The sequence below is a fragment of the Castanea sativa genome, chromosome 7, assembly GCF_040712315.1.
Source record: "Castanea sativa cultivar Marrone di Chiusa Pesio chromosome 7, ASM4071231v1".
Lineage (NCBI taxonomy): Eukaryota > Viridiplantae > Streptophyta > Magnoliopsida > Fagales > Fagaceae > Castanea > Castanea sativa.
This window is the reverse complement of record NC_134019.1, coordinates 18,929,334-19,073,512: the sequence shown is the minus strand read 5'-3', so window position 1 is coordinate 19,073,512 and position 144,179 is coordinate 18,929,334. Positions and strand designations below refer to the sequence as shown.

The 144,179-nt window shown below is 36.0% G+C and overlaps 2 protein-coding genes, 1 non-coding gene and 1 pseudogene across 3 annotated transcripts; 1 reads left to right on the top strand and 3 right to left on the bottom strand.

The window, feature by feature from the left end:
• Window positions 1–20,808: 20,808 nt before the first annotated feature.
• On the bottom strand, window positions 20,809–20,915 carry LOC142605429 (small nucleolar RNA R71). Its single transcript, XR_012839050.1, has one exon. It is a non-coding gene; the product is annotated as a small nucleolar RNA R71 (small nucleolar RNA).
• A 1,027-nt stretch (window positions 20,916–21,942) lies between these two features.
• LOC142644092 (uncharacterized) lies at window positions 21,943–22,509 on the top strand. Its single transcript, XM_075818772.1, has one exon. It carries the CDS (start codon window positions 21,943–21,945, stop codon window positions 22,507–22,509), a length of 567 nt encoding a protein of 188 aa, XP_075674887.1.
• A 25,622-nt stretch (window positions 22,510–48,131) lies between these two features.
• On the bottom strand, window positions 48,132–65,801 carry LOC142642235 (2-oxoglutarate-dependent dioxygenase 19-like). Its single transcript, XM_075816571.1, has 4 exons — window positions 65,526–65,801; window positions 65,196–65,431; window positions 58,137–58,464; window positions 48,132–48,359 (listed from the first exon to the last, which is right to left on the bottom strand). The coding sequence occupies exons 1-4, from the start codon at window positions 65,799–65,801 to the stop codon at window positions 48,132–48,134; spliced, it is 1,068 nt and encodes a 355-aa protein (XP_075672686.1).
• Window positions 65,802–79,566: 13,765 nt separating this feature from the next.
• LOC142642560 (2-oxoglutarate-dependent dioxygenase 19-like) lies at window positions 79,567–129,587 on the bottom strand (annotated as a pseudogene).
• Window positions 129,588–144,179: the final 14,592 nt, after the last annotated feature.

Sequence of the window (144,179 nt, the reverse complement as noted above, 5' to 3'; positions counted from 1 at the left end):
AGGCAATTCAACAAGTTCATGAAGAATGCCAATGTGAAAGGCTTCGACAAGAACCATAGGCAATCTAGTTCCTCTCAATTCAAGAGTCAAGGTAGAGGAAAGAAGAATGCTAAGGATGGCAGTCAGTACACTGTTCCCTTCAGACCAAAGTGCTTTGGATGCCAAGGTTTTGGACATATGAAACAAGAATGTCCAACGTATCTCAACACTATTGGGAAAAGCAAGGCCCTTGCTACTACCTTGAGTGACACCGAGCCTAATGATGAGTCAGAAGTCAATGATGACGAGGGAATCTTGAATGCCTTCATTGCCACAGTAAATCCTACTAAGGGGATTTTTGAAGAGGGGGATGAAGAAGAGGACTTGGTGGAATCTAAATTTGAGAAGATGGATGAGCAAAATGACATCTATACAGCCTATGCAAAGTTGTACAAGATCTCCGAAAAGCATGAAAAATTGTACAGGCTGGCCACCAAGAAGCTAAGTGAAGTGGAACTTGATCGAGAAGAGCTCTCCACTAAGGTTGATAAAGCAAATCAAAGCATTGGAGCTTTGCGGTTCGAGAACAATTTTCTTGCTAAAAAGACAAAGAAGCTTGAAGCAGAACTGTTCTTGGTTAGAGCTCGATTGGAGAGGACTTCTAGTGTAAAGCTTGATGAGATGCTTAGTTCTCATAAATCTACTTATAATAGAACCCGTTTGGGGTATGATTTCTCTTTTCCTAATATAGCTTCTTCTAGTAGAACTGTTTTTGTCTCACCTGCTAATATTGTTAATTTTGAGAACAATGAACTTAAATCTGAAATAGCTAGTGAGAACTTAGACAATGGAAAATCTATTCTAGGAGCACTCCCTAAGCTTGAAAAGAAAGAAACTAGAAACCCTAGGACTAAGAAGGTTAATAAAAAAAAGTCTCAACCAAAGAAGCAACATCTCTGTCATCATTGTAGAGCTTCAGGGCATGCTCGTCCAAATGGCTACAAGTGGTTAGCCACTCAACAAAGCAACAATATGATCTCATTCGGAAACCGGAATCAGTTTTCATCCTCTTTTTCCCCTCTTAGAGATCTTCTAAAGGCCCTCATGTTCCTTTTGAACTTGAATGGTTTCAATTCTTCCACCTCACCACCAGTTCAAGGGTTTGCACAGAGGAAATGTTCTTCCCCCAAAACTATGGTTTGGAAGGAAAAAGACTCTAAGTGATTCCGTCACTAATTCTCTCTCTCCCCCTTTCTTATGGTCATGCATTACTTACGTGTTTGCTTTCCAGTGTTTGAATCCGTCTAGTTCTATACTATGTTTTGTTTAACATGTTTTTGTTTGTTTATTTTTTTTCAGTTTTTACTTTATTCTAGTTTTCATTAAAATAAATAAAAAATTTGAAAAATTTGAAAAATAAAAAAATAGTGTGTGTGTTTGTGTACATTGGTATTTGTGTATTTTGGATGGCCATTGAAACAAAATTTTCTAAACTTTGTATCTTTTGTAGCTTAGATGAGCATTTTAATGCACAACTAAGCAAGTGAACTTTGTGGCTCGGGTTTGTGATGAGTACAATTAAGTAATCTCTTATACTTAACACTCATATCACTCTTTTTGATGGGAAGGACTAGAAAATCCTAAGACAAAGTCATATATAGCCATCTCACCATGAAAGTCCGCCAATCATGAAAAACATCTATGTGCTTCGGTATAGCAAAATTGTGATGTTTTGGCTTAACATAATTGAGTATTTCTTTTCTCTCTCTTATATGCCCATACATGATATGCTCAAAAGAGAATATATATATATATATATATATATATATATATATATATATATATATATATATTCAAAAAAATATGAAAAGAAAAAAGAATCAAAATAATTTTAAATATGGTTTTAAGCGTGTTTTTAGGAGATGTGGGATTTATAGGATGTATCTCAAAAGTTATAGTACCCATCAAGTAATTATGATTGTGTGAGTGTATTTGATTCTCTCATATCTCAAATTGTCATAATATGAGAAACATGTGCAATCTTGCTATGGTTTTCACACACAATATGCAAATTCTTTGTTACTTTTGATACATGTGCAGGTACAATGTGATTTGGCCATCACAAGGAATACATGTGTTAATATATACTTACTAAACTGTCTTAACTTTTTTTTAAAATATAAAATTGGTTAGACTTGTTTAGTGTTGTTAGGACATATGTGAATCATGTTAGGAACATATGTCAATATTTTATGTAATTGGCTAATCCTTTGACAAAACGCATTTTACTTATGATTGGGTAGATCTAGGATGTGTTTAATACTTCAAGAAACAAGGTTTCAAGTTCAAGTGTTAAAGCCATGCAAGTCTGTCCAAGAATCAAGTGAAAAAGTGCTAGATTTTAAAACTTGACAGCTAGATTGACAGCTAGTATCTATCGAGGCTTAAAAAGATGTTTTAGCCCATGGCTCGACAACTACTTGATAGGTAGGGTATCTGTCGAGATTTATGAAAATCAGTTTTTCAAATCTAATTTCATTCCAATCCGTGAATGTATGTTTGGGCCTTCTTTTCTCACAACCCTAAACGTATATAAGGATTATTTTAAGTGCTATCACAGGTGTTGATCTTCATCGTGTGGATGAATTGAAGAACTTTGCAGTCAACATCTTTCTCAAGTTGGTGTGTTAGTCACGTACTGGGATTCGTGTAAAAGAGTGAGCCGCATATTGTGATCCACATATTGATTGGTTAGTCATTTATTGGGAGCCATGCATTGAAATGAGAGATTATCAGTGCATTCCAAGTCCAATTGTGTATTGGGGTAAGGGTTCAACTATAGGTTGGTATAAGGTACTGTGATTCCTTTACTTGTAACTTTTGTTTTGATAATAGTGGATTCTCGGGAGTGGTGACCTTAAATTCACCCGGTGGAGTTTTACCTTGGTGGATTTTCCTATTCGTAAATAAATCACCAGTGTCAAATTTAATTTTCAATACATTTAGTTATTTGGTGATTTCTTTGTGCTACCACGAATATTGCACGTTAAATTGACTTAATTAATTCACTTGGCTAATTAATTGGTTAATTTACCTAAGGGGTCAATACATTCTTGGCCTATCAATCTTCATGGAAGTCTTCATCTTCAAGGAAGTCCTCATCTTCAAGATTGTCTTCGTCTTCAAGATTGTCTTCAAGATCGTTGTATTAGTAGCTACTTGGCTTGAGGAAAGAAATAAACTCTTGCTAGTTCTTCATAGTGCCAATTAGTCATCATATTACCTATTCTAAACAGAGGCAAAACAATACAAAAAAAAAAAAATACACATTCACAAGTAAAAAGCTTTGTGTTAGGACATATGTGATTGGATGTTAGGAACATATGTCACTATTTTATGTAATTGGATAATCCTTTGACAAAACACGCTTTATTTGTAATTAGGTAGATCTAGGATGTGTTTAATACTTCAAGAAATCTTGTTTCAAGTTCAAGTATTGAAGCCATGCAAGTCTGTCCAAGATTCAAGTGTGAAAAGTACTGTTCATTAAAGCTCGACAGCTAGCATCTATCGAGACTTGAAGAGCTGTTCCAGCCCGTGGCTCGACAGCAACTCGACAGATAGGATATTTGTCGAGATTTATGAAACTCAGAATTTCTGTTTTGTGTTTCATCCAATCCGTGATTATATGTTTGAGATTTATTTTCTCACAACCCTAGACATATAAAATGATTATTTTAAGGGCCGTAAAAGGTTGCACAACCAAGACAAAAGTTGCATAAGTATTAAGCAAAGTTTGTTCAAGCAAATTGTGTCCGGAGACCTAGTTTTCCCTAGTTCATCTTTCATGTGAAGAAGCTGCTGTGTTTGTATATCGTAGGGTTTTATGACCGAGGAGCTTCTCGATCTTCATCGTGTGATGAACTGAAAAACTTTGCAACCAATATCTTTCTCTAGTTGGTGAATGAAGTCGCGCACTGGGATCCGCACAATTGGTTAGTCACATACTCGGAGCTGTGCATTGAAAGGAGAGATTGTCACTACAGAACAAGTCCAATTGGGTATTGGAGTAAGGGTTCAACTGTAGTTTGGTATAAGGTACTAGATTCCTTTACTTGTAACTGCTTGTTTTGATAATAATGAATTCTTGGGAGTGGTGACCTTAAAATCACCCAGTGGGGTTTTTGCCTCGAAGGTTTTTCCCATTCGTAAAAAAATCACCGTGTTAATTTACTTTCCACTACACTTTAGTTTATTGGTGATTTGTTTGTGCTACCATGCATTTTTGTATGTTAATTTGATTAATTAATAAATTTGGCTAATTAATCAATTAATTTATCACAAAGAGGTCAATACGTTCTTGGCCTATCAAGTGGTATCAGAGCAGACACACTTTGATTAGGGTTTTATCTTTGCTGTGAGATCTATTGACCTCTATTTGTCATGAATAGAGGACAATCACTTATTGTACCTCCTTTATTTAATGGAACTAACTATGCATAATGGAAAGTATGCATGAGAGCTTTCTTGCAGTCCTTAGATGAGAAGGTGTGGCAAGCTGTGGAGATAGGCTGGACCAAGCCGAAGGAAGCGCCGGCCGATTGGGATGATGCAAAGATCATGGCGGCTAACTTCAACAGTAGAGTATTGAATGCCTTATTTAGTCCAATCACAAATGAGGAGTTCAAGAAGATCTCCTCCACTAAAACTGCAAAGGAGGCATAGACCATTCTCCAGACAACCTCTGAGGGAACCAAGGCTGTCAAAGATTCGAAGCTTTAGAGGCTCACTACTTGCTTCGAAGAAATCAAGATGGAGGAGGATGAGTCATTTGATGAGATCTATGCAAGGCTCAAAGACATAGGGAACTCCACATTTAATCTTGGGGAAACTATTCTAGAACCTATGATTGTGAGAAAAGTGCTTAGCTTTTTGCCTGAGAGATTTCATGCCAAGATCACAACTATTGAGGAATCGCTGGATGTTGATAAAATTCCTTTGATAGAGCTTGATGGAAATATGCAGACCTATGAGTTGGGTTTGTCTAGGCTTGTGAAGTCAAGCAAGAGTAAGAGTATGGAACTGAAGGTCAAGAGTAGTGACATTGATGAGCCTTCCGACGATGAAGACTCTAAAATGAAGTCCTACATCACCCAACAGTTCAAGAAGTTCATGAAGAATGTCAATGTAAAGGCCTTTGACAAGGACCGTAAGCAATCAAGTTCTTCACAGTCTAAGAGTCAAGACAAAGGGAAGAAGGATGCTAGGGATGGCGGTCAGTACACTGTTCCTTCAAGGCCTAAGTGTTTCGGGTGTCAAGGATTCGATCATATGAAACAAGAGTACCCTACTTATCTCAAGTCTATTGGGAAAAGTAAGGCATTTGCTGCTACCTTGAGTGACATCAAACCTGAGGATGATTCCAAAAATGAGAATGAAGGAATCCTGAATGCTTTCACCACTAGTGTCAATCCTACTAAAGGGATTGTAGAAGATGTGAATGAAGAAGAAAACTTGGCAGAGTCAAAATTTGAGAAGATGGATGAGCAAGATGACATCCACACTGCCTATGCAAAATTATACAAGGTCTCAGAGAAACATGAGAAGTTGTATAGGTTAGCCACCAAGAAGCTTAGTGATATGGAGCTTGAAAGAGAAGAACTCTCCACAAAGTTTGATGAAGCCAATCAGACTATAGGAGCACTGGGGTTTAAGAACAATTTCTTGGCTGAGAAGACCAAGAAACTTGAGGCAAAATTGTTCCAAGTCAGAGCTCAGCTAGAAAGGACTTCAAGCGCTAAGCTAGATGAGATTCTCAGTCTTTAGAAATCTGCTTCTAATCAAACTGGTTTAGAGTATGATTTCTCTTCTTCTAATATTGCTTCTACTAGTACTACTATTTTTGTTCCTTTTAGTAATAATGTTGAAATTAAGAACACTAATGTGAAAACTGATTTTGCTAGTGAAAACATAGGCAAGGATAAATCTATCATAGGAACACCCCTTAAGCAGGATAAGAAAGGAGTTAAAAACTCTAGGGCTAAGAAGGCTAACTCTCAAAAGCCTAAATAGAACAAGCAGCATCTCTATCATCACTGTGGAGTAGCCGGTCATACTCGACCTAATTGCTATAAATGGTTAGCCAATCAACAGAGCAACAACATGATCGCATTAGGAAACCAGAATCAGTTTCCATCCTCTCTTGCACCTCTTGGAGATCTTCTCAAAGCCCTTATGTTCCTTTCGAACTTGAACGATTTCAATTCTTCCCCCTCACCACCAATTCAAAGCTTTGCTCAAAGGACATGTTCTTCTAAGGCGTGAAAGAAAAAGGGCTCCAAGTGATTTTATAACTTCTTTTCTCTCTCTCTCTCTGTTTTTGTTTGCATTACTTGTGTGTTTTTGCTTTCTTTTTTGAGTCAGTCTAGTTTTATGCATTGCTTTGCTTTGTTTAACATGTTTTTGTTGTTTATTTTCAATTTGTTTTATTTTTTGAACAATTGTTGAACAATTGAAAAATTGAAAAATTGTTTTTGTTGAACAATTGTTGAACTTTTGTTTTTGTTGAACAATTGAAAAATACAAAAATAGTATGTGTTTGTGTACATTGGTACTTGTGCACCTTGGATGGCCTTTGAAACAAAGTTTTCTAAACTTTGTATCTCTTGTAGCTTAGATGAGCATCTTTATGCACAACTAAGTAAGTGAGCTTTGTAGCTCGTGTTTGTGATGAGTAAGGTTAAGTAATCTCTTGTACCTAACACTCGTATCACTCTTTTTGATTGGAATGACTAAAAAATCCTAAGAGAAAGACATAAATGACCATCTCACCACTGTTGCCCACCAATCATGAAATGATATATGTATGCTTCGGCATAGCAAAAGTGCAATGTCAAAAAGCTTAACATAATTGGGTTTTTCTTTTCTCTCTCTTGTATGCCCATGCATGATTTGCTTAATAAAAGAAAAATATGCAAAGAAACATAAAAGTAAAAAGATCAAAATGCTTTATATATGATTGCAAGCGTGTATTCTAGAAGATGTGGGAGCTATAGGATGTACCTCGAAGGTGATAGTCCCCATCAAACAGTTATGAACATGTGTGAGTTAAAAGTGATTTACTGATATCTCAAATCGTCATAACATTGAGACACTTATGCAATCTTGTGATGTTTTCACACAAAACACGCAATATTCTTTGCTACTTTTGATACATGTGCAGGTACAATGAGATTTGGTCATCACAAGGTTTATATGTGTTCATGTATGCTCGCTAAACTGTCTTAACTTATTTTTGAAATATAAATTGGTTAGACTTGTTTAGTGTGTGTGTGTGTGTGTGTGTGTTTTGGGATCTATGTGCTTATCATTTTTGTTGAAAGATGATTTTGAGAGCTTAAAATAATGTTTGGATTGTTGGTTGAGTTGCTTGTTTGATTGCATTCATGTCTGTGTTTTTCTCTTCTTTGAAAAACTGTTTTTAAGCTTCTATATAAAGGGTTTTAGAGATCTCAAACTCACTTTCCTCGATCTCTCTCGACTGCTTTTAACCGTTTCACCTCCTAAACACATTTTTCTCTCTCTAAACCTCTTCATCAAGGATTCTTCAACCTTAATCAAGTTTTTCTTCACTTGGTAAGTGTCTAAATCCCTCATATTCATGCATTTCATGTTTTTTAACCTAAGTTTTAAGGGTTTGATGAAAAATTTGAGGTTTTTCCAAATTAAAGAGGTTTTTGCCAAATTTTTGGGATGGGTTTTGTAGTTTTTGATCTTAAAACTTCATGCATTGTATCTCATTTGCATTTTAATTATATTGTCATGCATTTTAGTTGTGTGCTATATATGTTAATTAATTGTATGATGGTAGGATTAGATTAGGCTAAGCCCTTGATGCAATTACTTATGTATGCCACATGTTCATGCATTCCCATGCATACATTCTTTCTATTCAATATATTTTGATATATTTGAGTTGCTTAGGACTTTTCTGATTGTCTCATTTTCTCTCTCTCTCTCTCTCTCTTCTGTTTGCGTTGTTCTACTTCTATGGCACCCAAACGTAAATCTGTTCCGTCTCGAAACCCTCTTCGTTTCGAGACATCCACTTCTTTCGATCCTACTCCCTCACACATCTGGTTCTGTGATGAGAAGTTCAAATTGAACTTCTTTGAGAACTTTTCTTGACAAGGTATTCATTCGAAACACCAAGTCATTTTGTCGGACTTCTCCAATACTGACCTTCCCACTGTCATCCACAGTAGGGAATGAGAGTCACTATGTGGCATCCCGATCACATGTCCCTTCGTGCTGATTTAGGAGTTTTACTCCAACATGCAAGGATTTTATTATTTAGTACCTCTTTTTATTACTCGCGTTCGAGGTACGCGCATTGTGGTCACACCAGATATTGTATCTGATGTGCTCCATGTCCCTAGGGTAGAGCATCTTGACTACCAGGGTTGTGATCGTCTTAAGACTGTGTCTAAAGACGAGCTCATTTCTGCTTTCTGTAAGCGCCCTTCTGATTGGGGTGAGCATCAGTTCACTTACTATTTAGGCTTTGCTAAAGGGCCTTGGTTTCTTAACATGGTAATGACTTTTGTGTTACATCCCTTATGCACTATAACTCTATTACAAAGCCTCACACTCGGTTTTTTCTTTCCCTTCTTGAGCATCTTAGTATAGATTTTCCCTCTCATTTCATTCTTTCTATCATAGATATGTATAGGGATTTAGCAACCAGTGATAAGCTCATCTCCCCTTCGGCTATTACGAGGATTTTATGCCATTTTTCTATTCCCTTTCCTGCATTTGATCACTTCCCTGTCATGTGTGGTATAGATGCCGTTACAGTTAAACGGAGCGAGGCACAACTTCGGTCAAGGCGGTTCGGGTCAACAGCTCCTCACACTCCTTCAGCTCCATCCACATCCGTTTCCTCTTCTTCCATGAGTGGTGTGACTCTCAAGGACATCATGGCATAGCTTCAGTGCATGGATGCTCGCCTCGACACTTTCAGTGATGAGTTATGCAAGGTGAACACCCGTGTTGGTCGTATTGCACAATGGCAGGCAGTCATGGGTGGCTTTGTTGCTTCTCCTCCACCTACTCCAGAGGCTTCTGCAAATGAGGATGATGTTGATGATGCTACTGCTTCTAATGATGAGGATGATGGAGATGCTAGCTCTTCCAATGCTGACAAGATGTCTACTTGACACTCTTACCCTTTGTCGCTCGTGACAAAAAGGGGGAGTAGTTTTGGAGTTTTAGTTATGAGAGTAGTCATAGTTAAGGGAAGAGTTAGTAAAAGAGAGTTTTGTTAGGAGGAGTGTTGATCTTGAGGAATGTAGTCAGGACACTTGTATCTTTTCTTTTCTTTCTACTTTAGATACATTATCTCTTGTACATGGATCTTGTGACCATTTTGACATGCATTGTACTTATGTTCTTTATATATTGATGTATGTTTTTCACCTACCCTTACATGTGTTGTTTCTTTTCTCTCTTTATGCACATGCTTCTTATATCTTGTACGCAATCTATTATTTCTGTCTCACACTAAGATGCCTTGATGAGTTTTGTTTAAGTGTTTTAGAAATACAGGAAGTCAAAGTCTACTTGCCATGAACTCTCTTCTTACAAAATTTTCAAGAGTTTGTGTTAGGATAGATTTTATTGTACTTAACAAGTGAGTATGAGTTAAGTGATTTATAACTTCTCTCATATGTTCATTTGTTTGTTGTGGTTTTGTCACGGATTGACAAAGGGGGAGATTGTTAGGACATATGTAATTGGATGTTAGAAACATATGTCACTATTTAATGTAATTGGATAATCCTTTGACAAAACACACTTTACTTGTAATTGGGTATATCTAGGTTGTGTTTAATACTTCAAGAAATCTTGTTTCAAGTTCAAGTATTGAAGTCATGCAAGTCTGTCCAAGATTCAAGTGTAAAAATGTTGTTCATTAAAGCTAGACAGCTAGTATCTATCGAGACTTGAAGAGATGTTGCAGCCTGTGGCTAGACAGCAGCTTGACAGATAGGGTATCTATCAAGATTTATGAAACTCAAAATTTCTGGTCTGTGTTTCATCTAATCCATGATTATATGTTTGTGCTTTCTTTTCTCACAACCTTAGACATATAAAAAGATTATTTTAAGGGCCGTAAAAGGTTGCACAACCAAGACACAAGTTGCACAAGTATTGACCAAGAAGCTTCTCGATCTTCATCATGTGATGAACTGAAGATCTTTGTAGCCAACATCTTTCTCTAGTTGGTGATTGAAGTCGCGTACTAGGATCCGCGTAATTGGTTAGTCACGTACTGGGAGCCATGCATTGAAATGAAAGATTGTCATTACAGAGTAAGTCCAATTGGGCATTGGGGTAAGGGTTTAACTGTATGTTGTTATAAAGTACTGAGACTCCTTTACTTGTAACCGTTTGTTTTGATAATTGTGGATTCTTGGGAGTGGTGACCTTAAAATCACTCGGTGGGGTTTTTGCCTCGGAGGTTTTCCCCATTCGTAAACAAATCACTGTGTTAATTTATTTTCCGCTGCATTTTAGTTTATTGGTGATTTGTTTGTGCTACCATGCATTTTTGTATGTTAATTTGATTAATTAATAAACTTGGCTAATTAATCAATTAATTTATCACAAGGGGTCAGTTTGTTCTTGGTCTATCACTTTGATCAAGAATGTACCTCCAAAGGTTTGTTTGATTGAACTTTTGCAAAACTTGAAGCCGAATTCTTCAATGATGGACCAGCTTCTGCATGCAAAAAAAAAAAAAAAAAGGTCAAAGGAAGAGTTAATTTGGTACCAAAAAAAAAAAAAAAAGAAGGGCAAGGTCATCCAATAATATAAGCCAACTTATGTGGCATACTGCTAGTGAGCAAGATATACCAAGAGCAAGGTCAATTCATATCTTACTTACAAGACCATGATCATGATCAATAATATAATTGCGTCTTTGAGGCAACTATGCATGGACGTGAGTTAAGAGGAGGATAAAAATTCGCATAGCATGCAAGAAAAACTTTGTTCATAGGATAACAAAATAAATTTAAAGAATGTTGTTATACTCGGGAGAGTGATGCTAATAATTAATGCTAGTGGCGTTAGACAATTATTGTGAAGTTGAGATCAAATCTACCTCAGCAAACATAAGTCAATATATTTGAGAGCATACAAAGAAAAGAGACGGTTTACAAAGATATAAACATGAAGGTAAAATCATGAGAAAAGAAGATTATTCTGTTACCTGATTGAGAAAGAAGAAAAGAAAAATCCTATGCCTCCAAGAATTTTGTTCTGAGATTTCCGAACTTATGAACTGCAAAAAAGAAAAAAGAATTATGTGCAGTTGAGGCTACCCTTTTATAGTGCTGGTCTAAGAGAGTCTAATTACAGCTAAAACTCATCTAGTCAAGACTCGATTGACTAGGAAAAGAAGTCAAAATAAAGAAGAATTCTTTATATAAGTATATGAAGGAAGAATTTAAATTGGGGAAGAGCTCTTGAGTTGTGACAAGGATAAAGCTTCAGGAGTAATAATACTTCCTGATTTCAATGTCCCTATTCACATGGAGTCATGTTGGCATAGAAAAGTGATAGGCCAACAATGTATTGACCTCTTGGGTAAATTAACCAATTAATTAGCCAAGTTAATTAAGTCAATTTGACATGCAATACGCATGGTAGCACAAAAAAATCAAGAAATAACTAAATGTAGCAGAAATTAAATTTGACACAAGTGATTTGTTTACGAATGGGGAAAACCACCGAGGTAAAGGAATCTAAATACCTTATACCAATCTACAGTTAAACTCTTACCCCAATACACAATTGGACTTGTAATGTAGTGACAATCTCTCCTTTCAATCCATGGCTCCCAGTACACAGCTTACACACCAACTTGAGAAAGTTATTGGCTGCAAAATTCTTTAATTCATCCACAAAATGAAGATCAAGAAGCTCCTTGGTTACAAAACCTTGCAGCATACAAACACAATAGTTTCTTCAAGAGAAAGATGAACTAGGGAAAATTGTCTCCGGTCACAATTTGAGTGAATAATCACTTTGCATCAAGTTGCATCACCTTAAACAGCCCTTAAAATAATCCTTGTATATGTCTAAGGTTGTGAGAAAAGAGCCCCTACACAAATAGCTTGGATATGCATGAAAAAAAAATTGGAAATCTGAATTTAGTAAATCTCAATAGATAGGTTATTTGTCGAGCTGCTATCGAGCATCAGGCTAAAACTTCCTTTTAAACCTTGATAGATACAATCTGTCTAGCTTTAAAATACAACACTTCTTCACTTGTTTCTTGAATAGATTTGCATGGCTTTAACTCTTGACTTGAACACTATGTTGCTTGAAGACTTAAACCATCCTAGATCTACATAATTACAAGTGCATTTTATCAAAGGATTAGCCAATTCTACATGACATATGTTCTAACAAGTTCCACATATGTCCTAACAATCTCTCCCTTTAGCAATCTGTGACAAAACCACAACAAACAAATAACGTGGCATTCCAAATGAATGCCACGTTTGGAGAATTTCTTTAAGAAGTCCTTATAGGCCTTCTCATCACTGAACTTAACATGAAGAGGTGTAGGATCGGAAGATGATGCCCCAGAATGAAGAGGGTTCCGGGACAGAGTAGTTTTGCACTTGGGTGCCATGCGCAAACTATGAGAGAGAGAGACAGAGAGAGAGAGAGAGAGAGAGAGAGAGAGAGAGAGAGAGAAACAGAAAACACCAATCAAAAAATATACCAATAGGAATGAAAAGAAGGTACATATGCATGAGTAATGCATGATCATGTGACATGCAATAAAAAAAACATCATAGGCTTAGCCCAATCCAATCCTACCAGCACACAAGGTTCAAACATATAAAATACACATCTAAATGCATGAAACATTGTGAAAATGAAAATGTAATTCAATGCATGAGAATATAACATCATTTAAGCAAAACCCAACCCAAAAAATTTGCAAAATACTCAAAGATTTTCAAAAAGCCCTCAAATTTTTTCAAAAACATAAAACCTAGATCTAAATGCATGAAATGCATGAAGAATGAGAGAAAGAAGGATCATACTAGAGAAGAAATGATCACTCTAGGCCAAAAATCAAATGGGTTTGAGGTTTAGAGAGAAAGAAAAGTGTTTGGGAGGTGAAAGGGCAGGTTTTTGTCGAGAAAGATTGAAGAAAATGAGATCTGAAATCGCATTGGATCTATTTATAGAAAATGCTCTCAATGGATTGAGGATCTATCGAGATTCCTTCAAGCACTAATTCTCAGCAGATACATTTGTCGAGGTGCTGTCGAGAATCTGTCAACGGCAAAAATACCTCGATGGATCGAAAAGCTATCGGTCAAACAGAAACATTCTCAATGGATCGAGAATCTGTCGAGAAGCTATCGAGACAAATTCCAAAAAGCTTCAACGAATCAAAGAAGCATTAAGATTTGTTGAGAAAAATAAGTCCAAGGGTCTCAATAGATAGCTATCTGTTGGGAGCTATCGAGAAGCTGTCAAGCTTGATAAAAACAGATTTTTCAAGGAGGAGAAAAACACAGAAATGAATGCAATCAAGTAAGCAACTCAACCAAAGATCCAAACAACATTTTAAGCTTTCAAAAACATCTCTCAACAAGAAAGATGCAAAGCATTTAAGATCCAAACACACACACACACACACTCTAAACAAGTCATATTTCAAAAACAAGTTAAGACAGTTTAGTGAGCATACATTAACACATGTATTCCTTATGATGGACAAATCACATTGCACCTACACATGTATCAAAAGTAGCAAAGAATTTTGCTTGTTGAGTGTGAAAACACCGTAAGATTACATAAGTGTCTCATGTTATGATGATTTGAGATATGAGAAAATCAATTTAACTCATACACAATTATAACTACTTGATGGGGACTATCACAATCATGGTACATTCTATAACTCCCACATCTCCTAGAAACACGCTTGCAACCATAGTTAAAAACATTTTGATTCTTTTTGCTTTTGATTTTTTTTTGCATATATATACATTTTTTTCATTTGAGCATATCATGCATGAGCATATCATGCATGGACATATAAGGGAGAGAATAAATACTCAATTATGTTAAGTCAATAACATCACAATTTTGCTATGTTGAAACATACAAATGTTATACATGATTGGCGGACTTTAGTGGTGAGATGGTTATTTATGCCTATCTCTTAGGATTTTTTAGTCATTCCCGTCAAAAAGAGTGATATGGGTGTTAGGTACAAGAGATTACTTAATCTTACTCACCACAAACACGAGCCACAAAGCTCATTTGCTTAGTTGTGCATTAAGATGCTTATCTAAGATACATAAGATACAAAGTTTAGAAAACTTTGCTTCAATGGCCATCCAAGGTACACAAGTACCAATGTAAACAAAACACACATTGTTTTTGTATTTTTCTAATTTTTCAATTTTTTTTTATGAAAAACAAAATAAGGCAAAAATTGAAAAAAAAAAACAAAAAAAAAAACATGTTAAAACAAATCATAGCATAAAATTAGATTGCAAATGCATGAGGAAGGAGGAGAAGGAGAAAAGATCACTCCATGGAGATCACACCAATGTTTTGGCGTAGGAATTCAAACCATTTGCTATCAAAGGGTTTAGTAAATAAGTCAACCTTCTGATCATTAATGTGAATGAACTTAAGAGAGAGAGTACCATCTTCGATAAGCTCCCGAATGAAGTGGTGTCGAATCTCTATATGCTTTGTTCGAGAATGTTGAACAGGATTCTTAGAGATGTTAATGGCATTGGTATTGTCACAATAGATGGTCAAATGTTCTTGACGAATACCATAATCAAGGAGGAGTTTTTGCATCCACATAAGTTAGGTGTAGCAACTATCGGCAACGATGTATTCAGCCTCAACAGTGGATAAGAGATGGAATTATGATTTTTTCACATCTAGGAGACAAGATTATTACCTTCATAAAAACAACCCCTCGAAGTACTTTTTCTATCGTCAACATTCCTAGCCTAGTCTACATCAGAATATCCAGCTAAGACATTATTGGCGTCCTTGCTATACCACACAACGTAATCAGCAGTGGATTTTACATACTTTATGATTCTTTTCAAAGCAATCATATGAGACTCTTTGGGATTAGCTTGATATCTAGTACACACTCCAACACAGTAACTAATGCCAGGTCTACTAGTAGTAAGGTAAAGAAGACTACCTATCATGCTTCTATATAGAGAAGAATCAACACTTTTTCCTAACATATCAACATTGAGTTTAACATTTGGGCTCATAGGGGTTCTAACAGAACTAGCAGATTCCAAACCAAACTTTTTCACAAGATTTTTAGCATATTTAGATTGAGATATGAATATACTTGACTCTTGTTGACAAATCTACAATCCAAGGAAGTGATTCAACTTTCCAATCATGCTCCTCTCGAACTCAGCTTGCATTAGTTTGGAGAAATTATGGACAAGTTCATTCTTTGTAGGCCCAAAGATGATGTCATCAACATAGACTTGAGCAACTATTAACTCTCCATCCTCCCTTTTGATAAAGAGTGTTTGATTAGCTTGTCCTCTTGTGAAACCATATAAGAGAAAAAATTGTGTAAGCCGGTCATACCAAGCTCTGGGTGCTTGCTTTAATCCATAGAGTGCCTTCTTAAGGTACAACACTATTAGAGTTTGTGCCCTAAAATCCAGTTTATTGACATGTTATAATTAATTAAAATTTTTAATTATATGAGACCGTTTATAAATGAACTAATGAGACATTATCATAGTCCATGAGATGCATTGTATGTGATTTATGTGAAAATTCATAGAAGATGTAAATCACCAATTTCTTGTAAACTCAAAATGTAGTTCGTAGTAAGTGATGAAATTCAGCGTTTCATCTGTAAAGACTATAACACATCAACTAAGATGATTTGTCTTGATCATAGAAGTGGAGACTTCTAGTTGATGTGTTGATGTGTCTTAAGAGTTAAGACATATTGAACTGGACTACTACTAGATTAATTATTCAATTAATAACTATCACTTGAATAATTAATCTCATGACTTCTAATTTCATAAACTCTTAATCCTGAGAGGGTAGTGAACTCGATCATGAAATGTAGGTTACTTTGATATATCAGGAGTGAGATCTAATATTCACGGTCAAAACTTCAGTATATTGGGTAACCACACGTAGTGTTGAGGGAACACATATTCTCAAGATGGAATCCATAATCTCTTTTTATACAAACATGAAATATTCCCTTGAAATAAGTTTAATGAAAAATGCTTATTCAGGGCGCCCACTTTAGTAAGGAGTTACTAAAGCTTATATTTATTGAAATTGGATTTAAATAAATGTGAATAACTAAAAGATTAAACCGGGTACTCAAGGATAAAATAGTTGTTTACAAAGTGACAGCTTATTATGACTTTGTTCACTATGGATATTTCATGGAGGGGTTAAATGATATTATTAGAGTCTTGGGATATGATTTATTAATAAGGCCTAGAGTGCAATTATATTTATATAGTGGTATTAAATATAATTAATGTTAACTTTGAACTTGTTAAGAGTTGACAGAAAAGCCCAAGACCCATTGGAGCTAGTGTCTTATTAGTCCCTTTTGGTCCCACTCCAAGCCACACACTAAAACTCAATTGGCAAGACCCAATAGGCCATCCCAATTAGATAATCAGTTAGTTATAAAGGGAGAAACATACAAATTTTTTTTTTAAAAAAAAAAAAAAAAAAAAAAGAGAAAGAAAGATACATCATTGTGAAATGGTGTGTATGTGTGGTTAGAAGCCATTCGATTATTCTCCTTTGGAAATTGATTGAGAGACCACACTTCTTGGGCGTAAAGTGGAATTAGAGTGAAGATTAAAAGTGTTCCCAAGTACTTCTAATCTTTTGTTTTGAATTTCACCACACCAAGGTATGCTATCTTGTTCTTAAATTCTAAAATTTACATAGTGCATGTTATCAATCATGAATGAAATAGATCTGTGTTTGTTGCTTCTGCTGTATGTTTTGTATGAGATACAAAACCAGATTTTCCAACAAACACATGATCTAAAAAGTGTGGATTAATGAATCCTTTGGGCTGAGCCACATAGACATCTTTTTTAAGTAACCCGTTCAAGAATGCAATCTTTACATCCATTTGGCATAGCTTGAACTTCAAGTGACAAGGCAGGGCTAGAAGAACCCTAATGGATTCCATACGGGCTACAGGAGAAAATGTCTCATCATAATCGACTCCTTCCATTTGGGAGTATCCTTGAGCCACAAGACGAGCCTTGTTGCGGATCACATTTCCCTTCTCATCCGTCTTATTGCAGAATATCTACTTTGTGCCAGACATCATTCCTTTGAAATGGAAGCAGTTCATCATGCATGGCCTTAACCCATCTTTCATCCTAGAGGGCTTCCTCAACCTTGGTGGGTTCAACCTGGAACAAATAGCAAGAATAAGACATAAAGTTAGCAACACATTTATCAACTATACGCTTTCTTAGAGTAAGTTTATTCATATTTCCCACAATAACTTCAGGAGGATGATTTATCTTGATCCTTAAGAATGGTCCATTCTTGCCATGAGATTTAGAATCAGGTGAGGTAGGAATATCTACTGAAACTTCTACAACACTCGAAGTACTTGGAGTACTTGGAGATGTGGGCTCTTGATCAACTATTTCTTGAACACCCTTAGGCTCAGGAGGAAGAATTTCCTTAGGTATCTATTCATTAATTTTCTCAGAACCGGAATCTGAAGCTTCATCAATAGCAATATTGACTATTTCCATTACCTTCTTGGTTCTCTTGTTATATACCTAATAAGCCTTGCTAGTGGAGGAGTATCCCAAAAATATTCCTTCATTGCTTCGGGAATCAAATTTTCCCACATTCTCTCTATCCCTAAGGATAAACAAGTACTTCTGAAGATTCTGAAATACTTAACATTTGGATTTCTTCCCTTCCACAACTCATAGGGAGTCTTTTTGGTACCGAGTTTGAAATACACCCTGTTAACTATATGACATGCAGTGTTAACAGCTTCTCTCCATAAGTTTCTAGCCACATTCTTGTTGTGTAACATGGCTCTAGCCATCTCCTAAATGACTTCGTTCTTTCTTTCTTTCTACTACACATTTTGTTGAGGAGTAGTAGGAATAGAGAATTCTTGAGATATACATGATCTCGTGCAAAAGGATTCCATGTATGAGTTCGCGAATTCTATACCATGATCACTTTGAATTCGATCGATCTTCAAGTTCTTCTCATTTTGCAATCTTGTACACAAGGTTTCAATGTGTTTAGGAGCATTTGACTTGGATCTTAGAAGTATGACCCAAGTATATTTGATAAAATCATCCACCACAACCATGATATATCTCTTTCCTCCAAGAAACTCGATTCTAGTTGGACCCATAGATCTAGATGTCTGAGTGCCTGGATGTTTTACTTTTTTCTATTTCCCAAGTTGACATGGTCCACACACAACATTGTTCACTCAACTGAGCTTTGGTGTCCCCAAAATTGATTCATGCTTAGATACAATTGAAAAATGTTTAAAGTTAGCATGTCCCATTCTTTGGTTCCATAGGTCTTCATTTGGCAAACGAATGCTATTGCACACAATATCGCATCAGGTACCAATCCATAGCAGTTATCAAGAGTGCAAACATTGCTTATGAGCTTCTTCCTAGACTTATTCAACACAAGGCATTTTGATGTGCAAGAAATATATACAATAAAGTACTCACATATCTACATATTTAGCCCTACTTTTATGTTATTTTATTACTGATTATATAATATCTTTGTGTTATAGGTAACAAGAGCTTTACATGGAAAGTGGGGCTAAGCCAATTGAATCAAGCCAACTTTCATCCAGCCAAGCATGAATTCAAGAGAAGACCAACCCGATTAAATTCAAGTCCAAGTGGAGCAAGGAATCAAAGGAAATTTGCACCAAATCCAAGTCCAATTCAGATTAGGATTCCAGCCTGCACATCAGTAGTATTTTTGGCATAACTTTCGGCTCAGATATTCAATCGAGATGATTCAAGTTGGGATAAAAATTTAACTTAAAGGGCTACAACTTTACTGTATACCACAAATCCAAATTCTGACGTTAAATGGGCCAAAATCGTCGGTTAAGTGAAGCCTAAAAATCTAGGATTTTCTCCAAACGGGAATAGGATTCCTTGACCTATTTAAAGGCTCTTTAGGGAAAAAAGAAGGAAGACCAGAGAGGAAAAGGAGGTGTCACATAGAAGAACTTGTTTTGGGAGTCATTATGAAGAGGAGGATCTGAGGACAAAGGCGAAAGCTTCATGTTGGTCAACCAATTCAGATGAAAGACATAAGTTTTATTTGTTTTTTTTTTTTTTTTTCAATTTTATTATGAACTAAATTTATTTTCTAGAGCATTGATGTAGTCTAGCAATGAACACACAATTTATATTCTGAATTATTTTATTTTTAATATTTCCATGATTGAGTGTTTAATTCTTATTCTTGATGCTTACTAATTTTTTACGAATAATTGTTTGATCAATTGAATTACAATGAGACCGAGATGTGATTTGTTTTTTTAGTTCTAGAATTAAACATCATTAGTTGAGCGAAAGTAGATATGCTTTACCGCGATTAGTGTGATTTTTCAGAAAATTCAAAGTACGTAATGAGTCTCCAATTAATTAAATTCACATAGAGATTTGGAATTGTTAGTTGAAGATATTGAATACTTAAGGAATTTTTAATCATCAACGGGAGATTATTAGAATTTAATAATTAGGAAGAATAAATCGTGTGGGATTTGTTAGGTAAAATCAATCGCTCTAGATCCATTCTTATCATATTTTTACACCTTTAGATTTTTACATTTTGTTAATCTTTTATTCGTAGATTTATTTTTATTAAATAGTTTAATTTAACTCAGATAGTAGAACGTTCCATTTATTTTCAATTTTCCAAATAGTAATTAATTTAGTGAATTTCGGTATTCAATAACATATTTAATCCCTGTGGGTTCGACATTCGTTTTCTAAAAACACTTTACTACTTGTTACGATTCTGTGCGCTTGCAGATTATTTTACGCGAACAAGTTTTTGGCGCCGTTGCTGGGGATTAACTATTTGTTATTGATATTGATACTAGCTAGATATTTACTACTTTGGATTTTATTTTATTTTTTCAAAAAAAATTATTTAAATTAGGTGCATCTGAGTTTGTTTTCTTTCTTTTCAGGAATTAGAAGTGCATGACCAGATCTAAACTGTTAGAGCATACACTCTTTGATCCTGAAATTGAAAGAACCTTACGTTAGCTCAAGAAAGAAAAGAAGAAAGAGGCCAACACATCTCTATCTAATATGGCCGATCAAGAGCAAAAGGCGTTAAGAGATTATGCTACGCCTTCGATAAATGGAGCTACATCGAGCATAAGGAGGCCAACCATACAAGCCAATAATTTTGAGATCAAGCCGGCCATCATTCAGATGATACAGCAGACTGTCCAGTTCGGGGGTTTATCACAAGAGGATCCTAATGTCCATATTGCAAATTTCTTGAAAATTTGTGATACTTGTAAACATAATAGAGTGACAGATGATGCGATTCGACTAAGACTTTTTCCGTTCTCACTTAGGAATAAAAGCAAAAGTTTGGTTGAATTCTTTGCCACCTGGCATCATTACTACATGGGAGGAGTTGGCTCAAAAATTCTTAGCAAAATATTTCCCTCCCGCAAAGACAACAAAGCTAAGGAATGATATCACCATGTTCATCCAATATGAGGGTGAATCATTATATGAAGCATGGAAGAGGTACAAAGATTTATTGCGAAGGTGTCCTCATCATGACCTTCCAGCATGGCTTCAAGTGCAAACATTCTACAATGGTCTACGAGCTACAAACAGGTCTATGGTTGATGCAGCAGCTAGTGGAAGCTTTAATGAGTAAAACTCATGAGGCAGCCTATGAACTTTTGGAAGAATTGGCATCCAACAACTATCAATGGCCTACAGAAAGAGCAATGCCAAGAAAGACAGCTAGAGTTTTAGAACTTGATTCTATTATCTCATTGGCGACACAAATGGCAACTTTGTCCCAACGACTAGGTAAAGTGAATGTTAATGCTATTCAAACTAATGTTGTTTGTGATCATTGTTCAGGAAATCATTCAAGTGCTAACTGCCAAGTGGGAAATCCTTTTGCCCAATCAAGTTATGGACAAGCAAATTACGTGTCAAATTTTCAAGGTCAAAATAATCCATACTAGAACACGTACAATCCTGGATGGACGAATCACCCCAACTTTTCATGGATTAATAACCAAGGGCAGGCTAAACCACCTCAGCAAGAGAAGCAGTCTACACTTGAGGACATGTTCATGTAGTACTTGCAGAAGATAGATGTGGCGATCCAAAACAATTCAGCTTCAATCCGTAATCTTGAGGTGCAGATCGGTCAGCTCTTAAGCATGCTCACAGAGAGGACTGTAGGAACTTTGCCAAGCAACACTATCACCAATCCAAAAGAACATGTAAAGGCAATATCATTGAGAAGTGGACGAACATATGAGGAGCCAAAAGTAACAAATGCAAAACAAGATGAAGCTGTAGATAATAAGGAGTCAAAGATGAAGGAGGCTAAGTCAGAGATGAAAGAAGTGGAGCAAGCTGAGAGGACTAAGGAGAATGAAAGAGCTTCAAAATCAAAAAAAATCTAGGGAAGTTACTTTTGAGACTTCTTCTCCTTCAATTTATGATCCACCAATTCCTTTTCCGCAAAGATTAAAAAAAAAACAATGTGGATGATCAGTTTTCTAAATTTCTAAGTATATTTAAGCAATTGCATATTAATATTCATCTCATTGAAGCTTTGGAACAAATGCCTAAATATGCTAAATTTTTGAAGGATATTATATCAAAGAAGCGGAAATTGGAGGAGCATGAAATAGTAATGCTGGCAGAGGAGAGTAGTGCAATCTTACAAAAGAAGCTACCGCCTAAGCTGAAAGATCCAAGGAGTTTCGCTATCCCTTGCACTATAGGAAAATCTTATTTTGATAGAGCTTTATGTGATTTAGGGGCAAGTATTAATCTAATGCCTTTCTCTGTTTTCAGGAAATTGGGTCTTGGAGAAGTAAAGCCGACCACTATCTCTTTACAATTGGCGGATAGATCCATTAATTATCCAAGAGGAGTCATTGAGGATGTATTAGTAAAAGTTGACAAGTTCATCTTCCCGGCTGACTTCATTGTCCTTGATATGGATGAGGACGAGGAGATCCCTTTGATATTGGGTCCACCTTTCCTTGCAACGGGGAGGACCTTAATTGATGTCCAGCAAGGAAAACTTGTTTTGAGGGTCGAAGAGGATGAGGTCACTTTTGATGTATTTAAGTCTATGGAATTTCTTCCCGAGACACATTCTTGTTTTCAAATAAGTGACTGAGACGTGATCATGGCCGATGAGACTTATGCAATTGATTTTCTAAAGTTACCACTTAAGGTATGTCTTACTCGCTCTACACCTGTTAAATTCAATGATGAAGAGGTTAAGGAGTGTGAAAGATATTTGGAGGCTACACCACTCTTTCCTCTTTCAATGAAACCAAAAGTGGAAGACTTAAAATCATGTCAGCCAACATCTCCACCAGAAGAACCACTTAAACTTGAGCTCAAACCGCTTCCATCAAAGTTAAGATATGCTTTCTTAGGTCAAGACTCTACTCTTCCAATTATTATTAACAGTTCTTTGAGTGATGTAGAGGAGGAAAAGTTGCTAAGAATCTTGCGGGAACACAAGATGGCTTTGGGCTGGACCATCTCTAACATCAAAGGAATTAGTCCTTCAATTTGCACACACAAGATTTTAATGGAGGAAAAATATAAACCAATTATCCAACCCCAGAGAAGATTGAATCCATCAATGCAAGAAGTGGTGCATAAAGAATTGCTGAAGCTGTTAGATGCCGGAATTATTTATCCTATCTCGGACAGCGCATGGGTAAGTCCAGTACAAGTCGTCCCAAAGAAAGGTGGAATCACCGTGATCAAAAATGATAATGATGAACTTATAACAACAAGGACGGTCATGGGATGACGAATGTGCATAGATTACAGAAGGCTTAATGATGCAACTCAGAAAGATCATTTTCCTTTACCTATTATTGATCAAATGCCAGAAAGACTTGCAGGGCATGCTTACTACTGTTTTTTGAATTGATATTTGGTTATAATCAAATAGCCATCGCGCTTGAAGATCAAGAGAAGACCACTTTTACTTGTCCATATGGAACATTTGCATATAGGCGGATGCCTTTTGGCCTTTGCAATGCGCCAGCAACATGTCAAAGATGTATGATGTCCATCTTCTCGGACATGGTGGAAATTTGTTTAGAAGTCTTCATGGATGACTTCTCTGTCTTTGGATATTCTTTTGATAATTGTTTGTCTAACTTATCTTCAGTTTTGCAGAGATGCAAGGAGACAAATTTAGTATTGAACTGGGAAAAATGCCACTTCATGGTAGAGGAGGGGATAGTGTTGGGCCACCGCATTTCCTCTAAGGGAATTGAAGTTGACAGAGCAAAAATAGAAGTGATTGAAAAACTCCCACCACCAGCCAATGTGAAGGGCGTGAGAAGTTTCTTGGGACAGGCCAGATTCTACCAATGGTTTATTAAGGATTTTTCCCAAATTACTAAACCTCTTTGCAATTTGTTGATTAAAGACACTCCATTTGAATTTTTTGATGAATGCTTGCATGCTTTTGAAACACTAAAAAAGAAATTAATTTCAACACCTATAATTGTGTCACCATATTGGAATTTACCGTTTGAATTAATGTGTGATGCCAGTGATTATGCTATAGGGGCTATTTTAGGGCAGAGAAAAGATAACAATTTTCATGTTATTTATTATGCAAGTAGGACCTTAACAGAAGCTCAACTGAATTATGCCACTACTGAAAAAGAATTATTAGCAGTTGTTTTTGCTTTTGACAAATTTCGTTCTTACTTGATAGGTTCGAAGGTGATTGTCTACACCGATCACTCTGCTCTAAAGTACTTGCTTGCAAAGAAGGATGATAAACCAAGATTGCTTTGATGGATTTTGCTTCTACAAGAATTCGATTTGGAGATTAAGGATAAGAAGGGTACTGAAAATTTGGTGGCAGATCACTTGTCTCGGATGGAGCTTTTAGGTACGGATGATGAGCAGCAAGTTCAAATAAAAGAAGCATTCCCAGATGAGCATTTGATGGCTATACAAGTTGTTCCATGGTACGCCGACATAGTCAACCACTTGGTGTCGCAAATTCTACCTCCCAGGATGATATATCAACAAAAGAAGAAGTTCTTCTCCAACTTGAAATATTATTTTTGGGAAGAACCTTTTTTATACCGGCACTGTGTAGACCAGATAATCAGAAGATGTGTGCCCAAGGAGGAGATGGAGAACATACTCAGACATTGTCATTCATTAGAAGTTGGCGGCCACTTTGGTGGTGCAAAAATAGCCGCAAAAATTCTACAATCAGGGTTTCATTGGCCATCTATTTTTAAAGATGCATTTAAATTTGTTAATTTGTGTGATCATTGTCAAAGAGTTGGAAATATTTCTAGGAAACATGAGATGCCTTTAAACAATATTTTAGTTACTGAATTATTTGATGTTTGGGGTATAGATTTCATGGGTCCTTTTCCATCCTCATATTCTAACAAATTTATTTTGGTGGCTATAGATTATGTCTCCAAATGGGTGGAAGCAGTTGCTTTGCCGACTAATGATGCGAGATTCATAGTGAATTTTCTACGAAAGAATATCTTCTCTCGATTCGGCACTCTAAGGGCAATAATCAGTGATAGCGGAAAGTATTTTTGCAATCGCCAATCTGAAGCACTACTAACTAAGTATGGAGTTACACATCACGTGGCAACACCATACCATCCTCAAACGAGCGTACAAGTCAAGATATCTAATCGAGAGCTGAAGCGTATATTGGAAAAGACTGTGAATATCTCTCGTACAGACTAGGCGAGAAAGTTAGATGATGCTTTATGGGCCTATAGAACAGCATTCAAAACACCGATCGGGATGTCACCATACCGGCTTGTTTATCGAAAAGCATGCCATCTACCGGTGGAACTAGAACACAGAGCCTATTGGGCGACAAGGATACTGAACTTTGATCTACAAGCAGCTGGCGAGAAGAGAATATTGCAAATCAATGAGATGGATGAGTTTCGCAATGATGCTTATGAGAATGCTTGAATTTACAAAGATAAAACTAAGAGATGGCATGATAAGCATATTCTAAGTAGGGAATTCGAAGTCGGGCAAAAAATTCTATTATTTAACTCAAGATTTCGACTCTTTTCAGGAAAGCTGTGCTCTCGGTGGTTAGGACTATTTGTGGTAACCCAAGTTTTTCCCTATGGGGCGGTTGAAGTCCATCATGAACAAAAAGGGACATTTAAAGTAAATGGACAGAGATTAAAACCCTTTATGGATGGAGACTTTAACTCAGAAAAATGCTTCATCGATCTCATCTGTAAAAAAGGATGAAAGGATTACGTCTAGCTACAGACGTTAAATAAAGCGCTTTTGGGAGGCAACCCAAGTTTTTCATTTTTTGTTTCTGTTTTGATTTTTTTTGTTTTATTTTTTTTTTTCTCTTTATCTTATTGTTTTTTTTTTTCCTTCCATTTTGTAGGAATAAAGAGACCACAGAAATCTTCACTGGGTACACGGTTGGACTCATTATTTTATTTAGTTTTTCTTCCTTTTTCCCATTACGGACAATGTGAAATTTAGGTTTGGGGGAAGGGAATTTATTTTATTTATTAAAAAAAAAATTTCTTTGGCCTAACTTAAGGTTTGTGTTTTAAGGTCATTATACAACTCTTGCTTAAAGAATTTCATTGCTTTCATGCTCAATTCATTGCACATGCACGTAGCCACTCAGACACAACTTGTTGTTGAAGGATAAAAATGATTAGAAAATTTTGATGATAACAATGTGGAGACTGTAACCCTTGTGAGTTTTGAACCAATCATTATTTTTGGAGGGTTATTTAATTTTTTTCTAATCTTAAAGTTCAGTTGGAAGTGTGTAACATATTTCCCTTGTTGTAGTCTCATTGTTCTTTCTTTTGGCCAAAAAAAAAAAAAAGATTTTATGCCACGCTTGAACCTTTTGAAGTCATTGATGTTGAATGAACTATACTAGTATTTGAGAGATGAGATTAGGCCATTTTTGTCTACTTTGAGCCATATATGTGTTTTTCTTTTTCTTTTTGATACATTATCACTAGTCACCCCATTGAGCCTTTTAAATAGCCTTTCTTTCTTAAAGCCCTTGTCCATAGTGTTTCAAGATGGAATTTGATCAGTTTGTTTCAATGTGGTGGTTTGCGCAAGAATTGAAAGAAGGAAAAAAAATTTGTACAGAGTTCCATTACTCCAATGTTTTGAGTTGCTTAGTACCTAGGGGTATTCATTACCAATGTTTACTCTTACGTCAAACCATAACTTGAAATATGAGTATGCAAAAGCAATTCAAGTTTGTGACTTGTTGAGTAATTGGGTGCATCCATCACAAATGCTTGCATTCATGTCAAAAGATAAGTGACGACTTGAAGTAAGTAAAAAAAAAAGAAGTAAATAGAAAGGGTTCTCATCAAATTTTGAGAAGTGAAATGTAAAGGAGTATTGCTTTGAAGAAGAAGAGTAGAAAAAAAAAATTGTTGAATGGAAATTCCAAAAAGAGTTGACATTTCGACAAATCTTGAAAACACTTCTTATAATTACCTTTACCCATTTTTATTTCATTCCCTTTACTTTTTACCTTACATTACGTCCTAATAAAGTCCTTATTTGACCTTGAAGATTGTGTAGCTCAGATATTGATATGACTGAATAAAAAGTGTGGTATAAATTCTTTTTGGCATCTTTTCATGAGACTACTTGTTCTTTCTTGATTAAGCATTTTTCATGTGATTTATATGTGAGATTTTTATTTTGCTTACATTATTCCACTCACATATATTGTTGAGAGTGTTACACCCCATTTCTGAGTGATTTCATTTGTTGAGTGATAACACCGAAAAGGTTTGAGTTGAAGCATACTTTCAAATAGAAGTTTGAGTCAAGTTTATTCTAAAACTAAGAGTATGTTTGGGTTGGCTACCACTATTCACTCACATTGAGTTTTGATGGCATGAGAAATTTATTTAGCATTTGTAGTGTTTTTGAACTTGAACTAATTCTTTTTGCAAAAGGCAATTGAAATTTAAAATATATATATATATTGATTTTCTTTGTTTTGTTTATTTTAGTATTCATTCTCAGAATTTTGTGGGTATATTCCCTACAAACCCTCACGAGACTACAACTCGTCCACTAGTGTAAGCTAGGGGTTTAAAGGCTTGTTGCATATGCTTAATGCAATCGAAATGTCCAGCGAAAGTGGATTAGTTAGGATATATTCTTTGTTTTATTTTACTCTTTATCTGTTTTGCTCGAGGACTAGCAAAATGTAGGTTTCGGGTATTTGATGTGCATGAAATATATACAGCAAAGTACTCACATATCTACATATTTAGCCCTACTTTTATGTTATTTTGTTACTGATTATATAATATCTTTGTGTTATAGGTAACATGAGTTTTACATGCAAAGTGGGGCTAAGCCAATTGAATCAAGCCAACTTTCATCCAGCCAAGCATGAATTCAAGAGAAGACCAACCCAATTAAATTCAAGTCCAAGTGGAGCAAGGAATCAAAGGAAATTTTCACTAAATCCAAGTCCAATTCGGATTAGGATTCCAGCCTGCACATCAGTAGTATTTTTAGCATAACTTTCGGCTCAGATATCCAATAGAGATGATTCAAGTTGGGCTGGAAAGTTGACTTAAAGGGCTACAACTTTGTAGTGAAGCCAAATTCTAACGTCAAATGGTCCAAATTGTTGGTTAAGTGAAGCCTAAAAATCTGGGATTTTCTCCAAACGGGAATAGGATTCCTTGACCTATTTAAAGGCTCTTTAGGGAAAAAAGAAGGAAGACCAGAGAGGAAAAGAGGGTGTCGCATAGAAGAACTTGTTTTGGGGGTCATTATGAAGAGGAGGATCTGAGGAAAAAGGCGAGAGTTTCATGTTGGTCAACCAATTCAAATGAAAGACATAAGTTTTATTTATTTTCTTTTCAATTTTATTATGAACTAAATTTATTTTCTAGAGCATTGATGTAGTCTAGCAATGAGCACACAATTTATATTTTAAGTTATTTTATCTTTAATATTTCCATGATTGAGTGTTTAATTCTTATTCTTAATGCTTACTAATTGTTTACGAATAATTGTTTGATCAATTGAATTAAAATGAGACCGAGATGTGATTTGTTATTTTAGTTCTAGAATTAAACATCATTAGTTGAGCAAAAGTAGAGATGCTTTACCGCGATTAGTGTGATTTTTCAGAAAATTCAAAGTACATAATGGGTCTCCAATTAATTAAATTCACGTAGAGATATGGAATTGTTAGCTGAAGATATTTTTGATATTATTCGAGAGAAGATATTGAATACTTAAGGAATTTTTAATCATCAACGGGAGATTATTAGAATTTAATAATTAGGAAGAATAATTAGAATTTGTTAGGTGAAATCAACCGCTCTAGATCCATTCTTATCATATTTTTACACCTTTAGATTTTTGCATTTTGTTAATCTTTTATTCGTAGATTTATTTTTATTAAATAGTTTAATTTAACTCAGATACTAGAACGTTCCATTTATTTTCACTTTTCCAAATAGTAATTAATTTAGTAAATTTCGGTATTCAATAACATAGTTAATCCCTGTGGGTTTGACATTCGTTTTCTAAAAACACTTTACTACTTGTTACGTTTCTGTGCGCTTGCAGATTATTTTACGCGAACACATTTCTCTTTAAAGAACAGCACCATAAAGTCTTGATCACATATCTAACTTATACTCAACAAGTTCACCCTCAGACCTTCTTCATATAGCACATTGGTTCCCTTCCCTTTTATCTGTGATTTACTCTCATCACCAAAGGTGAATTTCCACCTTTCTTGGACTCAAAAACATTAAAGAGAGAGCAGTCTCTAGTCATGTGTCATGAGCATCCACTGTCAAGGTACCACAAACATGTGTCCATTAACTTGAATGCAAACTTCATCATAAAGCACACCTCATGCTTGCATGAAAAATCATTTGGAATGGTGTTTTCTCTCATCTGCCATCTATGAACAAAGCCTTTAACTTTCACCTTTCTCAGACGAACTCCTCTGCACATTATCATTCTGAGACAATCTAGTTTCTTCTTTGTTATACTAAGACCTTTTTCAATATTCATCAAGATAACTTTCAAATAACTTTTAGACTTGCAATTTCTGAAACACTCAATCAAATAGATATTAGAATGGCAAGATGTATTTGAAACAAAAGATCTTTTCATGCCATTTGTAGCCATGACAACATGGGTTAATGGATCACACAACAAAGATTAACCTTAATTAGAGTGTGCCTGATCTGATACCACTTGATAGGCCAACAATGTGTTGACCCCTTGGGTAAATTAACCAATTAATTAGCTAAGTAAATTAATTAATTCAATTTAACATGCAATACATGTCGTAGCACAAACAAATCGCCAAATAACTAAATGCAATGGAAATTAAATTTGACATGGGTGATTTGTTTACGAATGGGAAAAATCACTGAGGTAAAACCCCACCAAGTGAATTTAAGGTCACCACTTCTAAGAATCCACTATAATCAAAACATGCGATTACAAGTAAAGGAATCTCAGTACCTTATACCAACCTACATTTGAACCCTTACCCCAATACAAAATTGGACTTTTAATGTAGCGACCATCTCTCCTTTCAATGCACAGCTCCCCGGTACGTGACTAACCAATCGATGCGCGTATCCCCATACGTGGCTTACACACCAAAATATTTTTTTCTTGAGAAACTACACACCAACTTGAGAAAGATGTTGGCTGCAAAGTTCTTCAGTTCATCCACGCAATGAAAATCAAGAAGTTCCTTGGTTACAAAATTCTACGACCTACAAATGCAGTAACTTCTTCAAGAGAAATATGAACTAGGGCAAACTGTCTCCGATCAAAATTTGAGTGAATAATCACTATGCATCAAGTTGTATCACCTTAGAAGGCCCTTAAAATAATCCTTACATATGTCTAGAGTTGTGAGAAAAGAACCCCTACACAAATAGCTTGGATATGTGTGAAAAACAGATCTGGAAATCTAAATTTCGTAAATCTCGATAGATAGGTTATTTGTCGAGCTGTTGTCGAGCATCAGGCTAAAACTTCATTTTAAACCTCGATAGATACAATTTGTTGAGCTTTAAAATACAGAACTTCTTCACTTTTTTCTTGAACAGATTTGCATGGTTTTAACTCTTGACTTGAACACTATGTTGCTTAAAGACTTAAATCATCCTAGATCTACCCAATTACAAGTAAAGTGTGTTTTGTTAAAGGATTAGTCAATTCTACATGACATAGATTCTAACAAGTTCCACATATGTCCTAACAAAAAGTTTGATGGTTATTAGAACTAGCATTTAACCCGCGCAATGCACGTGATTATTTTATGAATTAGAAAACAATTAAGTTAATATAACAATACATTAAAATTCAAAATTTGTCGAGGGCATGTTGTACAGCCCCTCATTTGTCCTACTTGCAGGAATGCTATCCATAAAATACAATATCACTCCATTTAAAATCAACTCCAATTATCTTTTATAGAATTTAAAAAAAAAAAAAAATATATATATATATATATATATATATATATATCTTATGTTACAATGGTGTCCATCTAGAAACAAAATATGAAGCACATAGTGAGCATCATATGTCATTGAAAATACACAGGCACCAACTCAAAGCAAATTAACCACAAACTAAAGCCCTTTTATGTTGGGGTGTTTTTTTTTAATAATAAGTTTTGGGTTTATAGAGATAAAACATAGCCTTAACTCACAACACATACTTTGAAAACATTCTATTTTTTCACTCTTCAATTTCCAATGAAGAGTGAAAAAATAGAATGTTTTCCTTGTTAATATGTCAAGCTTACCACACCAATGAGCCAAGCTCATCTAATTAAAACAACTTCAAATTGTTAACTACATGCTAGATCCAAACGCAATGGACATAGTTAGAACTTAGAATTAGTGGAGTCAACGCATAAAGTGAACTCTAGAACAAATGTAAACTACCTATGCAAATTGAATCAAGATGTAACTAAGCAAATGAATTAATAGGTGGTTTGAAATTGAAACATGAACAACAATTAACTTTAAAAACCAACCCCAAATAGCAAGCCCACCCAATAACTGAATGCACAATTCAGTATACTTGTATAAAATTAAATATACAAAAATAAAAATCTATAAACTTACCTAACACCAGCATCACCAATAATATTAATTGGCATACCAATTAAAATGTGCATAACCAAGCATTCTAGCCATAACAATTGGGACAATGCACTTCATCTTCATTTCAGGCCTCATCATACCCATCAACACCACACCAATACCATTATTGATTGTCCCATAAGTAGCTCTCATACCTAAAAGACCAAAAATCTAACCCAAAACAGACTAAAAATAATCCAATCCTTTCCAAAAACAAAGCAGCTACTTGTTTTTTCTCTCCCTAACTCTTGCATTTTTGTGGTTCTATTAGTCTAACTTAAACAACCTAAAATTGAAAATTGCATTAAGATTGAAAATAGTATGACACAAAACATAGAAATTAGCAGAGATCAAATTACTTGCAGCAAGTAAGCTATTTAATAGAATTTGCAAATTAAAAATTTCTCAAAAGAATTATGCTCAAGTAGAAATTGTCCATCAAAAGAATAATGTCTGCCACAAAAAGCTTACCATAGATATAGGATGGCAAGATGCAGAGCAATAAGTTTCAAAGAACAAAATACCCATTGTTCCTAATTTCCTGTTTCTTTGCCAAGTTTACATTCTATTACATATTCGAATATTTTTTTTTACATGTTCGAATATAAATATATATATATATATATATATATATATATATATATATAAAATCAATAGAAATAAAGGGGAAAATCCCTAAACTTACCATTAAATTATGATATTCATTGTAACACAATTACATGCCTCAACCACAATTACATGCCTCAATCATTGTGATTTGTGAACTCTTTGACCTTTACATCACAACGCTAGGAAAAATAATTAAAAAAAGAAGCCCTCAAAGAACTTGTAAATAACGAAATAAAAAGAACATAGAGAACCAAATTATAAAGAGGAGAAACATGTGATAAATAACACCTAGTATGAATTTCAAATTAAATACATAGATAACTATCACAATCAAATTTATAAATGATTGGATTATAGTATATTTATGAACTGCATCAATAGCAAATATATTTCTTTCAAATATATTATAAGCAACTAAAGTGGTTGGTAACATCCCCTGTGATGGATGTTAGGATTAGTGCCCTTAAATCCTATTGTATGATGCTATGTATGATATTATGTATGACATGATGTATGACTTAATATTGTGATTGATAAAGTTATTTTATTATTATCTAAAATAGTGGTAACGTGAATATGAGACATTATCATATAGTCCATGAGATGCATTGTATGTGATTTATGTGAAAAGTCACAGAAGATGTAAATCACAAGTTCTTTGTAAACTCAGAATTAATAGTTCGTAGTCGGTGATGAAATTGGGCATTTCATCTGCGAAGACTATAACGTGTCAACTAAGATGATTTGTCTTGATCATGGAAGTGGAAACTTTTAGTTGATATGTTGATATGTTTTAAGAGTTAAAACATATTGAACAGGACTGCTGTGAGATTTATTATTCTTCTAACGACTGTCAAATGAATAATAAATCTCACGACTTCTATTTGCATGAACTCTTAATCCTGAGAGAATAATGGACCTGATCATGAAGTGTAGGTTGCTTTGATATATCAGGAGTGAGATCTGAAGTGACGGTCAAAACCTCAGTATGTGGGGCAGCCACATTTAGTGTTGATGGAACATATATTCTCAAGATGGAATTCATAGTCTCTTGATGGAGATATAAAATATTCCCTTGAGATAAGTTTAATGGTTTCAGTTATTCAGAGAGTTAGGCCTAACCACTTTAGTAAGAAATTACTAAAGTATATATTTATGAAATTGGATTTCATAAATATACAATGAATAACTTTAAAGAATTAAACTGGGTACTCAAGGATAAGATGTGGTAATTTACAAAGTGGCAGTCTACGTTTATGACTTTGTGTTACTATGAATATTTTATGAAGGGGTTACGTGTATAATAAAGTCTTGGGATATAATTCATTAATAAGGCTTAGAGTGCAATTATATTTATATAGTGGTATTAAATATAATTAATGGTAACTTTGGACTTGTCAAGAGTTGACGGAAAAGCCTAAGGCCCATTGGAGCTAGTGTCTTATTGGTCCCTTTTGGTCCCACTCTAAGCGACACATTAAAGCCCAATTGGAAAGGCCCAATAGGCCAGCTCAATTAGATAATCAGTTAGTTATAAAGGGAGAAATATATAGAATTTTTATTAGATGAGACTAGAAACGGAAAAGAAACGGTGTGTGAGAGAGTGTGAGACACACTTTCATTCTCCCTTTGAAAAACTGATTGAGAGACCACACATCTTGGACGTAAAGTGGAATTAGAGTGAAGATTAAAAGTGTTCCCAAGTACTTCTAATCTTTGTTTTGAATTTCTCCACACCAAGGTACGCTATCTTGTTCTTAAATTCTGAAATTTACATTGTGCACGTTATCAATCATGAATGAAATAGATCCTCTTTCATTGCTTCCGCTGTGGGTTTTGCATGAGATGCAAAACCAGAATTTTTCCTTCAATTGGTATCAGAGCAAGATTTTCATATCATGATTGTATAGCGTGTGATTGAATTTTGGAATTTAAGAAAACCGTTATCTTTGTGTTTTTTAAATTTCTGCATAAAGATATTGTTGCATAAATCTTGTGTGCATTAATAAATATATATGATATATTGTTCTACATGTGCACGGATTGAACATTGATTCAATAACTATTAATGGAAGTTAACGGATTGCATGTAGAATTTGTGTAATTGTTATGTACGGACTGCATGTAGAATATATGATTGGCAGTTTTTGATTGGCAGTTATGCACTTGTCAAAAACTTTGAATCATTATTGGTCCGTTTGACTTTGAATTCATTGCATGGTTAACACGGATTGGATGCACCAAGTTATGAAAACCGCTTGGACTTTCATTTCATGAAAACTGTCTTGAGTTAGTTACAATTTTCACACGGATTCATTTTTTTTTTCAAAACCTTTTGGACTAATGCATGGTTTGACCATGCTATTGCTTTGAAAAAAGGTGAATCCGTAAGGATTCTTTTCTTCTCTGACAATTGTATATATATATATATATATATATATATATATATATATATATATATATATATATATATATATATATTATAATATATATATAAAGTAATATTTATATATTATATATATATTAATTTGTATATTATATATAATATAATATAATATAATATAATATAAATTTTTATATATAATAAGGGTTTTTATTACGTTATATATATTTATATATATATTTAGATATGTTAATGCTAGGGTTAAGAAATTTATTCCTAATTAGATTAGGATTATTTTTTTAACGTGTCTAGCATTATTATGGGACTTAATCTTAAAAAACCTTTATTTTAAAATATCTAGTGGGAGAGAGATTCAAGAGTTGGATCTCACGGCCTCCATTGTTGGTTCATAGTAGTGTGAAATATATACTTTGTCTTTGCCTCGAGCTTATCATTCCATGCGGAGAGTATTTATTTCATGGTCCTACAAGATTGAATTTCTTGGTTTATAGTGGTTTGATAAACACCTTGTCTTAGCTTCGAGCTTTGCATTCCATGCGGATGGTGTTTTATCATGGTACTACAAAATAAGCCTGTTAAAGGGATGAGATGTGGTTACACATGATTCTAGACAATGGTATACACTAGACTAAGTATTTTAGTATCCTTTATGCTGAGTTCTTACTATTATTACTTAGAGGTTAAATATCAAACGGCATATTATTAGTGTTTGATAAGAGTTATCATGATAGCACTAATAATGAGAATAGTTCTCAATCAATCATAGTATTTTATGTTCACTCTATGCTGAGGGATATTGAATATGAGATTTGGTTGTCGTTGCATATATTATTTTATAGTTTTATTAAGGTTCCATATTATATGCTTTTATGCTAAATTGATAATGTCCAATTTACTTATTATATTCATGTTTATTGTTTTCAGATTTTGTCATGGCATCATTTAGCCCACTTGTTTCCATTCTTAACCAAAACAAACTGACTGGATCCAACTATGTTGATTGGAAAAGAAATTTGGACATTTTTCTTACTGCTGAAGAGCACAAGTATGTGCTTACTCAACCATGTCCTAACTTTCCTTCATTAGATGCTCCTCTTGAGGAAAAATAACGATATGATCGTTGGCAGAAATCTAATGAGATGGCCAAGTGCTACATCCTAGCATCTATCTCAAATGTTCTACAGCATCAAATGCAGGATGTAGAACTTGCTTCGGACATAATGCATAGTCTGAAGGAGATGTTTGGTGAGCAAGGCCGTTCTGCAAGGCAAGAAACCATGAGGCAAATTTATAATATCAAAATGGCTGCAGGAAGTTCAGTGAGAGAGCATTGTCTTAGGATGATTGCTAATCTGAACACATTAGAAGTTTTAGGTGCCGACATTGATGGAGAATCCCAAGTGGATATGATACTCCAGTCACTACCAGAGTCATTCAAGGAATTCAGACTCAATTATAATATGAACAAAAAGATTTATTCTTTGTCTGAATTAATGAATGAGTTAGTGGCGGCAGAAGGCATCCTTGGTACTTCTAGTGTTGAAGCCAATGTGGGTGAAGCTTCTACTTCTCAACCTAAGTCGAAAGGCAAGGGTAAGAAGAAGAAGAATTAGGACTTCACTAGGAAAGATGGTAAACAAATTGCCTTAGGGGTTGCCAACAAAGGAAAGAAAACCAAAGGAAAGTGTTTCCATTGTGGTGAGAAAGGACATTAGAAGAGGAATTCTCCAACATTCAAGGCTGCCAAGAATAAGGGTATGAAAAGTTCATTTCTTCTTGAAATATGTTTGGTACAGAATCCAACAGATTCCTGGTGTGTGGATTCAGGTTGTACTAATCATATCTGCAATTCTTTGCAGGGGTTCCAGGAGACCAGAAAGTTGAATGAGGGAGAACTATTTCTTACTTTGGCTGATGGGAGCAAGATTCCGGTTGAAGCTGTTGGAGTGTTTAATTTGTGTTTTAAGTCTAGAGTTTTAATATTGGAAGACTATTTGTATGTACCTAATGTTCGTAGGAATTTAATTTCTGCAACTTACTTAGGTAAACATGGATATTGTGTTATCCTGAAAGACAATGTTGTAATAAAGAAGGATAAAGTGTTTATCTGTTCTGGCAATATTGTAGATGGTCTTTATATTTTAACTCCTGATAAGCATGAATTATACAATTCTGAATTAGATAGTAACTCTCATGTGAAATCATTAAAGAGAAAGTTTCCTTCTACTAGTGATGCATATCTATGACACTTGCATTTAGGTCATATTAATTCAAGTACGATTCAAAGACTAATCAAAGATGGACTTTTACAGCCCATGGACTTTGATGGTTTTCCAGTTTGCGAATCTTGTTTGGAAGGTAAGATGACCAAACGACCTTTTAATGCAAAGGGTAGAAGAGCCCATGATTTGCTAGAACTAGTACATTCAGATGTATGTGGTCCTATGTCAATCCAAGCAAGAGGTGGCTATGAGTATTTCATTACTTTCACTAATGATTACTCTAGATTTGGTTATGTGTACCTAATGAAACGGAAGTCCGAAGCCTTTGAAAAGTTCAAAGAGTTTAGGGCTGAAGTTGAGAATCAATTAGGTAAACACATAAAGGCCATTCGATCTGATCGAGGTGGTGAATACCTTCTTGGTGATTTTAAGGATTACTTGACTGAAAATGGGATTATATCCCAATTGACTGCACCTGGAACTCCACAAAAAAATGGTGTAGCAGAAAGAAGGAATATGACTCTTTTAGATATGGTTAGGTCCATGTTGAGTTATTCGACTCTACCAATTTCTTTTTGGGGATATGCCTTAAATATTGCAATGTATCTTCTGAATTTAGTACCTTCGAAGTCTATTCCTAAAACACCTGTAGAGTTGTGGAATGGGCGTAAGCCTAGTATGAGACATCTCCACATTTGGGGTTGTCCAGCACATGTGTTGAAAGGAAAGTCTGACAAGTTACAGTCTAAAACGGAAGTGGTATTTTTTGTAGGATATCCAAAAGGAACAGTAGGAGGTTTATTCTATAGTCATAAGGATAATAAAGTGTTTGTTAGCACAAATGCCAAATTCTTGGAAAATGACTATATGAATAATTTTACTTCGATAAGTAGGGTTGTCTTGGCTGAAATGAATGAACCGATAGTTGAACAACCAATGGATGAAACTAGGGATGATGTGACTGTATTAGATACACCACAAGATACTACTCATGAGATGTCTAGTACACAGGTGCCTCGTCGTAGTGGGAGAATTGTTCGGCCTCCTATAAGATTCATAGGTTTGGGAGAAACTTATGAGGCTATCTCAGAAGAGGCTGAATCGGATCCTTACACTTATGATGAAGCAATGAATGATATAGATGCACATCATTGGGTCCAAGCTATGAAATCTGAATTGGATTCTATGGATTCCAATCATGTATGGGATCTTGTAAAGGCGCCTAACGGCATTAAACCTGTTGGTTGCAAATGGGTTTGCAAGAGAAAGTGAGGGATAGATAGAAAGGTTGAAACCTTTAAAGCAAGACTAGTGGCGAAAGGATATACACAAAAAGAAGGTATTGATTATGATGAAACTTTTTTGCCAGTAGCCATGCTTAAATCTATCAGAATTCTCTTATCCATTGCTTCTCATTATGATTATGAGATTTGGCAAATGGATGTCAAGACTGCATTTCTTAATGGCAATCTTGAAGAAGAAATATACATGTTGCAACCAGAAGGATTCATAGCAAAGAACCAAGAGCATATGGTATGCAAGTTGAATAGGTCCATTTATGGACTTAAACAAGCATCTAGGTCATGGAACATCAGATTTGATCAAGCAATCAAGTCATTTGGTTTTGAACAAAATCTTGATGAACCATGCGTGTACAAAAGACATCGAGACAAAGTAGTAATGTTCCTAGTGCTTTATGTTGATGATATTCTACTCATTGGGAATGATGTAGGGGTAATGTCATCGGTTAAAGTTTGGTTGTCAAGCCAATTTGATATGAAGGACTTGGGTGAGGCTAACTTTATTCTAGGGATCAAGCTTTGGCGAGATCGCAAGAATAAGATGTTAGGCTTATCACAAGCTGGATATATAGATAAGGTTCTAGAACGGTTTAGCATGCAAAACTCCAAGAAAGGATTGCTTCCTTTTAGACATGGAGTTCCTCTGTCTGATGACCAAAGGCCTAAGACTCAAGAGGAAGAAAATATGATGAGACAAGTTCCTTATGCTTCTGCAGTGGGAAGTCTCATGTATGCCATGCTTTGTACTAGACCAGATATTTGTTATTCAGTTGGCATGGTCAGCCGATATCAATCAAATCCAAGACCAAAACATTGGCAAGCTGTAAAGCATATTCTCAAGTATCTTAGGAGAACGAGAGATTATATGCTTGTTTACCATAGTGAGGATTTGATTCCCATTGGTTATACAGATTCAGACTTTCAGTCAGATCTAGATTTCAGAAAATCCACTTCAGGATGTGTTTTCACCTTGGGAGGTGGAGCCATAAGTTGGAGGAGCGTTAAGCAATCTTGTATTGCGGACTCCACCATGGAAGCCGAGTACGTTGCTGCTTGTGAAGCAGCAAAGGAGGCTGTTTGGCTCAAGAAATTCCTTTCTGATCTTGGTGTTGTGAGAATGGAGCAAGTTCCCATCACATTGTTTTGTGACAATAGTGGAGCGGTTGCACAATCCAAAGATCCAAGGAATCACAAGAAAGGAAAGCACATTGAGAAGAAGTACCACATCATTCGAGACATTGTTACTCGTGGAGATGTTGTGGTAGCAAAGATTGAAAGTGCAAATAATCTAGCAGATCCCTTTACCAAAGCCTTGCCTCAAAGGACTTTCGAGTCACATTTGGAGGGAATGAGAGTTAGATTAATGCACAATAGTCTTTAGGGCAAATGGGAGATTGTTAGGATTAGTGCCCTTAAATCCTATTGTATGATGCTATGTATGATATTATGTATGACATGATGTATGACTTAATATTGTGATTGATAAAGTTATTTTATTATTATCTAAAATAGTGGTAACGTGAATATGAGACATTATCATATAGTCCATGAGATGCATTGTATGTGATTTATGTGAAAAGTCACAGAAGATGTAAATCACAAGTTCTTTGTAAACTCAGAATTAATAGTTCGTAGTCGGTGATGAAATTGGGCATTTCATCTGCGAAGACTATAACGTGTCAACTAAGATGATTTGTCTTGATCATGGAAGTGGAAACTTCTAGTTGATATGTTGATATGTTTTAAGAGTTAAAACATATTGAACAGGACTGCTGTGAGATTTATTATTCTTCTAACGACTGTCAAATGAATAATAAATCTCACGATTTTTATTTGCATGAACTCTTAATCCTGAGAGAATAATGGACCTGATTATGAAGTGTAGGTTACTTTGATATATCAGGAGTGAGATCTGAAGTGACGGTCAAAACCTCAGTATGTGGGGCAGCCACATTTAGTGTTGATGGAACATATATTCTCAAGATGGAATTCATAGTCTCTTGATGGAGATATAAAATATTCCCTTGAGATAAGTTTAATGGTTTCAGTTATTCAGAGAGTTAGGCCTAACCACTTTAGTAAGAAATTAATAAAGTATATATTTATGAAATTGGATTTCATAAATATACAATGAATAACTTTAAAGAATTAAATTGGATACTCAAGGATAAGATGTAGTAATTTACAAAGTGGCAGTCTACGTTTATGACTTTGTGTTACTATGAATATTTTATGAAGGGGTTACGTGTATAATAAAGTCTTGGGATATAATTCATTAATAAGGCTTAGAGTGCAATTATATTTATATAGTGGTATTAAATATAATTAATGGTAACTTTGGACTTGTCAAGAGTTGACGGAAAAGCCCAAGGCCCATTGGAGCTAGTGTCTTATTGGTCCCTTTTGGTCCCACTCCAAGCCACACATTAAAGCCCAATTGGAAAGGCCCAATAGGCTAGCCCAATTAGATAATCAGTTAGTTATAAAGTGAGAAACATACAGAATTTTTATTAGATGAGACTAGAAAAAGGAAAAGAAACGGTGTGTGAGAGATTGTGAGACACACTTTCGTTCTCCCTTTGAAAAACTGATTGAGAGACCACACATCTTGGGCGTAAAGTGGAATTGGAGTGAAGATTAAAAGTGTTCCCAAGTACTTCTAATCTTTGTTTTGAATTTCTCCACACCAAGGTACGCTATCTTGTTCTTAAATTCTGAAATTTACATTGTGCACGTTATCAATCATGAATGAAATAGATCCTCTTTCATTGCTTCCGCTGTGGGTTTTGCATGAGATGCAAAACCAGAATTTTTCCTTCAATGGATACAAAATATTAGCCAAAAATAGAAAGTTAAAAAGAGAACGATGAGAATATCCTTGGAAGAAATTTGGTGGAGAAGCCAACTTGGTTGTTGTCAGCTTCATGTTCTTTGTCTTAAAATTTCTTCATCTGAGAAGAAGCAGATCAAACGAAGCTATAATTTAGATCAAATGAAGCTAATTTATCCAAAAAGAGAAAAATAAAATGAGGCTAAATTAAAACTGCAAATATTCAAGAAGTTTAGACATCAAATTTAGCACCAACTTTGATAAGACAATTACATTTATAAAAAATTCAGCCTAACCTCAATTAATTTCCTCAGGAGCAAAATAGTTGTAGAACCCAAATGATATATTTCCCATATTATATTCAACAAATTCCAAGTGGGAAAAATTCATCTAAAAAGTGTGATGCACTTCTAAGAAACTTGACAAAAATTAAGATTGTATCCATCAACTTCTAAAATAAATTTATACAATACTGTATAGAAACCACTTAAAAGAAACTATAAAGAGCTTTTTTTTTCCCTTTAATATTGAAGAATAATTTACAATATGATCAAATTAAGGCTCCATTTGCATCCATATAAGAAATTATATAACTCAACCAAAATATAAGCGTTTAAAGCCTATAGGGATTCTCTATGAAATAATTTAATTTACCACTATCATAGAATCCAATAGGAATAATGATTTTGTAGCTATGAGTAGAGGTGCATAAATCATAATTGCTCATCCATCTCCCATAAAATTCATTAATTTATACATACACGGATAAATGCTACAGTGTATATAAACATGTTAACCACAGTGAACATGAATGTGAAACATATGTTAAAGCAATAACATGAAGTAACAACTTTTTATCTACTAAAAAGAATTGCATTTAAATATTCAATTAGAATTACTTAAAATACTAATGGCATTTGCTAATTAGTTGCATGCTACATCAATAAAAATTTTCAATTAACATAACATTTATCCTCAACTCCACAAATTGTAGATGACTTCAATAAAACAAAACTCAGCTGAAGTTAAATAGGGGCGCCACTAATTGTCCTTGAGCGAAACAAATTGAAGTTACATGATACATAAAAACAATTTTCCATTAACGTAGCATTTATCTTCGACTCCACAGATTGTAAATAATTTCAATAAAACAAAAAAAAGGAAGTACCAACTAACTTTTAGTTAAATAGTGGCAGCACTAAATGTCACTAAACAAAATAGAAAAGAAGAAATCATTGGACTTAGGAAAGTACTAATTGCATATGTTGCTTGCGATTAGATTTCACTGTTTCAATGTTTAAAGCATAAAACTCCACCATAGGTGATTTATCTGTACGAAAAAAAAGGAGGCATATCATTGACATAATCCTTATGGAAAAAGGAATAAACTTTGCACAATAACTGAAAAGGAAAAAAAATTTAAAGTAACAAATAAAAATATTGAACAAAACTGAAACCAATAAGTAAGCAGTCCTTTTTTGCTTAGTTTTTTCTACAAACAAAACTAAGTTTGAGTGCTTTCAAAGAAACTATCACTACTTGATATAAAAAGAAATCAGAAACTGTGATATCAAAGACATGTACCTCACCATCTTTGTCTAAGACCCCAACATCGCCATTCACATCCAGTGGAGTGATATCCCTCTACTTGTGAACCACAAACACAGACATCAAAACAAATCAAATTGTGCCCAGGACTAAAATAATAGTACCTATACAAAATAAATTTGACATTAAGTCCTTAACATCAACACAATAAGCAACAAAATAATAATAAATCAGTGAGCATTAAAAAGATCCATGCATTCTACTTTTACTACTTCCATTACTACTTAGAACCAACTTAGCTTCTTCCTCAGTTAGACTTTGTTCCATGTGGAGATTTATATAACAGTAAAGAAAAATCACAAAAGTTAGAGTTAAAGGGTAATTTCATCCTATTATTCATTTCTATTAGGGGCTGGCAAAATGAAATAGGAGGTATGTTATCAAAAATCAAATTCTAAAAAAAGAAGAAAAAGAAGAGCAAAACACCTAGGCATTTTAACAAACACTCTGCGTTCAGACACCCTAAACAAAACAACTTCTATCCAAAATCCCTCAAACCCAAATCTAACCCATCTATTTAAACTAATTAATCAAAACTACTCCTAATAAAAAAACCTAGATCATAACAGCATCCCTCAAAGAGATCCACGTTAATACTTCTAAAAGACCTAGATAAGGAAAAGGCCCAATTGCCATTTTTTATTCCTACCCTGTTCATGTGGCTTATATTTTTTTGTAGAATAATCTATTGCTCTATTTTTAACCAGACACCATAAATAGATACCCACACATCAATTTAACCACATACCCAAAACAAAACCAAATCTAACTCAAATACCTTAATAAAAAATATAACCTAGAAAGTTAAATAAAAAAAGAGTCCAGCCAAATTATTAAAAACTGATCATAATTAACGCACAAACTGAAAAGTAAAGAGAAAACTAACCGGTAGAGATATTGGAAGACGTTCTCTGATTGCAAACTATGGATACATGGGCAATGGAAGTTTTTTATTTTTTATTTTTCCTTTTAATCGGGTTGATTGGGATTAAGGCTTACCCGATTGGGATTAAGGCTTTACTTCCAACCACTTGATGTTTTAAGTGGGGTTTTTCCCAGTGGTATATGGGTGGAGGCTGGGCTAATGGAAAGAGAACTCAATGGTTAGGGTTTTTGATTTTAAGAAAGACAGAGAGAATGGCTGAATTTGTCGAAGGAAAAGGAGAATCGGAACGGAAGAGACTCTGTGTCTACAGTTCTGGTGGTCGGAGTATGGCGAGGAGACTGGCGAAGGCAGGATCCTCTCTCTTTCTCTGTTTCTTTTACCGTGGCCTCATCGCCTCTCTCTTTTCCTCTTTCTTTCTCCGTGTCTTCATAGGCTTTCTCTCGATTCATCGTCTCTCTTTATTTCTATTTATGTGCACTCTTTAACTTTAACTGGTTTTTTTTTTTTTGTTATTTAATTTACAACTTTTTTTAACTGCAAATGTGGCAGGGATTAAAAAACCAAGCGTTGTAACGTACGATTAATTTTTTAAAAACTGTATACGTGTCAGAATTTTAAATAGGTAGTTATCCTATTTGTCAATACGTCCTTAAATGCAGGAACCAACTTTCTCTCAGCTTCGTCTATTATATATATATATAGATTATTTATCTAGTCAAAGACCAATTTGGCTAGGAAGAGAAGTCAAAATGAAGGACAATTCTAGTATCTGATGGAAGGCATGAAGGATTATCATTGCAAAGGATAGAATTTCCGTCCTTATATGGTTACTACTTTGACTAGGAAACAAATTTCCTTCTTAAAGTTATCTTCGCAAGACAAATTGATTAGGAGCAAAGCTCATCTCATAGTGGTAGACTCTTGCACATGTTCAAGCTCTTGGAGAAATGACAGCTTGCAAATTTCTAAATAAATGAATGGTGCTGAAACTAATTGCATCAAAGCATGAATTTGTCAAGACTTGATCACTTTCCACGTTCAAAATTGTAAACATGACCAAGTCTTGAGGTGGCATTTGTAGGAGGCGAAATTTCAAACCAATTATAAAATGTTACATCAAAATTTAGTGGCAAATTTAAAATTAATGTCATTAAATTAATTAAATCGAATGATGACATTTGTCACCCAAATTGATATTAAATTGACATATTGAAATTTTCCATTTGTCACTTGACCCACAAGATAAAGATAAATCCCCTATTCAAAGTTTATGGATAATTATCTTTATTAAAAAGCAATAAAATAAAGAAAAATTCCCTATTCGAAATTGATGGATAATTATCTCCAGTAAAATAAATAAATTAAATAAAGAAATTATTTATCTTTATTGATTATTATGTTTATCAAAATATGATCTTTATCAAAATAGAAAAATAAAGATAATTATCTCTAAGAAAAATTTGGGCCAATCAAAAGTTTACTACATATTTTCAAGCATATCAATCAAAGTGGAGCTTATCCTATGAAACCATTATAAATAAATAGAGGACATCTCCTCTCATTTTGGGAACCAAGTTTTCAAAGGGCTCAAACTCTGGAGAAATTATGTGTCAAGAATCTTTGAAGAACTTGAAGAACATTTAAAGAGCTTGAAGAACTTGAAGGACAACAAATCTCTAACAAGCTCAAAGCTAGAGATTCGTTGTGAAGACCGCTCAATCAATCTTCCAACTAAATCAAGAAGGTTTTTTCGGTTCAAGTCAAGTTCAATAAAGATAGAATTAAAGGGTATTCTTTTGTAAAAAAATTGAAATAGAGATTGTACTCATTATTTATCAATACAAATTTATATTTGCAAACCATATTTCTTTTCAATTGTTTTATTTCTGCAATTGAGAAATTTTGTGTTTACAATATGTAAGGGTACTTTTTGAGAAATGAATTTTGTATGACGTAAAGAAGTATAAGGGATACTTTGTGGGAAGTTAGTGTTTAAGATATATGAGAAATATATATATATATATATATATATATATATATTGTGTGTGTGTGTGTGTGTGTGTGTGTGTGTGTGTGTGTGTGAATATTTTGTGAGAAATGAGCTTTGTAGTGTTTGCAAGAGTTGTTGTGTTTGTTTACTAAGATATTTTTGTAAGAAAAGGAGGAGTATGAATGTGTTTATGGGCAGAAAAGCATACGAATTTTCAAAATAGGAGAGTAAGGAAATGAGCACAAGATGAGTTATAGTCTGTTGAAAGAATTGAGGCATGGTCCTCTTTATATAGAGCCAAGTATGTAACTAAATTAGAATTAGCTGAAGGGAAAACTAGCAAATAAGGAAAAGTCTTAAGTAAAAAGAGTGATTTTTAAGTTGGTTTTTTTTTTTTTTTTTAAACTAAAAGAGGAAATTTGAAAATTTAAGGCTGCTAGAGTTGCAGTTACAGTTGTACAGTAGCTGACACAACTGCACAATAATAGTTGTTACAACAATTGACACAGCTGAATGATGTCAAGCTGTAGGAGAGAGCAGCTGAATGATGTTGGCTAATTTTCCTCTTTTGAAATTTATATGTTTAGTCCATGTTTTTATTACAATATAATTTTAGTAAGTAATAAACTCATTGGTTGATATTTGATGACACTTTAGAGTTCTAGTTACGGTCTCTTTGTGTTGTGACCAAACCTTGGAAAGCAAACAAAGCATTTAATGTATTTCTTATATTATAGAGATAGCCAATTTGATTTAAGCATGTTTTTGGAATTGATTTAAAAGAAAATAATAATACAATTTATATGAAATAATATAATTAGATTTTTAAACTTATATTGTAAGATGAACATTAAGTTTTAGGTAAAGAGCAATAGCGAGCTTTATCATTTTAAGCATTATGTGATATAAGAGGCTTACCAAATGTTACCTATTGCACACTAACCTGTCAGAGTTCAGGAAGTTGGAGAAGACATGCTAAACAACATGTTTCTTTTTTCAACTTTAAACCATTGGATTTTATTGAACATACTTTTTGGCCTTTCAAACTAGGACTCCCAAAGTTCCCCCGATAAGACTCATGAACTTGGATCATGAGCTGAAAAATGAGATAATGTGTCATGAGCTTGAATTATGGGCTTTGATGAGATAACACCACCATAATTTTTGAAACACGGGCTTTGATGTTCTTTTATGTAAATATGGGTTCGTTTGAGCTTTAAAAGAGATTTACTCAATATGCATTACAATATTGACATGGTGTGGGTTGCCAATGAAATAAAGCCATGTGGCGTGAATAAATTGTCCTCATCACTTCATAATGATAACAATGTCCCTTGCAATCTGAAAAATAGTGAGTCACTTAACCCCTAGCAAAAATGTTTTAAGTGACAACTTAATGTTGTCACTATTGTTCCTAATAAGTTGCCAATAATTATTTTCAAGGGACAAATGAATTCAAGAATACCATTATTTGTCGCTAAAAATTAAGTCCTCAATTTAAAATTTGCAAATAACTAATTGCTAGATCATAAAGGTCTTCACAAATAGTTGTTCACAACAACTGCATCCCCTTGATAAAAGTAAGTTGTCCGCTTTTTTTGTAGCTTGGTAATATATTTGCTAGCGTAGATTTTTTTAGTAAAGACAATGAATTGCCCTTATAAATTAACTATTAGCAATGGTGTGGTTGCAAAATCCCTTTTTGCAATAAGAGCAAATACAACAACCATTGACAGTCATATACCCTCACTAATAATTGTTTGCGACAACATTTGACATTTTCTAAGGGAGTTTGACCCTTGCCAATAGACTATTTACTTGTACTTAAAAGCTAACACAAAGGCTTATAAAGATAATGTAGTAAAATTTGTCGTATAAATATTATCCAGTCTATAATGTTGGAAAAAAGAGAGGCTAATATCAAGTCTCACTGATAAATATATTAATAAGAATTATGTATGGAGGTTTCAAGCCAAGGGCCTTATAGCTAAATTGACACTTCTTTATAAACAAAATACTTAAGGATTTAGGAGGAAATAGTTCAAATTACGGAGTTAAAAGAAAAAAGAAATATATGTGTAAATATGACATTAATTACATCATAAATGTAGAATATATTATAACAACATTTATTATCAAATATTAAATTCAACAAACGTGAGAACGACATTCTTCTAAAAAAAAAAGAGAGAGAGAGAGAGAGAACAACGTGGTAGTTGATCTTAAATTTTGGTCTAAATTTAATTTTCAACTCTCAAAAATTTTAAATTTGAATTTTCGCCCTTCAAAATGTTAGAAGTACTTATTCTTCATCCTATCTACATATATATGTATATCATATTAAGATGAAATAGCTTAGAAGAAATTTTACCATAAAAAGATAGGAATTTGAAATTGATGTCTTCTAAAATTTTAAGGAGGAAATTGCAATTTAATTAATTTAAGAGATAGAAATTGAAGGAAAATTATTGTGTACTCTTGAAGTACCATAAATGCGTACTCCTTCCTCTCACATGAATAGTAGGTCTCACTAATTAAATTCATGGTAGAACCCACCATTCATGTGAGAGGGGGGAGTACGCATTTATAATACTCCGGAAGTACCTAATAATTTTTCAAAATTAAATTTAAACCAAATTCGACAACATTTATTTATTATTATTATTATCAAACACTAAATTGAGAAATTGGCTTTGTAAATCAATCAAGTAGCTCAGAACGTTTTGCTTTGTTCACTATTCAAATTTATCTCTCAACTTGCCAGTTTGCTGCAATTCCAGAAATGCCTTATACGTTATTTGAACATATGCAGGTGGATGACTTTCACTGTCAACTAACTCTGGCGCTGACCTAATAATTGTGTCTAGTGACGGTCCATGTGCCAGAGCTATGGACATCCTTGTAGCTTTGTCATTCACAAGTGCCCGGTGTTCAATACTCTTGTACTTGCCGTTGCTCAAAATCTTGCAGAAAATATTGTATTTAGAAAATTTTAATTAATTAAAAAAATTGTTCATTTAGACAATCATAGGCATAAATGTGAAGAACTGGAAAAGTGAAAAAACTAAAGCCAATGATATTTAAATAATAAAATAATTATATAATTACACACACAGATAAAGAAAAAAAAATATTATGAACTAGGTTACTTAACATGGCTGACTCTTCCTTTAGGGTATTTAGACAATTGCTTTCTGTCCTATACCGTAGAAAACAATATAAAGTTTTCCAGAAAGTGGTCCATCTTTGGCTAAAAGGGAAAAAAATACCTCTCTCTCTCTCTCTCTTAGAGTTCGTCTTGCAACGGCTCAACATAATCCACTTACACATACAATTTCACTCTATTTCTAAAAGCAAAATTTGATAACAAATCACCATCAAAGCACTATTATTCTGTCTTGCCCTCAAACCAATTCGCACATGTCACATTTAACATAAATAAGCAGGGTAATTTATACCTTTCATTACGAAATTTGGAGTAGGTTTGACTTTGTCCCTTCAAATTTAAAGGGTTTTAATTAGTCGTTGAAATTATAAAATGTGAACAATTTTGTGTCTCCATTTATTTTTTTGTTTACATGACTAATGGAATGTTAAGTCTCCCCATATAATTTACCCATATAATCAAAATTGATCTTATCCTAAATTTCTGAGACAATATATATATATATATATATATATATATATATATATATATAAATTACTCATAATTTTTTTTTTGTGCGTATATAATGGACTTATATAAAATTGATCCAAAAAACTCTTTTATTAATTTGATTATAAGTGAATCCATCTTTTCTTATTACTGCTAAGGCTATTGCCTCATTAATTTTATTTTTAAATTTTTTATCAGTATTAAACAAAATATAACAAAAATCTTATATGAATGACAAATATATTATTACCTTAAGCCTAAAATTGTATTAGACCGACCTTTCTAGTTAACTTCAGCTGGCATAGTTGCTTAACAAAAAAACGAAATTGAGAAAGATAATGGGGAGATGTGTAAAATTGAATTAATTCAACTATGTGTTGGCTTTATTCCGTGCCAAATTTGCTTGAAATTTAGCATTTTGAAATCATGTATTTAGGTGGGAATAATGTAAGGATTGTGTGTAAGAGAGTGTGAGGATTTGATCAAAAGTGTGCAACAAGAAGGTGACTCGCGACTAGACTCATGATTGACTTGCAAGTGGTGACTTGCCAAAATGAAGCACACGTGTGAAGCATGTAGGAAGATGAAGAGTCAGACTAGCTGGATCATCAAAGGACAAAATGTACAGTCTGTCCTAGTCTGGTATCTAACGACTGGAACTCAGGACTTATTCCAGTCGCAAGTGACTCGCCGGTGCACCCTGTTTGCTGAAAAATGACTTTTCACATTCCATCTCATATTCTACTTTAAATACCCTTATACCCACAAAATGTAGAGAGTTTCCCAAGAGGATTTTGAGAGCGAAACCCTAAAGAAAAACAAGATTGATTCATCCACAATCTTATACACTTGATTCTCCAAATTCCTCTACTCTCACCTTCTCCATTATTAAACCCATGAGAGGATCATAAACCAAATCCTTACCTTACTAAATTCAGAGTAGTGGAAAAGTTCATGGTGTTCGGGAAGCAGTTCAAGAGAGAACCAATTCACATCGGTTGATGCAATGTGTTAATTGCGAGATCCAGAAAGCTATAGAAGACACGGTTTGCTATAACCTTGTTGGAGCAAGAAGCTTAGAGGGCTTAGGTGTATTAGGTAGATTCGGCTTGGAGGGTCTATTGTTATTCATGTATCCCAACTGATTTTCTAGTGGATCATTTATAGCTTGGAGGGTGGCGAAGAGGTTTTTCGCTGAGTGCTTCGGTTTCTTCTTTGATAACACGTGCTGATATTATCATGTATTTGCATCTCTCTTTCCCTTACTCCTACCTTTGAATTTCTGCTGGTTGTGATTAAATTAATGGCTTAGAGTAAATTGCTAATTTGGGTATTGCTTATATTTCATATTCCACAAATACATTGTTTGAATATAAGCTTGTTTTGGAAAATTTTTATTTGGGGGTCTAAACATTCATAAGTGTTTTATACACTAAGCGAGTTCTTAATTCGTATCAGAATGGGTACACCTTATCCGATTTCTTTATCCTTAGTGTGATCCTTGACCTCTAGGATGGATAGGTCTCAATCCCTCAATGCACCTCCCTTATTTGATGGGACTAATTACACATTTTGGAAAGTGCGTATGCATACATTCTTGTGCTCCATTGATGAGAGTGTGTAGGATGCTGTAGAAATTGGTTGGATAAGGCTGGAGGCTACCAAATCCACTTGGGATAAGGCAACTCTCGCGGTGGCTACTGCTAATAGCAAAACACTTAATGCTATAATTTGTGGTGTCTCACTAGATAAATTTCACAGGATTTCTCATGTGTCAATTGCCAAGGAGGCATAGCAAAATTTGGAGACTACTTATGAAGGCACCAAGAAGGTGAAGGATACCAAGCTTCAAATACTTACTTGGTTTGAAGAATTGAAGATGAGCAAAGATGAATCATTCGACTCATTCTATGGAAAGTTAAATGAAGTAGTAATCAAGAAATTGAACTTGGGTGAGAAGAAGGAAGACTCAAAAGTAGTAAGGAAAATCCTTAGATCATTGCCGGAGAGCTTACAAGCCAAAGTGACTGCCATTGAGAAGAGCAAGGATCTTGATGAGATAAAGGTCCAAGAACTTATCGGCTCTCTTCAAACATATGAGCTCACTCTACCATCTTGAAGGAAGAGCAAATCCCTTACTCTTAAGACGATCAATGAGAGAATTGAAGCTCAAGATTCCTCAGAAGAGGATGATGTTGAAGAAGAAGTGGCATTCCTTGCAAAGAACTTTTGCAATTTATTGAAGTTCAAAAAGGATGGGAAGTCCTTTGAGAAAGGAAAATTCTCCAATTTCAAGAAAGACAAGGACTTCAAAAGGATGGATTCCAAAGACTCTTCTCCTCCTCAAGGAATCACTTGTTATGAGTGCAACGGGCATGGTTATTTGAAGAAAGAATGCCCTACCTATTTGAAGGGAAAGGGTAGAGCTCTTGCTACAATCCTTAGTGATTCGAATAACTCAAACTCCAATTCTAAAGAAAGCTATGATAGGAAGGGAAACTACTCCGCTATCATGGCCATTGCACCCATAGATTTTTCGAAAGATTTAAGTACTCTAAAGGAAGAGCTTGGCAAACATACCGAAGTGGAATCTATTTGTGTTGGAGATGAAGAAGAGTGTGTTTATGAAGGAACAAATAGATTCCAAGAATCCTACAATGCACTTCTTGAACATGCAAGAGTGGCTAAGGCAACCATTAGAAAGATGAAGAAAGCCAAAGAGGATTATAAAAACAACCTCGCACGGTACAAATAGATCAAGTGTGAAGTTGAAGGGTTAGATGAAGAAATAAACAATGCCTATTCCAAAATAGAGTTTCTTGAGCTTGAGGTTGTTCAAGCAAATGCCAAAGTGGAGCATGTTACTTCCAAGAAACTGGATGAAGTGCTTGCCTATCAAAAGCCCTCTTCGGATAGAAGTGGGATAGGGTATACCGAAGAAGGTAGCTCAAACTCTAAAAGGGAATTAAGTTTGTCAAGGCTAAAGAAGCATCAAATCCTCTTGTTGATAATGTAAAATCTAAAAAGAAGCCAAATGTCTTGAATCAAATGGTTTTGACGAAATCCCCCAAGCCAATTGTGGCTAAGCCCAAGGCAAGAGGAAAGTCTCTTCCTAAGAGACAAAGAGGTCTACAAATGCAACACTATTGCCATCATTGTGGAATCCTAAGGCACACTAGACCAAATTTCTACAAGCTACAAGCTACAAGCTCCAAGCATTGCCTTTTCCAAGAAGACAAGGAAAAGGCAATGGGAAACCCAAGCAACCAAAAGGGCAAGAAGGAAAACACATTATAAATAATGTGATGAAGATGATTGACACCATCACCTCATGTTTGGCCAACTTCACCTTAAGGTTTAAGAATCATGACTTAAGTACCTAATCCTCAAAGGATATCACCCCCAATGCATGTGTCGTGCGGGTGAAGAAGGGTACTCATGCATAAACATTATAACATGTCCGTGCATTAATTCTTTCTATATAATGTGACATTGTTGTTTGGTTGTTTATTTTACATTGGTTGTTTGTTGTTTTTTATCATTCTTTACTTTGCTTTGTGTCAAAAAATCCAAAAACACATAAAAAGTATAAAATCCAAAAAGTATAAAATCCAAAAAGTTTGATCGGCGGTGTTGTGTATTGTCACATGCATGTTCAGCCTTGTACGTCCGTATTAATGGCTTTGTGCATTAATGAACTCAGCTTGTTCTCTATGCACTTGTATCTTTGTGGGAAACATCTTGACATCTATGTGATTGTTGTAAATAGATCTTCAAACTTGTTACGAATGATTAATCAAAAGTTTTGTTGATCTTGAGACATGCATAGACTTGTTCCTATATCTCTTCCCACTTTTTTTATTATTATTATTTTTTTTTGCTTAAAAGCTCAACCAATGTCAAATCTCAAAAAGAGATAATGAGCTAAAAAAGTCGTCACACAAACTAGTATTTAACTAGGAAAAAGGGAAAGCGACATGTATTCATAATGTATGGTGCCAAAAGCCAAAGGTGTAATCATCATATTGAAATATCAAAAATTTTAGGCATCGATCTCAAAAAGAGATGTAAAAATCAAAATGATCAAATGTTATCAAAAGGAAAGAAACCAAATGAAAAGATTCTAACTCAATGTAATCAAGTTTTTGTCACAGGTCATAAATGTTCATTTCTACAATTGAGATAGGTCACTTTACTTAGTGCTAGATGTGTATGACTTAATTGAATTGATCATTGAAGCTTCACATTTAACTAAGGACTATCTCATAATTGATACCCACCCACATCACACATGTCTATGTTCAATGAATGTCCTATTCATTTGTGTGATTGTACTTGATTAAATGTGATGTACATACTCAAGCATCTGTTGATCAAACCCAAAAATATTTTTGGGTGTTTTCGTTGTTTTTGGAAGGTATTTTGTTCTGAAAATTTTCAAAAAAATCAAAAAATTTGCAACTCTGCATTTTCACGACTCACTTGCAAGTCATGCTCAAGTCGCAAAATTTTGTTCTCTTAAGTCATGAGTTCAACCCGAGTTTGGCAACTCATTCACAAGTCAGTTGAGTCGCAAAAAAAAAAAAAAACGTGTTTTGCAAAAATAGAGTTAAAAATCAGACAGTTTTTCAAAAAATTTCACTTTCTCTTGCATCACGTTTTTGTGCCTTTGTCCTCTCCACCTCTCCCTCTCTCAAAACCACCATTTTCACTCCAAAAACCTCCATTATTCTCTTCAATCTTCAATCCAAATTCAAGAAAAGGTATGTGTTTTCACTCCTTTTTACTTTATTTCAAGTTTAAAGCATTCTATTTCATGTATTTGTTGATTTGTGGAGATATCGAAATATTGTTGAAGAACATGAGTTTTTGTAGTTTTTGATGAAATTGATATATGAGTTTTGTTGAGAATGACATTAGAATGCTTGTTTTTCATGTTTATGTCAAGATTATTACATGCTCATACATTATACAATGTTTTGTGTTGTGGTGTGCATACCATTTTGTTAATAAAATGTCTATTTAGATGTTTTTTGTATAATTTTGGACTTTGTCGAGTACAAAATTTGGGGATAATCTTATGTCCATGTTTGGAACAACTAATGGTTATGTGTTTCACATTTTGCCCCGTGCATGATTTCATGCCTCTTATATACACACTTTTCCATATGATGCACACACACAATGTTTAACATGCTGTGTGTCTAATGCCATGATTATATCATGTTTTGATGTTTAGCATCTTCACATGTCATTTTTTTAATTGCTCTTTAAATTTCAGTTTTTAGGGTTTTATTCGTAGTTTTTGTTTTTGGTGTTAACGTATATCTAACCAAGTTTGTTGCTGTCCATTGTGTTTTGTTTTTGTGGTCTTTGATGCTATGTTTTGTAGATAGCTCCACAAAAAACTATTGTTCAACGTGGTGATAGGAGAAAGTGCCATGATGACGGATTGTTTCATTCCCCTCAACATTTTAAGAGATATGCCCTTCAATTCAAAACAGCTCCAATCATTCAGGAGAGACAAGTGCATCTTACTGACCTTAAGGATTCCTTCATTCCTAGTAGTTTTGAAGGACGGGGCTGGGATAAACTTCTTGGCGATTTCCCTGGAATATGTGATCCTTTTAAGAGGAACACATAGAGTGCTAGGTTAGAGGTCATGAGTCAACCCTTGACATTGAGGACATTGATGCTATGCTTGGTTTTGAAGAACAATATCATGAAGGGTTCACTCCGTTCAAGGATAAAATACTCTCTCTAGAATCTGTGCAACTTCGCATTGGTGGCCATAGGGAAGGAAGAAGCCTCAACACAACCTCTTTTCCCCTAGATTTGAGATGCCTAGCAATATCATGATGTTCAACTTGTATCCAGTCAAGAAGTTTTCAACCATCAACAATGTTAGAGCCATATTCCTCGTGGAGCTTCGTGAGAACACCTACATTGATATCAGTGCACACTTATACAACATCATTGTAGAGTCCACAAAGATGACCTTAAGATCAAAGCTTGTTGTTCCAAATTTTATAATAAGGATCCTTCATAACAAAGGTGTGGAGACTCCACAACACGTAGGCTTAATGCCTCAAACTCCTCCTATAAACTCTTAAATAATCCTAAGAAGTAGGTTTCAACTTCCTGAAGATGAACATGCATCTCTTGCTGATATAGAGATTGACGTGAAAGGATAACAACCTCTTCCAAGACATAGTGGTGGTTGAGGTAGGAGAGGAGCATCATCATTATCATTAGTTCCTCCCGATGCTTTTTAGATTATACTTGAGAGGATTGATGGTCTTCGTGATGTAGCAGATGAGCATTCCAACAAACTTGTAGCTATTTAGGACCAAATCAACATGTTGGCAACCAAGTTTGATAGCTTTACTCATCAGCCTTAGCCCTTTGGCCATTCCGATCAAAAAGGGGGAGTAATATGGTAGCTCTTGAGGGTGAGTAAATATCATTGGTTGCTATTTGGTTTTAGCTTATATGGTTGTTGTGGTTTATGGCTTTTATAGCATTTATTATGGTTTTCGTAGCACTTTGATGTGATTTAGTACTCTATGGTTTTAGTATTTTGTTTTAAAATACTTGGATACTTTGTGTTATGGATACTTCGATATTTTTGTTATTTAGACTATGTTTCTATGTACCCTTGCTTATGTAGTTTAGTACCTTTAGTTAATGTTTTGCATTTTCTTTAGTACTCTTGTGCCCTTGTTGGATCTTGTATCCTTGATGCAATTTAAACCTAATGAGTCTTGCTTCAGTGTTCTTGCATCGGTTGAGTATTGGACATGGAAATGATAGTTTGCATTGAACTTTTTTGCTTGCATGTCCAGATGTTCACTATGTGAATGTTCATTGTAGTCACTATTTATAGTGATTGTTCTTGTATGGTCAAGTTATGCTTCATTATCATATTCATACTTGCTTAATCGTATTGTGCTTGCTCCATATGCATTCTAAGTTTTCCACTTACAATGAAGTTAATGAGTGCATTTTGTGATATAGTTTTCAGGAGACTTCTTCATATGGTTCAAGAGCTTCACAAATCTAGAATTAGGTGTGAGTGAGTTTTGACAACTATTCCCAACTCACATTTTTAAGTCTAGAGTCTGTTTAGGGTTTTGTCACGAAATAACCAAAGAGGGAGAATGTAAAGTTGAATTTATTCAACTATGTGTTGGCTTTATTCTATGCCAAATTTGCTTGTAATTTAGCATTTAGAAACCCTATCTTTAGGTGTAAATAATGTAAGAGTTGTGTGTGAGAGAGAGTGTGTAAAGATTTGATCAAAAGTGTGCAACAAGAAGGCGACTCGCGATTGGACTCGCGATTGACTCACGAGTGGTGACTTGCCAAAATGAAGCACACGTTTGAAGCATGCAGGAAGATGATGAGTCAGGCCAGCTGGATCACTACAAGAAAAAGATTATAGTCTGGCCTAGTCTGGTAATTGGCAACTAGAACTCGCGACTCATCCTAGTCACAAGTGACTCGCTTGTGCACCCTATTTGTTGAAAATGACTTTTCACATTCCACCTCATACTTTACTATAAATACCCTTAAACGAAGAAATTTAGAGAGCTTCCAAAGAGAATTTTAAGAGAGAAATCCTAGAGAAAACCAAGATTATTTCATCCACAATCTTATACACTTGATTCTCCAAATTTCTCTACTCTCACCCTCTCTATTGTTATACCCATGAGAGGATCATAAACCAAATTCTTACCTCACCAAATTCAGAGTAGTGAGAAGGTTCTTGGTGTTTGGGAAGCAGTTCAAGAGAGAACCAATTTACATTAGTTGATGCAATGGGCTAATTGCGGGATCTGGAAAGCTAGAGAAGATACAGTTCGACGTAATCTTGTTGGAGCAAGAAGCTTAGAGGGCTTAAGTGCATTGGGTAGATTGGACTTGGAGGGTCTATTACTATTCATGTATCCCAACTAATTTTCTAGTGGATCATTTACCACTTGGAGGGTGGCGGAAAGGTTTTTCGCTGAGTTCTTCGGTTTGCTCTTCGATAACACGTGCCAGTATTATCTTGTATTTGCATCTCTCTTTCCCTCACTCTTAGCTTTTAATTTCTGTTGGTTGTGATTAATTAATGGCTTTGAGTAGTTTGCTAATTTGAGTTTTGCTTATATTTCATATTCCTCAAATACATTGTTTGAATATAAGCTTGTTTTGGAAATTTTGTATTTGGGAGTCTAAATATTCACAAGTATTTTATACACTAAGTAAATTTTCAAGATGAATAATACATGGAGACAAATAAAAATGGAGTTCAAGATGCAAGATAGAATGTACCTCCAAGTAATCAGCAATGTGAATAAAGAGTGTATTGGGTTGGAGATTGACATAAATCCATTTTTCTTTATGCAGTATTTGAAGTCCCGAGATTCCATTATCCACCAAAAGGGTTAACAGACCATGGTCCGTGTGAGAGGGGACCATGGTCAACATTTGTTAACAAGTCAACATCAAATTCAAAGCACTATTTTTCCCTCTTTTAAACTTATTCACACATGTCACGTGTCGCATTTATCCTAAATAAGTGTTGGGTAATTTCCAATTTCCATTATGAAATTTGGTGCAAGTTTGATCGTGTAATCCTTCAAATTTAAAAGGTTTTTATTTAATCTTTGAAATTATACAAAGTGTACAATTTTGTCTTTTTATTTTTATTTTTATTATTTTTTCTTTCTATTTCTACTTACGCGACTAATGGAATATAGAAGTAACTCATGTACAAGACTTAAATCGAACCAACCACATTTTTAAGAGTGCTCAAATTTAAGTAACAAAATTGAACCAACCTCACAAACGGAAGAATAAAATTACTCCCCCACCCCTCTGTTTTAAAAAATTCAAGGATAAAATATATATGTGGGTGTGTGAATGACAATTAATGTGTTATCACCTTAAACCTAATATTGTATCAGACCGATCTTACTAGTTAACTTTAGCTGGCATAGTTGCTTAATAAAAAAAAGTAATTGAGAAAGATAATGAGAAGATGAATAACACATGGGACCGAGTAAAAATGGAGTTCAAGAAGCATGACAAAATGTACCTCCAAGTGATCAGCAACTTGAACAAAGAGTACATTGGCAGGGACATGGACATTAAACCATTTTTCTTTATGCGTTACTTGAAGGCCAGAGACCCCATTATTTACCAAAGTGGTTAACAGACCATGGTCATAGTGAGCGGGGATGCCAATTACTTTCTCTGGCTCTGGACAAGCTGGATAATAGTTAGCAGCGAGCAATTGTAAACCCAACTCGAAATTGGCTGCCTTGTTTATGTAACTCTCTTCTAACCCCAAGCTCTTTGAAATAGCTTTCAGTAATACTGTTACTACTTCCCGGTTTCTTTTGCTGAACTCCAATGCAATCTCACTGTGTCATTATAAACAAAGATAAACCATTCATTATGAATTGTATGGACCATCTTAATATTGGAATTTTAATTTGGAAGTGCACTAGGCAATAACTAGGTGTTGATTTAGACCCCAAATTTTAATTACGGTTTGATTAGTATTAAGCTAATCACAATTAGTGCAAAAATTACATATAATTAATGGATCAATCAACCAAACTACCAAATTGGAGCATTAATGAACAAAATTGAACTAGGCAATTAAGTAAGGGCAGGAGGTAAAATGATGCAAACAAAAGATAACTCCGGAAGTGTCATTGAAGAGAAAAATGAAAAAAAAAATTGGCTAAAAATTCTCTTCATAGCTCGACATGCCAAATCGATCCACTAAGAAAATAAGTTGGAGGTCATGGATAAACAAAGAAACCATCCAAGTCTAATCTATCCAATGTACTTGATTAAGCTCTACAAGCTTCAAATACCAAAGGAGTGCATTGAGTAGTTTCTTCTCAAGCTTTCCAGATATTGCAACACTGACCAATTACACCACTTGAATTTGGCTAAGGCTCAATGCTCTAGGTTGCACTTAGGTTAAGCTCCTCTCAAAGTATGACAATTTGAGAGGGAAAAAAGTAGAAAAAATCTAAGGGAATTGAGTATTGATTGTTTGGCACACAATCACTAGCTCTTCAATGATATTTTTAGCAAACAATAAATAAGTTAAAACTCAAATGAATTTCAAATGTTTATGCCACTTAAAAAAAAAGGTTTGTGTTTGACCATCTCTAATAGAAAGCTGACCCTCATTTCATTTGCAACAACCGCCACTTAACTCCACTCTCTTCTTTCCCTTACATTCGGTCTTCTACTCTTCTTCCCTTTTGTTATCTTTTCTTTCCCAGTTTCCCCTGCATAGATCTAAACAGATGCTCTCTCTCTTTCTCTCTTTGCTGGATGAAGATTGAAGAAACTGAAGAATTTGTTTCGGCTTGGTATGTATTTATCGACTATAGATGCTCATTTTTTTTAGAAGCCCAACAAAAGGAAAAGCCCAAAGACATGGGCAGAAGAGAGTGGGATGGAAATTCCATTAAGCCCAAGTGGCAGGAATAATGGATCATGGGTTTATAAAGCAAACAAATGGACCCTAAAGAAGTAAATGGGCCTAAGAAGGACTGGAAGAAAGAAATAACAAACCCATAGGCTGTATGGATGTAGAAAAGTGAGAATGGACCACGGTTGTCACAGCAGGCCCAAAAAAATGTAAGTAAAGAAAGTAAGGGGTAATGGAGAATCCATGAACCCCAAGGACAAAGTAAGAAGCACTTGGGCCAGGGAAGCCCAAGGAGTTAGTAAAAGCCCATGGGAAGCATATAATTGAAAAGGGCCAAGGATGCCCCAAGAAAGTAGACGAGCTGAGGATACCTAAAGGAAAGTAGGCGGAATGAGAGAGCCTGCAAGTAGTAAAGGGCCCAATGAGTTTATTGGGCCATCAAAGAATGAATGAACAGTAAAGTCCAAAGGGACCCAATGGCCCTAGGTCAAGCAAACCTCACGACAGGCATAACAGAATAGTGTGGTAGGAAACAAATAACAAGGGTTGAGAATAAAAGCATGGAACAACCTTTAATCGGGCAAGGCCCAGCCCCTAAAAGAAGCAAGCCATAAATGAGAAGTCAAGGAAAACAACCCACGTTATAAGAAGTCAAAGATGAACAGCAGACTGGGAGATTGACCTTCAGACCGCGGCAAACACATGACCAGCGGGTAAAATTTGGATGAGCATGGAGGTAAGGCACGCGCAAGGCCCAAGCACCCTCACCCTGTACTTAGCCAATACAAGAAATGGTGAGGCCATGAGTTAGAGGTAACAGGGCATGGTCTGGCGGTAGGGAAAGGGAAAAACCCATTTTCGTGTTTCCTGCTCAAGTTCTTTTGGAGGCAATGTCTTACTGGGATGAAATACCACCTAAAAGAGGCAAAACTGAGTTGGAACCACTAGGTGCATGCCATGAGGGATGAAGAGAAAAGAGAGTACTTACACTGTGATAGGTAGGAATGCCACGGCAAATAAACAAACAAATGAGCATTCTTTGTCTGGTGAGGTGGAATGGCACGGTCAGCGCAGGTAAGTGACGCTGGCTGGGTGACTGACCAGTCAGTAATGGTCGGCAAGGACACCCACACCGGACAAAACGGTTAAAGACTAAAATAGTAAAAGCCAAGTACGGCTGGTACTATATAAGGAGCCTTTGCTGTGCACGGCAGGGAGGAGCAACCTCGGGGGGGAGGATAATCGCTAGAATTAAAAAGACAGCAAGAGTAAAAAACCAAAGGAAAAGAAAGAAAGAATTAAGAGAGAATAGAAAGGAAGAAACTAGGAAACAGAGAGAAGAGAGAGAACAGAGTAGTAGGCATGCACTGAATGGGTCGATCTCCCTCTCCCTCTACAACCCATGCTCTCTGGTAATGGAGAAGGACCTCAGTGAACTCAAGTCATTCAGGCCTGCCCCGCCCCTTCAAAGCAGCTAATTTCCCCTGTAGCATTGAAGAGATGATTCCCCTTCTTGACTTAGATTTGGCAGCTTAACTTAATGCGGCAGCTGACATTTATTTATTTTTAATAAGTTTACTGTTGTTCATTCAATACTTACCCTTTTGTTGCTGTTTCGTAAAACGGCCACTCCTTATCAAAGCCCACTATTTATTTTATCTGAACCTTAAAGGAATTTCCATTATTGTCTTTATTGTATCTGCTTGTTGTAGTTAATGTAACAGTTCTGTCTGCCATGGGCATGTGATCAAAGCCTAGTTAACAGGGGCATTGTTTGCGCACAAGCCGGACCAAGAAGATTTGCTCTTGGACTGATCCTAACTCCCTGATCCAGAAATATTTGAGCCTAGTGTAGCGGTAGGCGGCCCAACCCAACATTTGCAAAAAAGGCCCACACACCGACCAAAATTTAATATTTGTCTCCAGTACAGCCAAAACGAGCCGATATGGCTGATAGTTTTTAAACCGAAACAAAACTACCTTGGTTGGAGTTCGTTGTTACCTTGTTGGGGTTAGCCAAGAGTCAAGACTATCATTAAAGGCTAGATACTTGGGGTAGTGAGATGATTGGACGAAAGAAAGACAACATAAAGTACAGAAGAATGAAGGAAAAAGAGAGAGTAGATTTTGATTAATATAATTCAGATACCTACTATTTTACATTTTTTTAAAAGTTTTATATCTACTTGCAAGTAATAAAAGGTGGATATTTTTAAAGGAAATTAGTAGGAATATAACTTTTGCTACAAATTTTGCCACAATTTACTCACATGGTAACTAGTAGAATATAAATGATGAGTTCATGACTTTATCAGTCACAGCTTGCCAAAAAGTTATGATGCTAACAATATACATTTTTAAGAAAAAATTATTTCACACATCATTTGTGAATATGTGTGAGAAATAATAGGTGTGTACATGTGAATAAGAGAACTGATAGATTGGACAAGCAGTATTTCCTGTGGCACACAGGTGTACATACACACTGTGTAACAATGGGCCAATGCCTTGTCTAATTGTCTTGGGCAAACAGACATGGCTTAGATCTAAGCTTGAATTACTTGTATTGGCAGAGCCACTTTGAAGTTGAAGGGGCCATGGCCCTCCAAATTGTTTTTAAAAAGGTCAATATATATATATATATATACACACACACACATATTTATACACACACACTAGCCTCTGAGCGCGTGTGCTCAGAGGCTCTTCTATTTTTTTTGGATAAAGATTAATAATTTGTAACTATTATAATTTAGAAAATTTTATTTTTCAAACAACTAAAAAGGATAAAAGGATAACTGTAATTTCCTTTTTGAATGTGAAAGAAAAAAAAAATCATAAATTTTAAGAATTCTCTTTTTGAATTTAAAATGAAAATTTTTATTTGACATTTATGACCATATTTCTAAATGAAGTTTACCCTTTCTTAGTGAGGGTATTTTTCAACCATGTAAAAGTCCTGTTGAAAGAGGAAAATTATATATATATATATATATATATATATATATATATATATATATATATATATATATATTAATAACATGATTCTCTGTTTAGGTTTCAACATTTTGCGAACTGAAATACCCTTTTACAAATTCTTAAACTCTCTAAAATACCTCTATTTTTTAGTTAAATAATTTTAAAATAAAAAACATGAACTGGTTAAAAGAGTAATCTACTATTCCTAAATTTTAAGCTTTTTCCTTCATCTTCTCCATTTGGCCTAAAGTTTAGGATGCTATCTCAATCTTATTTTTAAACATTATTCCATGTTACCTAGCCTCTTTCTTAAAAAAAAAAAAAATACACACGGTTATTTATATATCACTTTTAAACTTTATAACACTAGACCCAAAAAACAAATAAATAAGAAAGAGCCTTATTACATGCATAAAGCGTGTGTGATAATCTTAGTATATAAATAATAGCCTAATCACACACTTTTTGCGCATGCAATGACGCTTTTTTTTTTGCCTAGTGTACGTAAAATGAGGAATTAAGGAAATAGAAAATTAAATAAAAGAAACCAGTGAGTCATGATAAAATAAAAAAACAAAAAAGTTGGAATGTGGTCATTGAAGGAAACATCAAAGGGGATTGAGATTTTTTTTGAAAAAAAAAATTTTTGGATAATTTTTTTTTTTTTTGAAAACATGGGTTAGTAAGAGAGTGTCCTATTTTATACATGGACAGAGCTGTTATTGGACTAGGGGGGGCAATGGTCCCCTCTAATTTTAAAAAAAATATATTATTATATTAATAGGTACTAATTTTAGCAATTTTGTTCAATAAAATTACACTTTGCCCCCCTTAATAATGCCATCAATTCTTTGAGAGTAATCTTCTAGCCAAAAATGTTTTTACAATGTTTTACAAATTGAGGTAGTAAATTCTTATTGGTTCGTACACTTGTATCACTTTTTACGTATCAATAACCACTCATCACATTAGCAATTTGTAAAAAATTTGTAGTTTTAGAATTTTTCACCTTTTAAAGGACATAAAAAATTAATAGATTAAATCTAAAATAAAATATACAAACTCAAAAAATTAGCTCAGCAACAAAAATTACCAATAATAAAACTAAAAAAATTAAGTCCAATCAATCTATTTTACCCAGAACAAACAACTTGGACATTTAAGAAAATTTAGACAAAAATTCTTGGTAGTAAAGCAATAGACTCAAAGGTCGGAGCTGCTGCACACAGCTAGCAGCAGAGTCGCCCCCTTTAACTCAAAGTCCTGGTTCCGTCCTTGATTTTATAAGCATTTTATGTGAAGTTGGAGACATTTTTTTACTGGTTGTTCTCAAGTTTTGTCGTTATTAAACCTATGGTCTAGGGTATTTTTGAACCAAATAAAAGTTCAGCCCAATGAGGAGAATCTTCTTATAGATAATATAAATAGATAAATGAGTTATCCACTATTATGCCCCCCCCCTCCCAGTTAATTTTTTATAAATATATATATATATATATATGAATATATTTTGGATTAATTTAAATAGGATTACAATTATGTACAATTTATCACCAAGCTAATTAGTTGGACAACCAAACATTGATGATAAACACTAGATTTTAACCATTATCTATAAAATAAAAGAAAAAGAAAAAAAGAGAATATAAAAATCTATTTTTTTTGCTCCATCCTCATTGAAAAACCCCTATGACTTACTTTGGAGTTTGATGGAAAGGTCTCCTTCTTCGTACTATCACTTCACCAGACTCCTACTTATTTGCACCTGGGCTTTGACTCTCTCTCTCTCTCTCTCTCTCTCTCTCTCTCTGTGAAATAGTTGGTTTAGTGTGTTGTTTTGCCTTTGTTCTTGCTTTAGTCTTTCATCCCACACTCCAAGACAAGATTTTTTTTTACAGATTTGAGATTATAATTTTTCCAAGACCTACATGCGTATGTTTTACACTTCAACTTGTCCTCAAAAGCAAAAGCAGGTTTGACCTTTCTTTCTTCTACTAGTATTTGTCATTAAATTAATAAATATATTAATAATATATAAATATAATATACGATTTATGAAACTAATAATATATATAATAGAAATAAAGCAATAGTATAATGTATAATCTGTTGTTTCATATTTGATTATATTTTTGTATGCATGAAGTGTTTGTTTTCTATTATTTTTAATTAGCAATCTTTAATTGACTAGTAATTTTGTTATATCTTAGTCATTATGCTTAATGAGATATAATTTAATTTGAAAATTTAAGATTATGGAAAAGTTAAAATTTATTGATTCATTCTTAAGAAGAAAGAAAGATGATCGATAACATTATTATTATTTTAGTTATTGTATATAGAGAGAAAAAAATTTAATCATCTTTTTTTATAATACATTAAATAAATAAATATCTTATTATTTTATTTGATCTCTCTAAAGTCAAGTTCCTGGCTCCCCACTGATTCTTTGGGCAAACCCCAAAGAAGACCCTAGAGAGCGCATGGGGAGAAAGTTGCTTTGCCAGTGATTCTTTGGGCAAACCCCAAAGAAGAGACCCTGGAGAGCACATGTGGAGAAAGTGGCCAAAGCAACGAGACCTTTGTCCCGGACTTATTTTTCAGTCCAATCGTTTGATTGGGAACTTTAACTTCTTTAGAGTTGGATTTTTATCAATAATATACTATATGATATGTTTTAATTAGAAGATATTAAATCTGAAATGAAAAGAAATGTACCTGAACCCAGCAGGTTTGTTGGGTGAGTGAAATTCAGGATAGGTGATGCACTTGAGATAATCTCTCCATAAGTTTGCTTTATTTATTGAAGGATTAAAGCCTGTACCACACCTGATTGGATCCATGACATGGTTTCCCTGAAACACTTTCTTCTCCTCCTCCGGCAGGTCGAAAAATTCTTGAAACGACGCTATCATTGCCTTCGTCAGGCTCTCCGACACACCATGATTAATCACCTAAGACCCTCATCAAATCTTAGTTACATGCAAAAACTATAAACACGTAAAACAAATTTAATAGAAAGCTCAAGACAGATATGCTAAACTGTACCATGAAGCAGCCCCAGTCTGAGCAGGCTTTGTTGAGTTGATGGATGACTTGAGACTGTTCTTCAGGAGTACCAGAAACAAGAAGAGAGATGTCGATAATGGGGATTGAATCATCTGGATCATCGGATATTGGTTCATCATGGAGATTATGAGTGAAGGTGTAAAACGAAGGGAGGGAGGAGAAGTCAGTTGATTCAACTAGTGCTTTCACACTTGTTACCTTAGGTGGATGAACAAGCGATGCCTTCAAGGTATCAAGTGGAATTCTTGAAGCCATGGATAATGAGAAACGAGGAGAACACAAGAGATAGAGAGAGCAGCTGAGTAGCCTTATGTTACTGATAAGCTATATATAACAAAAAAAATGTGTATAATATATTGATAATATATTAAATATATATTTTATAATTACAAAATATATTATTGGTTTGTGTGTTCCCATGAACACTTTTTTTTTTTTTTTTTTTTTTTTTTTTTTTTTTTTTTTTTTTTTTTTTTTTTGAGGAAGCACGTGAACACCCTGAATTGGGGGAAAAATATATATATTTGAACCCATGAAATTTTGCTCACCATGAATTTAGGGTGTTCATGTGCTTCCTCAAAAAAAAAAAGGTGTTCACCATTGAATATTGCTCACCATTGATTTTGCTCACCATATATATACCCTAAAAAAATAAGAAATTTTAAATTAATTCGAGTTGTTCACCACCCTTAAAAAACAAAAAACTTGACACCCAAAATTTAATTTGAACCCATGAGATTTCGCTCACCATTGGCATAGTTTGTATTTGTGAGAGACATTTAAAACAAATTCAAGAGTTGACATTGTACAAAACTGTGCACTACACTACAACCACTCTCTGCACACCGTATAAAGAAATTGACATAGAAAGCCATTGCCACACGCTTTCATATTTCATTAGATGTTAATAGTGGCATCATGTTATGTGGGTTAATTTCTGTTGCCTTTGTCTAAGAAAATGCGATACTAAATAATATTTTTGTGTGTGCACATTGTAAAGAGGAAAAATTCTCGATCTCTTACAAGCTGACACATCATACTACCAAATCCACAAAGTATAACAAAGCGCCACGTGCTACAACTAGTTTCTACCATCACCATTCAAGAACCAACAGAATTTGCCAAGTGTCATGAAATAAAAACATTAAAAAAAAAACATCCAAAATGCGTGTGTAAGCAATGACACATGCCACGCATTAACATGTGTAAGCAATGACATCTGACGCATGTAAGCGATAACATAAATGATCTAATCAATTGCTAACATGTGTCACCTTGAAAATCAAGATATTTTGGCCAATCAAACAATGTTGTGTCTTAGAAAAAAAAGTCTTAAAACTCCTCCAATCAAACTGTGACACATGTTACCAATTAGACTTTGCCACTTGTCGCTAACTCACCCCCAAACTCGTATAAATAGAAACATTCCTAAGGAATTTCTACACACCCCAAGACATCTTAGGACACACCAAGGCATCCATGCCATAAGTAGCATGAAGGAAGATTAAGAAGTACATAAACTGCATGATCATTGGGACTAGGGGTAAAAGCGTAACTGGAGGGGACAGAGGTGAGCCCAAGTGATTCAGCAACTTAATATATGTCGTCATCTTGGAAACTTGAGTAGGAGATGGTTGAGAGGGTTGAGTAATAGCATCCATACATGGATGACTGTGTGTGTGTGTGTGTGTGTGTGTGTGTGTGTGTGTGTGTGAGAGAGAGAGAGAGAGAGAGAGAGAGAGAGGTGAAAAGAAAGGCCATTTTTTGATAATGATTGTATATATTTTTCACTAAAGTAAAAATATCTCTCTTTTTTTTTTAAAGGAAAAAATCATTCATTCCAATGATAATTTTGATGTAATTAATGAAAAATTTTCTTTTGATGGCATTCAATGGTTACAACAGGGTATGAAATGGATTGTAGGGGATGGGTAAACTATCAGGATATGAGAAGATCACTGGAGGCACCCTCCGTTGTCGCATCGAAGGACCGCTCATGCAACACGACGAAAATAGCTGCGTTAGTTCTTTGAGAACCAATCAGACCTGGACATTCGATTCTCTCCATGTTTCGTTTCCTCCCCAAATAGAGAAACTTATCAAAGGTATCCCCGTGGCACACCTTGCAAGGCTGTCAGATACCTTCATTTGGCCACATCACAATGGTACTTGTTTGGTTAGCTTAACATCTAAATTTCTGTATCAACACCAACAAGTGCCTTGGAATAAGCAGTTATGGAACTGGATTTGGAAATTACAATGCCCCAAAAAGATACAAAAGTTACAGTGGAAAGCTATGCGTAACTGGCTTTCCCACGAGGCACTTTTTAACCTTCTCCCATCTAAACACAAATGACCTCTGTCCCAGATGCCACACCCAGGAAATGACCATTCACATCTTACGAGACTGCCCATGGGCTAAGGAAGTTTGGAGTCAGTCCCTGGGGATTTTGCCTCTTTCCTTCTTTCACATGCCCTTACAAGCTTGGCTACGGAGTAACGCGACTGACATGAGCGTAATTATGCATCACCAAAAACCAATCTCAATCCCAGCATAGTCTAGTGTATACAATAGTGCAAGCTGCCACATAATACTTTTTCTTAGCCTGCTCCGATAGACCAGACCCAGTTAGGATCTTGCAACTTATCAAATGGGAGGTGCCCCCTGACCCTTATATAAAACTAAACACGGATGGCACTGCCATCGGAAATCCACGGTTGGCTAGTGCAGGGGGTTTATTATGCGATAGTTCTAGATTGAGGCTATCAGGATTTACGTTAAATCTAGGCATCGCGACCAATAATATGGCCGAACTAGCAGTAGTCTGACAGGGTCTTTTACTAGCATGGGAATTGGGTTTTAGATTTATCCAGCTGGAAATTGATTCTATTACAGTTTTAACATGGTTAACTAATAGAACTAATACTTACCCTCCTGATATGATGTCTTTAATATGTAATTGCAGAAGCCTCATGGAGCAGGAGTGGGAGGTGCAGGCGCATCATATATACCGTAAAGCAAACGAATGTGCAGATGCACTAGCGAAGCATGGAACCCACCAACAAATCTTTTGTATGTATATAGCACCTGTCCCAGTTTTGTCTATCACTGTTATGTAAGGGATTTGGCCAGCCTTGGGAGTAATAGATTGTGTGCCCGATCGCCGGAGTGTGATGTTGGTGTGTAAACTCTATATATATTATATAAATAAATCCACCCGTTTCTACCAAAAAAATATGTCTAAGATTTGAAAATCAATTGAAAAAAATTTATCATTCCACTGGGCTAAATGGACTCTTTGAATTATGTACTTGGACTTTTGGACTTAGAACTTCATGTATTTTTTTTTTTCACTTTCCCAAAGAATTGCATATTATTATTATTATTATTATTATTGCAAGTGCACAATTTGTACCCGGACCCAAAAACAAGTGATGGGCTCAGGCCCAAAGAGCCTTATACAATGAATTTGTAGAGTATGGATTTGAAACCTAGGTTTGGGATGTTGGAAGTTGATCAACAGGCTAGAATGCTACAATCTATGCAAGTAACAAATGAATATGACAAAAAAACCTCCTCAGACGTAAGCCGAGGACAATTTGTATAGTATTTCTTTTTCTAAGCCAAAGATTACAAGGTTTTGTTTTTTAACCAAGAAGAAGAGCCCCCTCTTCTTTCCTCTCTTGTCTTCTTATATACTTCTTCTTCTTCTCTGTTTCATCCACGTGTTACACAAATCTTCCTCCTAAATACTTATCCCATCCACCACCTTCTTGAAGTCTTCAAATAATAGCAGGAATACTGAATTCTACTGTTTAGAAGTCATTTCTCCATTAATGCGGCCAGAGAGGTAGATGCTGGGCCTTTAATATGGTGGTAGCAGCTTTTTCCTCAGATATTTCTCACACGTTCTTGCTTTTAAAGGGTGCTTGGATCATACTTTTACCTACCAGTTCTTCCAGAATTCTGTCTCTAACTTGTTTAGCAAGTCCTAGGGCCATTGCTGGGCCTGTCCGAGGAGATACTCCTCCTCGGACAACCCCTTGGACCACTATAGTGCGGACTGACCTGTGGGCCTAGAGACCCTAATCAAACAAACTTGTATCAAGCAATCAGGCTCAAAGCTCAAACGTTTGTTCAAACACTTTTACCCCCCACAATAGCCCCTAAAAACTTTATTTTTCCTTCCCATCCATAGGGAGAAATAGAGTTTTGAACTAAACAGCGTACCTTCCACACACTTTGCAAACCGCCACACGTGTAAGGGTCCTTTTGTTCCCTTAAAACGTCTCTAACGCTTCGAAACCCAGAATGCGCGCATTTATGACCGCAAGTTACATCCTGTTCCCCACGTTCAACGGTGGGATATGCATCCAATGGCCCAGATTTGCTCTAAACATTTAAGTGGGAGAATTTTAATTTCGAGGCCGCCTCCTGCATGTCAAAACTCCTGGGAACTCATATCTCCATCCATTCTTTCAGAAATTAATCACATCTAAGTGCTAATTATTATCTTTTCTCTCAAGAAGCTCGTGAAGAATAGCCTAATCAACTCCCATAAGTTCTCACTTTTCTTTACTCATTCCTTATCGGCTTCTGTCCTCGGCCACCATCTAGATCCCTTTCCTTCTTTAAACTTTCATTTCATTCCCCCCAAATGAGTAGATTTAAGTGTCTAGTTGATACCGACGCCGGTATGGAGGGTTTTAGGGCCAAATACCAGATTCATCACGACGTAGGCTTGAAATATTGCCCAGTAGAAGCCATAGGTGACGCTAGGAAAGAGGGAGAAGTTATCATTCCCAAGATAACATTCATAGAAGGTGGGATGACCCTCCCCATGAAAAACGTAACCAACGAATACCTACGTAACCATAGGTTATGCCCAGATCAGTGCACATCAAACATATTTAGGGTCTTAGGTTATGTCGATGTTTTAAATGAGTAAATGGGTTTGAACCTCACATGGCACGATGTTGCCTATATGTACGAGCGTCATTAACTCAAAAGTGTAGGATACTACATTAAATCCAAGTCTAGCATCATTAGATTGATATCCTGCCTTCCCAAATCCAACAAAGGCATGAAATACAACTATCTCATCGCCTCGGAAAATTGGTTTGACGGTCCTCACTGCCCAGTCAAATTGGGAGAGCCAAGTGTAACTCCATAGGAGTTAGATTTCCTAACCCATGACTCAATCCCGTTACTTTTGCTATTTTTGAATTATATTGCGCATTATTATTTTTTCCTTGATATTTATCACTAATCCAACCATGCTCGTCTTCTCGGACGTCTCTTTTCACAGATAAACAACACGTATGTCCGCGTCTAAGCTTTTGCAACGTCGCAGACTTGAATCACGTCCTTCGCTTCGAAGTCTTTGTCAATAAAGACCTACAAGTGAGAGCTGCCCACCTGAAACTAGGATACGATCCTTTATCAATGGACTTTCAAGAAATTGACAACGCGATCACTACAGGAGACAAACGACGCAGAATGATAGACGTGGCATGACCAGGCTTCCTTTCTAACCGCGAACTCCCAGACGATCCCTCCATCATACTATATTCTCGCCCGATCGCAGCGATTCCTTTTTCGGCACATTCCTAAACAACTGCCGTTCGAGAAGAGCCAGGGTCCTCGCAACAATCGTTAGACGAGGAGATCGACCAGTTTCGACTCGAGGAAGTTGAGAGACCTCGAGAAGATCCACTTGTCATCCTCTCGGACGAAGAACAGGTGCCCGCCGAAACTTCGGGCATACAAGGTCTAGTAATTGCACAGCCTGATTCTAGCTTTGAAGAAGAAGATATGGACATTCTACGGAAGCTGATGAATAAGAGGGGCTCGAAAGTCTCTCAAAAGGGAACGGGTGGGTCGCAGATCCCTCCGTCCTTGCCACCACCCCCTTCTCCCTCCAATCCTAAGCCTCCCGTTCCGGAGCCTAAGAAGAAGAGGAAGAGTGAGGCCGAGGAGGCAGATGTGAAAAGACAGAAGAAGCTGAAACAACAACAACAACAAAAATCTAGCAAAGGCAAGGGACGTGCCTCTTCAGTGGAAAGCGGGGAGAACAGGGACCTTGCCGAGGTACGTCGTACACCAGCTAACTGGTCTCCCGAGCTGAAACTGGACATGGCACCAATCTCCTGGCAATCTAGTATTAGGGCGTTCCAACAAGGTCATGCTCACCACCTGGCTGACGCCTTGGAACGTCCTCTTTTTTTGCCCAAGGACATGGACACCCTAGACAAGATGAACCAGTCGCATCTGTTCCTTTCGCTAAAAAGGGACTTGGCTTTGGTGAGTATCTAAGTCTTATCCTTACTTTATTACTTTCATTACACCTTAACGAAAGAAACATTCTTATGTACTTTAGATTCATGCTACTAATAATGCATTTATTTCGATATTTCACCATAGGCCATTCAGGAAGTCTTCGTTGCCGAGAAGTGGGTAGAAGATTCTCGGAAGAAAGCTACAGTTGAACTGGAGCTTAGGTAGGAGACCGAGAAGTCCCTAGGCCAAGCTCTTGCGCAGAACGAGAAGCTAACGACACAGTTGGCAAAGCTAAAAAGGGAAAGGGACGGTGCCAAGGCCAGCCTGAAGACAATGAGGACCCAGGTGGAGGGGCAACGCAAGCTTCTTCGTTAGAAGGATGAAGACTTATCCAAAACTCAACAAGAAAACTCCGACTTGAAGAAGGAGCTTGCTAGGATGAGGGATGAGGCTCGTACCTTCAAGGACTCCATGGAGGACGCAAAGAAGGTTGCTTACAAGGAAGGGGTGGAGGTGACTGAAAACCAACTAACTGAGGAGTTCGCCGAGCTGTGCCGGGAATTTTGTCAACAAGTGTAGGAGGAAGCCTTAAATGTGGCAGGGATTCCCACAACCTTCGAGTTGAGGAAGCCCGAAAACATTTGGCTCCCTCAAGACATCCAGGTGATCGAAGAACTTCCTCCTGTCGCACCTGCCCCTGAGACAGCGTCTTCTACGCTCCCACCCATGATTCCAGGGCCCATTCCAACTCCTAAAGAACCTAAGGGTTCCAACAAAGAGAAGGAACAGGGCAATGGCGCCGAGAAGGCTATGGGCCAAAGTGTCGAGCGCAATGTCCCTCCATCGGTGGCAACAGATAAGGGGAAACAAACCCAGACCTCATTTGAAATAGAGCTGAAACGAACAGAGGCTGCCAGCACTTCCGAGCAGGACCCCCCTTCTAAGGCTTAGGGCTTAGGCTAGTTAGGACTTCCTCCCTTTTTGTTATGAAACAAATTTTAGGGTTTTTGCTTTGAATGTATATTAATAGAATTTAATGAGAAACTTTGACTAGTTTGATTTTCATTTGACTTCCAAACTTAGTATAAAAATACTCATTAGCGCAAAGATGAATGAATGGAACAACTAACTCCACTTTCAATATTTTAATTTGCCGTAACTTTAAATAAAAGTACACATACTTAATGTATACTTGTAAATCATGCCTCAGGTGCATAATATATGTAACACAGCAATACACAATCAAAAATTTAATTGGAATTTAATTTGGGGTATAAAGCAATCCAAGTGGCTCATCAACACCTCAACACTAACGTGGTATGGTTTCTGCTAATATTCCCAAAGTAGAGGGTCCGAGGACCCGACATAACTAAACTTTTTTTTAGCAAAAAGTAGGATGTCAATTTCCACAAGGCATGTGCTCCGAGGACCATGCACGTCCAAGTTTCTGTTTGATACTTAGAAACAGTTACTTGAAATGTTAATTTCCCCAAAGTAGAAGGTCTAAGGACCCGACATAACTAAGGTTCTGTTTAACAAACAATAAGATATCAATTTCCATAGGGTATGTGGTTTGAGGACCATGCACGTCCAAGTTTCTGTTTGATACTTAGAAACAGCAACTTGAAATGTTAATTTCCCCAAAGTAGAAGGTTTGAGGACCCGACATAACTAAGGTTCTGTTTAACAAACAATAAGATATCAATTTCCACACGGCATGTGGTCCGAGGACCATGCACGTCCAAGTTTCTATTTGATACTTGGAAACATCAACTTGAAATGTTAATTTCCTCAAAGTAGAAGGTCTGAGGACCCGGCATAACTAAGGTTCTGTTTAACAAACAATAAGATATCAATTTCCACAAGGCATGTGGTCCGAGGACCATGCACGTCCAAGTTTCTGTTTGATACTTAGAAACAGTTACTTAAAATGTTAATTTCCCCAAAGTAGAAGGTCTGAGGACCCAACATAACTAAGGTTCTATTTAACAAACAATAAGATATCAATTTCCACAAGGCATGTGGTCCAAGGACCATGTATGACCAAGTTTCTGTTTGATACTTATGAGCAACAATCAATAAACCAAACTGCATAATGATAATCTGAACAACGAATGACAAAAATACTTTTTATTAATAATAATACCTTCGTAGATTATTTACATTCTAGGGGCCTTTTGACGAATCTTATTTGCTTCAGACTTGTCTTCGGGCAGAATATCACTTTTTAGAAAAGAGACCACAGGATCAATCCAGCTAGGTTCGGGCCTTATCAGGTGGATATGGATAGCACTTGTAGTGGTTAGAGTTGGTTTCAGCAAGTCTTCAACGAGGATAATCCTAGGCAAACATTGAGCCGAGGATGTTGCCAAAGTGGCCAACGAATCCGCATGTGTGTTTCCACTTCTAGAAACATGCGAAAGGATGAAAGAATTGAACTCGGATTGTAAACATTTGACCTGGGTCAAATACTCTTGCATTCTTGGATCCCTAGCCTCCATGGTCCCCGTCACCTGGCCCACAACTAATTGAGAATCCGAGGACATATGAATTGCCTTTCCCCCCATTCTCCGTACCATACTCACACCGACCAAGACAGCTTTGTATTTAGCCTTGTTATTAGTAGCCGAGAATCCTAATATCAATGATTTCTCAAAGATAATTCCCTCAGGGGATACTAAAACAAATCCAACCCTAGACCCCCTCTGGTTTGTTGCTCCATCAACATACACTTTCCAAATCGGAGGTCCTTTGTTAGTGATCATGCCAACTGATTTTTCATTCATGTGCAATTCCTTCGCAGTTTCTTCTAATGATGGTTCGGCAAACTCCGCCACCAAAACCGTGAGAACCTGGTCCTTCACCGAGGTGCGTGACATATACTTGATATCGAAAGCTCCTAGAATAGTTCCCCACTTGGCTACCCTCCTTAAGTAGTTAGCACTTCGTAACACTGACTTGAGAGGTAGTTGAGTCAAAACCATGACGGTGTGGGACGAGAAATTATGAGGAAGCTTCCGTGTGGCATGGACTACAGCCAAAATTGCCTTCTCCAAAGGCAAGTAACACATCTCAGCTTCATTCAAAGATTTGTTGACATAATAAATCGGCCTTTGTACCCCACTGTCGTCCCTTATCAAAACCAGGCTGACTGCATGGACAGCTACAGCTAGGTATGCAAACAAGAATTCATCGACCTCCGGCCGAGACATGATGGGGGGTCGGGAAAGATATTCCTTAAGTTGCTAGAAAGCTACAACACACTCCTCGGACCATTGGAATCCTTTCCATTTATTTAATAGTTGGAAAAAAGGTCTACACCTGTCGGCTGACCGAGAGATAAATCTGCTGAGAGCAGCAGTCATTCCAGTCAATTTCTGAACTTCTTTTGGATTAAGAGGTGGTTACAAGCCCTGAATGGCTCTAACCTGTGCCAGATTCACCTCTATTCCTCTATGAGTCACCATGTAGCTTTGGAACTTTCCGGAACCCACCCCAAAAGAACACTTTGAGGCGTTAAGGCGCAACTTGTACTTTCTAAGTATTTGAAAGGTGTCATCTAGATCTTTCACATGCATAGGTATTTTCTTACTCTTCACTTCCATATCGTCCATATATACCTCAATGGTCTTTCCAAGTTGCAATTCAAACATCCTGATCATCATCCTTTGGTAAGTAGCCCCCGCATTTTTCAAACTGAATGGCATTACTTTATAGTGATAATTCCCCGTAGGAGTAATGAAGGCAGTCTTCTCCTGATCACCCAACGCCAATGGTATTTGGTGATAACCCTGAAAGGCGTCTAAAAAACTCATCCGAGGATGCCTGACCGTGGCATCCACAAGCTGATTAATGTGAGGCATCAAGAACGAGTCCTTTAGGTAGGCTTTGTACAGGTCTGTGAAATTCACACACACTCTCCACTTTCCGCTCTTCTTTTTCACTACAACTGTGTGCGCCAACTATTCCGGGTAGAAAACTTCTTTAATAGCCCCAGCCATTTTGAGCTTGAGCACCTCTTCTTTGACAGCCTCAGAATGCTCTTTCGAAGAACGCCAAGGTGGTTGGCTCCTAGGAATAATGGCAAGGTTGACGTTCAAATGATGGCAAATGAAGTTTGGGTCAACCCCCGAAGCCTCATAGGGATCCTAAGCAAAGACATCGATATTTTTTTTCAAAAACTTCACCAATTCCATCTTCTCTTGGTGTGGTAACCGTATCCCAACTTGGAAGAACCTTTCGGGATCATCGGTTTTGAGAAATCTCTCCAAATCTTCACACATGGCATCCTCTGTTGTCACCGCACCGAGCACATCCAGAGTCTTTAATTACTATAAGTCTGCCATAGCCAAGGTCGAGGACTCTATCCTGGCCTGATGCAATACTGCTGCCAATATGCATTACCTTGCTACTATTTGGTTATCAAGAATTTCTTCGATGAATCCCCCGAAGGAAATTTTACTTTAACATGCAAAGTTGAGGAGACAGCACCCAAAGCATGCAACCAAGGCCTAGCGAGGATGGCCGTGTATGGAGAATATGCGTCAACCACAATAAAATCCACCTCGACCATTTTCAAGCCGAACTGTACGGGCAATCGGATCTGTCCCTTTGGTATAACAGCCTACCCTTCGAAACTTATTAACGGCCAGTCATAAGAAGTGAGATCCTTTAACCCTAACTTAAGCCCCTTGAATAAGTCAGGGTATATAATATCCGCATCGCTGCCTTGATCAATCATCACCCTATTAACGTCATAATTCCCTATCCTCAATGTGACCACCAGGGTGTCTTTATGGGGCTAAATGGTCCCAACCTTATCTTCATCAGAGAATCCTAAAATAGGCGCACTCCCCTTGATCCTCTTTGGCCTCGAGCCTAACTCCTCGGCCTGGGAATGTGACACTGCCATCACCCTGGTAGGACAAGAACTGGTCCTGCCAAGTGCAGCGAAGATGACGTTAATCGTCCCCAAGGGCGGCCGAGATGAGTTGTTCTTCTGATTATTTGAACCCGAATGATTTCCTTGTCCGTTGGGTTGATATAAGTGCTGCTTCAATTTTTCCTTGCTAACGAGCTGCTCTAAGTGGTTCCAAAGGGTCCAACAATTCTCGGTGGTATGACCCACATCCTGATGGTACTGGCAAAAAAGGTTCTGATTCCGTTTCATAGGGTCCCCTGCCATCTTAGTGGGCCACTTGAAGTAGGGTTCCTTACGGACTTTCTCCAGTAGTTGGTGCATTGGTTCTCGGAATACAGTATTAACTACTTGAGGAGTGGCTAGGCCAGATTGCCCAGAGTAATCTCTCCTCAGCTTATTGTTATGGTACCTATCCGACCTGAAATCCCTTCTCTCCTACGGGATAACCTTCACCTTGCCCTTACCTTGTTGTTGATCTTCCTCAACCCTTTTGTACTCGTCGATACGGTCCATGAGGCGTTGTACACTCCGTACGGGCTTTTTGGTCAGGGATTTCCTTAAATCATGATCAATGGGAAGGCCCACTTTGAAAGTATTAATCGCCACTTCGTCAAAATCTTTACCAATCTCATTAAACATCTCACAATACATGTCGGAGTATGCTTTCAATGTCTCACCCTCCCTCATGGCCATAGATAATAGTGAGTCCAATGGTCGAGGGACTTTGCTGCATGTAATGAATCGAGACGCGAATGCCCTAGTAAGTTCCATGAACGAACCGACAGACCCTGACTTTAGTCCGTTAAACCATCTCATAGCAACAGGTCCCAGGCTAGAAGGAAAGACTTTGCACATCAAGGTTTCGTTCGGAGAATGCACCACCATCCTTTGATTAAAATGGCTCACATGTTCCACTAGGTCTGTCCTGCCATTATAAATGGTGAAGGTGGGCTAGGTGAACCGTCTAGGGAGCTTTCCCTTCTCGATCCTGCGTGAGAAAGACGATTTAGAGAGTTGGTGTAACATTCGGCTCATAGCATCATTCCCCAAGCCCCTGGAAGGAAGCTTCCTATGCTTACAACTTGGTAGGTCGTCCCTTTCGTAAGAGAAGGTTTCGCTAGGGGGAGTCCTGGACCTTAGACTGTAACTATTTCCATGGGACCCCCTTGAGGAAGGATTGGATGAGGGTGATGCTCGCCTCCGTCTGATACAGTGTAGCTTTTTCTTGAGGTAGTCAATCTCCCTCTACATGGCCTTGGCCTCATCCTTATGGGTGGCACTGCTTCCACCATGTGAATGGCTTGCGTCAGGATATACGGTATGCACGCTTCCCTCTCGATCCCTCTGACGCTAAAGACGCTCAAAAAGATCTTCACACTAGGATGCTTGAGATTTTGCATGATGCGAACCTAAGCCTGCCATGATGTTCCAATTCCTTCAACATTAGATCCCCACAGATGGCGCCAATTGTAAGTGCACAATTTGTACCCGGACCCAAAAACAAGTGATGGGCTCAGGCCCAAAGAGCCTTATACAATGAAATTTGTAGAGTATGGGTTTGAAACCTAGGTTTGGGATGTTGGAAGTTGATCAATAGGGTAGAATGCCGCAATCTATGCAAGTGACAAATGAATATGACAAAGAAATCTCCTCGGATGTAAGCCGAGGACAATTTGTATAGTATTTCTTTTTCTAAGCCAAAGATTACAAGGTTTTGTTTTTTAACCAAGAAGAAGATCCCCCTCTTCTTTCTTCTCTCGTCTTCTTATATACTTCTTTTTCTTCCATGTTTCATCCACGTGTTACACAAATCTTCGTCCTAGATACTTGTCCGATCTACCATCTTCTTGAAGTCTTCAAATAATAGCAGGAAGGCTGAATTCTACTATTCAGAAGTCATTTCTCCATTAATGCGGCTAGGGAGGTAGATGCAGGGCCTTTAATGTTGTGGTGGTAGCAGTTTTTTTCTCAGATATTTCTCACACATTCTTGCTTCTAAAGGGTGCTTGGATCATACTTTTACCCACTAGTTCTTCCAAAATTCTGCCTCTAACCCGTTTAGCAAGTCCTAGGGCCATTGCTGGGCCTGTCCAAGGAGATACTTCTCCTTGGACAACCCCTTGGACCACTATTGTGCGGACTGACCTGTGGGCCTAGAGACCTTGATCAAACAGACTTGTATCAAGCAATCAGGCCCAAAACTCAAACGTTTGTTCAAACACTTTTACCCCTACAATTATTATTATTATTATTATTATTATTGGTTAGGCCTTAGATGTCCTTTTAAATGCTCTTAAGTTTTAATAAATTGATCTAAAAATATTTTTTTTTAATAAAATTTATATATATATATATATATATATATATATATATATATATATATATATATATATATTGACAACCCTAAAAGGTTATATCAAACTAATGTAGAAATATTTTGTTTTCCTGACTAAACTGAATTAGTCTCCAGTATGATTATATATTGACAACCCTAAAACAATATATCAATATTAACCAATGTAGAGATATTTCGTTTCCTTGACCAAATTGAATTAGTCTCTAGCATGGTATTGAATCCTTTAACGTTAATAGATTTTGGCAAACTTAAAAGCATATCCTACAATCTTGCCAATGACATTTTGGCCTAATGACATGCAAATTGCTTTTTGGTAGTAAATGCTTAGATTCAATTCTCCACATCTAGCTTTAAACAGTAAGTACAACAAACTAGAGTACAGGAAATTAAGTACACACATGAAACACAGTCATGCATGGCCATTGAGTCCCATCGAGACCACCTCTTATTTCATTCACATCATTCAAACCCGTACGCGATCCAAGTTGCCTTTTCCATCAAGGTTGTTGCCTCGTCGACATTTCAAGTATTCTTTATATTTTATCCCGAGGTATGCAGGTTGATCATTTCCATTATTTAGTAACTCTGGTGCTGGGCTTACAATTGTATCAAGTGATGGTCCATTATTTGTGATGACTAGAGATATTCTTGAGGCTTTTTTTGTTTACCAATGCTCGATGTAGAATACTCTAGTATTTCCCATTACTCAGAATCTGACTCAGTCCAATTGATGTTAAGATATTTTCCTTTTTATTAAAAAAAAAAAATTGTTGTAGATACTACAAGTTTTACTACAAAAAAAAAAAAAAAGGTGATTGAGGCTACTTTGATAAGATAATAAATGATTGTTTACATTATATTTTATAATTGGTGACACAATATATATATATATATACACTAGCCTCTGAGCACGAGCTCATGCGCGTGCTTAGAGGCTCTTCTATTTTTTAAGTAAGGATTAATTTAGAGCATTCATTATAATTTGGAATTACTACATGTTCCAATCACAAATAAAAACCTAGGAGTATGATGAAAAATTATTTCACCACAAATAATCCTCATAACACTCCTAGGTTTTTTTTTTTTTTTTGTGATTAGAAAATGTAGTAATCCCAAATTATAATAAATACTTTAAATTAATTCTTACCCAAAAAATAGAAGAGCCTCTGATTTAATACTCACCCACTAAAATAAAATATAAATAAATAAACAAAGAAGAAGAAAGAAAGATTGATGCTCACCCATTGAAGAAGAACTAATTGATGCCTACCGGCGGTGATTAATCTAGTCAAATGTTCTAAACATGAACAGCTTGATTTTTATAGCAGTATCTATCCGCTCAATCAAAAAAAAAAAAAAAAAAAAAAAAAAAAAAAAGTAAAATGTGGAATGAAAGACCATAAAAAAGAAAGAAGTCATCAATCCTTCAAGAGAAATTGGCATTACATACAGGTATTTCAGCCTTTGATGTATCCCATTCTTGAACAACTTTTTATTGCTACACTTAGTACTGGGCTTTCATTCCAATCAACAATATTTGCTCCACTTCTTGGGTTTTGTTTTGATATGGTTCGGTCAAAACAATCACAAAATATGTGGTAATACTAATAGAGGCCAGGTAATAACTTAAAATTTAAGCATATCTTCAAATTTCCGCACATAGTTCAGCCTCTCAGTGGTCATCGAATGAGGAGAAGAAGGAATAAAGATTGCAGAATAGGGGAGTGATGAATAAAGAAAAAGGAAAGGTTTTTGTGAAAAGACCCAAACTGAAGATGTTTTTGATAGGGGAGAAAACTGAAAGGCAAGTGGCAAGTACTTAAAGAATGTGTATTAGGTAGTTGTGAATATTGGAGTAGATAGGTTCAAAAAAAAAAAAAAAAAAAACAAAGAGAAAAAAAAACTGTGCGTATTTTTTTTTTTTTAAAGAAAAACTGTTTGTTGGTAAACTATTTTTCATTAATTTTAAATCTAGCTAAATTTTAGAAATTTTTTAATTAGAAATTTTACCTGTCTAATGGGAGTGTGGTCCTATTTTGTAGATAGTATTTTACATGGGAGTTAAAAAATCGTTTTTACCAAGTTCTATGTGAGTTGTTTAACTTATTCTATTTAAAAAAAAAATAAACGTATAGTTATTTTGAAGAAGTAGATTAGTGAAAAAATGTTCCTATTTTGTAGGTAATATTTTAGTGCAAGTTAGACATGTATTTTTATTAAACTATCTTTTAGTTTTGTCTCTACTTAAACTTAGAGACATAGAGGTATTTTGGAATATAAAAAAATCCACTCCAAACAGGGGCAACCGCTTAAATAGTAGTGTGTGTATATATATATATATATTTTTTTTTTTTGAAAATGTGGTGATACTAGTTTGTTGAACATATATGGTAAAACTTTTAATACTACTAACTTTATAGAAAAAATAAAAAATAAAAAATGTTGAGAATTTTAGCTAGATAACAAGATATTAAAATAAGTGACACAAGGGATATTATAAATCTTACTATTATTTAATTAATGTTGTTGTAAATTATATTATATTGTAGAAAATACAAATTTTATGTCCCACTAGTCTGATACGTAATGTAAATCCAGAGGTACTTGGTTGAATTACTTGTTTCTTGTATTTGTTGATTGTTAATTGGTGGTTTTGTAATCGTTAATTGGTAGCAGGTAGTGTGCAATTGATGCAATATTCACTATAAATTTTGAAGGTTTGGGTGGGTGGCTGGGTGGTTAGGACGGTGGTGGTGGGCTTGGCCAGTTGTGATATATAGGTAAAAAGAAAAAGAAAAATATAACTATAGGAATAGAAAAAGGTATCCAAACATATAGATATATATATATATATATATATATATATATATATATATATATATATATATTTTGGAGGAGAGAGCTGGGAGTACTAAATTTTTTTTTTTTCTAACTCAACCCAAGCCCATTTGACGTGTAGGGTTTTATGTTTTATATTTCATATAAATAGGAAAACCCTAGCCACATTTTGATGGTTGTTATGTAAATCTCTTGTGAAATCTAGAGGTGTTTGCCTTTATATATACTTAAGGTTATCAAGAATCAAGATTATGTCAAGAGCTTGATGATTGTTTTAGTTGCTGCATAAAGAGCTTAAAGATATACAAATGGTGTACTTGTGCTTGCTGTGAATCTGAGAAAGAAGTAGTCCGTAGACTCGGAGTTGTCATGTGGTCGTGGTAGTAAGTTTCCTACTTGAGGTAGTAATAGGATGTTAGTGATCTAAGTCGCTATTGTGTAAATCTCAATTCTTTCATAGTGGATATGTTTTATCTTGAGGATAGCTAGGTCAAATCCTCCACGAGTTTTTTACCGGTTTGATTTTCTTGGGTTATCATGTCGTGTGTTATTTACTTTTCCGCACTGCTTTGTATGATATGATTTATTTGTGTTAACTTAGATTTAAATAATTTACCTAAGTTAATCACTTGGCTAAATAACTAGGTTAATCATTTTGTGTTTAAGGAGTCTAAAAACTTTACAAGTGGTATCAGAGCAGGTAAGCTCTAGTGTTTAGATCCTTTGATCTAAGAGTTGATCATTGACCCCTGTTGTCATGGAATATGGTCACTCTCTTGTGATCCCACCTCACTTTGATGGGAACAACTATGCCAACTAGAAAGTAAGGATGAAAGCATTCTTGAAATCCATTGATAGGAGAGTCTGGAATTTCATTGAGTACAAATGGGAGATGCCCACTACTCCAGTTAGTGAATGGCAAACTTCTCAAAAAGAAGCAGTCGCTTTTAATAGCAAAGCCATGAATGCTATTTTTATGGAGGAATTCAAGAGAATCTCAAATGTTGAGGTTGCTCATACCGCTTGGAATATTCTCCAAACTGTGCATGAAGGCACAAAGACTGTCAAAATTAATAAGTTGTAGTAGTTAACTTCTAGATTTGAAAGTATTATAATGTCTGATGATGAATCTTTTGATGAATTCTATGCTCAACTGAACGATATTGTTAACTCTGCTTATAGTTTGGGTGCAATCTATGATCAACCTAAGATTGTTAGGAAGATACTTAGATCTTTGACTAAGAACTTTAGACCCAAAGTGACTGTCATTATTGAAAGCAAATATGTTCACTCCATCCCTATTGATGAACATGTAGGATCTCTTTAGTCCTATGAGTTAGACCTACCCAAGACAAACAAATCCAAATCAAATGGCTCTTAAGTTAGTTAATGATGTTGAAGGGAATGGATTTGATGACGAGCTCTCTGCTACATAGCTAGCTTATCTTGCTAAGAACTTTAGAAACTTCCTTAGAAACAATAACAGAAGGGCAAGAGGTAAAAACAATGTTGAATCTAGAAATTTTATGAGGAATGGTCCCACTAAGGTGAATAATACTGAATATCCTAAAGAAAAATTAAGTCAAACCTCTAGTAATTCTATGGGCCAATAATGTTTTGGGTATCAAGGGTATGGCCATGTGAAATCAGAATGTCCTACATTCTTGAGGTCTAAGGGTAAGGTTATGGTTGTAACCCTTAATGATGATGAAGTTTTTGATAATAAGTCTGGTAGTGATGAGGATGGAAACTTCATTACTTTCATAGCTACTGCTATAGTTGATGAAAGGATTGTTGTTGAAGAGAACCCTTTTGATGGGGAACTCTCTACGGATGCAAATTTACAAGAAGCCTATAATATGCTTTACAAGGTTGCTGCAAAAGATGTTATAAATGTTGATTTAGGCTTAAAGAAAATTGAATCTCTTGAACTTGATAAGAGAAATTTACTGTTGAATCTGTTTGATGCTAATGAATTGTTAAATAATGTGAAGACTAAGAACATGCTATTGCTTGATAAAGCTAAGAACTTGGGACTTGAATTAGCTGTTGCTAGAGAACAAACAAATAGGTCTGCTAGTTCCAAACTTGATCACATGCTGAGTGTTTAGAAGTCTCCCTCAGACAAAACTAGTTTAGATTTTATAGAAAGCATCTCTGTGCCTAAAACACTTTCCACAAACTTTGTTCCTTCTTTTGAGCCCCCCATGAGTGAGATTATCAAACTAGTGGAAGTTGCTCCTCCTAGGAAGATTAGGGTTGATCTCAAAGAGTCTAAGCCTAAGACTCCTAACCCTCTTAAGGATAAGTTTCATGATAGACCGGCATGGGTTTGTCATTTTTGTGGAAAGTCTGGGGACATTCGTCCAAACTGTTTCGAGTTGCAAGCTACAAAGCGAGCAAATAAGCCAAAAGTATTTATGCCTCAAGCACAAGATCCTATGATACTAATTGGTGAATTGGTAAAGGCTTTAAATCTTTATTCCAATCCTGGAGTTGCTCATCATTCTAATCAGAACAATAACTCCAATGCTAGAGTTGCATCTAAAAAGTTTTGGATGCAAAAGGCTCAATCTAATTGAGTCTTTCTAACATGGTCCTTGTGCTTCACCTCTCTACCCTTTGTGACCATTCTTCTTTTGTTGTTTTGGTTTGTTTTTGTTTCTAAGATTTGCATTGCAAAACATTCATGCATTTCATGCTAGGTTGTTTTTGTTTTGTTTTTTTTAAATAAATAAAAAGGGAAAAGAAAAAAAAAATGTATTTTGCACTCTTTCTCTTGGATTTTGAAATCAAGGTTGGCCAAACCATCATTGCATAACATGTTTATGTACTTTGTTCAGCTTGGATGAGCTTATTTTATTGCACTTTACTAGTTTGAGCTTTGTAGTGCATGTTATGTGGGAATTGTCTATAATTTTTGATCACGTGATTTTGCTATTGAAGTCACATGCCTTTGATTGTTGGACTTGAATTTTAATGAGAAAGGTATAAATAACCATCTCACTACTGTTAACTAGCCAATCATGACCACCTTAGTGCCTATCATATGATTCTGTGCTTGAGAAAGTGTAACGAATACACAAAAAGAACATAAGGTTTAGCCTCGGATTAATGCTAAAATTGGTGTGTACATTATTGGGCTATAATAATTTCACAATCAAATAAAATTGGTGTGTACATTATCTTGGTTATTTTAATAAGTTTCAAAATAAAATTGGTGTGTACATTATGAGGCCAATTCAAGAAACTTACATGATTGCAAGCTTTTATTCTAGGAGATATGAGAGTTATATGATGTAACTCTTTAAATGATAGTCTCTTTTAAATTTATGTGATGAATTTTGTAAAAATTGTGATTGATTACTATTTACTTATCACCTCACATGTATTTCAAGTTTTTGCTAGCTGCACACACTTCACAAGTTACTCTTTATTAAACTTGCTACATGTTGTTGTGTGTGATCTTGTTCTAGCCATCCGAGATTGAAAGAACCTTGATTTTGATGCAAAATGTGTTTAAAGTTTTTTTGAGTAAAATTTGATTGAAAATCTTACTTTTGGATAATGAGGGTTAAATTCAAGGGTTTTTGAAAAACTTTTCATCTCATACTCATACATTTCATTCATAAAATACTATGCTTTGAGGGTTTCTGAATTAAAATGCTCTGTTTTTCAAAAATTTGATTTTTCCAGATTTTCGTTCGATTGAGTGTGTTTTTCGACCGATCAAAATTGCAATTAAAATTTTGGTTTGAATCTGTGTGGCTCGATCGATGCTGGATCGATCGAATGTAATTTTCGATCGATCGAACCTATTTTTCGATTGAAATCATTCAGAAGGTTTTTAAAACATGAGTTTTTCACGTGCTTTTCACTATTCAAAACTTTCTCAAAAGTTCTTTCTCTCTTTTTCTTCAATCAGTCAAGATTCAAAGCACAATTTTTGTCGTTTTCCCTCAAAAATTTTCAAGGGTTTTTGTCTTCTAAGGCCAGTAAGACCCTTTTACCCTTCATTTTTCAATTCTTTTCATTTGTCATGCATTTTAGGGAGGATTTTGAACCTATGAATTTTTGGGGTTTTTGGTGTTTTCAATCTCTTTCTTCTAAATTAATCATTGGGTTTTTGTTATGCAATTGCCTTGCGTTGTTGATGAATTTTGTCATTATATACTGTTATCTAACTTGTGTAATGATAATTTAATCAATTTGTTGGGCTTTTTGAAATTGGGTTTTCAAAAATTGTGGTTTTTGCTATAAACTCTATGCTTAAGCCAATTTTGTGTTTTCTAAAGTATAATTGAACTTTTCTCACTGCATTAGAGCATGCATCATGTGTTGATATTATTCATGCATCATATAGATTGTTATTTTCTATTTTGTTTTGCTTTAACTGTGTCTGATAAAATCTGCCCTTGGTTTTTCTTTTTCTTTTTTCTTTTGTCTCTCTTTTGTCTATCCTATTCTAACCTTAGCATCATGACTAGGAAGACTAGAGCCAATCAGAAATCCACCTCTTCTTCTACTCCATCCTTTGATAGTGAGAGGTTTCTGAGTGAGAAAAACCAGGAAACTTATAAGACATTGAACATTCGTAGGAATGTGTGGGCTGAGCGAAAGGTAGTTTTAGATAAGATTAATCCATAGATTAAGAGAAACTTTGAGCGTAGGGGCTGGTTGCCTTTGTTGGATGTAGACCATCCTCCACTGGCCACCTTGATTAGAGAGTTCTACTCGAACCTCCCTATCCACTCCAATGATTCTGACACACTGGTGAAGAGTTGGATAAGGAGTGAAGAGTATGTCATTACTCCTACGGTAGTGGCCTCTGCTCTTGGGGTACCTTGGGTCCAGCATCTCATTTATGCTTATGATAAGTCTTCTCCCATTGATGACATTATGTCATATCTTACTGGATCTTCTATCTAGTGGGATTTTAATCCTCGAATCACTTCTCACGAGTTGACCGAGATTCATTACTTGTTTTTTCAGATTTCTTGTCATTCTATTTAGCCCATCTCTCATTTGCATACTATTCCTCTCGAGAGATGTGCGTTTTTGTATGCTCTTGTCACTAACGCTCCCATGATTTTTTCTCATCTTTACCTTCGTTCTTTGGTTAAGGTTCATAGGAGCAGTTCTTTTGCTCATGCTCTTTTCTTTCCGGTTCTCATTCATCGAATTTTGTTGCATCTAGGTTTAGATGAGTTTGCTACTTTTGAGCCTGTACATATCATCGCTCTCATAGATGCCACCTTCCTTAGGCAGAGGGCTGCTTAGATACGAGCTAGCTCTAAATGCCCTAGAGTAGAGTCTTCCTCTAGTGCACCTCCTCCTCCTTCTTCTACAGGTGATCCGGCTGCTGATGCTTATATCAATCTGACTGCTATTGCTACTCCTCCACCTTCTGCTTCGGATGTTTCTAGCATTCGTCATAGTTTGGACACTGTCATGACCGTTCAAGCGGCTCATGGTCAGCTTTTGGTGGACGTGCTTATCGAGCTTCAGGCTTTGAGAACAATTTGGCGAGTTTTAGATGAGTCTTGATTGCCCTTTGGCAATTCGTCACAAAAAGGAGTACATTGTAGATGGAGATAGGGAGAGTTTTTTGTTGTTTTGGAGTTTTGGAGCTTTAGATTGTATCTATGCACTTCACATTGTACATTTTTCTTGGCTCATGATGTATTTATTTTGATGTCTCTTTTCTTTGATGAGTTGTATATGATAGGGGAAGAGATTATGTTTTTATTTCTGTTTCTTGTTTCACATTGTGCTACATTGATTATTGATCTATATTTATGAGATTATTCATGATATATGTCTTGTAGTTTATGTTATGTGAAATCAAGAATTTATTTTGTTTTACTTGTATTTTCCACATATGTGTTTATGTGTTTATTAAGTATTTCAAGAATATACAAGTTGATTCAGTCATGTTGCTGTCTACACTTGCAATTGATATATAGTGGTTAGGTTGAATTGTGTTTGGTTGGGAAGTTTTTGTAACTTTGAGCTTTTTGTTTATTTTGTGTTTTGTCACGGATTGGAAAAGGGGGAGTTTGTTAGGTTCTAAGGATTTAGGATCTAAATATATTAGAACTTCAATGTGTAATGTTGGCAAACCATGATCAAAACTTAGAGTCTGAATTTAGGATGCTCAAAGTATGTTTAATGTAAAGTTGGAATTGAGTAATTGCAGAAAATTACTATTCACTTTCTGCAAGGCTCGATCGATCGAAAATTAGACTCGATCAATCGAAGCTTGTGCAAATTGTTCTTCTGCAGAATTTTCCAACTCAACCCAAGCCCGTTTGATGTGTAGGATTTTGTGTTTTATATTTCATATAAATAGGAAAACTCTAGCCACATTTTGGTGGTTGTTGTTGTTGTGTATGTAAATCTCTTGTGAGATCTAGAGGTGTTTGCCTTCACATATTCTTAGGGTCATCAAGAATCAAGATTATGTCAAGAGCTTGATGATCGCTTCAGTTGCTACATAAAGAGCTTAAAGATATACAAGTGGTGTACTTGTGCTTGCAGTGGATCTGAGAAAGAAGTAGTTTGTGGACTTGGAGCTGTCATGTGGTCGTGGTAGTAAGTTTCCTACTCGAGGTAGCAATAGGATGTTAGTGGTCTAAGTCGCTATTGTGTAAACTTCAATTCTTTCATAGTTGATCTGTTTTTCCTTGTGAATAGTTAGGTTAAATCCTCCCTAGGTTTTTTACCATTTTGGTTTTCCTGGGTTATCATATCGTGTGTTATTTATTTTTCTGCACTACTTTTCATGATATGATTTACTTGTGTTAACCTAGATTTGAATAATTTACCTAAGTTAATCACTTAGGTAAATAACTAGGTTAATTTGTTTGTATTTAAGGGGTCTAAAAACGTACATGTTGAGATTTCATATTGTTGGAATTAAGCATCCTTTCACCAAAAAGAAGATTTAGCAATAGAACATAAAAATGAAGGTAGTGATAATCATAGAATGGGAAAAAAATTGCATAATAAAATAGTGAGAAAGGAATTCAGAAGGCTAGCATTTTAAGTTGATCGGCAATGTTAACTAGAAAGGAGTTAGGCATGGCATTGACATTGACCCACATCCCATTGTGCTGTAGTTGGTATTATGATGTGTGCCCTTAAATCCTATTGTATGATGCTATGTATGACATTATGTACACTTAAGTTGTGATTAATAAAGTTGTTTTATTATTATCTAAAAATAATGGTAACATGAATATTGGAACATTATCATATAGTCCATGAGATGCATAGTATGTGATCTATGTGATTTAGTCACAGAAGATATAGATCACAAGTTCTTTGTAAACTCAGAATTTTAGTTCGTAGTCGATGTTAAAATTGGGCATTTCATCTACGAAGACTACAACATATCAACTAAGATGATTTGTCTTGATCATGGAAGTGGAGACTTCTAGTTGATGTGTTTTAAGAGTTAGGACATATTGAACTGGACCACTGTGAGATTTATTATTTTCCTAACGACTGTCAAATGAATAATAAATCTCATGACTTCTATTTACATGGACTCTTAATCCTGAGAGAATAATGGACCTAATCATGAGGTGTATGTTGCTTTGATATATCAGGAGTGAGATCTAAAGTCACGATCAAAGCCTCAGTATATTGGGTAGCCACATTTAGTGTTGAGGAAAAATATATTCTCAAGATGAATTTCATAATCTCTTAACGGAGATATAAAATATTCCCTTGAGATAACATTAAAGGATTAAACCCGGTACTCAAGGAATTAAGATGTAGTAATTTACAAAGTAGCAATCTACATTCATGACTTTGTATTACTACAAATATTTTATGAAGGGGTTACATGTACAATAAAGTCTTAGAATATAATTTATAAATAACGCCAAGAGTGCAACTATATTTATATAGTGGTATTAAATATAGTTAATGGTAACTTTAGACTTGTCAAGAGTTGACAGAAAAGCTCAAGGCCCATTGGAGCTAGTATTTTATTGGTCCATTTTGGTCCCACTCCAAGCCACACACTTAAGCCCAATTGGAAAAGCCCAAAAGGCCAGCCCAATTAGATTATCAGTTAGATATTAAAAGAGAAACATACAAAATTTGGAAGTGTAAGAAACACTATTGTGAAATGGTGTGTATTTGTGAGTGTTAGTCACTCTATTATTTTTTCTTGGAAACTGATTGAGAGACTACACTTCTTAGGCGTTAGTGGAGTGAAGATTAAAAGTGTTCCCAAGTGCTTCTGATCCTTGTTTTGAAATTCACCGCTTCAAGATATGCTTTCTTGGTCTTAAATTCTGAAATTTACATAGTATATGTGATCAATTGTGAATGAAGTAGATCCGTTAATTTTCCGTTGCATATGTTTTGTATGTGATACAAACATGTATTTATCCAATAGTTGGAATCTGCCAATTCCATTCTGTGTGAAGAGAGTCAAGAGGCCATGATTTGAATGAGGTGGCATACCCATTGCAAGTTGTGGTTATGGGCAGGTTGGGTATAAGTTTCCAACGAACACTTGTAAACCTTTTCCTAAATCCATGGCCTTCTCAATGTAGCAAGGTTCCAACCTAAGCTCTTTGATATTGCTTTAAGTAATTCCCTTGCGACTCCTTAGGATCTTTTGTAGTACTTCATTGAAAATTCACTACAACAATCAAGGTTTTCAAAATCGGGATCTTATGCAGGATCATGGGAGGTTGGTAAGATCGTAGATTGTAGATTGTAGGATTGGATCAATCCTACATTATTTGAGAAAAAACAAAAAAGACACACTTGTATGTTAAATAATCACATAAATTATATATTCATTGATATAATTACTATACATCACTATATCTATTTGTAAGCATCATTTAAAGAGGCCAAAAACTTTAAAATATGACACTCTATTGGTATTTTTTTTTATTTAGGTCCAACTAACTCTCTCTCTAGATTAGAGTGGAAAAACTTGGTCTATTAGATTTTTATTTTTCATTTAGATCCAACTGAGTCTTCTGTCAAGTTAACGAAAATTACAAGAAACCAAGGTCGTTTGGGATCATCAGAATCATATGATTCTACCGATCCTGAATGATCGCAAAGATCCTTGAAAGATCAGGATCGTTTTAGGCACATGGGATCGTAAAATTGTAGGGTCAAACAGACTAGTTAAACAGACCTATTAACCATTTTGTTAACTAGATATGAAAAATGCAATTTATAATTATTTTGAAAAACACCGGTTTAGATCCTAATTATGGAAAATTAATTTTTAATTTAAGAAAATTAATCAATTAAGCTTTGGTAATAAATTAGCCAATTATATAATTGCATGAATAAACACGCAGTCTTAACAAATCGCCAAACACACATCCAAACATATGATGTGTTTACAAGAAGAAAACCCAATAAAATAGATCTCTCTGAGCCTAGGCTAGTAAATGAATCAATTATTAAATGATAGTTGCGCTACAATATACTTACAAACCTTCCAAGATCTAAGTAGTTATAAGTGTATCCAAGTTCTAGCTTCTACTAGCAACTAGTTGCACCAACCCATTCTCTTCACTAGCTTCCGATTCCTCAAGTTGAGACTCCAACCAAAAATCCAAATTCTTAACTGTGTCAAGGCCTCTTGAAGGTTTCTTTGGATTGCTCCTGCCTCGTGTGTTTTCTAGCACTAAGCTTCAATTCATGATGACTTAAGGGTATCAAGGTGTTTGGTTTGAATCTCCTCTCAATATAGAAAAGGAGATTTGGAGGGCCAAAATGGGGTTTTATCCATTTCTGCAAAACTTTCCAGCCTTTTTCCCCCTTTCTCAAACTATATAGGGGTATGTCCCTATTTTGAAACTCGATAATAGGATGGTCAAGATTCATTGAAGAACTCGATGCTAGTATAGTCGAGTTAGTATGAGCTTTGTGCCACGCTGGCAAAGTAGACGTGTCTTTTTCCAATAAAAAAAATGCTCATGTATACATGCATAACTCGGTAACTTGAAAAACGAGTTTGCCTTAACAATTTGAATGCCTAACATCTCACAACCCCTGTTCACTCTCTTCCTGTACACTCTCCCTCGCTCTCTGCCAGCACTCTCCCTCTACACTCTCCCTCGCTCTCTATGATCACTCTTCCTTACTCTCCCCCACTCTCCATCAGTCTCACTCTCCCTATCCAGTCTCCCTCACCCTCTTCGATCAATCGCTGTTGCTAGAACCTTGGTGCTTTCGTCGAACCCTCACCGTACCCGCTACCATTGATTACAAGTACGTTGCTCTGCTTGATTACTGTTTTGTGCTGCATTTGTTTGTGGGAAATGGATGATTATCAAAGGGGGATCTCGCATTACCAAAATCTTCAAAAAAAAAATTTCATTTCTTCTCCTTTGATTTTCAATTCAGCTACTTCTTAATTCTACATCCTTTGAAATGATTCGAATTTGCTTGGAATATTTAGATTCGTTTTTTAAGGTACTCCATGCATATGGTAAGAACATACAAGAAAATCAACAACTATTTGATTGTAAATGCAACTTCATGAAGAGGAAATTTCTAATAAAATTCAAAGAATTATCATACACTGCAATATACGTTTGCAAATCTACAAATGATAATAAAATCCTGTGCATCAACAAATTAAAAACCACAAGTACCACACTTCACAAAGTTGGACAGTGGTATTGAGAGTTCTAGGGAAAGAAGTTCACAAGTAACCTTAAAAAATCCATCAATAGTTTCATTCCTTTTTATGACACATGAAATAAACTGCCCAATAACCACTAGTTGGCTATCAGACACACTTAGTCCCAGAAGATCGTTTGAGATGCGTGTAAATATAACAAACACGGTGCTGCTTGGATGTTTTGCAATAATTTCTCTATCAATTTCAACATACATATGCACTGCAAGTAGTAATATACATTCTTTGACCGCATATCATGGGATCTTATGGATTGATTTCTATTTGTCAAACCCCAAGTCTAGCAAGACATTCCCTCATGTAAGAGTTATTTCCTAGACATGCTAAGCACTTCTAAGTGAATTCTTTTATGTTATTGAGGCATCTAGTTGTGCCTTTCACATCTCAACATGCCTAGATTGAGTTGATATAAATATTACAGATTTAGGCCTATTAGTTTGGTTGGGAGTGCTTATGAATTGTTGGTGAAGGTGTTGGCTAATTAATTGAAGTTGGTGATAGATAAACTAGTATCTAAGTTTTAGAATGCATGTCAGTATGGGAAGGCATATATTGGACTCAATACTTATTTCAAATAAGTGCTTCGATAGCGAAATTAAAAGTGGTGTCCCAAGAGTGATTTGTAAGCTAGATATCAAAAAGGTGTATGCTCATGTCCACCATGACACCTTAGTTTTCTTGTTGGAAAGAGTGCGATTTGGTGATAAGGATGCTTCAATCAACCATTTTTAAGAGTCTCACAAAGAAGGGAAGACACATTCATGGACTAAACAGTTGAGAATTGGACCGGTTGATTTGTAATTTCAATGATTGAGAAGGATTCAATTTATTTGTTTCTTTCATATTTGTAATCCAACATCCCAAGTCTTGACAAAATGAGACAAAGGTTGAACCTTACCAATAAGTTTGTTGTCTCATTACCAATAAGTTTGTTTGTCTTATAGCAGTATAATGGTTAACTTTGATGCTAGATTTGACCATTGAAGCTTCTTCATATAACCACTACACTCCTAACACACGACCTAGCCAAATCTTGGTAGAGACTAGAGAGTAAGACAATGATATAGGTCATTATCTGAGAGTTATAATCCATAAAAACAGAAGGGAAATAAAATTAATGTTAGACCGAAATGCACATGGGATGAATGACTTAATTGTCTGAAATGGTATATATATAATTATATATGTTGGTTTTATTTACAGTGATATCTAGATACATGAAGAATGGGTCATATAAGTGAGAGTTGGTAGCAATGGTAGCGAGAAGGGCGCCTTAATTCATGAAACCACATGATTGTCCAAACCTCATCCTCTCATTTACATTATATCTCATTTCCTAGATGACAAAATTTCCTTCTCTTTTATATTTAACATCCAATCTATTTTTTTATTCAATTCATCAATGATCTCTATTTATTGCTGCATTTAATTTGTTCTTCTCAATTGCTACTCATTTATTTCATACAATTACAAGTTATTCATTTTGAACCCCCAAGTGATCATTTTGTAGGCCTGTGACTCAAAAAATTATACAATGAGCTTAGTAATTGTTGTTACTAAGTTTTTGATTGCAATAAGTAGGATCATGATATGGTTTGTTACCATGGTAGTGATCTAGTTACTTTGATATGGAAATCCAGCCATGGATCGGATCATGAAACAATTTTTCTTTTTATTTTTCCTTTCATGAGGAGAAATTATTCTTCAATTTTTTTTTTATCAAGTGTGTGAATTCTGTGCTGATTCATTTTATGGTCATCTTTCATTTACTTCATCATGAGTTTGCCAGTAATCCAATTCTGGAAATACTTGATCATTATATGGTCATCTTTCTTTTTTATATGGTATATATTTAGAAAATCTTATGACACCATTTGATATGTGAATTTTGAGTTTTGACCCAAAATTTGATAACTATATGGTTTGGTATATGAAAGAAGACATGATTTGCTATTGTAATTATATCTTGTCCTAGAGTGAATCCTCAATAATTGCTAACAATCTATTTGCTATCATGTCAGATATGCAGGCACTGGATACCCAGTTGAGGTGGATCCTGGACCCGACGATGATACCCAGTTGAGGTGGCAGCTGGAGCATCGGTCAACTCCGCTTTGGAGGCACACCGACAACGAGGTATGTAGTTGTATTATAAATACATAATCCTTTTTATAATTACCTTGTGTGCACTACCTAACACAATGCTCGTCCATTTGTAAGAGGTGCTTGGCGTCAATGCTGTGAATGTATACTACAGCGGGGTGGGCTAGACCCACGTATCACGCAATACATCAATGTAGCAGGTTTCACCAAATTATTCAAGGTTCCTGATATGGAGGTCGACCACGCCTTGATCACGGCCTTGGTCGAGCAATGGCGTCCAGAGAAAAAACATGTTCCACTTGCCCCATGGAGAAATGGGTATCACCTTGCAAGATATAGAGATGATGCTGGGGATTACGATGGATGGGTTGCCTGTCACTAGGAAGACAGACATGAAGTGGAGTGAGCTATGCCAAGAGTTGTTAGGCCATGAACCTCCGCCCTTGATACCCAACTCAAACAAGTTTATCCTTGCTAGGGCAAGGATAAGATACACATGGCTTGATGCATGCTTTGCCGCTCCCCTATCTACAAACGCTAGTGATGAAGTAGTGCAACGACATGCCCGCTACCACCTACTTTTTTGGATGGGGGCCTCGTTGTTCATGGACAAGTCAACAGACCGGGTCTCACTCATGCCTTTGCAGTTCCTCAATCGAATCAGCAATGTGAGATAGTATAGCTGGGGTAGTGCAGCATTAGCCTAACTCTACAGGCACCTTTGTAGTGCATCGAAGAAGGATGCAATGCAGATTGGAGGAGCACTGTTGTTAGTGCAACTGTGAGCCTATTCAAGGTTCCCACAAATATGCCCAATTGTGAGGCCGCCTTTATCGCCAATGCACTCAGGGCCCCTTGCCATTAGGTACATTCATTGAGTTCTTATTGTTCAAGCTAAGTGTTTGTTAGGATTAATTATTTATGTATAATAGTATATTATATTATATTTTTCTCTTTGATATAATTAAAAATTTGCCAAACTAAAAAACAAAACAAACTTATTAATGCTTAGATATTGAAATATATAGATGTGTCTACAACCAACTGGCAACTCATGGTTACATTGCTTAGCATTTGAAAAAAAAGAAGAAAAAAGAGACAAAAACAGAACTAATAATTGCATGCATTTGCAAACTACATAGGCAGGGTTCATGTGATCCATTGGTAACAATTTTTATATAATGGCCTTGTGACCTTCATTGAATTATAAAGCCCAAGTTAAGGATAATGACAACTTTATGTTTGACCACGGTTAGGTATGAATTTTTAATTCATATGAATCAACTAATAAATCTATCCAGGGGAATAGACCAATGCACAAAGATTAATTATTTATGCCTAGACCTAACATGTAACCAATTGATTGCAAGAAGGCTAATTAGCAGTCCAATAATGAGCTTCTCTTGTTATCATATCTCCTTAAAAAAATAAAGAAAATCCAATCTCTCTTAACCATTCACTAATATATGTTTAGGTCACAAAGAAAAACATAAGACTCATTTTTGTTATTTACTTTATTAAAGTAAAATAGAGTCAAAAAATATTACATGAAAAATGCCAACTATATTTCAATTATAGCCTAGAGAGAGAAAATTTCAAATGGGTATTGAATTAATGACTTTTTAAGGAAAAAATAGCTTCCAAAGAACTCATACTTACTGTTTTGAGCATTCCCCTTGTGTTATAATGATACCCACTAGAGAATCCTTTGGTTGCATCAGCTTTGAGGTATAGCATCAACCATGGGTACTTCTTTGAGGTCTTGAGCTTATGATTGAATACCCAACTTCCAACACCAACTTTTCTCTCTCAAACCACCTCATAGAAAGAGATTTCACTAAGTCCAGCACCAATGTTAGAATCCAAATCATAAGTTCCATTTAAACTTCCTCTCATTCTACCTCCGCCTAACAAATGTGTATATTGATGATACAAGATGGGTTGATTCATACACCCCTTTCCAAAGCAAGGAAGCCTCCCAGGATTGAAAGGATAAAAAAGAATAAGATAGAAAAAACTAAGAATTAAAAGCAAAACACATGAAAATAAAAAGGCCAACCCTGTTCATTCTTATGTTTCCTTCCATGGCAGTAGACATGCTTACTTGAGAGATCAAAAAAATCAGTAGCTCTAGGGCTCCCCATTCTAGGAGCTTCTTCCCCAACTTCACTGCAAAAGTTCCAAGCTTCAAATGCCACCCTCCATTTATCTCTTCTCATTCCTGGGTCTCCCACTACTGAGATATACTATTCACCTCTTGCACCAGAAGCAATTATCACAAACACAATTACCCACGAAAACAACACATGCAACAGTAGCTCCATTGATATTTCTAGGTTAGTGTTGTGTCACTGTTGTGCTTCACAAACACAACAAAACAAGCTAACTCTTATTTATGGGCACTTATTAACACATGTATAGTTAGTTCCTCAGTAAATGGGATGGTAAAATAGGATAGGATGACATTTCCCAATGGGAATACTCTAAGAGGAACCAAACAATATCACTTTATTACAAAACTCTTGATAATTTGATCGTATTTTGTTTTAAGAAATCTAGTGATGGAGGCCATTATGATTACTTAAGCAGCACATGGGCAGCTTTTAGATGGTCTTCTTGCCTAGATTGTAGCTCTACGAGCGGACTTAACTGATTATAGACGTCATGTTCCACCTTCTCCACCATCTGGCTCTTGATGATTGCCATTGGCCATTGTACCCAAGAGGGAGACGAAGTTTTTGTAGTTGTTGTAGCATTTTTGGTGAATTGTATGACAGTTCTGTGTATTGACTTTCAGCCAGTTATATATTTTGTTATTTTAGTGGCAGTTTGAAGAACATGGTATCTGTGGAAAGTAATTTGATATATTAATTTGATGGTTAGTTTCATGCCCATCATTATTATTATTAGTATTATTGAAATGGTTCTAACTGTAAGAATTTTTTATGCTATTATGTAATTCTATATAATATCAAGTAGATCCAAAAAAGTAAATAAGATTTATTTCATAATTCTTTACAGCGTCACGTGTTGTTAGATTATAGTAATTATTAATACAAATTGAAGGTTTGTGAAAGCACAGTTGGTTTATAGGGTTTGATATTGCCAATGAACCACCTAGGAGATTTTCCTTGGAGCAATGGATCAAGCTATATCTTGACTTTAGGCAACTGTTTTTATTGCAAGTTTTGCTTTTCAATCATGTATTTTCTACTGATTGACCTATCCTTTTTTATGTATGGGTTTAATATTGGATATTATTGTCCCTATTAAATCAGAATTTATATTATTTTGAATTTAGTCACCTTATGGACTATACCTCATGCATCATATATTCATTATGAAATTTATTGATGAACCCTTGCAATGCAGTTAGTTTACACAATTAATGAGATAATAGTAAAATATGTTTAGGTCATGCTTTGTGTAATAGCAAAAAAAATAAAATAAATATAGAGTGACACTTGGCACGACCTCATGCACTCCTGCATTAGGTCTAAGCATTTTTTTTATTTATGAAATATCGATTCTTTTGCTTTTGCACTACTAGAATGGAGTATATTGAATATTAATCTTATAGAAGTCTTATAATGCTATTCACTATCATTTCTTCATCGTGTTGTTCAATTGGTCCATGCATCGCACGGGTTAGCGACAAGTAATAGTCATAATAATTACAACAGTAATAATAACTACAACAGGGTAACACACGTGATAATTTTAAATTCCCACCGAACCTCAAAGAGCAAAAATAGTATCAGTCCTAAAAAAAATAGAGTAACTTGATTCACCATCTACTTTTGCACCAACTCTACTCCTATCAAATTGCTTCACATGAATAATCTCTACATGTTGTGAATATGTACGTAAAATTTCTCACAGTGCCATCATCAACCCATTACTATTACCCCGATTCCAGTCATATCAAACTGAATCATGTGAATACAGTTCAAATGACTAATGCGGCTAACTTTTCCACTTCTATGCGATAGCTTCTAACAGTTTCACCATGCTCACTGAGATAGATACACATTCATGTGATTCATTACGCATGCTTCTGCACTACACTACATGGACCTATCGCTGTTGCACCAAGACCAGTCATGTCAACCACATCAAACACACCACACACGCCAACAAACATTACAGTTGAGTTGAGTCATTTTCTTAATTATGTGTGTACTATTCGACATCTGATCACTGTTCCTCCCCTGTCCAGCCAGATCAAGCACAAGCCCTAATATCAGTCTCACGTGTATACTACTATTACCTGCTGCACTTCATTGCATCAACTCAGAATTGCTGCACTAAGTCTAGTCATATCAAGTGAACAGCCTACATGTACCAATTACTATTATGCAGTTCAGCTTACTCCTGTACCAATTATGAACTGCTGCACCCAATCTAGTCATATCAATCAATTAAGCTGACTCATGTACCAATTACTATTAACTGAACAACTTGCACATGGCCAACACTACCACATCACATAGTTGCTCATGCAATCCTTCTTTATATATAGTCATGTAAGCATCGCATCTAGATACACCTCAGTCAAATTCACCTTTTGCAATGCCGATGAGTAATTGGCTCCTTCCCTGTTTTCTCGATAACTACAGAAGGGAGAGAGACAATGATGAGAGGGAATATTATGCAGGATTATGGTGATAATAGGAGTACCGCATGAACGAGTCTAACTCTCTACATAATGATCTCTTTCTACTCGGGGCACCTTTGGTGAATCGAGTCTCACTAACAATGCCAAGGGGAAACATGGAGCAATGTAGGTGGGCCGTGGCCAAAATCTGAAAGGAGAGTAACCTGATGTTCCTTCGTAGGTACATGTATCACCTACCACAACTTGCAGAAGAGCAGGCCACTACAACCAACAGGCAGCTCACCCCAATAGAACGTAGTGTCTTCAGCTACGAGGACTACTTGTTAGAATGAATATCTATGTACTACATCGTCTAGCTAGGTTCTACGTGGGGTGCATACTATCTCTAGAATTATGTTATCAATGTTGGTAATGCCAGTTGGTCGATATGCAGGTCATGCATATTGATGGCATCTTGTGTAGGAAAAATTAGGTATTATGTGTTATGCATCTAATAAATTGCCTACCTCTTTGCTATAAGTAGTCATTCAAGATTACTCATCAAACATGCATATTTGTACGAACAATGATAAGGTTTACATTTTCCCTTTAACATAAACATTGTTCCCTACATAGTACGAATACAACAACAGTGACACACATAAATCTAAAACATAATTAAGGATAATAGTTATACATCAAAGTGCGAGTGGACCACAACACGATTATTCTTCATCTGGCATCTCCACATCCAACTAATAAATGGGTGTTGCAAGAAGTGATTTCATGTATCGTGAATACTCATTCAACTTACACTTTACTGATTCTCGAATCTCCACCTGGGCCGGATATCGATTGAGACGTATCCTCATTTGATTATTTTCTTCTCTTATGTTGCAAAATGCTCATGAAGTTCGTCAATAATGTCTCTTGGCATCTACGATGCGAGTCGCCAAGGCACTAGCAGCTTATAACCGGTCATCTCATCATAAAACATCTCTTGTTCATAGAGTAACCAGTCTCACTCCACCCTCATCGTATTATGGACTTAAGCACTATTTTGCAGGTTGAGATTAATTGGATAGCTGAATTCATCTTCTAGTACCCAACAATGACCCATTGCGGTGAACACGTTGCATGGCCTGTAACGATATGAGTCACCCATTGACCTGACTACAATAACATCAAAGTATTGAGTTAACAATGTGCATCAACTGTTAATAAACAATGTATAGCTGCATAACATGGTACATGACTAAGACATTTCTAAATTGATGTAGTTTTACATGCTAGATCTGTCATGTGGCCCGTAACATAAACAAAAGAATAATCGTACAATGATGCATAATGCGTGGCACTGTGTGAATCAGAGATGAGGTCAAGCACACTGTAACTATGAAAATATAATTGACTTATACTACTGTACACGTGGAAATATATTGTAACAATGGGAGCATGGGTACTCCCATTCATGTACTATTTTTCCACCTTGTACTGACATGACAAGCCTTGATACTCATATATAATTTTTTTTAATGATATTTGGAGCATAAGATGAGCTTATAAATGCACCATAATACTGAATTGATTATTTCTATCTCACTAACTTCTTCGACTAACTAAGCTATGAGTCGCAACGCCTCAAGCTCAAAACCTACGGTGCGAAACAAGTTTGGATCTACTTCAACAAATGCATCATCACAAGTTTTAGTAGAGCAACAACTACAAACATACACAAACCACTATGAAGGGAAATGGGTTGGAAAGAAAAGAGATTTCGTTAATATTCTAATATACACGAAAGAGAGTTTAGGAAGCGTCGGACACATCGTGGTCGATAGACCTGCACAACTGAGTACAGATACCACCATAATAGAGTTCACTGCAGCAGAACAACCATGGTCAAAGCTTTACGAGAAGAGGTGTGAGTTGGAGGTGTACTGTCAATGGCATGGGTTACGAGTTCCTAAGGCGCGATCAGCCGAGTTACCTAGAGACGAACCTACCAACATACTTGCTCATCTTGAATGGGAGAACAATCAAATGCAAAGGCGACTAGACCGTTTTCATGTAGTCCAAAAGACTAGGAAACATCTATCAAGGAAGACACAAGAGAAAGCCATCAAGTCTATTAATGAAATTACTGCTTTAGACGATGATAAAGATATTTTAGACTTCTCAAATTTAAGCAATGATGATTTTCAAAAATTCCTACCTACGAAGATTACACATTGTTGTTAATGTCTAGACATTCTGTGTAAGATGTAGTGTTGTTGTTAATGTCTGACAATGAAGATTATGTACATTCAACTAAAGTATGGAATGCATTAATGCATGATATGTGATTCCCACCACCTATGGACGCATATTAACAAATAATAGATAGGGAAACTAGTATACAATTTTGTCTATAGTAACCACCTTTATTGCTTTTGCATTGCTAATTTGTTAATAAAAGCCTTCTAGAGTTATCAACATGACCATAAATGCTACTTATCATATTCTTATAATTACATGTTTTCCTTCATTTCACTAACCATCTTATAACAATCTAAGATAAATAAGGTATATTGTTGATTACTTCTTGCTATGCTAAAGATTCTCATTCTCTTGTGATTAAAATTTACTACAACAAACAACCAAAATCACACCAATGTACTCAAATAACACACATTCAACCAAAAAAAAAAAAATCAGTACAATATCAAATGAAAATACCATTGCCATAAAATTATGGTATGGGCTTTTTACCTGAGGTGATAGAAATTTCAGTTCAATCTAGAAGCAGTTATGGATTTGTGGAGCAGCAATGGAATTCAAATCAGGCTAAAAGCAAGACAGTCTGAATGGGAGCAGATGTAATGGTATAACATGAGCATAACTCAATTTTAGAGATATCAATTTTGCTTTATAACTCGATAATTTTATAGTCAGGTAAATAAATTGATTTTATAATAATCAAGTTATGTACGGATTAAAAAAATGAAAATGCCACGCTGGCTTGAATCTCGTACAAACTCAATTATTGTAATGTCAAGTTTTAAAACAGAAGCACATCCCTATATAGTTTGAGAAAGGGGGCAAAATGCTTGAAAGTTTTGCAAAAAGGGGTAAAACCCCATTTTGGCCCGATTTGGAGAAAGTGAAGATATGTAGGCTACAATGGGTGTACATTTTTAGACCCCTTAAAACACAAGTTGTTTAACCTAGTTATTTAGCCAAGTGATTAACTTAGGTAACTTATTCAGATCTAGGTTAACATAAACAAATCATATCACGTAAAGCAGTTCAGAAAAGTAAATAACACACGATATGATAACCCAGGAAAACCAAACTGGTAAAAAACTGGGGAGGATTTAACCTAGCTATCCTTAAGGTAAAACAGATCCACTATGAAAGAATTGAAGTTTAGCGACTTAGACCACTAATATCCTATTGCTACCTCGAGTAGAAAACTTACTACCACGACCACGTGATAGCTCTAAGTCCATGGACTACTTCGTTCTCAGATCCACAGCATCCACAAGTGCATCACTTGTATTTCTTGAAAGTTCTCTATGCAGCAACTGAAATAATCACCAAGGTCTTGACATCAATCTCGATCTTGATAATCTTAAGTGTATGTGAAGCCAAACACCTCTAGATCTCACAAGAGATTCACACACATAACATAAACAACAACTAGAAAATGTGACTAGGGTTTTTCCTTTTATACTTAAGGCAAAACATAAAACCCTACATGTCAAACGGGCTTGGGCTATGTTAGAAAATTTTGCAGAAAAACAATCTGCATGAGCTTCGATTGATCGAGTCTAATTTTCTATCGATCGAGCCTTGCAGATTTACATAATAAATCTTGCAGTACACTCAATTCTAACTATACAAATAAATACACTTTGAGCAACCTAATTCTAGACTCTAAGTTTTGATCATGGTTTACCAACATTACACATTGAAGTTCTAATACATTTAGATCCTAAATCCTTAGAACTTAACAAACTCCCCCTTTGGCAATCTGTGACAAAACAAAAAATAAACAAAAAGCTTAAAGTTACATAAACTGCCCAACCAAACACAATTCAACCTAATCATTATCTATCAGTTGTAAGTGTAGATAGCAGCATGACTGAATCAACCTATTTATTCCTGAAACACTAAACAAACACATAAACGCATGTGTGGAAAATACAAGTAAAACAAAATAAATTCTTGATTTCACTTAACATAAAATAAAAGACATATAATATGAATATCTTCATAAATATAAATCAATAATCAATGTAGCACAATGTGAAACAAAAAATGGAAATAAAAACATAATGTCTCCCCCTATCATATACAACTCATAAAAAGGAAAGACAACAAAATAAATACATCATGAGCCAAAAAGAATAAGTACAAAATGAAGCACCTGGATGCAATCTAAAGCTCCAAAGCTCCAAAACAACAAAAAACTCCCCCTATAACAAAAATCTCTCCCTGTTGCTATCTATCCATATGTCCATATGTACTCCCCCTTTTTGTGATGAATTGCCAAAGGGCAATCAAGACTCATCATCAAAAGAAGGTGGTGGACGGGACCATCTAAGGCTCACCAACTCTACACGTAAACCCTGAAGCTCTGTGAGGAAATCCACCAAAAGGAGACCATAAGCCGCCTAAATGGTTATGACAATTTTCATAATATGATGAATGCTAGAATCATCCAAAGTAGAAGGTGGAGGATCAACAGCAGCATCAGCAATCGGATGAACAAACTCCTCAGCATTAGGATCACTTGAAGAAGGAAAAGGAGGAGGTGGGGGTGCAAAACCCGAAGAAGACTCAATTCTAGGGCATTTAGAGCTAGCTCTCATCTGAGCAGCCCTTTGCCTAAGGAAGGTGGCACCTATAAGAGCTATAATGTGTACGAGCTCAGAAGCAGGAAACTCATCTAAATCTAGATGCAACAAAATCCAATGAATAAAAACTGTGAAGAAAAGAGCATGAAAAGAAGAACTACTCCATTGTCCTCAACCAAAGATCGAATGAAAAGATAAGAAAAACTCATAGGAGCATTTGTGACAAGGGCATAAAAAAGTGCACATCTCTCTATAGGAATGGTATGCAAATGAGAGATGGGCCAGATAGAATGGCAAGAAATCCGAAAAAAGAGATAATGAATCTCGGTCAACTTATGAGAAGTGATCCGAGGATCAGAACCCCACTAGATAGAAGTACCAGTGATGTATGATATGATATCATCAAGTGAAGGAGACTCATCATAAGGATACACAGGATGATGTACCATAGGCACCCCAAGAGCAGAAGCCACCACTGAAGGAGTAATGGTAAAATCTTCTCCCCTTATCCAATTCTTCATAAACTGAATGTTGGAAGAAGTTGAGTGAACAGAGAAGTTTGAGTAGAACTCTTTGATCAAGGTAGCCAGAGGAGGGTGATAGGCAACTAGCCCTTATGCTCAAAATTCCTCCTATTCTCCAAATCAAGCTCATCTAAAACAACTTTCCTCTCAGCCCACACAGATCTAAGAAGGTTCAGCTTCTTATACATCTCTTGGTTTTTCTCACTCAGAAACCTCTCACTATCAAAAGAAGGAGTAGAAGAAGAAGAGGAAGTCCTATGGGCTCTAGTCTTCCTAACCATGATTCTAAAGATCCAAAAGGATAGATAGAAGAGAGATAAAAGAAAAAATAAGAATAAACCAAGGGCAGACTGCATCAGACACAGTTAGAGCAAACACAATATTGAAAATAATAATCTATATGATGCATGAGCTATATTAACACATGATGCAAGCTCTAATGCAGTGAGAGTAGTTCAATTTTACTTCAAAAACACAGAATTGACTTGAACATAGAGTTTATATCAAAAACCCCAAATTTTGAAAACTCTCTTTCAAAAAACCAATAAATTAATCAATTTATCATTACACAAGTTAGATAACAGAATATAATGACAAAATGAATCAATAACATAAGCCAATTTCATCAAATTATGCTTAATTGAACAAAATCTCTAATTCGAGTAGTTTCAAGCCCTATAAATTTCAACTTTTCCCATTTCATCGAATTGATCAAATAAACTATGAAGAACATGTTAATATCATCCAACAACAAAAACCCATTTATCCATTTTGAAAGAAATCATTGAAATCACCAAAAACCCCAAATTTCTATAGGTTCGAATTTCTCCCTAAAATGCATGAAAAATGAAAAAAACCAAAAAAAAAGGAAGGGTAAAAGGGTCTTACCGGTGCTAGAAGACAAAAAACTTGAAGAAAATTGGAGATAAAATGACAAAAAATTGATTGGAGTTGGATCGGTCGAAGAGAGAGAGCCAAAAAGTTTTTGAAAAAGATTGAAATCGTGAAGAACACGTGAAAAACTTATGTTTTTAAAATCTCTCTGAATGATTTTCGATCGGTTGAAAAATAGGTTTGATCGATCGAAAATCACATTCAATCAATCCAGCATCGATCGAGCAGTGATCGAGCCAGACAGATTCAAACCAAAATTTTAATCGCAATTTCAATCGGTCGAGCAACAGATTCGATCGATAAAAAATCTGGAAAATTTTTTTTTTCGAAAAACAGAGCAATTTTATGTAGAAATTCCTCAAAACATAGTATTTTATGAGTGAAATGCATGAGTATAAGATGAAAGGTTTTTCAAAAACTCTTGAATTTAACCCAGATCTTCCAAAAACAAGATTTTCAATCAAATTTTCCCAAAAAAAAAAACACAAGCTTTAAACACATTTTGCATCTAAATCAAGGTTCTTTCAATCTTGGATGGCCACACCAAGATCACACACAATAACATGTACCAAGTTTAGCAAAGAGTAACTTGTGAAGTGTGTGCAACTAGCAAGAGCTTGAGATACATGTGAGATGATAAGTAGATAGTAATTAATCACAATTTCTACAAAATTCATCACATAAATTTGAAAGAGACTATCGCTTAAAGAGTTACATCATATAACTAGCAGACCTATTTGTTTGTTCTCTAGCAACAGATAATTCATGTTCTAAGTTCTTAACTTTCTCAAGCAACAACATGTTCTCAGTATTTACCTTATCAAGCAATTCATTAGCATTAAACAATTTCAAGAGCAAATTCTTCTTATCAAGTTCAAAAGAAGCAATTTTATGTAAGCCTAAATCAACATTCATAGCATTCTTTGCAGTAACCTGGCAAAGTTTATTATAGGCTTCTTGCAAATCAGCATTCTCAGTAAGTTCTCCATCAGAAGGGTTTTCATCAACAATAACACTTTCATCAACTACAGCAGTAGCTGTGAAAGTAATGAAGTTTCCATCCTCATCACTACCAGACTTATTATTGAAAACTTCATCATCACTAAGAGTTATATCCATAGCCTTACCCTTTGATCTCAAGTATGTATGACATTCTGATTTCACATGACTATACCCTTGACAACCAAAACATTATTGAGCCATAGAATTATTAGATGTTTGACCTACTTTTTCTTTAGGTTTTTAATTATTGTTCACCTTAGTGGGTTCATTCCTCCTAAAATTTCTAGGTTCAACATCGTTTTTACCTCTTGCCCTTCTGTTATTATTCCTAAGAAAATTTCTAAAGTTCTTGGCAAGGTAAGCAATCTCTGTAGCAGAGAGCTCATCATTAAATCCATTCCCTTCAACATCATCAATTGACTTAAGAGCCATTGATTTGAATTTGTTTGTATTGGGTAGGTCTAACTCATAGGACTGGAGAGATCCTACAAGTTCATCAACAAGGACAGAGTCCACATCCTTGCTTTCAGTAATGGCAGTCACTTTGGGTCTAAAATCCTTAGTCAAAGATCTAAGTATCTTCCTAATAATTTTAGGTTAATCATATATTTCACCCAAATTATAAGCGGAATTAACAATGTCATTAAGCTTAGCATAGAATTCATCAAAACTTTCATCATCAGACATCCTAATGCTTTCAAATCTAGATGTTAACTGCTACAACTTATTAATCTTGACTGCCTTTGTGCCTTCATGCATAGTTTGAAGAATATTCCGTGCAGTATGAGCAACCTCAACATTTGAGATTATCTTGAATTCCTCCATAAAAACAACATTAAAAATAGCATTCATGGTTTTCCTATTTAAAGCGGCTGCTTCTTTCTGAGAAGTTTGCAACTCACTAACTGGAGTAGTGGGCTTCTCCCATCCGTACTCAACGGAATTCCAAACTCTCTCATCAATGGATTTCAAGAATACTTTCATTCTTACTTTCTAGTAAGCATAGTTATTTCAATCAAAATTAGGTGGAATAACAAGAGAGTGACCATGTTCCATGACAACAAGGATCAAGGATCAAATCTTAGATCAAAGGATCTAAACACTAGAGCTAACCTGCTCTGATACCACTTGTACGTTTTAGACCCTTTGAAACACAAGTGCTTAACCTTGTTATTTAGCCAAGTGATTAACTTAGGTAAATTATTCAAATCTAGGTTAACACAAACAAATCATATCATGTAGAGCAGTGCGGAAAAGTAAATAACACACGATATGATAACCCAGGAAAACCAAACTGGTACAAAACCTAGGGAGGATTTAACCTAGCTATCCTCAAGGTAAAACAGATCCACTATGAAATAATTGAAGTTTTACAATAGCGACTTAGACCACTAACATCCTATTGCTACCTCGAGTAGAAAACTTACTACCACAACTATGTGATAGCTCCGAGTCCACGAACTACTTCTTTCTCATATTCACAGCATCCACAAGTACATCACTTGTATTTCTTGAAAGTTCTTTATGCAACAACTGAAATAATCACCAAGGTCTCGACATCAATCTCAATCTTGATAACCCTAAGTGTATGTGAAGGCAAACACCTCTAGATCTCACAAGAGATTCACACACACAACATAAACAACAACTACAAAACGTGGCTAGGGTTTTTCCTTTTATACTTAATGCAAAACATAAAACCCTACACGGCAAACAGGCTTGGGCTGAGTTGGAAAATTCTGTAGAAAAACAATCTGCACAAGCTTCGATCGATCGAGTTTAGTTTTCGACTGATCGAGCCTTGCAAATTTACATAATAAATCTTGCAATACACTCGATTCCAACTATACAAATAAATACACTTTGAGAAACCTAATTCTAAATTCTAAGTTTTGATCATGGTTTGCCAATATTACACATTGAAGTTTTAATACATTTAGATCATAAATCCTTAGAACCTAACAATGAGCTTCACTCTAATGAAATAGGTAACTTTCTCGCTCTTCCCTTCTAATTAAGGTGTGAATTCGCAGGTTTTTATGGGCCAAAATGGTCTTTTACCCATTTCTCACAAACTTTCTAGCATTTTGCCCAATTTCTCAAACTATTTAGGGAAATGCCCTTATTTTGAAACTTGATTTTCTAAAAAACAAGTTCCAAATGTAAAATTCAATATTTGGACAATCGAGTTATAGTGAACATGGATTTAGAAAAAACAATTATTGGAACTTGAGTTCTACAAAAAAAAAATTCAAAGAACTCGGGTTCCATGAACTCAAGTTCCAAAATTTTTTTTTTTTTTTTAATTTCCAATTCAGTATAACTCGATTTTCCAAATTTCGAGTTTGAAATTGGAACTCGATTTTTAGAAAATCGAGTTTGGCATTTCCCTAAATAGTTTGAGAAATAGGGCAAAATGCTGAAAAGTTTTCTTTTTTAAAAAAAATGGGCAAATTCTCATTTTCTCCGGTTTTTATGAGATACAAATAAGGGTAATTAGAGAAGAACAACAAAGGATTAAATCAACTAATTTCTCCCAAGTTTGGAAACTCACCCAACCAAATTTCTAGCGAGTTTCATGCAAATCTCTCTGCCTTAACTAGACTTTAATATTGGCTATTCAACCCGAAACTTGCCTGGCATCCTAACTTGCTAGAGTAAAATTTTGAATTCCGTATCTACAGAAATATATGTGCTCTAATTTGTTTCAAGACAGATTATTCACTCTGCAAACATACAACTTTACACTTGTGATTACCATCCTCACAGGACTGCCATCCACATTTGGGACCAACATATCATATTAGAATTATGGTATATGTATACACTTTTTTTATTACCTCTTACAATTTTAAGTTGATACATTATAATGAACAAAATTACATAGCAAAGATGTAATTGTTTGGAACTATCCATTGTTTATATGAGTCTCTCGTCTTCCCTTTCTAGACTAGTGTGAATAATGGTGTCGATATCATTATTTTTTTTACCACTTGGTTGATTTAGCTTCCTGAAAGCATTAAAGTTACACCGTGGTCTCACTTAAGCAAGTCTAGAGCAAGCAACTAAAATATTGTATTTTTCAAAAAAATAATTTCCTTTTCAATCTTTTACTAATAAAGTAAGTTCACTCATATAGGTTACAATCTTTCATCCTTTTCACGCAATCCCCGTGAAATGGTGAAGGTTAGTGCTTTGAACCTGTACATTTTTTTTTTATTCGCGTTGGAGGAGACACAAAGAGAGGGGTTTAAATGAGAAATGTAAATTTCTTTGATGGATATTTTGGAATCTTTGCATCGGGTTACGAATTTAAATGAAGGACTAAGTGGAGCCACAACATGGAATAGGTTTAAGGAAGAGAGAGAAAGAGAGATGAGAGTGAGAAAGAAGATAAAGGAAAAACAAAAAACAAAAAAACAATTTAAATGAAATTTTTTTAATCTAAATAACTTTAAAATAAATATTAATTATTTTTTAGAATGAACGATTTGAGGAACATATTGATGATGCCGAAAAAATCACCAGTAAGCTACAAGCACTCTCCAAACCAAAGCAACACCTGCAAAAAGAAAATAGAGGACCTAAAAGAGAGCACCGGTGTGATGCCGGCCAAAAACCCTCTGAAGGTCAAGTTAGAGTCTGTTTTTTACAACCCTAGAGTGCTAGAGTTGAGTTCAATATGCGTACCTTGATTTGTGAGGGTTTCGGTGTATTTATAATGGTGTAGGGTTAGCATCCACGCCTTGATTACAAAGTCCTTTCCTTTTAGGATTAGAACTCTTTTCTTTCGAATACGTTCTCTCAAGGCTAAATGTGCGATGCAAGAATCCCTCTCATGCACGTTTTTATGTCGAGATTAATTAAGGCCACATCAGCCCTAATTATATAGCGTGAACCCTTATTTAAGACTTCTTGGAGATAACCCTGGAAGGCTGATCTCAGTATTGTACCCATCCGTCCACTTCGGATCCGTCATCCTTGGCCATGTCAAATACCGTCATCCTTATGTCATCATATCTACCAGGTGGGTTCGTCAAGATCACTTTTATTCCCCTTCAGTTGCCCCCTCATTTCATGAGACTGTCACCTATCCTTAGCAGTTTCATGGAATGATGGTTAGCTATGACACTTGACAGGTGTGTTTTTTTACGGATAGGCTGGAATACTATCATAAATCCACAGGGACACATGGGGGTACTTTACTGGTTGTTTGCTGGAATCGATGTGTCTCTTCGTTTATCGCGCCATTCCCTCTATATATACTACCCACCGTTTTCATTTTTACACTTTTAGAGAGTTTTCTGCTATTCAGAGCACAACTGTCCACCTCATTCAGAGAGCGACCGTCCTCCTTGTGTGATCTGTCACCTCTATAAGCCGAGATCCAGCGTTCTCTTAGTTCATCCGTCTCATTTACTCACCGTCTACCTGTAAGTACCTCTTTTACTTAGTTTTTGTTTTTTATTTTGCATGTTGGTCCTGTCGTCAGTACAGATCTAGAGTCTTAGGCTTCCTTTACCCGTCATCTGTAGGTGTCAGATGTCTAGTGAGGTGTCAAGTAGTCAGTCCTATGCCCGCGAGGAAGCAGGCTACGAAGAGGTGTTCCCGTCAAGTCAAGCAGACCAAGACACCTCCAGCGGGGAGAGGGCACCATCAACTAGCTCTCCTTTCCATGTGGAAGATGAAGGGCAGGATAGGGACGGGTTAGAGTATGACTCGACCGACGACCTAGATCGTGTAGATCCACTGGTCCAATCCGTCATAGGCCCTGATGGTTTAAGAGAATTCGTCCTACTCCCCTTGTGGACGGTGAACGACTTCGTTTCAACCATCAAGCCAGCGCACTTCAATACGTTAAGGCAAAAGTACCAAATACCCGATACCATACCCATCCGTCTTCCATTTAAATCAAAGAAATGTTATTATGACGGTCTTGAAGATGTCGGGGTTTATGAGAAGATGCTAAAAGTTGGCCTCCATTTTCCTCTGAATGCATTACACCGTCGTCTTCTTCAATACCTGGGTCTGGCCGTCACCTGGATCTCACCGAATGCTTGGAGGGTTTTTCTGAGCATCGAGGTGTTGTACGGTGTAATGTCGGATGGGGCGAGACGGTTAACAGTGGAAGAATTCTTTCATTGTTACCGTCCGTCAGAGATTACCAAATCAAAGGGCATGTACAGCTTTGTGCCGAGGAGTCCGGTACTTAGGCTAGTGTCCGAGACTCCGGACTCCAACCGTAACTAGAAGGGTCGATACTTCTTCCTCCGAGGAGATAATTGGATGTGTCGTCCAAGTGATGACGACTACATACCGGTAGATAAAACTTGGGGGATAATGCCCCCGTCTAGTATGACCCATCTTATTCCCAACCGTCACATATTCTTTCTATGGATTTATTCTTAACATTTTTTTTTTACAACGAGGGACTGTCCACCCATTACGACAGAGCAGTTCGGGTTTTTGGAGAGAATTTTTCAAAAAACTAAGTTGTCAGAGAGGTCCTAGTCAAAGCTCGTCACCTTAGACATGCTGCACTAGTATTGTGACGGTCCTGAACCAACATCCGCAACCCGTCGATACGACGCAGGAGTACGAAAACGTAAATTATGGAATCCTTCGGTTGTTACTCTATTTTATGTAGCTTTTTTAACTGTCTTCTTTTGCAGAAATAGACAATGCAAGGAGACGGGCTATTATCAAGCAGCAAGCAGCTAAAAAGAAGCAAGGAGGTGATGCTCCTAAGACGAATCTGTCTCATCTTGCTACAAAGAGACCTTCCATTGAAAAGTGGGACCATCACAGCAAAAAGAAAAAGCTGGTGACAGGGTTACCTGCCGGTCAGGCGTCCGGCGTGGTAAGGCTGCCTCCCAAGCTGGGAATAGGCAAGGGTAAGGGCCTGATGACTAACCCAGATCTCGTCAAGGAAAAGCCTCCCGTCCTACTTTGGGGAGATCCCCAGTATGCCCTCCCTCAGATCAGGTCCATAATAACAGACGAGGACTATGAAGATCTCGGAAACCATGCTACCGAGGCTATAGGGGAAACATGTCTTTCCAGCTTAACTCAAGTCAGTACCCGTCACATATTTACTCCGTCTCGTTTCTTTTATGCCTTGAACTAACTTATTGAAATTGGTACAGGGGGTGCTTATGGCCAAAGGCTTGATGGACCGTCGCCTGGCCCAAGAGAGAGCTCTTGAATAGGTTCGCTCCAAGGTAAAGGCGACGGCGGAGGAGCTAGACGAACTAAAGCTTTGGAGGGTCCATCATGAGCAGAAACTGAATCTATCCGAGCAGGCTCGTGAGAACTTAGAGAAAGAGGTGGAGCTGCTGAGGGAGATGGTAAAAGCGAATGACGACAACATTTGTCAAGCCAAAGTTAATGATGTCAGAGAATACCATGACTCTGACTCCCTTCTAACCGAGCTTGGATCCTCCTTTAGTGACGGATTTGACAATTGCCTCTATCAGGTGAAGGCCTCATTTCCAGACCTTGACGTGGCTCACATCAATATTGACGCTGAGGCCCAAACCCCTGCTCGCCCCTTCGACTCTGAAAGGACGGAGGAAATTTTTGGCGAAGTTCCTGGTGATGACGGGGTCACCAAAGCTGAAGAAGAAACCGCCGTCGTCGATACCCACCAGCCATTGCCAGAAGGTCCTGAGAATAACGAAGAAATCGTCATAGTTCAAGACTAATGTAAATTTTGTAGTGATCAAGAGCAATTTATCATTATCTTTTGTTTAACTTTATTTTGGTAATGTGTAAGACTCTCTTTTTATAATCCAGTTGGTTTTGTGGACTTCACTGTATTTTCATATTTCTTGGATGGTCCGTCCACTTTGATATCCTATCGTTTCTGGATAACCCGTCCACATGATGGACTTCATGCATTTTCATCTTACTTTAGATGATCCGTCCACCTTGCGGACTTAATAACTTTTCGTCCATTTTGGATGATCCGTCCACTATGTGGACTAAGTAGAATTTCATCCATTTTTGGATGATCCGTCCACTATGTGGACTAGATTTTCATCCATTTTGGACGACCCATCCAATATGTGGACTTAGTAGAGTTTCGTCCACTATGTGGACTCGATAAATGTTTATACATTTTGGACGATCCGTCCATAGTGCGGACTTAGTAGGTTTTTATCCTTTTGGATTATCCGTCCACTTATGTGAACTTAGTAGATATTCATCCATTTTGGATGATCCGTCCACTATGCGGACTTAGTAGAGTCTCATCCTGGTTGGATGATCCGTCCACTATGTGGACTTGGTAGATATTCATCCATTTTGGATGATCCGTCCACTATGTGGACTTAAACATTTTGGATTATCCATCCACTATGTGGACTTGGTAGATATTCATCAATTTTGGATGATCCGTCCACTATGCGGACTTAGTAGAGTCTCATCCTGGTTGGATGATCCGTCCGCTATGTGGACTTATACATTTTGGATGATCCGTCCACTATGCGGACTTAGTAGATTTTGAGCAAAACACATTACATACGTTCTAAATAAAACTTCTCTTATTATGACATGCTGGTAGACTATATTGTTCATGGAAAATAAAAAAAACTTTGGCTTTAATAAGTAAAAATTATGACTGTTAATAAAATAAACTAGAAACGAGGAGGTAGATGTTGCTGCTGTCTTTGCCCTTCGTCTACTGGTAGTATTCTCTTTAGGTGCTTTGTGTTCCATGGATGAATCAACTTTCTTCCGTCTAATGTCTCTAAGTAGTACGTTCCTTCCCTATGCCATGAAATGATTTTGTATGGTCCTTCCCAGTTAGGACCCAGGTTTCCTTGGGAGGCATCCTTTGTAGCGCCGAGTACTTTTCGTAAGACCGGATCCCCCACCTGGAAATCCCTGTGCCTAACCTTGGAGTTGTAATGTTTTGCCATCATGTCTTGGTATCGCGCTAGTCTTTGTATGGCTGCTGCCCTGACTTCGTCTACAAGGTCGAGTTGTAAACGTAAAGCTTCGTCATTCTTGCTTTCATCGTAGCTTTCCACACGGTAGCTTGTTAATCCTACCTCTGCCGGTATGAGGGCCTCAGTACCATACGCCAATCGAAACGGTGTCTCTCCTGTTGGTGTTCTTGCCGTTATCGTGTATGCCCATAAAACACTTGGTAATTCGTCTGGCCACATGCCCTTTGCCCCCTCGAGCCGGGTCTTGATGATCTTCAACAAGGACCGGTTCGTGACTTCAACCTGTCCGTTGGCCTGCGGGTGGGCGAGCGATGAGTAGTGATTTTTGATTCCAAACTGAGAACAAAAGTCTCTGAATGTGTCGTTGTCGAATTGTTTCCCGTTGTCTAAAACAAGCACCCTCGGAATTCCATATCTACAAATAATACTTCTCCACATAAAGCTATGGATGTTTTTCTCCGTGATAGTAGCCAGAGCTTCTGCTTCCACCCATTTGGTGAAGTAGTCAATACCAACCACCAAGAACTTCAGTTGCCTCACTGTTGTTGGGAATGGACTCGTGATGTCTAACCCCCATTATGCAAACGGCCATGGAGCTGTCATAGGGGTAAGTTCTTCCGTTGGCTACCTAATGAAATTGCCAAATCGTTGACACTTGTCGCAAGCTGTAACGTATGTATGGGCATCCTTTTGCATTGTTGGCCAGTAGTATCCTGCTCAGAGTAGCTTGTGCACTAGAGACCTTGATCCAGAATGGTTTCCACAAACTCCTTCATGGACCTCCTTCATCACGTAGTCTGCTTCTCCGCAGCCAAGGCATCTTAGATATGGTCGGGAGAATCCTCTTTTGTATAGGACGTCTTTAATCAAGACAAATCGGGCAACTTTAACCTTTAACTTCCTTGCGTCTTCTTTGTTATCAGGCAGCTTGCCTTCCTTGAGATACGCCAAAACTGGAGCCGTCCAACAATACTCATTGCTTACCTCCTGCATGCTAATGTCATCTAATAATGATGAAAGCTAGACGAAGGACAATACCTGTTCAGGGATGATCATGGGTTCGGCCGAAGCTGCCTTTACGAGTCGGTCCGCTTCTTGGTTCTCCTCCCTTGGGATTGAATCATTGTGAATTGGAGGTCAGTCGTTTGACCCTTTACCTCCCCAAGGTACCTTTTCATCCTCTCATTCTTGCAATCATAGCTCCCATTAATCTGACTGGCCACGATTTAAGAATCGGAGTAGACGACCGCCTTTTTAGTTCTTGCCGCTATTTCAAGCTCCAGCCCCGCAACCACGGCCTCGTATTCCACTTCGTTGTTAGAAGTGGTGAAGTCCAGACGGATCATGCATTCAATCTTGTCTCCTTCCGGGGTGTGGAGTACGACTCCAACACCTCCAGCGTGCTTATTGGAAGATTCGTCTGTATGAATTCTCCATATGGGCGTCTCTTCTGCCCCTGCTCCTTTGTGGTAGTGAATTCGACAACGAAGTCTGCCAATATCTGTCCTTTCACTACCATCCACGGCTGATATTAGATATCAAATTCACTTAGCTTGATTGCCTATAGAGCCATCCATCCAGCAGTTTCGGGATTGCTCATTGCTCTCCGTAAGGGTTTATCTGTCAGGACATTTATGGTGTGTGCTTGAAAGTATGGCTTGAGCTTCTGAGCCACAGTCACAAGAGCAAATGTGAGTTTTTCCATCTGAAGGTATCTCTCTTCTGCTCCTCTTAGTGCCTGGCTTATAAAGTACACGGGCTTTTGTACCTTTCCTTCTTCTTTGATGAAAGCTGCACTGGCCACGGCTGAGGAGACGACAAGGTACATGAACAATTCTTCCCCCGGCATAGATGGGCTAAGCAACGGCGGAGCGGAGAGATATATCTTTAACTCTTTAAATGCCTTTTGGCACGCGTCTGTCCATTTGAATGATCTTTTCAGTGTTCGGAAGAATGGGAGGCATTTGTCCGTCGCTCTTGATACGAACCTATTTAAGGCTGCTATCTTCCCGGTCAAGCTTTGTACTTCCTTTACCGTCCTTGGAGGAGACAGTTTCATAATCGCCTTTACTTTCTCTAGGTTGACTTCAATGCCCCTCTAGGATACCATAAATCCCAAGAATTTCCTGCGGTTACTCCGAACGCGCATTTATTCGGATTCAGCTTCATTTTGTATGTCCGAAGAGTATTGAAAGTTTCCTGGAGGTCCCTCAGGTGATCAGACACCTTTACTCTTTTTACCAACATATCATCCATGTAAACCTGCACGTTTCTGCCAATTTGGTGTGCGAACATTTTGTTCATCAATCTCTGATATGTGGCTTCCGCGTTTTTAAGCCCGAAAGGCATTACCTTGTAGCAAAAAAGCCCCTGACTTGTTTCAAACGAGGTTTTCTCCTGATCGGTCTTATCCAATTTGATTTGGTTGTAACCGGAGAAGGCATCCATGAAGCTCAAAAGTTCATGTCTTACAGTGGAGTCTACCAGGGTGTCAATGCGTGGGAGTGGATAACTGTCCTTAGGGCAGGCCCTATTCAGATCCTTGAAGTCGACACACATTCTCAAATTCCCGTTGGCCTTCTTGACCATTACTACATTTACCAACCAATCAAGGTAGTACACCTCGTGTATGAAGTCTACTTCTTGTAGCTTCCGTACTTCTTCTGCTATGGCTCGATCTCATTTGAGAGCAAACACTCACTTCTTCTGTCGAACAGGAGAGAAAGAGGGTGACACGTTCAACCTATGAACTATGACTGTTGGATCTATTCCCAGCATATTCTCGTGACTCCATGCAAAAACATCTTGGTTTTTTTTTAGGAAAAAAGCGAGCGCTTGTCGAACTGTTTGGTTTGCGAGGGTGCCGATTCTGGTTGTTCGGTTGGGCCTAGAATCATCCAGTTGTACTTCTTCCAATTCTTCCACCAGTTCTGCTACTGTTCTCTGTTCCTCGATGTTCATTGCTTGTAGGTGGCCATCCATTTCCATCATGGTGATGTAACATTCCCGTGCAGCCACCTGATTTCCCCGCAACTTTCCAACTCCGTATTCAGTGGGGAATTTGATCATTAAATGGTAGGTAGAGGTGACAGCCCTCCATGCATTAAGAGTGGGCTGTCCGAGGATGGAGTTAAACGCTGAAGAGCAGTCAACCACAAGAAAAGCTACATCTTTGGTTATTTTTTGTGGGTAATCTTCTACCGTCACAGACAACGTGACGATGCATAAAGGATAGACCCTTGTTCCTCCGAAGCCAACAAGAGGCGCATTCGTTGGGATCAGTCATTCTTTAGCAATCCCCATTTGCTGGAATGCGGGGTAGTAGAGGATATCTGCTAAGCTTCCGTTGTCCACCAAAACTTGATGCAGGTTGTAGTCCCCTACCCGTATGCTGACCACGAGCGCGTCGTCATGTGGGTGGTGAAGGCGTCGCGCATCTTCTTCCGAAAACCCAATATTGGGGCCATCTCGTTGTGTCACTTTTAGTGAGGGACCTATCGACTGGACGCTTTGAACCGTCCGCAAGTAGGTCTTTCTGGCCTTTTTGGATGACCCTGTAGAAGTAGTTCCCTCTACAATCATCCGTATATCTCCTACAAGTGGTCTGGGACACTCGTTTTCTAGTCGGGGATTCTGTTCTTGGAGTTGATCTATTCTCTCCTTCCTCACGAACCTCTGCAACCTTCCTTGCCTAATGAGGGCTTCAATTTGTTGCTTTAAGTCATAACAGTCCGTCGTATCGTGGCCATGATTGCCATGAAAATAGTAGTATCTATCTCTTGGTCTCTTGTTTGGATCTCCCTTCAGCTTGCTAAGAAACGTCAAGGTTCCTTCATCTTTGATCTGCATTAACACTTGGTCAATTGGGGCTGTGAGGGGGGTGAAGTTCGTAAATCTTTCCGTAGGTGGTTTGGGTCATCGATCTTGCCGTCGTTCTTTGGTTCTTGCCATTTTCCGTCCCTTGTCTGGTTGTGTATCTTCCTGCCTTTCCCTCTTTATGGGTTTGTCCTCTCAAGCCAGCAAGGCATCCTCTGCATTCATATACTTCGTTGCCCTGTAAAATACTTCGGACATAGTCTTTGGGTCATTCTTGTACAGAGAAAACAAGAACTTACCCTTTCGTAGCCTGTTTGTGAATGCTACCACAAGTATCTTGTCATCTGCCTCATCTATCGAGAGGGCTTCCTTGTTAAAGCGGGCTATGTATGATCTTAAGGTCTCGTCTTCTCGTTGCCTAATGTTCAACAGACACACAATAGACTTCTTATGCCGATGACTCCCGATTGTTAGGATTTGTGCCCTTAAATCCTATTGTATGATGCTATGTATGATATTATGTATGACATTATGTATGACATGATGTATGACTTAATATTGTGTTTGATAAAATTATTTTATTATTATCCAAAATAATGGTAACATGAATATGGGACATTATCATATAGTCCATGAGATGCATTGTATGTGATTTATGTGAAAAGTCACAGAAGATGTAAATCACAAGTTCTTTGTAAACTCAGAATTTATAGTTCGTAGTCGGTGATGAAATTAGGCATTTCATCTGCGAAGACTATAACATGTCGACTAAGATGATTTGTCTTGATCATGGAAGTGGAAACTTCTAGTTGATATGTTTTAAGAGTTAAAATATATTGAACAGGACCGCTGTGAGATTTATTATTTTCCTAACGACTGTCAAATGAATAATAAATCTCACGACTTCTATTTGCATGAACTCTTAATCCTGAGAGAATAATGAACCTGATCATGAAGTGTAGGTTGCTTTGATATATTAGGAGTGAGACCTGATGTGACGGTCAAAACCTCAGTATGTTGGGCAGCCACATTTAGTGTTGATGGAACATATATTCTCAATATGGAATTCATAGTCTCTTGATGGAGATATAAAATATTCCCTTGAGATAAGTTTAATGGTTTCAGTTATTCAGAGAGTTAGGCCTAACCACTTTAGTAAGAAATTACTAAAGTATATATTTATGAAATTGGATTTCATAAATATATAATGAATAACTTTAAAGAATTAAACCGGGTACTCAAGGATAAGATGTAGTAATTTACAAAGTGGCAGTCTATATTTATGACTTTGTGTTAGTACGAATATTTTATGAAGGGGTTACGTGTATAATAAAGTCTTGGGATATAATTTATTAATAAGGCCTAGAGTGCAATTATATTTATATAGTGGTATTAAATATAATTAATGGTAACTTTAGACTTGTCAAGAGTTGACGGAAAAGCCCAAGGCCCATTGGAGCTAGTGTCTTATTGGTCCCTTTTGGTCCCACTCCAAGCCACACACTAAAGCCCAATTGGAAAGGCCCAATAGGCCAGCCCAATTAGATAATCAGTTAGTTATAAAGGGAGAAACATACAGAATTTTTTTTATGAGTTTAGAAAAGAAAAAGAAACGGTGTGTGAGAGAGTGTGTGACACACTTTCATTCTCCCTTTGAAAAACTGATTGAGAGACCACACATCTTGGGCGTAAAGTGGAATTGGAGTGAAGATTAAAAGTGTTCCCAAGTGCTTCTAATCTTTGTTTTGAATTTCTCCACACCAAGGTACGTTATCTTGTTCTTAAATTCTAAAATTTACATTGTGCACGTTATCAATCATGAATGAAATAGATCCTTGTTCGTTGCTTCCGCTGTGTGTTTTGCATGAGATGTAAAATCAGAATTTTTCCTTCAATTGGTATCAGAGCCAGGTTTTCATATCATGATTGTATAATATGTGATTAAATTTTAGAATTTAAGAAAAACCACTGTCTTTGTGTTTTTAATTTTCTGCATCATATGAATATAATGAAGAGAATTGCATCACTTGTATATACATATCCGTTTCTTCACAAGGATATATTGTTTTTGTGTGAAGCTGTGTCTTGTAGAAAAGTGCTTGGATATGAATACAATTGAGTGTTGATGCATTGATTGTTATTTCATAGTTGATGTACGGATTGCATGCCTTATGGTAGTTATTAATTGATGAAGTAACCGCTTGAAAAGGGAAACTGCTTCAGTTATTGCACCGTTTGATTTTGAATTCAAATTTGCATGGTTTGAATTTATGTCACGGATTGGACTTAGAAAAGGTGACCAATTGCATGGTTTGAATTCTCATTTCACTGCTTGCACCTTTTGGACTTAATGCATTGCTTGAGTTTGTTGCACAACTTGGTTTAGAATAAGACAATAAGATGGCCCATGGTTGATTAGCCTTTGTGCAAATGCATTGACTTAGTCTACAAAAGCTTGATGGCTTTAATGTGTTTTTGAAAAGTGAATCCTTTATATGTCTAGGATTCTAACTTTCTGATAGTTATATATATATATATATATATATATATATATATATATATATATATATATATATATATATATATATATATATATATATATATATATAATATAATAATCATATATTGTATTATATATATTATAATATAATATAATTTTATAATATATGATTTTATATTATGTTTTATATATATATATATATATGTGATGTAATAATTATATATTACATATAATAATTTGTATATTATATTATATATAATATAATATGAATTTTTATATATAATAAGGATTTTTATTACGTTATATATATTTATATACGTTAATGCTAGTCTAATGAAATTTATTCCTAATTAGATTAGGATTATATTTTTTCACGTGTCTAGCATTATTATCATCCTTGATCTTAAAAACCTTTATTTTAAAATATCTAGTGGGAGAGAGATTCAAGGGTTGGATCTCACGGCCTCCATTGTTGGTTCATAGTAGTGTGAAATATATACTTTGTTTTTGCCTCGAGCTTAGCATTCCATGCGGAGAGTATTTATTTCATGGTCCTACAAGATTGAATTTCTTGGTTTATAGTGGTTTGATAAACACCTTGTCTTAGCTTCGAGCTTTGCATTCCATGCGGAAGGTGTTTTATCATGGTACTACAAAATAAGCCTGTTAAAGGGATGAGATGTGGTTACACATGATTCTAGACAATGGTATACACTAGACTAAGTATTTTAGTATCCTCTATGCTGAGTTCTTACTATTATTACTTAGAGGCTAAATGTAAAACGGCATATTATTAGTGTTTGATAAGAGTTATCATGATAGCACTAATAATGAGAATAGTTCTCAATCAATCATAGTATTTTATGTTCACTCTATGCTGAGGGATATTGAATATGAGATTGGGTTGTCGTTGCATATATTATTTTATGGTTTTATTAATGTTCCATATTATATGCTTTTATGCTAAATTGATAATGTCCAATTTACTTATTATATTCATGTTTATTATTTTCAGATTTTTTCATGGCATCATTTAACCCACTTGTTTCTATTCTTAACCAAAACAAACTGACTGGATCCAACTATGTTGACTGGAAAAGAAATTTGGACATTGTTCTTACTGCTGAAGAGCACAAGTATGTGCTTACTCAACCATGTCCTAAATTTCCTTCATTAGATGCTCCTCTTGAGGAAAAACAATGATATGATCGTTGGCAGAAATCTAATGAGATGACCAAGTGTTACATCCTAGCATCTATCTCAAATGTTCTACAGCATCAAATGCAGGATGTAGAACTTGCTTCGGACATAATGCATAGTCTGAAGGAGATGTTTGGTGAGCAAGGCCGTTCTGCAAGGCAAGAAACCATGAGGCAAATTTATAATACCAAAATGGCTATAGGAAGTTCAGTGAGAGAGCATTGTCTTAGGATGATTGCTAATCTGAACACATTGGAAGTTTTAGGTGCCGACATTGATGGAGAATCTCAAGTGGATATGATACTCCAGTCACTACCAGAATCATTCAAGGAATTTAGACTCAATTATAACATGAACAAAAAGATTTATTCTTTGTCTGAATTAATGAATGAGTTAGTGGCGACGGAAGGCATCCTTGGTACTTCTAGTGTTGAAGCCAATGTGGGTGAAGCTTCTACTTCTCAACCTAAGTCGAAAGGCAAGGGTAAGAAGAAGAAGAAGAAGAAGAAGGACTTCACTAAGAAAGATGGTAAACAAATTGCCTTAAGGGTTGCCAACAAAGGAAAGAAAACCAAAGGAAAGTGTTTCCATTGTGGTGAGAAAGGACATTGGAAGAGGAATTGTCCAACATACAAGGCTGCCAAGAATAAAGGTATGAAAAGTTCATTTCTTCTTGAAATATGTTTGGTACAGAATCCAACAGATTCCTGGTGTGTGGATTCATGTTGTACTAATCATATCTGCAATTCTTTGCAGAGGTTCCAGGAGACCAGAAAGTTGAATGAGGGAGAACTATTTCTTACTTTGGCTGATGGGAGCAAGATTCCGGTTGAAGCTGTTGGAGTGTTTAATTTGTGTTTTAAGTCTAGAGTTTTAATATTAGAAGACTGTGTGTATGTACCTAATGTTCATAGGAATTTAATTTCTGCAACTTACTTAGGTAAACATGGATATTGTGTTATCTTGAAAGACAATGTTGTAATAAAGAAGGATAAAGTGTTTATCTGTTCTGGCAATATTATAGATGGTCTTTATATTTTAACTCCTGATAAGCATGAATTATACAATTCTAAATTAGATAGTAACTCTCATGTGAAATCATTAAAGAGAAAGTTTCCTTCTACTAGTGATGCATATCTATGGCACTTGCGTTTAGGTCATATTAATTCAAGTAGGATTCAAAGACTAATCAAAGATGGACTTTTACAGCCCATGGACTTTGATGGTTTTCCAGTTTGCGAATCTTGTTTGGAAGGTAAGATGACCAAACGACCTTTTAATGCAAAGGGTAGAAGAGCCCAAGATTTGCTAGAACTAGTACATTCAGATGTATGTGGTCCTATGTCAATTCAAGCAAGAGGAGGCTATGAGTATTTCATTACTTTCACTGATGATTACTCTAGATTTGGTTATGTGTACCTAATGAAACGAAAGTCCGAAGCCTTTGAAAAGTTCAAAGAGTTTAGGGCTGAAGTTGAAAATCAATTGGGTAAACACATAAAGGCCATTCGATCTGATCGAGGTGGCGAATACCTTCTTGGTGATTTCAAGGATTACTTGACTGAAAATGGGATTATGTCACAGTTGACTGCACTTGGAACTCCACAACAAAATGGTGTAGCAGAAAGAAGGAATAGGACTCTTTTAGATATGGTAGGTCCATGTTGAGTTATTCGACTCTACCAATTTCTTTTTGGGGATATGCCTTAAATACTGCAATGTATCTTCTGAATTTAGTACCTTCGAAGTTTATTCCTAAAACACCTGTAGAGTTGTGGAATAGGCGTAAGCCTAGTATGAGACATCTCCACATTTGGGGTTGTTCAGCACATGTGTTGAAAGGAAAGTCTGACAAGTTACAATCTAAAACAGAAGTGGTATTTTTTGTAGGGTATCCAAAAGGAACAATTGGAGGTTTATTCTATAGTCATAAGGATAATAAAATGTTTGTTAGCACAAATGCCAAATTCTTGGAAAATGACTATATGAATAATTTTACTCCTAGAAGTAGAGTTGTCTTGGCTGAAATGAATGAACCTGTAGTTGAACAACCAATGGATGAAACTAGGGATGATGTGACTGTATTAGATACACCACAAGATACTACTCATAAGATGTCTAGTACACAGGTGCCTCGTCATAGTGGGAGAATTGTTCGACCTCCTATAAGATTCATAGGTTTGGGAGAAACTTATGAGGCTATCTCAGAAGAGGCTGAATCAGATCCTTACACTTATGATGAAGCAATAAATGATATAGATGCACATCATTGGGTCCAAGTTATGAAATCTGAATTGGATTCTATGGATTCCAATCATGTATGGGATCTTGTAAAGGCGCCTAACGGCATTAAACCTGTTGGTTGCAAATGGGTTTACAAGAGGAAGAGAGGGATAGATGGAAAGGTTGAAACCTTTAAAGCAAGATTAGTGGCGAAAGGGTATACACAAAAAGAAGGTATTGATTATGATGAAACTTTTTCGCCAGTAGCCATGCTTAAATCTATCAGAATTCTCTTATCTATTGCTGCTCATTATGATTATGAGATTTGGAAAATGGATGTCAAGACTGCATTTCTTAATGGCAATCTTGAAGAAAAAATATACATGTTGCAACTAGAAGGTTTCATAGCGAAGAACCAAGAGCATATGGTATGCAAGTTAAATAGATCCATTTATGGACTTAAACAAGCATCTAGGTCATGGAACATCAGATTTGATCAAGCAATCAAGTCATTTGGTTTTGAACAAAATCTTGATGAACCATGTGTGTACAAAAGACATCGAGACAAAGTAGTAATGTTCCTAGTGATTTATGTTGATGATATTCTACTCATTAGGAATGATATAGGGGTAATGTCATCGGTTAAAGTTTGGTTGTCAAGCCAATTTGATATGAAGGACTTGGGTGAGGCTAACTTTATTCTAGGGATCAAGCTTTGGCGAGATCGCAAGAATAAGATGTTAGGCTTATCACAAGCTGGATATATAGATAAGGTTCTAGAACGGTTTAGCATGCAAAACTCTAAGAAAGGATTGCTTCCTTTTAGACATGGAGTTCCTCTGTCTGATGACCAAAGGCTTAAGACTCAAGAGGAAGAAAATATGATGAGACAAGTTCCTTATGCTTCTGCAGTGAGAAGTCTCATGTATGCCATGCTTTGTACTAGACCAGATATTTGTTATTCAGTTGGCATGGTCAGCCGATATCAATCAAATCCAGGTTCAAAACATTGGCAAGCTATAAAGCATATTCTCAAGTATCTTAGAAGAACGAGAGATTATATGCTTGTTTACCATAGTGAGGATTTGATTCCCATTGGTTATACAGATTCAGACTTTCAATCAGATCTAGATTTCAGAAAATCCACTTCAGGATGTGTTTTCACCTTGGGAGGTGGAGCCATAAGTTAGAGGAGTGTTAAGCAATCTTGTATTGCAGACTCCACCATAGAAGCCGAGTACGTTGCTGCTTGTGATTGGCTCAAGAAATTCTTTTCTGATCTTGGTGTTGTGAGAATGGAGCAAGTTCCCATCACATTGTTTTGTGACAATAGTGGAGCGGTTGCACAATCCAAAGATCCAAGGAATCATAAGAAAGGAAAGCACATTGAGAGGAAGTACCACATCATTCGAGACATTGTTACTCGTGGAGATGTTGTGGTAGCAAAGATTAAAAGTGCAAATAATCTAGCAGATCCCTTTACCAAAGCCTTGCCTCAAAGGACTTTCGAGTCACATTTGGAGGGAATGGGAGTTAGATTAGTGCACAATAGTCTTTAGGGCAAGTGGGAGATTGTTAGGATTTGTGCCCTTAAATCCTATTGTATGATGCTATGTATGATATTATGTATGACATTATGTATGACATGATGTATGACTTAATATTGTGTTTGATAAAATTATTTTATTATTATCCAAAATAATGGTAACGTGAATATGGGACATTATCATATAGTCCATGAGATGCATTGTATGTGATTTATGTGAAAAGTCACAGAAGATGTAAATCACAAGTTCTTTGTAAACTCAGAATTTACAGTTCGTAGTCGGTGATGAAATTGGGTATTTCATTTGTGAAGACTATAACGTGTCGACTAAGATAATTTGTCTTGATCATGGAAGTGGAAACTTCTAGTTGATATGTTGATATGTTTTAAGAGTTAAAATATATTGAACAGGACCACTGTGAGATTTATTATTTTCCTAACAACTGTCAAATGAATAATAAATCTCACGACTTCTATTTGCATGAACTCTTAATCCTGAGAGAATAATGGACCTGATCATGAAGTGTAGGTTGCTTTGATATATCAAGAGTGAGACCTGATGTGACGGTCAAAACCTCAGTATGTTGGGCAGCCACATTTAGTGTTGATGGAACATATATTCTCAATATGGAATTCATAGTCTCTTGATGGAGATATAAAATATTTCCTTGAGATAAGTTTAATGGTTTCAGTTATTCAGAGAGTTATGCCTAACCACTTTAGTAAGAAATTACTAAAGTATATATTTATGAAATTAGATTTCATAAATATATAATGAATAACTTTAAAGAATTAAACCGGGTACTCAAGGATAAGATGTAGTAATTTACAAAGTGGCAGTCTACATTTATGACTCTGTGTTACTACGAATATTTTATGAAGGGGTTACGTGTATAATAAAGTCTTGGGATATAATTTATTAATAAGGCCTAGAGTGCAATTATATTTATATAGTGGTATTAAATATAATTAATGGTAACTTTGGACTTGTCAAGAGTTGACGGAAAAGCCCAAGGCCCATTGGAGCTAGTGTCTTATTGGTCCCTTTTGGTCCCACTCCAAGCCACACACTAAAGCCCAATTGGAAAGGCCCAATAGGCCAGCCCAATTAGATAATCAGTTAGTTATAAAGGGAGAAACATACATAATTTGTTTTATGAGTTTAGAAAAGAAAAAGAAACGGTGTGTGAGAGAGTGTGTGACACACTTTCATTCTCCCTTTGAAAAAATGATTGAGAGACCACACATCTTGGGCGTAAAGTGGAATTGGAGTGAAGATTAAAAGTGTTCCCAAGTGCTTCTAATCTTTGTTTTGAATTTCTCCACACCAAGGTACGCTATCCTGTTCTTAAATTCTGAAATTTATGTAGTGCACGTTATCAATCATGAATGAAATAGATCCTTGTTCGTTGCTTCCGCTGTGGGTTTCGTATGAGATACAAAACTAGAATTTTTTTTCTTCACCGATAAAGTGCTAATGGAATTAGGTGTCAGCCTACTGTACCAGTCCCTCACAGGCCCTTTCAACGTGGTGAGAAAAGCCCTACACATGATTTCATCCGGTACGCCCTGAAGATGCATTAGGGTCTTGAAAGATTCCAAGTGATCCAATGGGTCCTTGGATCCGTCGTAGTTCTCCACGTGGGGCATGCAAAACTTTGGAGGAAGGGGGCATGAATTCACGAGCGCTGTGAAAGGCGAATTTGTTCTATGGACTAGGTCGTCCAGGTCGTTGGAGATTCATCCTCTAAGGGCATTCATCATCACATCCATACGTTCCCTCATCTCCTACATCTCAGCTGCTATGTGAGTCGGCAAAGTGTCTGAGACGAATGGCTGGTTGGTCTCCTGCCGCTCCGGTCTATTCGGAGCGTTGCTACCCTCAGGCCCTTCCACGTTCCTCCCTTCCAGACTAGTGCCTTCCTAGTCTTCCTCAGGTGCACTTGGGTGTGTATTCCTTTGTCGTAGTTGCTCTTCTAAATCATGATTTTGCTTGGTGAGGCGCTCAACCGCCGCCACAAGCGTTTGGACTTGCCTCTCTAGAGCTGTGGCATGTGGTTCGTTGCCTTGATTGTTGGTTGTTGCCATCGATCGAGTGAGTACCATGCAACTTTTTGTCACAGGAATAGAGCAAATGCTAAATAATCTTTCCCCACAAACGGCACCAATTGATGATGCTGAAAAAATCACCAGTAAGCTACAAGTACTCTCCAAACCGAAGCAACACCTACAAAAAAAAAATAGAGGACCTAAAAGAGAGCACCGGTGTGGTGCCGACCAAAAACCCTCCGAATGTCAAGTTAAAGTTTGTTTTTTACAACCCTAGAGTGCCAGAGGTGAGTTCAATATGCGTACCTTGATTTGTGAGGGTTTCGGTGTATTTATAATGGTGTAGGGTTAGCATCCACGCCTTGATTACAAAGTCCTTTCCTTTTAGGATTAGAACTCTTTTCTTTTGAATGCCTTCTTTCAAGGCTAAACGTGCGATGCAAGAATCCCTCTCATGCACGTTTTATGTCGAGATTAATTAAGGCCACATCAGCCCTAATTATATAGCATGAACCCTTATTTAAGACTTCTTGGAGATAACCCTGGAAGGCTGATCTCTGTATTGTACCCATCCGTCCACTTCGGATCCGTCATCTTTGACCATGTCAAATACCGTCATCCTTACGTCGTCATATCTACCAGGTGGGTCCATCAAGATCACTTTTATTCCCCTTCACATTTAATATCAAATTAAATGGGCAGGAGCTCTATTTTGATTTTGACACAAAGTTTGGACTTTTTTTTTTTAATTTACTATTTTAAATTTTAAAAATCCACCACTTGAGCATACTCAAGAAAGAAATATTTTCTCAAAACCGAAAAGAAAGAGCAAACATTTTCTGATGATTCGTGTTTGTTCAAGAATTCTTAGCTTTTAATAGCTTATTTGTATAGTATGTATTAAAAGAATAGTTATAGGTGGTTTTTATATAAATAAGTGGAAAAAAGTCAAAAGCTATTTTTTTTAAAAAAAAATGCTAAAAGTAAATTATTTTCAGGGGAAAAAAAAAAAAAAAAGCTTAGACAGAAAACATGCATGCTCAAATTGGTTTCAGACAACGATTACAACTACATATTGCATGGACGAGGTTCCCCTGAATCCAGCAGGTTTTTTGGGGAACTGAAACTCAGGATATGTACAAAGACCCTGAGATAATCCCTCCAGTAAAAAACCTTCTCCATTCACGCATTGAAGCTGGTTCCGCACCTGATTGGGTCCAAAAGGTTCTTCCCTTCGAATTCTCTCTTTTCTTTAAGTGTCAGATCGAAAAATCCTCTAATCCCTTCTATCACTGCTTCCATTAGGCTCTCTGGCACACCACGGTTGATGAATGTCACTCACCAATCTCAATACACTTGCATATACAATGCAAACGAGTTAAACAAGTATTTAGCTTCAAAAAATTAGATATTACAACTATATGTCATGTTACCATGAAGAAGCCCCAGTCCTTGCAGGCTTGGCCAAGCTCTTGGATGTCTTGGGACCGTTGTTCAGGAGTACCAGAAGTGAGTAGAGAGAAGTCAATGACGGGGATTGAGTCTTCTGGATCTTCTGAAACTGCTTGATCATTGGGACAATTGGTGAAAGTGTATGTGGAAGGGACAAAGGTGAGCCCAGGTGACTCAGCTAGTTTCTTGATGCTTGTCATCCTAGAAAATTGAGTAAAAGATGGCTCAGAGGGTTGGGTAATAGCAGCCATGGATGGATTGGAGAGAGAGAGAGGTATCATGGACATCAATGATTGTGGATATATTGAAGTTAAAAGAAAGGCCACTTGTTGACAATGGTCTAATTGTCTCTATTTGAAAACCATTGTCAATCTGAATGAGCTTCCAATGAAAGGGGACCTAGTGAAAGAAAGGTTAATTATAGACAAGTGTGTATTTATTTATTAATTTTGCTGAATAAAACTGTTAGGACATATGTGGTTGGATGTTAGGAACATATGCCAATATTTTATGTATTGGCTAATCTTTTAATAAAACATACTTTACTTGTAATTGGATAGATCTAAGATGTGTTTAATGCTTCAAGAAACAAGGTTTCAAGTTCAAGTGTTAAAACTATGCAAATTTGTCTAAGAAATAAGTGAAAAAGTGTTGATTTATTAAAACTCGACAATTGCTCGACAGATAGCTATCTATTGAGGTCTTGACAGTTGTATCTATCGAGCTTTACGAAATTCAAATTTCCAAATCTAATTTTCAACCAGTGTTGACATATATACATAGGGTTTCTTTTCTTACAACCCTAGACATATATAAGGCTTTTTTTAAAGGTCGTCACATAAGAGAACACAAGAAGAACACATGAAAAAGGTGACCGAAGCCTTATTCTCTCTAAAAGAAGCTATTGCGTCTTTTGAGCCTTAGGTTTTTGTAACCAAATACTTCTTGATCTTCATTGTTGATAAAATGAAGAACTTTACAGCCAACATTCTTCTTCCTCAAGTTGGTGAGTGAGTCATGTACTAGGATTCGTGCAAAGGAGTTAGTCACGTACTAGAATCCATGCATCAAAAGAGTAGCGTTCATATATTGAAGAGTTCAAAGGTTCTAAAGTGATAAAAAGTTTCTACTGTAAGTTCACCTATGGGGATTGTAGAGTCTAGAGACAAAGGTTTTGTACTAAATCTGAAACTTCTCTTTACTATAGTGAATTACTTATCGAGAAGGTTTCTCCCTAGGTTTTTTACTGTGAAACTAGTTTGTTTCATTGGTTTTCTTAGGTTATCATATCTTGTCTTATTTACTCTTTTGCTGTGCATGATTTTGACATGGTATTGAAATTTGTTTATTTTAACAAGTTTTATTCATAATAAACCTAATTAACAACTTGAGTTTAAAATTTGTTAATTTTATCAACCGGGGTCTAAATTTTCCAACAAAAATAAAGATAGGATGATGGAGGTGAATTTTATATCTTAACGTGTAAGATATACTATAGGGTTCCTTCATTAGCACCGGTGCTAATGAGTCCCACACTACTGAAATTCAAGTGTCATGGCAAGGTGGACAATGTGATTGACTATTAGACCCTCACACAGGGGTCTAGAGAAGTGTTTAATTGTTTGCATTAAGAAATGCCTTCTAGGGAAAAGGAAAAAAAAAATCCTCTTTGTCGATATTCCAAAATATCATTTGAAAATAATTTACAATCATTTTTATCCCCCAAAAATGGTTAAATCTTCTCTAACTTGGAAAATTAGTTGAGAAAAAATTTACATTCCATTAAGGAGGGCATTTAATGCTAGATATGAGATATTAATATAGATTTAATCATGTGCTTGGGCTAAATAAAGATGAAAAAAATAATATAGTTTATATAAAATAATATAATTAGATTATATGATGAATATTAAATTTTAGGTAAAGAGCAATGGAGAGTTTTATCATTTTAAGTGTTATGTGATATAAGAAACTTATCAAATGTTGCCTATTGCACACTGACTTGTCAGAGTGTAGGGAATTGGGGAAGACACACCAAGCCACATGTTTTCTTTATCAACTTTGAATTGGTGGAGCTTTACTGAACATACTTCTCGGCCCTCTAAACCACGACTCCCAAAATTCCCCCGATGAGATTCATAAGCTTGGATCATAAGCTGAAAATGAGATGATGTGCCATGAGCTTGAACCATGGGTTTTGATGAGATAATATCACTATGGGTTTTGGACCACGGGCTTTGACGTCGTTTTGTGTAAGTATGGGCTCTTTTGGGCTTTGAAATAGATCTTCTCAAAATCCATGATAATATTGATGTGTTGTGGGTTGCCAATGAAATGAAGCCATGTGATGTGAAAATTTTGTCCTCAACACCCCCCAAACCTAAAAAAATGACCAAAATACCTCTGAAATCTAAAAAATGACCAAAATGCCCTCGAAAGCTAAAAATAAACCAAAATACTACCTAAACCATAAAAATGACCAATATACCCCCAAAACCTAAAAAATGAACAAAATAACCTTGAAGCCTTAAAATTGATCAAAATAACCTCGAAACCTAAAATTATCAAAATACCCCCAAAACCTAAAAATTATCAAAATACCCCCAAAACCTAAAAGTGACCAAAATAACCCCTAAAACTATAAAATGAACAAAATACCCCCCTAAACCTAAAAAATGACCAAAATACCCTCTAATCTATAAAATGACAAAAATACCCCTAAACCTTAAAAATGACCCAAATAAACCCAAAACCTCTAAAATTACCAAAAATACCCTGAAACCTCTAAAACAACCAAAATAGCTCTAAACCTATAAAACGACCAAAATACCCCTCAAAATATCTAAAATGACCAAAATACCACTAATCCTCTAAGATGAACAAAATACACCTAGAGCGTCTAAAATTACCAAAATAGGGGTTTGGGGTATTTTGGATGTTTTGAAGGTGTTTTCGCCAAATTAAAGGTTCCAAGAGTATTTCAATCATTTTGTAGGTTTCAAGGGAATGCCACTAATTTTTTAGGTTCTAGGGGTGTTTCATTAATTTTTAGTTTTTAAGGCTATTTCAATAATTTTCTAAGTTTTGGGAGTCTTTTAGTCATCTTTTAGGTTTTGGGGATATTTCAGTCATTCTTTAGATTTTAGGGGTATTTTAGACATTTTTTAGGTTTAGGGAGTATTTTGGTAATTTTTTATGTTTTAGGTTTGGTCATTTTTTTAGGTTTAGGGGTTATTTTGGTGGTTTCAGGGATATTTCAGTCACTTTTTAGGTTTCTGGTGTATTTCAATTAATTTTTAGGTTTTGAGGGTATTTCAAGGATTTTTTAGGTTTAAGGGGTATTTTGATCAATTTTTAGGTTTAGGGGGTAACTTGGTCATTTTTAAGTTTAGGGGGTATTTTAGTCATTTTAGGTTTAAGGGGTATTTTCGTCATTTTATAGGTTTAAGAGGTATTTTGGTCAATTTTTAGATTTTGGGGTTATTTTGGTCTTTTTTTTTTGGTATTTCATTCATTTTTAAGGTTTAGGTGGTATTTCCGTTTTAGGGGTATTTTGGTAATTTTTAGGTTTCAGGGCTATTTTGGTCATTTTTTAGGTTTAGGGGGTATTTTGGCCTTTTTTAAGGTTTCATGGGTATTTTTGTAATTTTTTGGTTTTGGGGTATTTTCGTCAATTTTTAGGTTTTGGGGGGGGGGGTGTATTTGGTCATTTTTTAGATTTCGGGGGTATTTTGGTAATTTTCAAGTTTATGGGGTATTTTGGTCATTTTTAGAATTAGGCGGGGTACTTTAGTCATTTTTTTAGGTTTCGGGGATATTTTGGTCATTTTTTTAGTTTAGGGTTATTTTGGTCAATTTTTAGGTTTTGGGGGATATTTTAGTCATTTTTTTAGGTTTTGGAAGTATTTTGTTAATTTTCATGTTTAAGAGGTATTGTGGTCTTTTTTTAGGTTTTAGGGGTATTTTGGTCGTTTTTAGGTTTAAGGGGGTATTTGGGTTATTTTTTAGGTTTAGGTGGTATTTTGGTAATTTAAGTGGTTTTGAGGGTATTTTAAAGTTGGATGATTTGTAGAAATGATACTTGGATCATAAGGTCTAATTGGGTACCTAGTTAAAACCTAATAAACATTAATGTTTTATAATAAAAAAAACATTAATGTTAAGGGGTTTTTTTTTTTTTTTAGAATCAATGTTAATTGGGTTTAATTGGTTTAATACTCATTTAACTCAATTAATAATTGGGTGGGTTTGGATGGGCAAATGGGTTTGGGTTGATTTTGCCACCCCTAGTTCCATACCCAAGCTGTGAAAGTGGTCTATTAATTTTCCCAGCTTTGTTTTTGTTGCTTTGAACAATTTGGTCAACAAGATGTATTCTGCTTGTTTTGCAGGTGCTTTTAACCATCTGCCTTGCTCTACAAAAATAATGGTTTACTTCAAAATCCCTCCAGGAACTAGGCAGGACAAGAACTCTTAGCATTAATATATAGTTGCACCTGTCCTTCAGTTTGACAACCCCTGCATAATTTATTCAATAGTTGTAAATATGATGCTTGAAGAGAAGGGGAAAACAAAAACAAATCACACTTAAAATTTGATTGTAAAACATCTATTTTATCAAAATAACAATGCTGAAAATTAGGAAATTACTTGGATGTTGAACTTTGAGAATAATTGGAACAAGCTATGAAATATATGAGCTGTTAGCATGAAAATACTCTTTTTAAATAACAATTCATGTTTTAGTTAATCTCACTAATGACAAGCCTTATGCGTACACCTCATAAATAATATAAGAATCCAGATATGAAACATGATCTTCATGTTATCCTTAACTTTATTTTTATCTTTATCTCATCTATTAAATATAGCTTATGGCTTAAGATGCTTGAGCCCTACACCTTGAGTCCTTGACATTCCAGCGTAAAGATGCTTGGGGTCCAGGCCACTTTCAAGTTTTTATCCTTCCATGTCAAAAAGTGATGAAGCAAAGATATGTCTTTTTTCAGAATGACAACCTCACAATCAAACTTGTAGCATTCTTTCCTCCCCTTGGGACCGAAATGAACTTACCACCCCCCAAAAATAAATAAATAAATAAAATGATGTTCCCTACCACATTTTAGTTAATATTGTTAAGGACATATTTTATGTAGTTGGCTAATCCTTTGACAAAATCACTTTACTTGTATTGGGTAGATCTAGGATGTGTTTAATACTTCAAAGAACATGTTGTTCAAGTCTGGTATTAAAACCATGAAGATTGGACCAAGAAACAAGTGAAGAAAATGTGTTTACTAAAGTTGGACACTTGCTAGACACCTCCTAGACACCTGCTGGACAGATAGCTATCTATCGAGGTTTAATGAGGCTCGACACCTGCTATCTATCGAGGTTACAGAAATCAGAATTTTCAGATCTGATTTTTGGGCCAGGCTTTTGTGTTTGTGTAGGGTTTCTTTTCTCACAACCCTAGGCATATATATGGCTTATTTAAGAGGCCGTCACATAAGAGAATATAAGGAGAACATTGCTAAAGGTGACCAAAGCCTTATTCTCTCTAAAAGAAGTTACTGCGACTTTGCGCCTTAGGGTTTTGTAATTAAGTGCTTTTTGATCTTCATTGTTGATGAAGTGAAGAACTTTGTAACCAACATCTTCTTCTCTAGTTGGTGATTGAAGTCGCATACTGGTTAGTCACGTACTGGGATTTGTTCATCAAAGGGTGGGGTTCATATATTGAAGAGTTCAGAGGTTTTGAAACGATAGAAAGTTTCTACTGTGAGTTCATCTATGAGGATTATAAAGTCTAGGGACAAATGTTTTGTACTAGATCTGAAACTTTTCTTTACTATAGTGAATTGCTTTTCGGGAAGGTTTCCCCCCAGATTTTTTATTGTGAAACTGGTTGGTTTCATTGGTTTTCCTAGGTCATCATATCTTGTCTTATTTATTTTTCCGTTGCATATGATTTTGACATGATATTGATGTTTGTTTGTTTTAACAAGTTTATTCATAATAAATCTAACTAACAACTTGGAATTAAAACTTGTTGATTGTATCAACCAGGGTCAAATTTCCCAACAAGTGGTATCAGAGCGGGTACACTCTGATTGGATTAATTTCCTAAGTGTGATCCTTGACCCCCGTTGTCATGGATCGTGGAGAATCTCTTTTGATTCCTCCTTTATTTGATGACACTAATTATCCGTACTGCAAAATTCATATGAAAGTTTTTTGCAAGCTCTAGGTGAACAGGTATGGCAAGCTGTTGAAGTTGGCTGGATTAAGCCAAAGGAATCGCCGGTGGATTGGGATGATGCAACAATCATAGCGGCAAATTTCAACAGTAGGGTCTTAAATGCTTTGTTTTGTGGGGTGACCAATGAGGAATTCGAAAAAATATCATCTATGGAAGTTGCCAAGGAAGCATGAACCATTCTTGAGACCACCTATGAAGGTACCATGGCTGTAAAGATTGTGAAACTTCAAAGACTCACAAGTAGCTTTGAAGAAATAAGGATGGAGGAGGATGAGACCTTTGATGAGTTTTATGCTAAACTCAAGGATATTGTGAATTCTGCCTTCAACCTTGGAGAGTCTATAGCAGAATCCAAAATTGTTAAGAAAATCCTTAGGTCCTTACTTGAAAGATTCCATGCCAAGATCACTGCCATTGAAGAAGCAAAGGACATTGATCAAATTCTTTTGACTAAGCTTGTAGGGAACCTCCAAACTTATGAGATGTGATTAGGCTCAATGGAAAAAAGGTGGAAAGAGTAAAAATTTGGCTCTTAAGGGTATAGAGGAAGAGATTGAGGACACTGAAGATGAAGATGAAAGTGAAGATGAAGATGATGATGAGGATGAGGATGAGGATCTAACCTTCATAACTGATGAGATTATCAAGCTTCTTCAGTTTAGGAAAAAGGATAAGGGCAAACCTCCTAGAAAATCTAAATCCTCTAGAAAGGGTAAGAATGAGAAGCCCATCATCCAATGCCATGAGTGTAAGGGTTTTGGTCATATAAGGATAGAGTGCCCAAACTATCTTATGAGGGAAAAGGCCAAGAAGTCAGAAGATAAAGGGTTGGTTGCTACTTGGAGTGACATCGAGAATGACTTTTCTGATGAGTGTATGGATAAATGTAGTCAAGTTATGGCCTTTGCTGCCTTAACTGATAAGGTGGTTGTGGAGAGTGCTAATGATAGTGATGATTCTTCTGATGATGGAGTGTTCAAGAAGATGACCCTTCAGGAAGCCTATGATAAGCTATGTACTGAATTCATAAAATTTGAAAAGACTTCTCATCTTTGTAGAAAAGATCTTAATGAGGTAAAAACTAAAAAAGCTGAATTGTTAGTCAAACTAGATGAGACTACAAGGTTAGTTGAGACTCTTATTATGGAGAACACCTCATTAGAAAAGAAGGTCAAGAATCTCGAGGTTGAGCTTAGTCAAGCGAGAACTCAAATGGAGAGAATGTCTAGTGCAAAACTTGATGAGGTTTTGAGTGCTCAAAAGCCTAGTTCTAATAAGACTGGCTTAGGATATGCTGCCTCCTCCGGCCCCTCCACTTCCACGGCTTCTAGATCAAGGACTGTCTCTATGTCCCAATCCGAGAAAGATAATAAAGGTATGAAATTCAAAACTGTTTTAGCTAGTTCTAAATCCTTTGTTAGACCTCATGCTTGACACCATTGTGGTGTTTCTAGACACATTCATCCTAATTGTTTTAAGTTGTATCCTCAAAATCAAGTGTCCAAAAGGTCATAGGTTTCCTCTCAAGGACCTACACCTTTGTTTATAGAGTTATTAAAAGTCTTGAGCTTTTCAACTCAATTTTAGGAGAATTTTTATTCTTCCATGTCCTTTAGTGGACATACTAGGACACGTGTCTTTTCATCTTGACGGCCAAAGACTCATGCTGTGTGGGTGAGAAAGAAGCCTAAGACTTAATAGTCTTTTTTGTTTGTCCTTTGCTTTAATTCTTTTTATCTATAGTAGGACTCTCTTTGCTTGATTTCTTTTTTGCTTTTGAAATCATGCTTTCATGCATCTGCATTTTTTTATCATGCCTTCATGCATTTGCATCTTCCTTTCATGCTTTCATGTTGTTTCTCTGTTTTTGGTTGGTTATTTAGTTTTTATTTTGTTTTGTTTTCAAAATAAAAAGGAAAAAATTAGAAAAATACAAAAACAGTATGTGTTTGTGTACATCGGTTCTTGTGAACCTTAAAATGGCCATTGAAACAGAGTTTTCTAAACTTTGTATCTCTTGTAGCTTAGATGAGCATCTCTATGCACAACTAAGCAAGTGAGATTTGTCGCTCTTTGTTTGTGATGAGTAAGGTTAAGTGATCTCTTGTACTTAACACTCGTATCACTCTTTTTGGCAGGAAGGACTAGAAAATCCTAAGAGAAAGACATAAATTACCATCTCACCACTGTTGCTTGCTAATCATGAATGACATCTATATGCTTCGGCATAGTAAAAGTGCAATGTCAAAAAGCTTAACATAATTGGGTATTTCTTTTCTCTGCTTTGTATACCCATGCATGATTTGCTTAATAAAAGAAAATATGCAAAGAAAATAAAAGCAAAAAGAACAAAATGCTTTAAATATGATTGGAAGCGTGTTTTCTAGGAGATGTGGGAGTTATAGGATGTACCTCAAAGGTGATAGTCTCCATCAAACATTTATGATTGTGTGTAAGTTAAAGTGATTTACTCATATCTCAAATCGTTATAACTTTGAGACACTTGTGCAATCTTGCAATGTTTTTCATACACCACATGCTATATTCTTTGCTACTCTTGATACATGTGCAGGTACAATGTGATGTGGTCGTCACAAGGTTTACATGTGTTGATGTATACTCACTAAACTGTCTTAACTTGTTTTTGGAATATAAAATTAGTTAGACTTGTTTAGTGTGTGTGTGTGTGTGTGTGTGTGTGTGTGTGTTTTTGGGAGCTAAATGCTTAACTCTTTGTTGGTTGAGAGATGTTTTGAGAGGTTAAAATATTGGTAAAATCATTGGCTGAGTTGCATGTTTGATTGCATTCATATCTATGTTTTTCTCCTCTTTGAAAAAATATTTTTAAGCCATCTCGACACCTTCTCGACACCTAGTTTATTTGTCGAGCTCTTCAGTTGCATCTTATCGCAATCTCGACACCTTTTGATAGCTAGGTGGATTGATCGAGAAAGTTTCTGACCCCTCAATAGCTTCTCGATAGTTGTTCGATCCATCGAGTTATGCTCGTAGCTTCTCGACACCTCTCGATCGATCGAGATCCTCTGCATGCATTGTTTTTCACATGTTTTGCATGTTTCTCTTATCATGTCATCCATAACATCTTGTTTCATTATATTCACGCATTTTTATGGATTCTTTGTAGCCCCTTGATCATCCTTGATCATTTTTATGTTTCTTGGGTAAAGCTTTATAGCTTCCTGTACCCTTTGTCAATAGTGACAAAAAGGGGGGAGAAATTGGAGAATTTGTGGTTTCTTTCTTTAAGATTCTACAAGTTAGGGGGAGAATACATGCCCTTGTAAAGGGGAGATGTGTTTCATCTTGTTAGGAGGAGTGTTTACCTCTTTGTTGTTGTAGGAGCTACTTTTAGCTTCTTGTTCTTGTACCTTAGGCCTTGTGACCATGTTTACATACATTGGACTTATTCTCTTTATATGTTGATGTATGTTTTCTTCACCTACCTCTACATGTGTTGTTTCTTTTCTATCTTTATACAAATGTTTCTTATTTGTATACAATCTATTATTTCTGTTTCACACTAAGATGCCTTGATGAGTTTTGTTTAAGTGTTTCAGAAATACAAGTTGTCAAAGTCTACTTGTCATGAACTCTCTTCTTGCAAAGTTTTTCAAGAGTTTATGTTAGGATAGATTTTATTGTATTGAACAAGTGAGTATGAGTTAAGTGATTTATGACTTCTCTCATATGTTCATCTGTTTGTTGTGGTTTTGTGACGGATTGCCAAAAAGGGAGATTGTTAAGGACATATTTTATGTAGTTGGCTAATCTTTTGACAAAATGCACTTTACTTGTATTGGGTAGATCTAGGATGTGTTTAATACTTCAAAGAACATGTTATTAAAGTTTAGTATTAAAGCCATGAAGATTAGACCAAGAAACAAGTGAAGAAAATGTGTTTACTAAAGCTGGACACCTGCTAGACACCTGTGGATAGCTGCTCACAGCTGTTCAACAGATATCTATCTATCAAGGTTTAATAAGGCTCGACACCTGCTATCTATCGAGGTTACAGAAATCAAAATTTTCAGATCTGATTTTTGGGCCAGGCTTTTGTATTTGTGTAGGGTTTCTTTGATGGAAATCTGCATGTGCACAGCGGAGAAATAACGGATCTACTCCATTCATAAAAGTTAACATGTACTATATAAATTTCAAAATTTAAGAACAAGAGAGCGTACCTTGGAGGGGTGAATTTCAAAATCAAAGATCAAAATTTCTTGGAAACACTTTCAATCTTCACTCCAATTCCACTAACACCCAAGATGTGTGGTCTCTCAATTAGTTCCAAAGAGAAAATGTCAAAGTGTCTAACACTAACATGCACCACTTCGCAATAGTGTTCTTATAAAATTCTCTACAAAAACTTTTGTATGTTTCTCCCTTTGTATCTAACTGATTATCTAATTGGGCTGACCTTTTGGGCATTTCCAATTGGGCTAAAGTGTGTGGCTTGGAATGTGACCAAAATGGACCAATAAGACACTAGCTCCAATGGGCCTTAGGCTTTTCTATCAACTCTTGACAAGTCCAAAGTTACCATTAATTATATTTAATATCACTATATAAATATAGTTGCACTCTAGCCCTTATTTATAAATTATATCCCAAGACTTTTTGTACATGCAACCCCTTATAAAACATTTATAGTAATACAAAGTCATTAAAAAAACTGTCACTTTGTAGATTACTACATCTTAATTCCTTGAGTACCCGATTTAATCCTTTAAAGTTATTTATTATATATTTATGAAATTTAATTCCATAAATATATATACTTTAGTAACTCCTTACTAAAGTGGTTAGACCTAACTCTTTGAATAATAATCTCATTAAACTTATCTCAAATGGATATTTTGTATGTTCGTTAAGAGATTATGAATTTCATCTTGAAAATATATGTTCTATCAATACTAAATGTGGTTGCCCAACATACTGAAATTTTAACTGTTACTCTAGATCTCAATCCTGATATATCAAAGCAACCTACATCTCATGATCAAGACCATTATTCTCTCAAGATTAAGAGTTCATGCAAATATAATTCATGCGTTTATTATTCATTTGATAGTCATTGGAAGAATAATAAATCTCACACAGTCCAGTTCAATATGTTTTAACTCTTAAAACATATCAACATACCAACTAGAAATCTTCATTTCCATGATCAAGATAAATCATCTTAGTTGATATGTTATAGTCTTCACAGATGAAATGCCCAATTTTCATCACTGACTATGAACCACATTTTGAGTTTACAAGGAACTTGTGATTTATATCTTCTGTGACTAAATCACATAAATCACATACAATGCATCTCATGGATTATATGATAATGTCTCAATATTCATGTTACCATTATTTTTAGATAATAATAAAAACAACTTTATTAAACACAACATTAAGTCATACATAATGTCATAAATAATAACATACATAGCATCATACAATAGGATTTAAGGGCACTAATCCTAACAATCTCCCACTTGCCCTAAAGACTATTGTTCACTAATCTAACTCCCATCTCCTCCAAATGTGACTCGAAAGTCTTTTAGGGCAAGACTTTGGTAAAGGGATCCACTAGATTATTTGCACCATCAATCTTTGCTACAACCACATCTCCACGAGCAACAATGTCTCAAATGATGTAATACTTTCTTTCTATGTGCTTTCCTTTCTTGTGATTCCTTAGATCTTTGGATTGTGCAACCGTTCCACTATTGTCGCAAAACAATCTAATAGGAACTTACTCAATTCTCATAACATCAAGATTAGAAAGGAATTTCTTAAGCCAAACAGCCTCATTTGCTGCCTCACAAGCAGCAACATATTCAGCTTCCATAGTGGAGTCAGCAATATAGGATTGGTTAACACTCCTCCAACTTATGGCTCCACCTCCCAAGGTGAAAACACATCCCGACGTGGATTTTCTAAAATCTAGATCCGACTGAAAATCTAAATCTGTATGACCAATAGGAATAAAATCCTCACAATGGTAAACAAGCATATAATCTCTCATTCTTCGTAGATACTTGAGAATATGCTTTACAGCTTGCCAATGTTTTGGTCCTGGATTTGATTGATATCGGCTGACCATGCCAACTGAATAACAAATATCCGGTCTAGTACAAAGCATGACATACATGAGACTTTCCACAGCAGAAGTATAGGAAACTTGTCTCATCATATTTTCTTCCTCTTGAGTCTTAGGCCTTTGGTCATCAGACAGAGGAACTCCATGTCTAAAAGGGAGTAATCCTTTCTTGGAGTTTTGCATGCTAAACCGTTCTAGAACCTTATCTATATATCCAGCTTGTGACAAGCCTAACATCCTATTCTTTCGATCTCACCAAAGCTTGATCCCTAGAATATAGTTAGCTTTACCCAAATCCTTCATATAAAATTGGCTTGACAACCAAACTTTTACAGATGACATTACTCCTACATCTTTTCCAATGAGTAGAATGTCATCAACATAAAATACTAGGAACATTACTACTTTATCTGATGTCTTTTATACACATGGTTCATCAAGATTTTGTTCAAAACCAAATGATTTGATTGCTTGATTAAATCTGATGTTCCATGACCTAGATGCTTGCTTAAGTCCATAAATGGACCTTTTCAACTTGCATACCATATGCTCTTGGTTCTTTGCTATGAAAGCTTCCGGTTGCAACATGTAGATTTCTTCTTCAAGATTGCCATTAAGAAATGCAGTCTTGACATCCATTTTGTCAAATCTTATAATCATAATGAGCAGCAATGGATAAGAGAATTCTGATAGATTTAAGTATGGTTACTGGTGAAAAAGTTTCATCATAGTCAATGCCTTCCTTTTGTGTATACCTTTTCGCCACTAGTCTTGCTGTAAAAGTTTCAACCTTTTCATCTATCCCTCTCTCTCTCTTGTAAACCCATTTGCAACCAACAGGTTTAATGCCATTAGGCGCCTCTACAAGATCCCAAACATGATTGAAATACATAGAATCTAATTCAGATTTCATAGCTTGGACCCAATGATGTGCATCTATATCATTTATTGCCTCTTTATAAGTGTAGGAATCCAATTCAGCCTCTTCAGAGATAGCTTTATAAGTTTCTCCCAAACTTATGAATCTCACAGGAGGCCGAACAATTCTCCCACTACGACGAGGCACCTGTGTACTAGACATATCATGAGTAGTGTCTTGTGGTCTATCTTATACATCCACATCATCCCTAGTTTCATCCATTGGTTATTCAACTACAGTTTCATCTATTTCATCCAAAACAACTTTACTTCTAGGATTAAAATTATTCATATAATCATATTCCAAAAATTTGGCATGGGTGCTAACAAACACTTTGTTATCCCTATGATTATAGAATAAATAACCCTTGATTTCTTTTGAATACCCTAAAAACATGTACACTTTCATTTTAGATTCAAACTTATCAGACTTCCCTTTCAATGCATGTGCTGGACATCCCCAAATGTGGAGATATTTCATACTAGGCTTGCGCCCACTCCACAATTCCTTAGAAGTGTTGGGAACAGATTTTGATGGAACTAAATTCAAAATGTGCATAGCAATTTTTAGTGCATATCCCCAAAAAGAAACTAGTAAAGTTGAGTAACTCATCATCGATCTAACCATTTCCAAAAGAGTCCTATTCCTTCTTTCCACTACACCATTTTGTTATGGAGTTTCAGGTACAGTCAACTGGGATACAATCCCATTTTGAATTAGGTAATCCTTGAAATCCCCAAGAAGGTATTCTCCACCTCAATCAGATTGAATGGCCTTTATGTATTTGCTTAATTGATTCTCAACTTCAGCTCTAAAACTCTTTGAACTTTTCAAAGGTTTCGGACTTCCGTCTCATTAGGTACACATAACCATATCTTGAGTAATCATCCGTGAAAGTGATGAAATACTCATAACCTCCTTTTGCTTGGGTTGACATAGGACCACATACATCTGTGTGAACTAATTCAAGCAACTCTTGGGTTCTTCTACCTTTTGCATTAAAAGGTTGTTTGGTCATTTTATCTTCCAAACAAGATTTACAAACTGGAAATTCATCAAAGTCCATGGGCTCTAAGAGTCCATCTTTAATCAGTCTTTGAATTCTATTTGAAGAAGTGCCAAAGATATGCATCACTAGAAGGAAACTTTCTCTTTAATGATTTTACATGAGAGCTACTATCTAATTCAGAATTGTATAATTACCATCTACAATATTGCTAGAACAGATAAACATTTTATCCTTCTTTATTATAACATTGCCATTCAGGATAATACAATACCCATGTTTACATAAATAAGTTGCAGAAATCAAATTCCTACGAACATTAGGTACAAACAGACAGTCTTGCAATATTAAAACCCTAGACTCAAAACACAAATTAACTACACCAACAGCTTCAACTGGAATTCTGCTCCCATCAGATAAAGTAAGAAACAATTCCCCTTCACTCAGCTTTCTGGTCTCTTGAAACCCCTGCAAAGAATTGCAGATATGATTAGTACAACTTGAATCCACACACCAGGAATCCGTGGGATTCTGTACCAAA

Excerpts from the sequence above, each read along its gene's own strand:
- LOC142644092 (XM_075818772.1), top strand. The coding sequence starts at position 21,943 with ATGCCTAAATATGCTAAATTTTTGAAGGATATTATATCAAAGAAGCGG.
- LOC142642235 (XM_075816571.1), bottom strand. The coding sequence starts at position 65,801 with ATGGCTTCAAGAATTCCACTTGATACCTTGAAGGCATCGCTTGTTCAT. Across the intron at positions 65,432-65,525 it reads CAGACTGGGGCTGCTTCATG|GTGATTAATCATGGTGTGTC; the intron begins GTACAGTTTAGC and ends TGAGGGTCTTAG. Across the intron at positions 48,360-58,136 it reads AAGTTGCTGATCACTTGGAG|ATTTTGAGCAACGGCAAGTA; the intron begins GTACATTTTGTC and ends ATTTTCTGCAAG.